Source organism: Lates calcarifer, linkage group LG4 (genome assembly GCF_001640805.2).
Source record: "Lates calcarifer isolate ASB-BC8 linkage group LG4, TLL_Latcal_v3, whole genome shotgun sequence".
In the NCBI taxonomy this organism is placed as follows: Eukaryota; Metazoa; Chordata; class Actinopteri; family Centropomidae; genus Lates; species Lates calcarifer.
Genome location: NC_066836.1, coordinates 22404716 through 22517699, shown reverse-complemented (window position 1 = coordinate 22517699; position 112984 = coordinate 22404716). Strand labels below are relative to the sequence as shown.

At 39.3% G+C, this 112984-nt stretch overlaps 1 protein-coding gene across 5 annotated transcripts; it reads right to left on the bottom strand.

Annotated features, from left to right (window-relative positions):
* Positions 1 to 2444: 2444 nt before the first annotated feature.
* On the bottom strand, positions 2445 to 96977 carry map4l (microtubule associated protein 4 like). 5 transcript variants are annotated; one of them, XM_018678387.2, is made up of 16 exons: positions 96823 to 96977; positions 77616 to 77815; positions 65618 to 65692; positions 59757 to 59978; positions 53791 to 54978; positions 24331 to 24650; positions 22480 to 22662; positions 21254 to 21368; positions 20012 to 20071; positions 19420 to 19676; positions 16996 to 17055; positions 13668 to 13760; positions 10967 to 11048; positions 10777 to 10886; positions 10379 to 10571; positions 2445 to 9437 (listed from the first exon to the last, which is right to left on the bottom strand). In XM_018678387.2, the coding sequence occupies exons 2-16, from the start codon at positions 77803 to 77805 to the stop codon at positions 9433 to 9435; spliced, it is 3153 nt and encodes a 1050-aa protein (XP_018533903.1). In that variant the 5' UTR covers positions 77806 to 77815; positions 96823 to 96977; the 3' UTR covers positions 2445 to 9432. The 5 variants fall into 5 exon arrangements, with proteins under 5 accessions (XP_018533903.1, XP_018533906.1, XP_018533905.1 ...); XM_018678390.2 differs by having other exon boundaries at positions 53791 to 54975; XM_018678389.2 differs by having other exon boundaries at positions 77616 to 77809.
* Positions 96978 to 112984: the final 16007 nt, after the last annotated feature.

Genomic DNA, 112984 nt, shown 5'->3' with positions numbered 1-112984 from the left:
ACAATTTAATACATATAGTATTAATGGAAACGCATATATGAAAATATAATTCAGTGATTGTGACAGTGTTAAGGCCAGCAGAGAAGGTCTTGCTGACAGCCCACCACTGAAGTTGACTATGGTAAATAACAAAGGTAAACTGAAAATATTGCAATGCAGTTGCCATTATACTGCATGCCAGCTGGGATTTTAATCTTTTTTGGTTTGTTGTGATTATTCTTCCATTTTTATACAGGATAAAGTTTTAAGAAAATGGGAGGACTGTTAGGCTGACTTTTGTTGCTGCCAAATGCCTGTGCCAACTGATCCATCTCTCCCTTATAATTTTTGTTAAAATACTACACTCCCTTTTTCCAGGCTGCCATTATAAATAAGAATTTGTTCTTGTTATTAATGACTTAATATAAAAAGATTTGATAAAATAAATGAAAATAAAAAATCCTAAATAAGTGTCAATCAGACACATTGATCTTATTAGATGTTAACTGCTACACAGCCAGAGCAATGTTAAGTAGGATTTAAGTAAGGATTTACTTTACTTGACATTGTTAGAGCTGATCCAACAGAACAGTTTTGTACAACTGTGATTTTTTTTTTTTACTTTGAATATGTGTGTACATTCATTAATTACAGTGCATTTGGAAGGTCTTCAGACCCCGTTAATTTTTTTTTACTGTTTTGTTGCAGCCTTATGCTAAAATAAAACAAACAAATGGACAAAAATCTACATTCAATGCCTCATAATCACAAAGCAAAAACAAAGATTTTAGCAAAAGGAAAAACTGAAATATACGTATGTAGCATTATGTTTTGAAATCTTTCCTGCATTTGTTGGTTTAGAGTAGACTGTATTGTTGTTCTTTGTTTCAAATAGTTGTATAGTAAATTACTGACTGCCTTCTAACACTGTCTATTGATCATCTGTTGCTGCGCCTCCTCATGTAAAAAAAAAAAAAAAAAAAACCTTTGCTATTCTGTAGCTGTCCCCAAGCTGTTCACTAAATCATCAGGGCTGTGAAGGCAGCCATTTGGAATTTCACAGGTTATCTTTGTGCTCAAGGATACGCCATGGCAGAAAGTAAGGACAGAGGTGGAAGCAAGGACACAGCCAACTGCTGGAACTTTAACAACCAGTTTTAAACATGTAGTATAATCCTGATATTAGAAACTTCCTAATGTAACCACTCTATATGATTAATAAAGTAAGATAAATGTATTTGCAAAACTTTCTTGCTGCTTAAGTAGAGAACTCTCGTTTGTAGTTCTAGTCTCTACATAGTCTGCTTTTTAAGAGAGTCAGGAGCCTAATGCATTTTTGAACCAACAGTTTAATAGTGTAATACATAATAATATATCAGTCATAAGGCTATTTTTTCTCAGCACTACTTTTACTTTTGATACTTAATGTACATTTATCTTATTATACTTTACTTAAGTAGAATTGTGGATACAGGACATTCACTTATAATGGAGCATTTTAATATTGTTGTACTTGTACTTTTACTAAGGTAAATGATCTTTGTCCACCCCTTGTCAGTAATTAATTATCACAGAGCACATTATTGTCCTTATCCTGGTATTAATGATTTAGTAAAATTGGTGACCTCCAAAGTCAGGCTCAGATACTAATATCCAATTAAAGAGCCATATGTTTTCAGATCTGCATTTCTCTCAGACCTGTGTCATCATCAAAACAGTCCCAAAATACACTTGTCAGCTAGTAAAAATAGTTAGGATAAAGCTAGGATTCTACAAGGGTACTACTTTGTTTAATTAGGATATGTTCTCTAACTCCCACATTAAACCTAAGAACTGCCTTTTTCACATAGGTGATATTTCCAAAATCAGGCACTTCCTGTCTCAAAAGGATTCTGAAAAACTAGCCCATTTGTCACTTGGCTGGACTATTTGAATTCATTATTGTTTGGCTGCCCCGACAAGACTTTCCATTTGATCCAAAATGCTGTAGCATGATTACTGACAGGAAATTCCCCTGTGTGTTAGCTTCTCTAAATTGGCTCCCTGTAAAATCCACAGAACAGAATTTAAAATCCTGCTCAAGCACCATAATATCATAATATCTTAAAGAGTTTATTGTCCTATGTCATCATATCCCAGTAAAACACTGTTCTCCCAGAATACAGGCTTACTGGTGGTTCTCCTGATCTGTGATGGCAAGCCTCCTGCTGCTCCTATAATCCTGCTCAATACCTGCTGTTACATTCAAAATTATTAGTCTACTTACCTTGTCTTATTGCTATTATTAACAACAACAACAACAACAACAATAATAATAATAATAGTATAATTTTTATAGTTTGGAATAACTGCGTATTATGGTGTAGTCAATCAATATGGAAAAAATATATAAAATATAGTACATGGGTAAACATGTATAATTCATGTTAATGATGAAATTACTGTGAAATAACTGTGACACTGTCTGATCTTTTGCTCATCTTTTTATTTCATGATTAATATTCACATCACAGGTTAACAATTAATCACAATGAACATCTCTTTCATACCAAATATTCAGAATTGCAGGGGGAGATGAGCTCTATCTAATAGGACAAATGCCTCTAACAACCAGCAGTTTGTTTGTTGTTGTCTGCATGCTCTTGTTATGGTGTTGTGCCCTACAGTATAATACAGGACACTACAGTGGATCCACCCCACAGCACTGAAAAGTGCTGTGCTGTTGGTTTCACTGGTTTATCTGTTAGTTGCAAATACAGAATGCTACTTTTCAGTGCTGTGGTGCTGACAAGCCTCTATAAGTGGGAGACACAGCTAAGGGCTCCAGGTGCATATCTACCAACACTGTCTTTTATTAACTTTTTCTTACTTACATTTCACGTTTAGCTGTATCTTCTAAAAAACAGGTCAAGTTCTAATTTACGTTTGCTCACCATTAACTTATTTATCCTCAGCTTTATAAGAGTGAAACTAGGTACTAGGTTTTCCATTAATTTTATCCTTTTTCACTGACACTGAGAAGACAATTTGGTTTATGACTTCCCTTAATTCAGTCCTGTGTTGGTAGGTATGTCAAGGTGTCTACATAGGAGCTGTCTAATACAGAACATTACTTTCCACCACATGCCAAAAGACTAAATCTCATTACTGTTAGTCTAACTGGGGGTGGCAGTATGCAGAAGAAAGGGCTGACCAGTGTGTGTCAGGTGTCATATGTATTGCATTTCAAACCAAAGTGGAAACCAACCTGATTGTTAATTTCTGCTTAAATGAAGTCTGCCAACCAATTCTAAATTATTTTATTTTGTTTTCTGTGATTCTAGGTTTTCTTTCTGTGATGATGTGACCATACCAAACATGACACACACTGCCTCCCCTTCCTGTCCATCAATTTGAATCTGGTAAATAGCATTTCCATATGTGATCTATCTTCTAAAACAGAACAAACACAAACCTCATACATGAATTCATAATCTTACATCTTTAATACATTTTGAAAACATTCTTGAAACTTCAGCAGCCCTTTTCTTGGCAAAAAAAGGCAGTCTGAATAAAAGAAAAAGTACACTTTTCCTTTTTCATGCTTTCAATCTTAGAATACCTTTATGAACCTTAACGGTAATAGGTATATGAACATTAAAGCTCATCCGTCAACTTCCACCCTGTTAAGAAGTAAGTTTTTTTTCTTCTTTTTTGTGTGATTTTCATTGATTTCAGTTACTTCTGAAATGATAAAAACATGGTTGTTAACTATATACAAGGGACAGTGTGAGATACTAGTGGAAAGGCTGTATTTGGGCATTAAAACTCAAACAGTTGTGAATGAATACCAAGGTGAATCTGGTTATTACATTTTTTCCAAGCTGCAAAATTGCAACATTAACTTTACCCATCATCTAACTCCTGCATACTGGTTACTACTGAATCCAAAAGCAAAAGCATTTCATAAATAATCGTATCCTCTGGATAAGGTGGCCTTTCTATTCTTCTCTATCAAAAGGGAAGAATCAGAAGCATAATTACTTCTACTGGATAGCTGCATGTGCATGTGCTTTAGCATATAGTATGTATATTCTGCCACTAGACTTTTGAGGTGATACTAATATAGATTGTTTTAAACTTTACTACAAATTCTTCCTTCCTTTCTTGCCAATACATACACTGATGCCTATATATCTGCTATATACGCTCACATTGGTCACAGTCAGCTGGGAAATTTGTTACATGTCTTCACCCACCTCATTTTCTCTCAGCTCTCCACTGTCTAATAAAAGCAAAATGGCCCTCCAAAATCTTTTGAAAATAGATACACTGTCATCTGTGAAGTGTAAGTAATGTAACTTTGTTATAAATTGGACAAATTCAACAAGCTGATTTTGGTAAAATATTACCATTATCTAGAATTTGCTTTTTCCTATGACTTATAGATTCAGAAATGATAAAACTCACTATTGTTCCCAATGTCCATTTCAAAAACCTGCTGTCTGACTCACTTCCCTCACTTCAGGCAATGCTTTAAATCTGTCAGAAAGAGCATAATTTTCATCATATGTTATTATCTTATATTAATTTTATTGTCTGTTTTATAGGTTGTGGAATAAGCCTCGTAGATTTAGATGCAGCTCATTTAAATTAAGTTGCTGCAAGTTCTTATTTTGAGTTTTTTAGTGGAATGGTAATTACTTACAATTACTTAACATACCATATGCTAAAGAACTGAAATCCATTCATGACATTTATGATGTTTGTTTGTTTGTTGATTGTTCCAGAGGCAGTCCTCATACCATTCCTCTCATGAGTTAAGTTCCTCAAACTCCATGGAAACTTGCCCATATAGGAAATGTGATTTTGAAGTTTAGTCAGAAAGTAACAACCAGTGAATGTTAACAGGAACAACATGAGAGCAGACTGGAGATTTCAGTGTTAAACCATCATAGCCAACAGCACAACACTGATAACCAGAGTACTGGCAAAATCCATTAAGCTGACCATTAAGATGGTGACAGTGTGTCATCCAGGATATACAACTTTAACGCATCCCATCCTATGATAACATACTCCTCCAGAGAACCTCCAACACACATTAAGACTACAACTTGTTCCTATTTCTATATACACAAACCACTGCCTACACCTATCATAGGGTTTTCATCATAATCAACATGATCATTTTCACATATGATCAACATATATGTCAAGTGACATGTTTTAATTTTAGGCAACTCATGGGAATGATTCGGAGGAAAAGTACAATATTAAATATGATCAACTTTTATATCACTTAAGTGCATAAAGAAATAAACAAGACTGTGCTCAATCTACACAGGACTTTAGAGTTTTAAGGAAACTTTTAAAGGGAGCTTTTAGGGTTCTAGACACAAGAATATAGTGAGACCATCAAAGCTAGTTTAATTGAGAACAGCATGTAACTCTGCGATAGCTCTGCTAATGGTGATGTAAGGTTTCTCAGTCAGCCTTTGTTATGTCTCAGAGCCAGACTATCAGTGTTCCAGAGGCAAAGCAACACTCTCTACAGGATGGATGCAGTAGTAACACTTCACACATCTGACAAGTATGGCGACATGCTACAGACATGTCACTAATCCTTCATAGTTTCAGTGGAGACCATCAGAGCCTTTAATGCGTAATGCATAGAATTACAGCGAGTAGACAGTGCTGATAGCTGTTTCTACTCATTTTACTGGTGTGACACCTAACAATGCTTCTTGTCTGTGAATTAAAATCACATCACAGTGTTGTTTTAATAGAACCTAAAATGCCAAAACTGAATTTAGGTGACTTCTTTAAATAATACAAACAGACAAAAAAAAAGGAGTCACCTCATTCTACATAGTAGATCATTTAAGACATTTAACAACTGTGGAAACTGAGCAAAAATAACATTCACTACAACATTAGGCTTATTTTCTCATTAAACGTTGATTTGGATTTTCTTAAAACTGAGTGTGCTATGACTATTTGAAACTGTCTTATCACTTAAAATGTGGATCTCTATTTGCTAAGGGCAGATAGACAACTTCAAAAACCTCTGGATGGTCCCAGCTGCAGGCCTTTCTTGGTTTGGTTCTGTCTTAACACTGTTGCATTCATGGCATTTTGGAGCTGTATCCAGTGTAGATGAATAATTTTTCTCTAATGTTTCAGGATTTTTGATATATATTTTTTTATATATAGTGATATCATACAGTATACACTACAAAACAAACAAGACAACGATAAACTAAAATGTTAAGCAAACTAAAAATCTAAACCGTATTTAAAAAGCTATTTACGTCCATCTATTTACACTACGGATGTAAGGTAAAATATATGCCAGAGAAACATACCTAGAAACTGCTGTGGAGTAGTCACTTCAAGTGGCTTGGTAGTAACTCTTAGTAGGTAAATAAATAAGTTAATCACATAATACTTCCAAATAAAAATTTCAACCTCAGACTTGCCATGAATGTAACAACATTTTTCCCTTAAACTGACAGGTCCCAGTCTGTTAACCCCTGTTGTCATTCTCTGTCTGTCTGTATCTCATGTGTATGCACGGGTAACAGGACGCGTTCCCAACTAAGATTACTGTATTGCTGTCAGAGTTGGAGTGGAACACTGGAAGAGGAAATAGACAAGGGTGAGCCTATGATGTAAATGTTCGACAATGACTATGACAGAACAACACACCGACACAGCTCATCATCGTTTTAACAATATCAGCATAGACCACCAAACACAATAAAGAGTTGGTTTCATTCTACAACAGAGAAGTACTTTTATGAGCAGCATACCATTTTTATTTTAGGGTGCTGATTTGTGTTTGTGTGTTATACTGTATTTGTGTAGAAGTGCTGATTTGTGTTTGTTTGTGAATGTGTGTGTGCATGCACACCAACAAGTATGTGTGTGCTTTCCTGTATAGATCTGTGCTTTTTTGTATGTGTTTTTGTGTGAAGAAAGTTGGCAGGTTTCACAGAGAGGATTCTAAGACGCACCGGTTAGTGGGGGGACTTAAAGGAGGGTGCAGTTCTGCACCCCTCCACTGGGATGAAGTGCCACATGCGTGAGAGGAGGAAGGTGCTGTCTGTCTGCTGTCTGTCTGTGTCTGCTAGACACAGCTCTGGGTGACTGCTGGGGTCCCTCGCAGGGGGGAGTTCATATGTATGAGAGGGACTGAGGAGGGATGCATGTGCTGTGGCAGAAACAGACATACTGAAAGACTTAAAGTTGTAGTGCCCCCAAAATTAATGGCTTATGAGTATGCAAGCGTATTTGGAGATAAAGGTTAGAGCTTTGCAAGTGATAGACCAATATATGTCTGTTTTATAAGGTGCTTTTTTTTTGGGCGATTTTTGAATATTTTCATCAACCCAAACTGAACAGGGCTGCAGTGCTGAAATATCCAGAGTAATTTGTGGATGTGCGCTAGGACCATGTGACTGGGACTGAGCTAAAGTCATCTGCATGTATTCCTGAAGTATATGGTGCCAGAGGCTTGGAGATGTAGGGACTACTAACAGGGCTAGTTAGTACTAGTTGGTTGGTAACTCATGTAAGACACTACTAAGACCCTAGGGAGAAGAGAACATGCTAGTGCTAGTCTCGTAGTTTTTTGCTGTTTTCTCTAAATTGGTGTTGTTTACACACCCTGGGATTTTCCGTCATGACTATGGATGATTTTATTCAGTAAAAAGCTAGAAAACTTGTCAACTGATAACAAGCTTGTTAGCACATTTGCTAACAGGACAAAGGGCGTAGTACTGGTATTGACTCCTCTGTCTTACGTATCTGGACCATACCTCTTTTGCAGAGCACTTTATACTTTAAGAGGGGAAGCTTAAAAATGGATAAAACCTCATCCACTTTCTGATCCCTTAAAGGGGATTAGAAGGCTTGCTATTGAGGGTCAATGTGAACAATTTACACAATTTTACTCTGCCCATGTCAGAGAAAACACTGATTATGACAATTCCACTGAAATTAAGTCAGTTTGCCTCACAATTTCACCATTTAACATGGTGTTGTGCACAAGGCTTTAAACAGCAGCTTGTGACACAATGGTTCCTACTGTCAGTAACAAGAAGTGCTACGTACTACATAGTGTGCATCGATGCTTTCACATTACTTGGATGAAAAGGTGCAGCTTGCAGTTTAAGTTAAAGACTCATCATTAAGCGTTAAATACTCCTGTTCAGAGTCACCAGCTCAGCTTGAAATTGTATTCACTCCTTCAAACACTGTCATCTTAACTTGAACATATATTTGGCTTATATATTAATATTTAATGCCTGCCTTCAGTGCCAAATCCTTTTTGAGCCAATGCTACCCAGAGAAGCCAAAGAGATCACTCTACACCTACCTTTCTTGATGATTATCCATGCACTAATCACAGACCCATCTGCTTTTTTTTATAGCCTTTGAGGTTCCTCATAAGTCAATGAATGCATCTTTTCTTAGTACATAAACACAGGAATTACGACATCCTAAACCTCTGCACTGACTTTCTGCACTGATTCTGAAATATACCTTTAGATCTATTTCCATTCTTTAGATCTATTTCCAAATTTCCCATTTCTCCAAATGTATCTACTCTAGTCTGCATAAACATTATTGAAATAAATCTGGAGGACACAAACTGGTGCAGTGATACCAAGAGAAATAGTGGGAAATAATGTTTGAATGAGTGATAAAGAGACATCATGCAGTGCTGTAGATACTGTAGATTTGGAAATATTTGCTGGCTGGCTGGGAGGCTGGAATGTGTTGATTTAGAGCAGACTTGACAGTCTTTGCCCTGCTGCTGGCTGGTAGCAAGCCCTCAGCCTGTCAGTGTGGTCTAGGGATAAATGGGCATGGACTGGGAATGGAGATGGGGCAAAAAGTATCATTAGCAATGGTCTGCTAAAAAAGCGGATAGATTTAAGTGGTTTTGAATTGCTGAAAGTTGTGAGTTGTGAGCATGTTTGAGCCACAACTACAAGTGTTTAAAGAGTAATTAGACTCAAAGGTGGAACTATTCTATGAAAAACCTGGCAATGCTCAGTATAGTCAATACAGCACTGACTATGATAGCGGGTTTATTGCGTTGGGGTTGTTATATTTGGGGTATAGTCCTCTAAATTGGTGCTTACAAGGGACTTTTGTCAGCCAAGAAGCTGGTGGAATCCCACACAGAGAAACACAGACAAACAGCAAGTGCTCTTCTCTGCTATAGGCTAAAGGTCAACCCAAAGATATCAAGAGGTCAAAGGTCAAGGTTGGTAGCAGGAAGCTAGAAAGCAGACCCCAGAGAAACACTGAGAGGCGACCGTTCAGTTTGGTGCTGCGGTGGGCGAGATGAGGGGCAGGGCCAGAGGGAAGTGACTGCGCTGTGGTAGGGTGGTTGGTCTGTTGATTGGCAGGTCAGCGAACACCATGCATGTCCCACCAAAATCTACCGGTCACTGGGACTCAATCTGTGGAGGGGAACAAACTGGATTAAGAAGACCAAAAAAAAGTAAAAGAAAATGAATGTGAGGAAAAGAGATAAAGTGAAAGTAGACATTTTACCAGCCAAATGGCCTCTAATAGGCAGTCACTGTCTGGAACAGGTTCATATGAACAGAACCAAATTACATAACATTCCTGTTTTTTAAAACCGTATTAGCACTACAGCACATCCATCAATTAGGCTGTTTAGCAACTGCATCAGATGGAAGAAGTCTGCTGTCCATCTGAACTCAGAGTGTCTGGAGGCCAGCTGGAGCATAGAGATTAATTTATCCCCCAAGACCAGCTAATCATAATTTAATTTAATTAAGTGGTAGATAACATCTGCTATTTTTACCACCCCACTCACAATCGCAGGCGTGTCCAGTGTTGCCAACTTAGCAAGCACAGTTGGTGACTTTTAAGACCAGTTTAGCAACTTTTTCGTTTTTTTCAAAACAGGGCCTAGAAACAAGTCTAGCCATTTTCTGGGCAGACTTTTACTCTCTCTTCTCAAATATTTTTCAGTGAATGGGCTTTCCTATGGCTGGGACTCTCTTGACTGACTTCAGTCAAAAAATCAGCAGCCAAACAGAAACTTGAATGAGCTGTGTGTACCTCATGACTAATCACTGGTCCCCATTGTTAGTCCAGGTGACCTCTTATCTATTTAAGTTTTATTTTTTCTCAAAAATCAAGAGATTATATTAATACATTTATTCAAGTGTCTAGATGCTCATGACACTTGGGTTCTACAGTCTATACAACAACCCTTTTGAAGAGGTACATTTACATGCATGTGTTGTGGTGATTGAAAAATAATACTAGATAATGATAAAGCTAAATGGGGATCAGTTACATTTACAATCACAGAGGTCCTTCAGTTCTGTTAAAGTCAATGTTAAAACCAGTGTGTGTTTACACCCACTTGTCTCAGTGATGCGCTTGTCTATGCTGAGGGGCTCCCTCAGTCCATCTCCCCCAAAAGGAGTAGGTGTGGGCTCCTTCACCCCATTCTCCTTAGAAACACCTCCTGACGCTGTTGCCATAGCAATGCCTACTGGTCCTGTTGTTGGAGTGCCACTAGGGGGTGAAACTGTCTTCTCGTCTGCTTTCACCTCCTGTAGCCAAATATAGACACACAAGGGCAGGAACAAACACAGAAGCACAGTAGACACAAAGAACAACATGTTTTTTATAGCGCACCACTCTGATTCCACCACACCATCTAGTGGTGTTGATCAGTAAAAGCACAATGAGTCAGCAAAGTCAGAGAAGTTAACTCTCTATTAACTGATGATATCAATGACTATGCTGAAGTTTGACCTTGTGTCCATTGGTCTGTGTGTTGCCTGGCCCCACATTGTCCAGGGATCCAATCTTAGACTTAGCCTTGATGTTGAGCTTATGGGACTCAATCTTCACATCACCACCACCTGGATTAAAAAAAAATAGAATATAATAGAGTTTGAAGGGAGGAAAATAGAGGAGAGCATAACAGATTTTTAAGTCGAACCTGGCTTGTGTTTAATGTTGTCCTTAGAGCCGCATTTGGATGTCACCTTGCTCACATCAACTTTCTTACTCAGGATCTGCACCTGGGAAAATGACAGATCATAATGTAGCCTTTTAATATAAACCCATAAAGATGCTACGTCCAGTACAATATATGTGCTGTCCACTGTATACTTCAGTTTCCACCCAATCCACCAAACCCACTATAGAGGATGACATTCTGTACAATACAATGGAGTATGTGGGAGAATGACATAAAACAAACAAATCTACTACATCTACTACACCTACCATGCTTGATTCCCCTTTTAGCCTTTTTGTTTTGTTAGGCTGGTAAATGATATACCATTTAAGCAGATAAATCAGGGCAGGCAGTAATTGGAGGATAGGAGCAGGCAGTTTTTAGACTGTTGTCACATCACGAATGTGCGTGCTCAAGATCACAGAGAGTAATCCTGAGTTGTCTGACTGCTGGTGGCACTAATGAACGTTAAAACCTGGGCACCTTTTTGACAGTGTGTGGTAAGGTCAGTCAGATTTATATTCATATGATGACTGACAGGGGGACTTAAAAGCCAACCATGACCCTCGGTGCCATTACAGTTTTCCAAACTATCATTAATTTTGATTGATATTAGATATTTGAGGGTGCTTGACAGATTGAAACATTATTTACCTGGTTTTATGATATACACACAAATATTTGATTTCTTAACAGCCAGTTGAAGAAACACACCAAAATGACTTTTGTGTGTGTATCCTATTACTGTGCTGTATTGGTGATACCTTGTATTGTACTAGCTTATGTTCAAGGTCACACAATATGGTGAGTTCACATACAGTATGGAGAAAATGTAGAACGTTACCTGAGTGTATGTAATCTACTTTAAGGAGGTTCCTTGATCAATCTTTTCCTTTATATTTTTTGGGACCAATAATAGACATATTATATAATAGCATGATCACAGATAATGGTTATTATTCTGTTTAACTTGTCCTCATGGCTACAAATTTCACTCTTCGCACATATTTTTTATTTCTTATTTTTGCCAGAATGTAGGCAAATGTGTCATCGTTCAAACAGTCTCACTAACCAAGCAAACAGACTTACACATTTGGCTCCATGAGCCTCTGAGTGACAGGAGTACCACCCAACTGCCCCATAGACTGCAACAGAAATTAAGAACTGGATTTTCAGAGAAAAACAGAAACAACTCTTTTTAGTTAAACTATTTAGCTCTATTTTCCACATTTTGGACACTAGGAACACAAAATTGCACAGATGCGTGTAGAAGAGTCTTGTAGTGCTAATGGCATAAAAATGGCAATAGGAACTATGGTTTTTGACTGAGGAGCAGGACTTGGAGAGGTCTGCTGAGCCAAGTCTCTCACTAAATGAAGCTGGTACCGTCACCATGACAACCTTAACTTGAGATGGCTACACAGCTGATGGACATTTAGTCATCAACAGCTTTCCTGGTATCTGTGCTGCTTATACACAGTTGACCTACTGTCACACTACTGTGTTTTTTAGCAGTCAGCAATGCAGTTTAGCATCAACCTTTCCAGGGGCCGGAAATCCCACCACAACTTCTTTAGAAACTGCACAGTCTACTTACCTTATAATTTTCTATTTATTTATACATAAGTACAGTCAATCTTTTCACTCTTTGCATTCTGTTTAATTAATCTGAGATGACACCTAAGGGCAGACCTGTGTCAGTTCCCTTTAAATGAAATCGATCTGATATGCAATGGTGGGAGAAATTAATGTGCCAATTAGAGCATATTCATTCACGTTACATTGAAAATATTAACCTTTTGTATAAATGTTTGATATGTTTGGTTTGGTGTGTTGTTATAATTGAACTCAAACTGCCTCTAGCCCTGGCAAATAACACTCAAATTAGATCTTCTAGATTTGTGTGCAGGGGTCCAGTTTAGTATAGCATGAGAATGGTAATCCTAGACTCTGGCAGACTGCAGGCAAAGAAGAATCCAGCCAGTCAAAAAATGCATTTGGTCAACTCTGCTTGATAAAATTTCATAACCATTTATTAAAAAATAGAGTATTTGAGCAAAAAAAGATGGAGAAACGTAAATATGCAACAAAAAGAGATGTTGCAGTGTTTCGCACAGGTTCAGAATCTACTTGTGGTGGTGGGTGGCACAGAGTGTGACCTCTGTGTACACAGAAATTCATGGTGTGTGGAGCAGCATGTTCCCTTAACGCCTCACATCAAGACCACTGGAAGACACCACAATTTACAGATGTTCCCTAAATGCATCACATGGAGGCTATTGGTAGACATTAGCTGCAGTACATATCATCAGGGACCCCACTCATGTTATTTTGGAGCAGTGGTGGTGTGCTGTACAGTATCTATAGAAGGTTTACAGGGGTTTCTAGTTGTCATTTCAAAATGTGCTGATATGAAGGGTCATTAGGGGCCCTTACTGATGATTCTAAGTCATACTGATTTGATTTCTTACCAATAACTAACAGACCCTCTCATGAGTGTTTAAACAAGAAGTGTGATGTCTGTCTGTCTGTGTCTGTTTCCTGGATAAATATAGCCCAATCAGGTGTAAGTGATATAACATGCATCCAGTCATGGTGAACCAAATGAGGCTAAATTAGGATAAAATGTGATAAGCATCCACCCTAACCAGAGTCTGCTTCCAGCTCCAGCAGTACTTACATTGCCACCTCCAGGGACATGTTTGATATTGTCCTTGGAGCCACAGCGAGATGTGACATGGCTGAAGTCCAGCTTTTTGTGCACTATCTGAACCTAAAGACATGAAGGCAGACACATAGACAAGCAAGAAGGAAGAGGGAGAACAAGAAAGAAAGAAATAAAGAAAGACAGACAGAAAGAAAAAGAAAGGTGTGACATTCAAACAGACATGAGCAGCAGAAAAGAGCAGATCAGCTGGTAGCTTAAGTTAACAGGAAACAGAGTAGCCTTGTACGGCGAGTATGGAAGAAATTCTTCCTACAAATGAGTTCAGTGATTGTCTGTACTATGTCAAAATTTAATCACTGCATGAATTATAACAAACTTATTGTGGTTCAAAATGAGGGTGCAACTAATGGAACAGATTCTTAAAGGAAAGGTTTGTGAAAACTTACAAAAATCAATGTTCAATTACCAAAGGAAGAGCATACTGACTGAATAACAACAGAGTGCTTCAACAGACAGGGTTAACTAAAACTAACTAAGCAAAGGACAAACACTGGAAGATGAGACAGAGAACATGCAGCAGAATTTAACACTGGACAGTCAGTTTTGTGTTAGCACATGCTGTTGTAAGCACAGAAGCCACTGCAAGTGACTAATACAGGAGAATGGAAGACAGATGATTTAACTTTAAGTGGATCAGCCTGTTGCTCTGCACTGCAGCCAGCCCCAGTTCTAAGAATAATGACTAAAGCACAAAATCTGAGTATATATTGCCTCGGAGTGTTGGAGAAATATTAGAGAAAAAAAAATTGTGTGTTTATCTCTTTGACATCTCAACTAGACAGTAAGAATAGTGAATAATAAGATCAGGGAAAATCAAGATCTTTAAGAGGTCTTGAGTTCAATGTGTCTCACTTTAGAAGAAATTTCAGTCATACCCCCGGATTGGATTACATTCTACCAAAAGGAAAATAGCTATGTGGAATAACTGTGCCACAACTCTACATCCCTCCTGCCAGATCCCCACCCCCACCTAGTCCACCAATTAAAACCACTGCAGCAGACGTAAGACAACTTCCTCCATTCTCTCCGTCTCTGTCTTAGTCTCTTCCTCCAGGATGAAAATGGCAATATGACGCAGGTAGCGGCAGCAAAGGATGACTCACTGAGCAGTTAGTATAATACGCTTAATGCATTAGCACACACACACACACACACATGCTGTCTCTCACACACAGCAGTGCCCTGTAAACAGGGAAGGCGTTTTCTTCTCTCTATTTTCACCTTCTAATGACACATTATAAACATCCTAATTGATTTGAATTACACCTGTAGTAGCTGCAAGGTTGTGGTTCATCCTGCCTCTGTGGTTTCCATAAGGACAAGTTCTAATGCTTTCAAGCAAAAGAGACACTGCAGAATGCTGAAAATATTTCCCATATTACAACAAGAAAAGAAAGATAACTAAGTGAAACTGAAGTGAAACTAAAAGATGTGGTGCACAAGCCTAAAAGTTTTCAAGCAATAGTTGTACACACAATTTACAGATTAATTCCCTCTCAAGATGTCTTCTATGCCTGTCCATGCACCTTCTCTTCTGTAGCTGCACACTGTTCACAACCCCTGATGCATATATACTGCAGTAATGTCGCCATAGCAATGAACTGTTCCAGGCAGAGTGAATAAAACAGCAACTAGTACACAAGAAGTAAACAAAACCAGGAAAAGCTACTCTCTTTGTCAGCTCAATTGCATTTACATATTGCATGTGTATTATTTGTTTCTTGCACTTGCTTGTGAGTTCTTCTTGTCTTCAAAATATGACAGCTTTATTTGTTATTGCTGCACTTTGGAAGTAGCCATGAGTTATTGTAAAGATTGCAGTGATGTGTGCAAGAGCACATATTGAATAAAAGGCATGCGTAGAATTTGTCTGTTATACAGTGACAGCACTGGAAGTATTCTTCAGTTGCACTAAAATCAATGTTCATTGGTAGATAAGAGAACAGAGCTGCTTCTTTAATCAGTTTATTTTGTTCAAGGAGTAAAATCCAACAAAATGGGTCATCAGTCCCTGCTGGGGTGTCCTTTGGAAAGTCTGGATAGATACAGAAGTGTGGTTGATGATGGTGGTTAAATTAGAAAAAGCTGTAGTCTGGTTGAATATGTTGAACAGTAGGAACTTTTGTTTGAAGCTTAGTGCACATACATGTTATGGTGTTGTGGAAATGAAAATGTAAATGAGAAGAACTTCAGAGTTTAGATCCACTATAGTGATATGAAACCTATTTGCTACACAACATACAGTGGGCATTTTGCAAGTACAGAAGCAGAGGCAGAGCTAAGCTGCAACACATGAGAGTTTGAGTTTTTGTTTCACTCCATCTACAATATTTCTGTATGCTGTATTTTAAGCTTACAGAACACCTGTGCTATGCTGCATGACACTTCTGCTGTAGTGTTTGCTGGGTTATTTCACGTTCATTTTTGTATTAGTATTAGGAGTATCCTGCGTTGTGGCATTCCTTCTTTGATTTTTATACTTCAGTGTTCAAGATACACACTAGCTGATGCAGGCGGCACAGCAGCTTTAAATGTGCACGTAAGAAACAGAAAAATAGATGTAATGTACAGTGCCAGTCAAAAGTTTAGACACACCTTCCCATTCAATGGGTTTTCTTTGTTTTTATTACTTTCTCCATTGTAGATTAAAACTGAAGACATCAAAACTATGAAGGAACACACATGGAATTATTGAGTCAACAGTTTTACAGATGTCTGTTTTATATATAAAGGCAGTCTATGGGAAATTGATTAGAATGACTCATTTGCCACACCATATCCAACTCTCTTAATGTATCCATAATTAAAGTCCTTTTTGGCTAGCTCTCAGTTAGGTCACCTAATCATGATTAATTAAAGCAACTGACTCTTGAGAGTCCTGGAAAAAGTAGGGAAATTCAAAATGCCAGTATCCTGTGATTATTACTTGTACTGTTCAGCAAAGGTTAAATGAGATTATATCAACAAAGTTTTTTTGTTGTTGTTGTCAAAAATTTCAGGTACAAGGTACTATTTTAATTTTAAATCATTTGGTAATCAGAAAATGATGACACTGGAAATGCTCCTGTCAGTCTCCTTTCATGAAAACTGTTGTTCTGTAATAACATTCATGACAGACAGACGGGCATATTAAAATATATTTTCATGTACTGTTAACAGGGAACAGCAAAGCTGTGCTGCGTCCTGACTGGATGTAGGATGGGCTGTGTAGGTCAATGAAGAGAAGATGGAAGGCTATACTAGTGTGTTAGGTGTGAGGGTGTAGATGGTGGGGACTCACTCTGGCCTTGGCAGCAGGGGCGCAGGGGTCTGATGTCTTGTTGTTCTGGGTGGAGGAGACCTGGCGAGACAATTACCCCCTGGTCAATACAACAAACCACATGCCACAACACAACGGGGTGGGGGAGCAGTTGGAGGAGTGGAGATATGGAGCTGATCAAATGAAGGGGCTGCTAGATGTGGACCAATCAAATGAGTGACTACAGCCAATCAGAGGGGAAGCATACTGTATGATTGCATGACAAATAACTGTGTGGAACTGAACTGAAGTTGTATAATCAAGTCCATTAGCCAAATGTGTGGGTGTGTAAATAATTTTAAATACCTGATGGAAATAGCACCAGTAATATTTAAGATTCAATTATGGGCCACTCACATACTAGGACAAACAGATATGTGTACACATGTCAGATATACTGTATGAGATGGATAATAGCAGCCATTCAATTGGTGGTAAACTGGAACAGATGTAAGACTTAAACATGACAGAGAGCCTATAATGCAAATCAATGCATGCAAGTTTACTCAAACCCGGTCAAAACACGCACCACCACTAATGCAAGCCAGTGAGGTTTTTCTGTGTTGAGTGGCTTCACTCTGACAAACTGATAAAGAGTACAAGCATGTCTTTGAAAGGGAAGGGAGAAGACACAGGAGGAACAGACCTGCTACTGCAAAACACATGCAAAAGTACATGTGCCTGAGAGACTGAATAGTGCCAGTTTGATGCTGACAACCAGAGACTCAGCAACATTCCCCTGACCTCCTGACTGTTCTTTTGTTGCATAAAGGAAAATAGGTTATAGGCTAATTTCATGGAAACCATTTGCTGAGACAACAGCAGCTCCTTCTCTACACACTGATCTAACTTTAATTGGCCATGTGATCATGCCTAAATGATACAGCTTGAGGCAGCGAGGAGTCACTGTGAATATGAAACAGGGTGTTGCTAAAAAAGGAGCGTACATGCTGTTTCATTGGATAAATGGGGGGGGTGGCATCTGTGCTGGGTATGACAAATCTTAAATGACTTGTCCATGTTACCCAGCCAGTGATTGCTATATGTTAGCCTGCTCTGTGATCAGGCAGAGGTTAACTAGGTGAAATAATTCTTCAGATCAGCACCTCTGCGACCAACTACAACAGTAGAGATTTACCTACACATTAATAATAATAATCCAGTGATGTGATATTACTGCTGCATTCACAGTGACAGACAATACAGCAGAGATGGGAAGAGGATTAACTGGAATGACAGATTATATCAAATGGCAGGGCTGAACAGATCATGTTTGTGATTCAAAATGACAGCACAAAACTTTCCCCACGGCAGGCACCTGAGCATTGTCAATGCATGACATACACCCATCAGCCACACACACACATTAAAACCACTGACATAAGTGAATAACACTGATCGTTTCGTTACAATACAGTGTTCTGCTGGGAAACCTTGGGACCTGACATTCATCTGGATGTTACTTTGAAATGTACCACCCACCTAAACATTGTTGTAGACCAAGCACAGTCCCCCGTGGCAATGACACTACCCAATGACAGGGGCCTCTCCCAGCAGCATAATCCTCCCACCACTCCACAAAAATTGCTTAAGGAACACAACAAAGAGCCTGAGATTTTGACCTGGTCTCCAAACTCCCCAGATACCAATCTGATCCAGCATTTGTTGGACCTCCCTGATATTGAGTAGGTCCCCCTCCTGCCACCAAAACAGCTCTGAAGGTGTCCTGTGGTGTCTGGCACCGGGACATATATTAAAATAAAAAAATAAATACAAATGTTAATTTGAGTATCATTGTTAACAGAGTATGTCCTCCACTCTTTTCTATCCACTTCTATCCATGTTCTTGTCCACAGCTACAAAGCACTGTGCTGCTTTACATAGTACAAAAGTTAGCTGACAGCACTGAAATGCAATACAAGTCTTTACATTGTTTTCCAACTTGAGATTTGATTTTAATGTAAAGTGGAAAATTAAAGCCAAAGTAAAAAAAACAAAACTATTTGTTCATTTAGTAAGACAAAAGTTAATATTGTGCTTTAAACATGTAACTGCATCATAAAATGGTGTATGAAATGTGTATTGTAATTTACCTTTTTCTTTGATTTGTTATAGTCTATGGATTTCTATAGTAAGCCTACTCAGACATTGTTGTGAGTTAAGGGGACCTCTTTATGTCACCATCATGATCACACCATCAGTGTGGGAGCACTAGAATGAAAAACTGTACATAAGACATTTTAGAAAACTAGCGAGCTGACATTCCTTAAAGAAGCTTTTTTGTTAACAGTGTTAAATTTTAAAGTTAACGCTCATATATCTCTTTGTCCCAGAGTACAGAAAATATTCTGAGTAAAACATATTCAGCACTTCATCATAGATCTTGTATTGTCTGGTGTGTCCTACCTTTCCTCCACCAGGCTGGTACTTGATGTTGTCAATGGAGCCAATCTTGGAGCGGACGTTCTTCAGATCCGGTGTTGGAGCGTTGATAGGCCGGGGGGTTCGATGAGCACGGGGCACTGCAGGTTTCTTCTCCAGTGGGACTTGCTTGGGCACAGGGGGTTTGGTGATGACCCGGCGGCGGTGAGTGGTGCTGGAGTCTCCATTAGTGGAGGCAACTGGAGTAGCAGGAGTGGTGGTGGAGGCTGGGCGAGGACGAGCTACAGAAAAATGAAAAAAAAGTTAGACTTAAGTTTAGATAATTTTTGTGAAATCTGATCTGTTACACAAAATGCAGATGTAGACCTAAAGTATCAAAGGGGTTATATTGTAAACAAGCCATATCCAAGTAAACTATGTGTATACTGTATTTATTGTCCTTTTAGAGATGCTTAACACAGCTTTTACAAAAATGAACACATTCTGTCCATTTTAGAATTTTATTTCATTTTGGTGACATTTGTGGAATTCCATGAGAACAATCCTGAAACAATGCATAGTACTGTCATAGAACTTTTTTCCTTAAATGTCTGTTTCTTTTCTCCTTGTTTGTTACCTGTAGTCTTGGGTTTCTTGGCCTCTCCGGTCTTGCTCTCATTCTTATCATTCTTGTTAACTGTGTAATAAAGACAGCACATGGGCAACATTAATTTGAAATATTCATAGCCTTTACCAAACACGTCATCACTTCTGCCACACTGTTTAATTATGAATAAGGATGCAGGTACTGTAGTTCTCATGTGACTGCACTGCTAGTGTGAGAAGTACCATGTTTGACCTCAAGGCAGTAAAATTTATATTGGAGACTTAGATACAATGCAAACATACTTTGTTGCCATATATTCAAATAGTTGACAAAGAAAAAGTAGTTGATGGGCCACTCTGCAAATCTACACTATGTAACAGGGTGCAGCATATATTTGCTGCTCTAGCATTGCTATTCTAAACTTTTGACAGAACAGTCCAACTGAAATAACATTTATTCATTCCTCTTCTGTAGTCATATATAATATAGTTGTGTCCATATATGTCAAAAGATGTCTCTATGCAAAATGACGCTAGCATTGTACACAGTTATTGTTGCTTGGTCACTTGTTAGCATACTGAGGAAGAGGACAAGGCTTGCCATGTTTGTGAGTCAGTTACGAAGTAGACTATAGTATGAAAGCTTACACAGGACACGTGAGCAGATATGTATGCTGTAGGAGACAAAATGCTATTAAGTTTCAGTTGGACTGTAAAGCTCAACTGATCAATATTTTCATATCAACAATGACTAAGCTTTTTTTTTGTTTTAGCTCTCATCAACCCAAGATCTGGATATGAACAAAACAGAGCTAAAAGGAGAGTGAACATTAGCGTTACGTTCGTTGGTGGCCAGATTCAAAATGAATGCCATTATGTGCATAACAAGCAGAATGCCTGTTTAACTAATACAGCTCATACTGAGTCATAGCTCCCTCACTGAGAGAGGTGAGATACCATTTGTTATGTGATAAAAATACCACTCTGGTGTCTTCAAAAGCCAGCTCTCAAATCTGATAAAGTGTGACATAGAAATTTAGTTAGCCCGTTGCCTGGAGTGGTGCCAGTCTACACTGTGAGTCAGGTCCAGAGTTCAGGTCCTGTTGCAGTGGTCGCATTGCACTGGCAACACCATGACCCAGCCAAAGCAGAGTGGAGATAATGTCTGTGACAGCAATGTTCATCACACAATCAGAGTCTGGGCAGTCACTGGAGATGAAATAGAGGAGATATTACTGTACAGGCTGTGTACAGGCAGTGTGTGTGAATGTACCAGCAGTTTTGTTTGCAGCAGTTGCAGAGGAGCCGTTCTTATTGGCAGCCGCACGTGGTGTGGGTGTGGCCTTTGGAGCAGGTGGGCGTTTCTCAGCTGTACCGTTTTCTGGAGTCTGGAAATCGGAACAGAGTAGAGATAAGCTGTGAGTGTATGTTTTGACGGTGTGTGAGCATTACTATATATCAGCATGCACAATGGGTTTGTGTATACTGTTGCTACTGTGTAGGAGTTTGTTATAAAAGGCAAATCATGCAACCATGACATAAGTTGAGAATGAAACAAAGAGAGGCAAGACAGTGAAGACAGAGGTAGGAAAAACAGGTTGGGAGGAAGGAGTGACTAAGATCTTAATATTGTCAGAGTAAACACCATACCATACCATATAGGTATAAGAGCTTTTAAAACCAAAATAGGCAAGAGATTTATGTAAAAATACATTCACCTTTTGGAGCAAAAGACTAATTCATTACTCAATACAAAGTATGTCAGGTTCCAACTTGCATTCTTGGTAATTAAAAATTGGCATGTTCAACAGGAGGACACAATATGTTCAGTTTGCAATTGTGACTATAGCATTCTTGCTGATATCACTGACTCAGCTAAGCTGTTTTATTTTGAAATTACTTGCATGTCTGTGTTTTTTCACTTCCTGTCTTTGTGTTTTTCTGTGTCACCTTTGTCTCATTAGTCAATTAGTCCTTGTGTTTATATAGTCTGTCTTTCTCCTGTTTAGTTGCCTGACCTTTATATTTATCTTAGGTACTCTGCGCGTCTTTTCTTGGTTCCTTGTGCTTTCTTGTATTTTGACCCTTTTGATGACCTTTTGTGGATTTTTGAATTCCTGCCTCTGCCTTCTGGATTTGTTTGCCCCCTTGTGAACTGCCTTTGCTGTTTTACTGCCTCACCATTTGTTTGTAATGCACTGCTTTGCCTACGCCTGCATTGGTCATATTCTCTATGTTTTTGGTTACCTTGATTGAATTACTTGTTACAATTACAATAACCTTTATACATTTTTTTATATATTATTCATTTGTATTTAAGTGTGGTATGATATTTTCATGTAACAAGCCAAACATTTGTAGAGGTAGCACAAGAGGTAGTAGTACAACTTAAAGTATTGAAAATAATATTATGAATAAAATAATTGTTAAGTCAGTTACACACACACACACACACACACACGTAACATACATATACATATTATTACACTGTCTACTCACCTTGGCAGAGGCAGTTGCTGGCTGCTTGGTGCCGGTGGGTGTGGTCGCCTTGGGTACAGGGCTTTTTTTATTGGCTGAGGCTGTGGTGGGGGAGGGGTGTTTGGCTGAGATGGCCTCACCATTGGTGGAGAGGGTGGCTGGATGGGGTTTGGCGGAGTTTGGTTTGGTTGGACCCATGTCAGGCTGGTGATTATGGAATTAAAGGAAGCCACAATAACAGTAATACATGAGGAGAAAGAAAAAGCAGAGATGAAATCTCTGATTGCAATGAAAACCAACCATATGACAATCATAAAACAAGCCATAAATTATAACACTGAATTAGCATTTTATAACCACTTTAAAGAGCTCATGAGCAGTAATATCATAATGTGATAAAATGAGCAGCAGTCAAATTAACATGTGATATAGAAATCTGGTCTCAGATATTGGACACATTCATACTCAAACACTGCAAATCAGCAAAAACACAACACAAATCAACAGACTCAGTGATTGTGAGATTGGTGGTGCTAGAAGCTTGGTTATGCAAGTAGTATGCAGCATGATGTCAATGTACTGCATACTCCTCCATGGGATTATCATGTCATTGGTTTAATAAACTTACAATTTTAATACTTTCTTTCAAAATGCAATAAGACTAAAACATAATTGAAACATCAAGCTCAAGTTATTCCTTCTCAACAGTCCACCAAAACTGTGTCAATGACTTTTCAGCATGTGCCACCTTTAGCCTAAGGTCAAGGGAAAAAATCCATCCAGATTTCCCTGCAATCTTACAGGAAGGCTGCTGCCTCCTTCATTCATACTGCATGTGTTCCTCACCCAGACCAGTTTTCTGACTTTGTTTCAATATCATAGAAATCTGTGTCGAGTTTAGACAGATGTTTTTACACCACAGGACTTCTGTCAACATCATTGGTGACAAGAGGCATCAAGCCGTGGGAAACAGCTCACATCTCCACCCGCAGATTTCCTCTCCCATAATTTAACCATCTTCATGAATCCACTGACTTTGTCATATATTTTAAGGCCTTTTCACACCAGGGGCATGATGCATAAACCACATGAAAATGTGAAATACTGGCCTAAGAATATACAGGAGCTGACTGGAGCCACTGCCAATTATGGACATACTTTTTTTGGCCAGGTAGTATTTGTGTTCTGTGTGAAAGTACTAATGACAACAATATTCTAATATATATTGTTGTGTAAATAAAAAAAAAACACACCTATTTGTAAAGATCTTTAAGGATATGTGAGTCCTTGCACTGAAGTGATAGTTTGAGGATATTCAGTTTGACAAACACATCAGTTCAGAAATCAGAAATCAGAACACATTAACTCATTCTCTCGCTGGTGAGTGTAACACAGTGCATCCACTTTACAATCAGGGTTTACCATCTTCACATGCCCAAGTAGCCCATGCACTTTCCTCACCATTGCGCCATCTACTCAAATGAGACTGCAGGATTTCCACTGCACATTGTTGTTTTGTGCAAGCAGTCTTTCCTGTAAGCTTCTTCTATAACAAAATATCTTTATGTCCAACACTTATTTATTACCAACAAAGGCCAGGAGCTGAGCCTCCCTACTAAATCTGTCTATAGGTCATGCTTCTCTTGTGAAGCATTTATACTGTGACAGAAGTTGGTGCAACAAAGTTGAAGTTGCACACCGGCTGAGGCAGAGTTTAGTACTATGACCTTTGGGTGATGGGACTGTTTCTGTAACCACCGGACACCTTGCCACCGCCAGAGTATGTCAATCTGTATGCAGCAAATACAGTATGTTTGGGAAGCAGTATGTTTGAGTACTCTCTATGTGTCTTAATGTGTGAGAGAGACCCACCTTGCTCTTGCTGTCAGGGCTTGGCAGGATCTTGCTGCCATTGCCTGTTGAAGACTTGCCTGTGCCTTTCCCTTCCTTCTCCTCCTTTTTCTCAGCCACCTTCTTCTCCTCCTCTTTCTCGTCTTTGTTGGTTTTCTCCGGCTTGTCCACCTTTTCTGCCTTCTCGCTGGCCTTGTTGTTTTTCTCTGCATTCATCTTCATCATTTCCTCATCTTTGAGAATCTTCTCAGACTTCTGGTTTTTGTCAAAGGCATCGGTCTTCTCTGTCTTACTGGACATGATATCCGTCTTCTCCTGCTTGTCCTTGTTATCTGATTTCACTGTGAGAGAAAGAATGTAATTGTCTCTGTCAGCCTGTTTTACCACAATCATAATAAGTAAATGTAAATGTATAAGACTGAGAGAAAAAAAATTTAAGTTGATTCTGATGAGTGTCCTCAAAATTGTCACTGCACATCAACAATTTGATTGGATAAAATCAATACAGTGCATCACTGTTCACAAGTACAATGATAGAAGGTTGTGTAATGAACAAAAAGGGATACACACATTGTTTTGGTTATCAAATCAGACAGATCATGTAGTATAAGTACAGGTTTTCCATGTCTATCAGTGAAAATGGTTTATTTTTATTACAGTTTTTTGAGTGCAAAATAAATTATTTCAAGCAAACAAGTATTTCCAAAAGACACACAGCACAGATCATATCTGTAATATCCAGGAAGATACAGTCATATGAAAAAGAAAGTACACCCTCTTTGAATTCTCTGGTTTTATGAATCAGGACATAAAAATATCTGGTCCTTACCAGGTTCTAAAATTCTTAAAATGTAACTTCAGGTGTAAAACAACAGACAACAGATTCCACTGTGTCATTCAACAAAAATGAAGCCAATATGGAGAAGCCATGTGTGAAAAACTTGTAGAACCACCTTGTAGAACCACCTTGAAGTAATAGTTTTCTGTATGATGTTATCAGTATCTCAAATTGTTGTGGAGGATTTTTGGCAAACACTTCTTTTACAGCATTGCTTCAATTCACTAGAGAATTTCTGGGCATTGGTTTATGCACAGCACCTTGATTCTTTTCTTTTTCATTCATTCTGTTCTAGCTGATTTAGCTGTCAGACAGATGGCCTCACATTTGACACTAAAATACTTTAGTATACAGAGGAGTTCACGGTCAACTTAATGACTGAAAGGTGCCCAGGTCCTGTGGCTACAAAACAAGCCCAAATCATCAGCCCTTCACCACCACGCTTGACATTTGTATTAGGTGTTATGATGCTGATATGCTGTGTTTGGTTTTTGCCAAAGGTGGTGCTGTGCATTATGACCAAACAACTGAGGCCTGTAGAGATGTAGCTTTTGTTTTTTTTGTTTTTTTGGGTTTCTCTGAGCATTGCACAGTTTGACCTTGGGGTGAATTTGCTGGGACGTCCACTCCTGTGAAGACTGGCAACTGACGTGAATGTTTTCCATTTGTGAATAATCTGTCTCACTGTAGAATGATGGACTTTAAATTGTTTGGAAACGTCTTGATAATCCCTCCCAGATTGATGGACAGCAACAGTTGCTTCTCTAAGTTCATTGCTGACGTCTTTCCTCCTTGGCATTGTGTTAACGCACACCTGAATGCTCCAGACCAGCAAACTGTCAAAACCTCTGCTTTTATAGAGGTGCTCACACTTGCTGGTGAGATGATCAGTTAATCAAGGGCATAAGATCAGCAGCACCTGGCTGCTTCTTACCCTTTTAATTTATGTGTAAGGGTGTACTTAATTTTTCACACACTGCATTTTGGTCTAGTTCTTCATCTAAGGTTGAAGACCTGCTAAGGACCAGATAATTTTTTTTATAATGTCCTGATAAATAAAACCATAGAATTCAAAGGGGGAGTACTTTCTTTTTCATGACTGTATGACTAACAGTAGATTAGGGGCATTTGGAGCAATGACTCATCTTTTTTTGTAATCTGGAAGTGCTATGGTTAGGGCTTGTTAGTATTAGGTACATACACATGTGGCTAAGGTTCAAGGGAGTTATGGTTCTAAACTAAATATTAGTATCCGACAGGACATTTTGTTCACTTTTCAGCCAAATAGACAAGGAAAAGATCAGGTGATACTGACACCTTTCACTTTCACTGAAGGAGAAGGGCAGTTGGAGTTTTCCTGTGCTCTCTCTCTCTCTCTCTCTCTCTCTCTCTCTCTGTGTCTGTCTCTCTGGGTGTTGATTTCTCTCTCTCTCACTGTGTCCTGGACATAATGTCCCCCCATTTCCCTCTGTCTAGAGGTTTGCTGTGTAATAAACGTTCTGTCTCTTCTGAAACAATGCAAATTTGCTGTTGTTGTGTTTTTTTCCAGCAATAAAGTGGACAACCTGGACTTTACAAGATATATATACAAGAGACATGTTGTTATATTACTTTTAACTGTGGCAGCAAGGTAGCTCAGCCTGACGCCCCAAAATAGACACAGGCTATGATTATGAACATGGAGAATTCTCACATGAACAGCTCATGTGTGGTCATGCAGAAAAAGCTACAGTATGTTCAGAGTCACTGTTATTTGGACATATCCTCCAGCATTCCTATTCTAACTATTAATCTAACACTGTTGTTTTGTCATACTTTATCAAGCTGTAATTAAGTCGACATTGCACCGTTAAATGCAATTACTTTGAAACAATCTTACAGATCTGAATCCAACAGAGCACCTTTGGGGTTTGACTTTGAAAACCATCATTCTGAATTTATGTGGTCGAAATCCTTAAAGGTCAATTTGAAGTTTTGAAATTTTCAAAAACTGTAAAAGCTATATTCAAGTAGCTCTATTTAAATGAGAGCTCAATTCAGTTTCAATCAAATAATCAAGATGAAACCTCTGCTTGCTCAAATATGCTCGGTCAAATTTAGACGCTAAAATTCAAGATTAAAAATTCAGAGTTACCAAATGTCTCTTATGTCATCCAGGAAAGTTAATTCCAGCTATCATTCAAGATAATTCATCTTGTACATTGTCTTTTGCACTCTCTTAGGTGCTTTCCTTTTCACCACTTTTTTTTTTTTTTTTTTACCAGATAAAGATATTAGCTAATTCACTGCACAAGGTTCAGTTGTACTGAAACAGTAAATACCTTTTGACACAGCTACTGTTGAATTTCACTGAGTGGTGCACTGTGACTGGTGGGATGAAGCTTAGATCATTTCTCATTTACATACTTTGAACATCAAATTCCAGAAAATGAAGCAGAGAAGGGAGAACCAGCCCCTAGAATTTTCTAAGTTAACACAGAGTCATCCCTGCACAGGTAGTCATTTATTCAATTCAGTTTTATTTATATAGTGCCAAATCATCCATTATCCCAAGGCACTTTACAGAGGAAGGTCAAGACCTTACAATATTATGAACAGAAACCCAACAGTTCCCACCATGAGCAAGCACTTAGCAACGGTGGAAAACCCAAGCACTGTCAGACTGGTTGTTATGATAACAACATACTGATAATAATAATATCAATTATTATTAAGAGCCCCAGAGTCATGAGGAGGACCAGAGAGAGAAAAGACAGAATGGCCCAACAGTGTAGCTAACTGTTAGCTACAGCAGATAGTCAGTGCTAGCAATGCAGTTTGTTTGGCAAGCAAACTCTGTGACTAAGTGCTGTTTTTAGCTAACAGCCGTCTGCTTATGTTCCTTGTTTTGTCAGCTACTCTGCACCTCAGCAGGTATTCAGTAATTTAAGGTTTCCTCTGGTGTCTATGGGTTGTAGATTTCAGTCAGTGAATGAAAAGATTTGAAATATTAGATATTATGACTTCAATTTATCTGAACTGCTCAAATTATCTTTGTGCCACTAAGATCAGAGAACTTTGGCTACATGTATGATAAAAAAAATTTCAAATTCCAGACCTGCTCTATATGAAAAGTGCCTTAAGGTAACTCTTGTCGTGATTTGGAGCTATATAAATAAAATTGACTTGACTTGACTGAATGAGTTAAAAGTAACACATAGACTATACAAATGTGCTTGTTATTACATTTTTGTACAAAGAACATAACATATATCATTAGAATTATTTGAAAGATGCTATAATATAAAAGAAGATAGCCCCTACATAGGGCACTTATACAATAATTTTAACCTTAACACAAATCAAACAGTTTATTGCATATGCTTGTTGGCGTCTCTTTATCATTCAATCCTGCAAGACCAACAATATGACTCATCCAACATGAAACTGCTGGTTGAGAACACAGGATCCATCTAATACCATGCTACAATACACAACTGCTAGCAGGCAGCCGGTATGAGTGTGTGTTTTTGACAGAGAGAGAAATAGAGAGAGTTGACTGCCTCATAAATCAGAGCATGACTAACATACACAGACATGGCATGGATATTTTACTGCAGGCGGCCTTCTCAACACACAGATGTGCACACACACATGCTCAAAAACAGTCATGTTTCCATAACTTCAGAGGACTTTAAATTGACTAACATTAATTTCCTAAAGACTTATCCTAACCTTTTAGCCTTACAATAATTTCTAGTTAATTGTAACCAAACTTAATTTTCACCCTAAAATGTAATAATTTACTTCATGGGGATTTGCCTCTTGTACCCCATAGCAAGTGGGCATATTGTGGGCAAGTACCCACAATATGGCCCTGTTCATACCTAGCATTAATGTATGTCTGGGCTAGTGTCCTGGGCTACATTGAAGGAACTCAGTTCACATCTGACACTGTCTAATTTGTCCTGCCACCCAAAATATTTTTACATTTCTCGATGTTCCCCATACATTGATATACTTGTGGCAGCCTGCCATGATATCAACACTGACTGTTGCATTTTTTCACTGTACAGTGGTGCGCAGCGACTTGATTCGCTCAGCCCCTCTGGCCCCCCTCTGGTCACAAGTGGACAGCTTTTAAAAATGTCAGTTCACCTGGCATTAAAATACATCTTTACATGCGTCTTGAGAGACCACTTGTGATCAGATCTCACTTCTGCACAAGGAGTGGCAGAGTGAATCACCTGAAATGCATATTAATGCCAGGTCTGAAGGGCCCGTGACTCTGTGTAAATAGATTTAAGTCCCCACAACATGAGTAATAAAAAGTACATGTACTTTCTCCCTTTCTGTCTCATGTACACTCATTAATCAAGTGTGAGTATTGACTGATATAGCTCCTACTTGCTGGCATTATAACTATCAAGCTACCACATTGATAGACAGGACAATCAATTGGCAGAGTGACAAAGAAAATTTATGGTTTGCATTTTTTCAGCAATAGTCATTCTGTGTATTTATATCTAGTAATCTATATTTAACAGTTTACATTGTGAGTGGCAGAATTTGCTGTTCTGGTGCTTTGTGTGCATTGCATCAAATCTGGATTATATAATTAGTTTCCATTAACATAATTCACATTTTAAGAGATAAATGACATTGCAAATATCATAATATTAATGTTCATAATAGTGTTTAATAGCCAAATACATTAGGTAATTCATGTTAGTATCACTGACTTCCTGTAATACAGCAGTGTAAATTTAAACATGATTTAAACTTGCAGGCATGCTAACGTTGTAAATGCAAATAATGAAAAAATAATTCTGAATTTGCTTGAAACTGGGAAGTAGAGAATTCCAGAGGGTCGTGCCTTTAAATTGAGAATGCAATTTATGCAAAAGAAGTAACATAATTCAGTATAATATTCTTCAGATGTATTTCCGGGGTTAAAGGCAGAGTAAGGCATCCTGGAGTAAGACTGTTGATATTTGAACACAGCAGCAAAGCGTTGCCTTGGGAGGGTGACCTGCCCTCCAAAGTGACCCCCCATCCCTCCCAAGAAACTAAAGAAAAAAAAATTAGCTCTGTCATAGCCTTTCTTTTTAAATCTATATTCCTCTCTCTGTTCCTCTTAGGCTGTTTGTCTGCCATTATTCTGTCTCTGCTCTGTAGCATTAGCATGCACTGGAATTTCCATCTTTCTCACTCCCACTGCCCCCTTAGAGACCCTTTTAGGCCCAACGTCACGATTACATCACAGTGTTAGCTGAAGGTAAAACAGAGGAAAAACTGGAGGCAAACACCAATCACATCAGAGTAATAGCCAACATAACCAAAATGTTGTGTTGTTGGGTGCCAGAATCGAAGGAGTAATGGGTCTGAGTCACTTTTAATCTCACACACACACACACACACACACACACACACACACACACAGCAGAGCTACTGTTGCCAGACTGTGTGCCTTAAAAAAAGTGTTAGCTGAAATGAAAGAAATGCACATAAATTAGGTAGATAACATAAATACAGTATTTAGTGTTCTTAATTTTCTTACATTTATTTTCCCCTGAGGGATGGGCCACCATCCCAAGACAATGATAGAAAAAACACTGCTTTAAACCGTCCTGTGCAGACCCTCTCATAATCAGCCAGAGTATTGTGAAAGACGTTAACTGGCCAGCACTGTATTCAGGTAAATGGGAATACTGGAATGACAGGTGCTACTTTAAATCATTTAAAGTAAAGTTTTAATAAAATGGAATGTGGTAATTAAAAGGTTCTGCTGCTGCTAATTCATGCTAGAAGTGGTAAACTAGTAAAGCACAGGGTCTGTTTTGTATAAACCTGTTTTCAGAAATTGACTGTTATATGAAGAGCTGCAGGTGATGGACTGCATACCTCCAAACTACTTATACCTGAGGTTACAAAGCTGGTGAAAAATTTCTGCTAACTTTCTGCAAACTTTCCAGAAGCTTTCCAAGGGAAATTTTGGAAACATTGAATTACAAAATAGAATTGAATTAGAAAGTAGAAATTTGGGGTAATTTATACAAACTGAATCATATATAATCATAAATATAAACATTTTACAGATGTGTGCAAACTAATACATCTTGGATTTTGATTCATTTGTGTGTAGCACTTTAATGATATTTCAGTGAACAAAAAAACATGAATGTTGAATAAAATAAACATATAAACCTGGCTCTTACATTTAGCATTTTTGATTTACTGGTTACTAGCTACTGTATAAACACATTTTGATTGCTGCATTTTTTTTGCTAGTTACACTTTAGTACCATAATCATATATGTATATATATACCAGTAATACCATCAAAATGTAGTTGACTGGATGTAGTCTGTTGGCCTAAATGCAGCAGTGTGTCTGTAGTGTGCAGGATTCTAGAAATGATCTGTGCATGTGATGGAGGAATGCACAGTACATGCAGGGTGTGTGGCCTCAATATCCCTGCAGTAAGTACTGTGCTGTGTGCATGGGACTGAGGAATACACAGTGCAGGGTAGAAATTCAACTGAATTTGCATTAATTGGTTGTTTTAACCAAGATTATATTGCAAGATGTTTTATTTTCAACTACATTTAATTGACCTGTTATAGGCTAACCTATAATTTAGCAAATTTCCAGCTCATTCCCATTAATTCCTATGGAAATTTCCAACTTTGAAATTCCAGATTCCTGCAATTATTGACTAACTATGTTATTAAAACAACCACAGTTTGTTTGGCTGCAATGTGCAATTGCTCTTCAATTGTATTTTCAACAAGGCAGCTGCTCAAAGACCACAGGTGTCGCTATCACCAGTAACCAGAGATGATGCCAAATCAAGCAGGGCCAGAATCTTAAGGATTGTAACTTAAGAAGTAAGCTGTAAAATACTGAAATGAATGTGTAATCTCTCAAGGAGATGTTGTACAGTGGCTTGCTCAGGGGTAATACTTTGTTTCTTGGTGCCATGTAATTCACATAGGAAATGTTCTGCACCAGTTAGGGCCAATGAGTGACTATTACCAGAGTGTGTTACAGTTGTCACAGCAAGCGTGTAAAACTGTGTAAAAAATATCTATTTTTCCTGAGTTGAAAGGGGAAAAAAAAACACTCTTACTGAATCAGTGAGTGGATATACAGGAGTTTGCTTAATATTTTTTGTTCAAATATGGTGTTGCTTTAACTGTCTTAGCTGTGGACGTCCTGCCTCTCTATATGCACCTGATGCAACTTCACCCTCCTGAAACCACACATTCCACACCACAGATGCTAACAGACCGTGGGCTACAGTCAGTATTCAGTATACTTTAATGTTACCATTTTTTTTCTGTATTTGGTTACCTCTCTGAAACTGCTGGCCCGTCCTCCCTGTAAAGCATGCCTATGGAGACTACACTGCAGAAAAGACAGAGCTCTAACTCTGGCTAACTGTTAAATGACAACTGCAAGAGACTGAGCCCATGTGTTTAATTAATTGTGTTTTATCACTGTTTGAGGTTCCTGTTAGATCAAACGTCACGACTCACATCTGCCTACCCCACCCAATATACTGTTGCTCAGTACTTCTTTGTGTATAAGTGTGTGTGTTGTGCAGCTGTGATCTAATTCTGTACTAAATGAAAACCTTAAGTTGCAGACATGTTGTCTACTCTCAGTGTGTTTGTGGGGGCGTGTGCCTTTAAAATCTGCAAGATTCACGTCACTTGAAATTCTTCACCTACACACACACATATCCGTGTGCACTCACACATACGATGCTACAAATAGCTGCTCTATATTTGAATTGGTACAGTGAGAGTCAATGTCTAATCAATGTCCCAGCTCTTCTCTGTCGACTGCAGTCTGAAATACAGATCACATTGCTGGATGGATGGATAAACCATTACATAGAGAGAGAAACAAAGAACATACTGAATAGAGAGGGACAGATGACATTAAAACAAGAGGGGAATTGAATGAATATATTTGTGGATGGTTCCTCTTTCATTACCTTTGTTATATGGAGCCATACAATAAGTCTATAATGAAAATCAGCATTCATTAAATCAAGCCCTGTGCTGGTCCAAACATAATCCTCTACCAGCTTCCCTCACACACATTTCAATCTTTCTTTTTCTATTACACCATTCTCACCTCAATTTGTCAACATTTTAAAGATAAAATGAAATAAAAAACAGTGATGACCTGAGCCCTGGTAAAATCCATTTTCTTTGACCTTTGAGATAATGGAAATGGAAGCTTTCCCCCCCGAAGTTCAGTATTCAGTATACTTTCTCAGAATCAACAAAGCAAAAGCACTTATGACATCCCATTCTCAGTCAGTATGGTTTTACCATCTGAACTTTTGCAAAACTCACTCATTGCTCACTCCTGTTACAGCAAAGCTCACTCTGTCCAAAGATCAATAGAAGCCACAAGCATTGTTGTTGGCAGGGTGGCAGTTGATAAAGGAGAGAACAGCAAAACACCCATATTTACTGATGTTAAGTGTTAATACTGGCACTTGGTCACATTTTTGTGTTTTTTCTTATGCCTTTTCTCAGCGATTTGAATATAAACATAATGATGGCAAAATAATACCAGGGAGATTACCTCAATATTTCAATACACATGCAAAAAACAAGCAAACAAACAAACCAGTTTACATTAAAGCTTGATCTCAGGTGTAAGTGCATCATTTGTGCTATAAGGACATCTTACAGATGGAAGGTGTGGTGATTTCTAAATGTATCAGAGTTGTTCCTATGCCACTCTTTGTTTTTTGTTTTATTGCCCGTGTGCTTAGGTCATTGTCCTGTCCTTCCAACAGGACAATGAACCTTCAGCCCAGTCTGAGGTCCTGAGCACTCTGGACCAGGTTTACTTCAAGGATAAAAATGCATACTTCATAATGACTGAGAGTTATTGCTTCTGTAAAGAATATGAGCTCTGTGTCTACCCTGATCAATATTGATGCAATCTGAGAGACAGACTGTGTAATTCTGACATTAGATAGTCACCTAATACATAGTGTGACAACTGTGCTTAAACAGCAGTACATGTGTTGATATGTTGAAATGTCCCTGTGGTCTGGTTTGTGTCAGCTTTAATTTACTTATCTGAACATAAGGCTGCAACACAAACATTATGCTATTGTCCAACATTATGCACAGCATCAGCATCATTAAACATCATCAACTCACTGCTCTGCAGAGAGGAATATTGCATTCACACTCTGAACACACCTCATATGAAAGATGTTTGTATTACTGCTTTTTGTTCTTTTATCTTGGTAACTTTAAGTCAGGTCTATGTTATTTTGTCTGTGACATGATGCTACTTGGATGCCAACTAAAGCAAATCCTACTCTTGGATTCATCATTCAGTTTTCACCTGGTAGGTTTAGAGAGGCACCTCACTGAGCTGCATTTTACTGGAACCCTGTTATTATTTCATTAAGGACTGTACTTTGCTCTGGTCAGTTTTCACGCCCAGCATGATGCTGCCACCACCATGCTTCACCACTGGGATGATATTAGGCAGCTAATGAGAGGTGCCTGGTTTCCTCCAGACGTGACACTTAGAACTTGAGGCCAAACAGTTCAGTCTTGGTTTCATCAGACCAGAGTACCTTACTTCTCACAGTCTGACAGTCCTTTAGGAGCTTTTTTGCAAGTTCAAAGCAAATGTTCTTGTGTTTTTCACCAAGGAGAGGCTTTTGTCTGGCCACTCTGCCACAAAGCCCACATCAGTGCAGTCTTTCCATGACGGCTGTGCTCCTGGAAGGTCCTCCCATCTCTATACATGATCTCTGGAGAGTAACCATCTGGATCTTGGTCATGGCTCTTACCCCCAGTCACTAAGTTTGGCCAGGTGGCCAGCTCTAGGAACAGTCCTGGTTCTTACAAACTTCTTCCTTTTAAGAATAATGGAGGCCACTGCGTTCTTTGGAACCTGCAGTGTTGCAGCCTTTGTAGCCCAATCTATTCATTTTATTCAGTCAGAAAAAAGCTCAAGGTCAGTTATGTATGGAAAAGATTAAGAATGGTCACAATGGTGTAAATGTTGTGTGACAATACTGTCCAGCTGTGTGACATACAGTCAGTTGTGTTAGCATTTATATGCCGGTTGTTTAAAATGTAGATTGCTTTAGACATTTTCCCCCCTGTTTCATTACTGTTTGTTGTGCGACAACAAACATGTTTTAAAGTGGCTAAAAACATCCTTTAAATGCTTTTATGAAGATCTGGGCAGTCCAGTCCTTGTGTTTGTTTGTTTGTTTGTTTGTTTTGTTAAACACTGCATAGTTTAACTTAAAAAAAAAAGAAAATAGAACAATCAGAATGTTACCATTTTATAAGATGCTTATAAATTGTTTTAATTGCACTTAAGTGTGATGTCTCACCAAACTTTGAAAAAAGCTTATCAAAATTGCTTATAAAAAATAAAAAAAATCTGATGAACACTAGTGGTTAAGGAATCTCTCTCTCTTAACCCAACCAGTCGAGGCAGATAGTCGCCGCTATGAGCCGGATTTTGGTCGAGGTTCCTGCCTCTTAAGGGAAGTTTTTCCTTGCCACTGTTGCCTAGTGTGCACTTCTATAAATAAAATTGACTTGACTTTGAACATTAGAATTTAACTTTTTTTATATAAAAAATTGTTCACCGTAAAAAAAAATACAGTCCATTTGTTAAGTATCCTATTCCACTTTTTTTTAATTTGCAAAAAAAAAAATTTAGTTTGTTTTGTCATTAAGTTATGATAAACAGAATGAATTTAAACGATTTTAGCATCAGGCTGCAACATAACAAAATATGAGGTGAAGTGTCTGAATAGTCTCTGAATGCATTGAATGTGTCCTGCTGCCTTCAGATGGCTGCTGGGATTTAATGAACTGACGGGGAAGCTTTAAAGCAGCTGTGGACAACAGATACTGCCAGATGTCAATTATATGAATTTACAAATTAATTCAGACTACTTTATTGGCATTCCTGCTTTGTACAAATTAAATGTTAACTTTTCATCTGATTTAAATGCATTTGTTGGCTGTGGAGTGCTTAATTAAAATTGTTTATTTACATCTTAAGCATTATTCCATTATTTCTGTGCATTTTCTCAATGAATCTAGTTTGCTCTTGTTGATTAAACAGGTTTCATGTTGGATCAGAAACATACGTGGTTCAAAGACATTCTTAGCACAGTAACACCAACAACTTGCTTTGCACTGTTTCATCTGAATAAACCTCTTGCCTGTTTGCTCTACTCCTCCCATCTGAGCACAGAACATGTTGCACTTGGCACCAAAATATACAGACAGGCAAAGCGAATTTCCAAGGTCAGGAAACGGTCAGGGGCTGGTTGTGCTGGTAGTTATAATCAGCAGCTCAAGCTTTCTGTATTTCTCACTCTGGTTCTCAGCTGTCTCTCTGGCTCACTCATTGTCTCTCACAAAAACAACCTGTTTGCTATTGCACCAAAGAACAATCAGCAAGCTAAATAATTCACAAAATGCTTCAGCATAGTCTTTGCATGACCGTTTTGGGGAGGCTTCCCCTAGCTGCCCATGAGTGCAAGTAACCATACCCAGCATGCTGCAAGTGCACCTTATCAATTAAAATACACCTCTTCTCAGACAAGGCTAATGTTGGAAAGGAACGACCAGCTAACAATCTATATTAAGCTAATTGCCACTGAGCTGTAACAACAGTTTTTGATTGTGACACACGCTCAGATGAGCTGTAGTGGCAGGAAGCACAATGAAAAATCTACAGAAACACATAAGCTTAGTTGTATAATGGTATTCACATGATCTACAACCCCTTATGCAGAGGAAAGCAGAGGTGGAGACATAAAAGCATAGACTGGAGCAGTCCTTGTGGTCCATTCTGTTGGAGCTGTGACATTTCTTGACATACAGAGTTACAAAAATACAAATCAGTGCAGGTACCGAACATTCTTTGGGACAATTAAGTTGTTAGCAAGTGGCTGCAATTCAGAAATATACATGTGCATTCTTCCATCACATGCACAAATAATTTCTAGAATCCTGCTCACTACAGCCACACTACTGCATCTGACCCCATGGACTATATACAGTCAACTAGGTTTTGATGATATTACTGGGGTAAATATATTTGACCTATGGTATTAAAGTGTAACAAAAAAAGCAAAAAATAAATCAAAATATGTTTATACAATTGCTAGCTAGCTGGTAAATCAGATATGCTAAATGTAAGCTAGCTAATACCATGTTTCTAAGTTTAGTTTTGGTCTGTTTTGGTTTTGTTAGTTTTTTTTGATGAAATAATTGATTAAAGTTCTACTCACAAATAAAGCGGCTGTCAATTCTTAAAATTTCTGTTAGTTTGCACATGTGTGCTTATGACTAAGCAAAGTTTTTTTCTGTATACAGTTTGTATAAATTAGACCTAATTTCTAATTTCCAAATCAATTCTAATTTCAAATTCAATATTTCCAAAATTCCCCAGCTTAACTTCATTGATCCTGGAAAGTTTCTGGAAATTTTCCACCCCTTTGCAACCCCTTTTTGCTTGATCAAAGAAAGTCAATTTAAGAGTTTTTTTTTTTCTAAGTCAACTCACAACAACTTGAACATCTGCCTCTGTTTCATATGTTTGTTACAAATTTTCATGAATACAGCTTAGTAGCTAGCTTTGTGGCATGTTGACATCCCCATTTTTAATCCTGCCAACTAAGATCTATTTGATTGACTCTTTTTCCAGGGGGTGGAAAAGGCCTTTAATAGGCACAGCACCTGACCTATCGCTGAATAAATCAGATTTTAGTGGCAGTTTAGAGTTATGAAACCCGGGGAAACATCACCTGGTATATGTGATAAGTTGCTGTTTTCATGTTTTCTTATGACCCAAACCACAAACGCACATGCACACAATAAGAAACTCTTACCTGTTGTATTCAGTTTACTATCTTGATTACTGTTAACAGACGTTCCTGTAGGGGGTGGAACAGGAAGTAAAAAGTTGGCCTCACAGCTTCCATGATGCCTCTTAGGAGGCGGGGATGATGGCAATACAGGTGACGTCATTAACAGGGATGACACTGTCACCATTGCAGCAGCAGCCTCTGTGCCATCCATGACAGTGAGTGAGCGTCGGACAGCAACGTGTGGGTATGGCATCCTGGGCGGGCAGGCTGCTCCCATCAGGGCAAAGTTCGGTACATTGGGCATCATCGCTGGCAAGCCTCCCATACTGGTGGGGTATGTTCCAGCCATTACCATGGGAACAGACAGGTGTGAACAGTCAGACATTGTGCGTCTTACTGCAGTCCGCTGTGGCAATTCATTGCCCTGGCTAGTTTTCATTTCTCTGTTTGATGTAGCACTGTGAACCACTCCCATCCTCAACACGATTTAAATCCTGTGACAAGCCATGAACTGCAACCCTGTGCTGTGTTTGTCCTTTACCAGGTGGAGTACATGCTCCTATCCTCCTCTTTTCAGTATAGTGTTCTCTCTCCATACCACTCTCCCCTACACCACCCACTGCAACACCAACATTAGCTCTGTTAGTTGAGGCTGGTGGTAAGCCTGCTGTGGGCCCTGCAGTGGCACCAGCTTTACCCCCTGTTAGGTCAGCAGCAGGAGGAGCAGTACCAGCAGGTTGTGTATCAACGCTTTGCTTTCCTAAAGATGGCTTCAGAGTTTGATTTTCACTTCCGAGAAGGTGTCCAGATGTGGAGGAACTAACAGATTTGTTCTCATCCTCCTTATTTCCTAGACTTGAACTGGTAGTTCCAGTGAAGGAAGGGTTCAATGTGTTTCTCTCCCCAAGCCCTGGGCCCGGTTTTGGAGGAGGAGGCAAGCACTCACCAGGGGAAGACACTTGAAATCCCTGGATGTAAAATCCATCTTTGCCGCCTGTATAATTTTGTTGCAGATTACTTTGACTGAAGTTAGGGTTTGCTGTAGGTTTAGGGTCTAGTGCAGAATTCGGAAATCTCCCATGTGAGACAGAAGGGGAGGCTAATGAAGATGAAGGGGATGAGTAGGAAGATAGGGGGCTGTTGGGGCTTTGTCCTGCACTCCCTAATGACCCCCCTGCCCCATCCAACTTGTGTTCATCCTCCTTCAGCCTCCCCTTTCTTGACCCCTCATCCTCTATCTTAAGTGCTGGCATCTTGGATCTTGGTGTTGCTGGTGCCTCTGCCACTATCCCAGACGACACCCCCTCAGTTCTGCTTCTCCCTAATTTCACCTCATCGTCTGTTAAAGTTATTTTGGACTCTGCCTGGAAGGTGGCAGTAACCTTCCCCCCCAGTGCCATCTGGCCTTGGCAGTGCCAGTCACTCTGCTGGGCAGAGGCTGGGCTGGAGAGAGACAATGGAGAGGGGGCCAGGGCTACAGGGATATTGGCACCAGACAGGGTATTGGGAGGTTTGTGTTGCTGTTGTTGATGCTGTTGCTGCTGCCGTTGATGCCCACTGGAAGGTTGTCCGTATCCGCTGCTACCACCAATGATGCCAGGCTGCTGCCAGGGCGAGTCAGACAGGAAGGACATTCTCCTGCTATGTTGTCAGGTCCTCTTGTATTGCTTTTTTTTCTGGCTTCGTCTCCTGTCGGTGTCTCCTTTTTTCTCGTTTACTCCTTTTTTTGTAGTTTTAGTTCTTCCCTCTCTCTCCAATTTTTTCCTCCTGTCTCTTGCTCTTTTCTGTCTTCTGTCGTTTTATTGTCCAGGAGGCAAAAATATCCTCAGTATCCAAAGAGTTATAGGCTTGGGAAGTAGAAGAAGCAATGCATCCTTTCTCTTTTTAAGTAATGGCTCAGAGTTGTGTGTGTCTGTGTGTAACTGTGCAGATGTGTGTGAAGTGTATGTGTGTATATGTGTTTACAGGCAAAGCAAAAGATGCGTGTGAGAGTGTGAGTGTCTGTTTCGTCTCGGCTTCTCTCTGAGCACTGCACAGATCAGCTGTGGGGCTAAATTGCACCTTGCTCTCTTTCTCTCTCTCTCTCTGTATCTCTGTTTTCCTTCTCTCTCTCTCTCTGACATCACACAGTCACATGACAGCCCGGAATATTCCCTCATTCGCAGGAGCTAAATTTCAGCATCTAGCCCCTAGCGACAAACGTGCACAAGCATACACATATGTATACACAAGATCAGACACACACACGCATGTACAGTGACATAAATGCACACAAACACAGATCAATGATTATCACAGTTAGCTGCCATATGACAGCCTCTGCTCACAAGTTGCTACAGAGTGAGAGACACAAGAAGAGATTAGTGAAGACTGTAATCATCGTGACTTTGTCTTATGTCAGCTCATTACCAGTCCAGAAAAATAACTTATAACATATATATTTTGGGGTTATAATTTACCACACTGATGTCATGAGATAACACTGTGCACACGATGGAACTGTGTGCCCCGAACCATGTGCCTTTGTCTTGTTAATGTCTACCTTTTATGTTTTTCACATTTTTACTTTGCAAAATTCTCTTTTAACCCACTTATCATAATTTGTTTAATTGATTTAGCTGATTAGATTGATTAGTTTGATTAAATACAAAGACATAATTCATACCTTTTGGGCTATCTGGTGGCTCAGCTAACAAGTATACCATTGTAAAGAATCAAAATTGCTTTAAGTTTGGTATTTATTTTCAGATGAGGGAGGTACATCTTTCTGCACATATTGGACAATAAGACAAGTGTTTTAGACTATGCATTTTGCAACAGGGATTTGTTCATCTTTTGGAAAATGCTGCAAATATAGGATGCCAGTGCATTACATTAATCTGGAAAAACTGTGATATACCACATGGAAAAGCATTTAACTTTGCAATAAAACTAGGTATAAACCATTTATGACACAGAAAGGGGATTCATGATAGTGTGACTGCCAAGTGGCAATATATCTCATCCATAAAAGAAGCATTATAATTGGCACTTTCAAATGTGGGTTTTAAAGGCAACACAAGGCAGAGTGGCCTAAGAGGCCACACAAAAACTGCCAAACAGACTCATTGAGCAAAATCTTTTATATTAACTGAGCTTTCAAACTGGAGCACTGACACTGAGCTTGAATAACTTTAAGTCATTTCAAGATAGAAATACTATTCTCTGCTAACTGTTTTAGTTAAAAGAGAGATATTTTTCTCAATAAATTTACAGTGAATGTTGTATTTACAGGACATTCTTCCGGAGGACAAAAAGAGTACTGCAGTCATTCATGTTTCTGATGTAGGAATAATATTTGCTAAGATGTTAGTCAGAATAACATAACATGAGAAATCACTTACTGAAGCTTGCACATGTCAATGGAATGGTCTTAAAAATTATAAGCATATACAAACACACCAACTGCAAAAACAAACTTCAGACACAAGCTGGACCTTACCAGAATTATGGCTTTTTCACAGCAAAGATCTTAACTTCTCCTCACAAAACACCACAAAAGCAAAGGTGTAGCCAATAAAACATTTATTAATACTGCATTCCAATTATATGTGCTGGTTTCAACACCCAGGTATTGTGGATGTTGGCTTGGATGGTGGCTTGGACACCTAAATGAAACCGAATCATGATTGACGTTATCAATTGCACCTGTTCTTTTACTGCTGAGGGAGATCCAAATGTCTGCTGTGAAACTACTGTTTTGTTCCACATAAGTACAGTACAGAACTGAAAAAGCTCTTCTGTCACTCAGTCTAACTGTACACTATGAGCTTTACAAAACTGGTTATTATGGTATGGCTGCCAGTTGTAAAACTTCAGTAGTGAAATGAATAAGCATGGTCTTCCTATGGTGCCTCTATGGTAACAATTCCCCTGCAACAGACCAGTAATTAAATAAGAATGATATGCTAACACTGTTTGAGGCCCCCCTATTTAACATGTAGATTTTCACTATGGGAAGCTACAATATGGAAAGATGACATAGGTTTGTATGTACTATCTTCACTTTAACAATGGCATGATACCCCACTACGCTCTGCTCAGGATTTGTGTAGGAAGGAAGATTCAAACTGTGCTACTGGAAAAGGGTCCCATTCCCCAAGCCACCTCTTCTATCTCCATGTTTTTGCCTCACACTGACTTTTTGGACTTAACTGAGAAATAGAGTGTAAAAGGACCTTCTAACTATCAGTACTACATTTCCACCTACCTAAAAATGTGGGCTTAAGCAATACAAAATGAAAATTTACAGATATAAAAAAAAAACTTTTGTGTTCTTTATGTGTATACCACCAAAAGGTTTGAAAGCTAGCTAAATTAGCTAGAGTGCTAATCTTCAACCAAATTTTGTATATTTGTGCCTTAACAATGTGGAAGTGACAGAGCAACAGAAAGTGTTCTAAAGACAGAGACAGAGTACAATATCACTGACAGTCGGTAAATGTGCAGAAAGTGGTTAATATCTGGGAACCACTGGGAATCAGCTGTCAGCTTTATGTCTTCTACTCCCCTTGAAACACTGTTTTAAACAGAAGCTTATTGGCATCTCGCTGAAGTTTTTTACTGCACATGACAGCTAACCGTCTCTCACCAACCCCTCTTCAACCCCAACACATCCAAGGCCTGTGCCAAAAATAATGAGAACATCTTGTCAAGCATGACTGAAAATGAATGAGCATTATTACATAATGCTCCATAAACAATTGGTCTACTGTAACCCCAGAGGGAGAGGGAGCTAGGGGGAGGAAGAGGGAGACATTAGACAGTTGTTTAGTTTCAGCAGACTTGGAAAGAATGGGTGTTGTGCAGGAAATCCAGGGAATGCTTCAGTTTGGGTCAGGCTCAGCGGTGGCTTGTGCTTATATTCAAATTGGTTTGACAGCTGAGGTTCTGACATAAGATAAAAGCAAGTCTGAAATTTGGAAGACACAGAGAACTAACCTCACTGTCTTTAATTCTCTCCTTCAGATTGTAATCACTTTGATGTGATAATGGATCGTGTAAGATAAAAAAAAAAATATGCTGAGGAAACTAGTAATTTGTAGTATGTTCATTAGGTCTGCTTTGAGCTGTCATGTCTGAATGCCGGTGGCAGTGACCTTTAACTGATGCTCCTGCTAAGGATGTAGTATTACTTTTTAGACCTAATTATTTTGAGTGTAAATTATAGTCTAAGGCTAGAATTAAGCCTTGGACTAAGATGACTCATGTCAGAGGGAAGATCAAACTCAACATTTTGTTTCATTTTTATCACCACTTTGACTGATACATCTCATACTATGTTATATTCTATCAGCATTACTGCAGTACTGCCAACTTACATACAGGACCACTAATGCTAACTCTAAAGATAGTTTTTCATTGTTGGTATTTGTGCAAGTCATCTTACAATTGGAGTATACAAAGTCAGAAGTTGTGGACACCCCCTCAGGCAAAATCGAAACAACTGCACCCCCAGCCATGACCCCCATCTCCCCAAGTTGATAGGAGGACGGGAGGCCTCAGCTAAGCAATATATAGTACAAAATAAAAAAGTTAGTGTTATGCATTACTTCCTACCAAATCCAACTTTGTTCTATTTGGCGAATAATCATGCTCCATGTTTACTTTGGTGAGATAGATTCAGTGAGTTATGTTGCTATGGATTCAGTGAATTAAGAAGTGGGCGGCAAACATGTCAGCCAATTTCTGTTGTGTAGTTTTTGTTGAAGGCATCCACAATTAACTATTAGTAGAGCCTTTTTACAGTGTCTCCATGGATGTACAACTACCACTGAAATACTTTGAAACTGCAGAAAAGATAGACACATGGTAATTCTCAGACAAGTGCTGGGTTATATGCAGTGCTGTCTTCTTCTAAGTCAATTTATTAATTGATTATGCTAATTCCAACTCACAGTTGCACTTTCAGCAACCTGTTAAACAGTGTTATTATCACTCATGATCACATGATCACTCATTAATATCTTGTGGCTGTCATTATTTTTCTATCTCTAACATGTAGATACTGTCACCACACTAATCCCACCTACAGAACCACTGATGCAGCTGAGTAGCAATTTAAAGGTCTCGAACCAGGCTAGTATATTCCAAACCAGTGGAATCTAATTGTGACAATACTATAAGACAAAAAATATGCTTTTGAAATTGCTTCACACCGCTTTTGCAGATAATGTACTTCTCTGGTGGCCAGGATATTATAAACATTCACCAACCAAATACTATATAGCTGAAAACACAATTTTAGTTCAAAAACTTATAAAAACCTGTCACTATTAGAATCCACTTTATCTAAATAAAGAAAATAAAAGCTGATTGAAGGCTCTGTTCTTCCAAATCATACATTCAGTTCTTCCTCCTCACTGTTTTTTACTCATTATAGCTTGATTTTATACACTATTTATACACTACACATCTAGTTTCCCTTAAGTTAACTTCACATTATTTGTTGTTGGACTGCAACAGTGAGGCCAGCCTGAGAGATGTGAATGTCCATGACATAGTATGATGCACAGGAAGTCCATGACTGACATAATGAATATGGTAATTAGTGGATTAGGTCACCTAGTGACTTTTAGTGATTTCTTGATCAGGCTTTAGGTACTTTCCGTTGAAAGTCATTGTTATCAGCAGTTTTCAAACAGTTTTCAACTTTGTCCTCAAATTCGCACATTGACCATATTTGGTCCAGCCATCTTGTTTGGAAAACTGCCTTTAATTTATTAATATGTTTGTTCTGGGTGACATGTCCCTTCATTACTATGAACTTGGCCACTTCAGTTTATTTTGAGTCAGTCCCAAATACTCACATCTAATATATGCCAAATACATAGCGATCTGCAAATTAAAATAATCCCAAACAACTGTACAATTATCTTGTTTGAGTAATATCTGCTAAAAACAAAAACTAGGGCCCAGCTGTTTTATGACTAGCATGCTGTTATATTACATTTATGATACTGAGTTTTTACGGGGAAAAAAAAAAATACAATGTTGTTAGCAATGCTAGTAACATGGCTGTGGGGAGCTGGTAGTGTCATTTAGTCCACTTTGGTCCCGACTGAAATATCTGGATTCATATTTCACTGGACTGTCATGAAATTTGTACAGAATAAATGGTGCCCCAAGGATGAATCCTGCTATCTGTACTGATCCAATGATTTTTACTGTAGCACCATCATGAAGTTGACATTTAAGGCTTTTATTGAAATATCACAGGATCAGTCCTAATACCTTTGTAACTTTTCCTCCAGTATTACCAGCAGGTCAACATTTTCAGTTATCCTATCAAATCTCAGCATTTACTGGATCAAACTAACCTTATCACCAAAGTCAGAGAGATGAAGCCTCAACTAAGGAGGGGTGAGGTTCTTGTTTTATAGTTTTCTTGGGAACACTAGAAAGGCCATGATTGGCCATTTGCCCAAGAACAACCTGATATTAACCAACTGGCAAAAGTCACAGAGTGGCCAGTATACTCACATATGCTCTATTTATAGCAGGAATCATATTACAACAGAGAGGAGGGAGAGGGAGCTTCAACACATATTATCTAGAATGCATTTAGTACAATGTCTCTCCTTCTCTCCAGCTACGTAAATCCCAGCTGACACATAAGCACAGGGTGTTCAAAAGTAAAGTTCAAAGGTGAATAAATGATAAAACAAAGAATAAACTGATGAACAAATGATTCATGATTCACAACACAGGTGGTGCCCAGATTATTTATGATGACTTTGCTGAATTTATACGTGCTGTCATTTCCAGCAGTAGGTGGCAGTGCAAGACTGATTTACCCCAGGGATTGAGTCCAACATGCATGCTCTGATGTTTTCCACTCAGGATAGTAGAAAATTCAGCGAAAGTATTCCACTTCTCCCTGTCTCATCTTCCTTTCCTGTATTTCTGGTTGGTAACGTGGCAAAACCTCACAGAAATTGCTGTGGTTTGCTGGTTGAAGCTGAGGGTCATTTTGGTTCATGTACAAGAGAAGACTGAATGGAGAGTTGTTTTATTAAGATACCGCTGGCCGCGAGTAACAGTAGCAGCAGCGGTACACTTAGCTACTCTTACTTAACAGGCTAGGTTTACATACTGGCTGGCCCCATAAATTATCTGTCATGTTTAAGCTGTAAAATATTTTTGAATTTTTTTCAGAGATGGGTCAAAATGTACAAAAATTGTACAAACTGTAATTGTTTATGGGTGCTGCAGCACACTAATTAACAAATGTTAGCATGCTAATATGTCAAACTCAGTTGGTGAAGATAAACATTACATCTGCTTAACATCAGGTTTAATGTTTCGCAGGTGTGATGGTCACAGGTGTGACCGCATGTTAGCACTGTCACTGTGAGCATGTTTGTATGGTGATGTTAGCAGCACTGTGATCATTCAGAGAAGAATTATTCCTGTATTATTATAATATTAAGATATTCACACATGAGCACACATACGGGTCTTCCTGTGAGTTCTGTAGCTTGCTTTCATTAATGTCTGTTTGCACCCCAACACAATTTGACTCTTATTATTTATCTTTGCATTATTTATATCACTGTTTATATTTGAGGTTTTTTTTGTTTGTTTGTTTGTTTTTGCATAATGCAGAATAGTTCTATACAGAATTGACTTAACTTAATAAACTAATAAACACTAATAAAGTAACACAAGTTCAAAAGCAGGACAAAAACCAAAGAAGTCCTTTTAGAAAAGAAAAATCGCAGAGGCTCAAATTAAATTTAATGCTCCTGCGGCTTTTTATGCAGGCAAACATCAGTGTAAGTCACTGTAAGTCCTCCTTTTGAAGGTCACAGACTGTTGAACATCAGCTGGAGATGGAGGAAACTCAGAGAGAGGACTCTACAGCTGATTGCTCATGCTTCTGGGCAGAGAAAGGCAGAAGGGAGGGGGGGTTTGAGGTGTGGGGAGGGGAGGAAGAGAAGGAGGGAGGAGGATCTTGTCAAGAGCGTTTCTATTTTTACTCTTCAACCTCACTGACTGTCACACCCAGTCCACCTCTTCTCTATCTCTCCATCCCTCACTGGCAGAGTCTCTTTGTTTCCACGGCAACCGTCTCCCATGTCTCCTTGACAACGCCTCCCCCACTTCCCCACCAACAATCCTGTAACACCCTTTCTGCCCCCTCTCAGCTGCAGATGCAGTGATTATTATGGTGCCAGTTGACATGGGGAATCTGGGTAAGAGAAATGGAAGACGTGACATGGATGGAGGTAAGAGAAAGGGTAAAGAGAGTGAGGGGTGACAAAAGATGAAAATGAAAAATCTACCCAGCTCTCTTTGAAAGGGCAAAGACAGAGGGGTAGAGACAGGGAGTTGAGGGAGGGTGGACAGAGGGAATGAAGAAGACAGAGAGAGGGAGACAGAGAAATCCAGGAATAGCTACAGATGTGAGATGATGAAGGGCAACAGATGAAGGGAAGATTGATGGAGGAAGAGAGAGTGAGAAAGGGGGAGGAAAGGGGGAAAAAATCAATGTGAAAGAACAAGGGGGAAAAGAAAGAAATGAAATAATTAATGAGGAAAAGAGTGAACCAGACAGGAGCAGAGATAAAGAAAGAAATTGGGGTGAAATGAAGGAGAAAAGGAGGACACAGAGAAAAAATAATTTCCAAAAATTGCACCAGTCCACTTCTTGCTCTCTTGGCTTTAATTGGGACTGTCTCTCTTTCTGTGGTCTGAATTTGGTTTAAAAGATCCAATACAGTGTTAAATTATAAGAATCAGAGTTGGAGTTTGATCAGAGAAAAAGTATGTTGTCCTAATGTTGCTAAAATCAAGAACACATCAACTTTAAGATCTGCAGCATCAGTTCAAACCAAAAGACTGACAACTCCTTCTAGCCTCTACACTTAAATTGATGCTACTTTCAGACATTCTAGGAACAGCAGATGGAAAGGAAAAGGCCAAAAAGGCCAAAATTCACCATAAATATACAGTACAGAAGACAGAAAGACTTGAAAGGTAACACGTCACACATGTCAACCTTAAACCCAATCATTAAGGTGTCCTAAATGAGATCCCGCTTTTTACAGTGCTCACACTGGGCTATCTCATGAAGAAAATTCAGCCTTTGAAGAGACCGTACAATAGGATTTCATTAAATCTCCATGCACTGGCAACATCTAGAAGCTACCTTATGGTGAGGGAGCAGTCTTGTATGTAAGGAGAGAACAGTGTGATGAGTGACTGAACTGAAAGACTCATGGGGTTTTTGCATCTTTGATCATGAAAAAAATCCAGTACCAAATACCACCTTAACAAATACTCCAAAATGCATCTGTCATAAATCTGTCATTATTTACTCAACCTGAGTCAGTTAAAACCCAATTTGACCACCACCACCAACAAAAAAAGTTCCTTCAGCCCCATCACTACAGTTGACTGCAAAACAATGCTGATTTTAGTGCAAAGAGCACTACCAGCATTAACATGTAATCTGTGTCTACTGATTTTGATTCTTCTGGGTTCGATTTCTGTCATTATAGTCCAGGAATGCAATGCTGTTCACCAGTTGTTATTCACATGTAAGATTTCCAAACCTTGCACAGGAGTACTTTGTGGTCAGAGCTGCAATTCTCCCAGCAGACACCTGATGGAGCCAACGAGCAAGGATGAGACAGTAACCCTCTCAGTGCTTCACAACCGACACACATACCATACATACCACACACATGCACACACAATGCGATTATTTATCTGTGATAGTAGACAGCCAACCACAACTCATGTGGGTCCCCAGCAGGTCAAAAAGTGAGGATGTCTTTGCATTATGTAAGAGTGACATAGTTGCAGCCATCAATACTGAGAGAAACTAGAGAGATGTACAGGCAGAGAGACAAAACAGGCAGACAAGATGCAGACAGAGGAAACAAATAGACACAGAGTAATAGACTGGAGCAGACCAACAGTCACTCTAGCAGAGTGTCATGTATATGTATATGAAGTGGCATAGAAACCACACCTCCAGCTAGTGTTTTGGAGGTGTAATTGCAAACGATGCAGAAAACCAGCGCCCGAGTATAAATGCTCACAACAACATGGGCGACTTGCGTAGGCTACAGCATAGGCTCTGTGTTGATCTTACTGAGAAGTATACACCAAGCTTCAGTGCTGCCTGAATAAGCAAAGTGGACAGGCACAAATGCAGACTTAGAGCAATGAGATGAATATAAAACCTCAGAGTTTCTTTGCACATTCACTGCCATTTCTACTTTTTTAGATAATGGTAAACATATTTTGTTACTTCCAGTTGCTGGTGTTTGTGTAGCGTGTGTTGCTGCTTTATTACTATCCAGTTTCACTACTGCAGCTAATTATCCTCCATACATACTAGTTCAAGCACTGTTCAAGCACTAACAGCTCTCTCTTCTTAGCAACTCTCTTACCAATTCACAGTTATTTTCACACTGTTGAGATTCAGCAGTCAGCTTTAGCAGTTAGCAATTTCTTCTTTGTCTCCCAACCCATATCATTTGCTGCTACTTGTTGTACCATCAAGCAAGCCTCCACTGATTTACTACCTTCCTTTTCAGAGGGGCAACAGTGTTGAGTACTGTGTGCAGTGAGGCTGCAGGACAATCAACAAGATCAACTTGTCTACCCTTATTGTAAAGTGTTACCAGATAGTCTAATAGCATACATGAAAGCCCTCCAAAATGCCAGAACCTAATATTATTCATCATTAATAGAGGAAAATCACAGGTTTCTTTTCAGCACTCTACCTAGCTCCTTTAACTCTCAGTGGTAATGACGCCACAAGCATCTTTACAGATAAGATTGTAACTATCAGAGAAAATACATCACCTCTTTCCCACAACTGACACTGATGTATTGTTCAGCACAGTAGCCTTCAATAAACTGTGACACTTGATTTATATTTAGAGTGCTTCTCTTCCATAGATCTCTCTGAGCTAACTTCAATAGTTTCCTCATCTAAATGGTCAACTTGTCCTTTGGACCTTATTCTAACTGGGCTGTTCTATGTTTTACCTTAAAATTAACACTTAGATCAGTCTCCTCTTGACCCAGATGTTTTAGCCAGCCATAGACATACACCAAACCTCACCTTCATCTCTAAAACAATTGGGTTCCAAGTATGTAATTATTTGCATAAGAATGTTTAGAGGTTTTTAATCAGGATTCAGAGTACATCAGGGTTCTAATAGATCTATACTTGTCCTGCTAGACCTTAGTGCTGCATTTGACACAACCAATCACTTCATTCGAATCGTTCAAAACAACAAATGCTACTGGTCACCTGATCATCTTGGGTAGATGCACCTTCAGTTATAAGTGAGAGTCAAACCTTTCACTGCCATCATTTGGTAAAACCACCCACGAAAAGCTCCAATATGAGAATTAAAAAATATGCAAACTGGAAAAAAAGAAACTTGTCTTACCTGTTGTTCAATGTACATCATTGATGGCATTGTGAGACAGACAAGAAGGGAAAGGGGGAGAGAAACAGATAATGTTCAGTCACTTCAGTTCAGTTCAGAATTAGCTTCACTGTATTAAACATAGTTCTCCAATAAAAAAAACCTAACAATGCCTCAGAGGTGGAATTCCTGTAACAAAGTGTACATCATGAATGTGCTTCTACAAGTTCAGGACATTTTAGATACTTGTCATCACCACAGTGTAAGAGGCAGCACTGAATTCTGCTTTTAGAATTTGGAAGCTAGAGCTACAGGGTAACACACATTTTACCAACAATGTTAAGTACTGGTCAGGTTTTAGTAGTGAAAAGGGCTGAGGAGAGGCATAAAGCAAATCACATTGGAAAATAATTTTTCATTCACCAGACTGTCGGATGTAGACGTTGTGCTCAGGACTGAAACCCAAACCCAGCATTAGGAGGAAGCACTAGACTGCGTTTCTCTCAGTGTTTTCCCCAGTGTTACTCTAATTGAGTGGTCAGCAATATCTGTCAAAATTATACCTTAGACATAACTAATATAGATACATGCTCTGTAATTGTGCCATTATTTTGCAAAAACAACTGGTGGACACTCCAACATGTGGAGGTGATTTTATTTTCCATATTAGGATACAATACTAGACAAGTAGACTAGACTAGAATTTAAATAGGAACATCAATGTCTCTACACCTGTAAACTTCACTGGATCTTTGCTTTGAAGAATCAAGATCACAAGTGGTTAGAATTCAATTAATCTAATACTTTAGCTGTAAGGAAAAAGTAGTTTGTAAAAAAAAAAAAAAAATAGCTCAAAGTCAGCTTATTAGTTTTCTTCCAGAGCTTTCAGCTGCATCGTGAACCCTTCATTAATGGACTACGTTTGCCCTGTTTTAATGGAAAAAGTTATCATGGCATAACCTAAGCATGGAACTATGGTCACTTACACATGGTGTCACTCACTGATGGGGCATGTGCCATGATGAAGGCCAAGAAATGTGGTAGGAGATATCTGGTAAGGGGAACTTCAGTTAAGGTTGGGCAATAAATCTTGATATTTTCCATTGTTATGGATAATTCTTGATTTTTTAAAATTTTTTATTTTTATTTATTCATTTATTTTTGTCTACATGTACTCAAAATAAAACATGATCCAAAAAAGAATTTACTTGTGGTGGTGGGTGGTATGGTGTGTGTGATCAACAGCTGTGGCTGCCATTGCTCAAGCTTGTTGTTGACAGGGAAAGCTCAGATGTGCAGGCGGAAATAGCGACACCTTACGTTACTGTTCGAGAACTATCAACATAATTCAATGTTGCAGTGTTTCTAAAATTAAAGCATATTGTGGAACATTAAAACAATTAGTGATTTAAAAACAAGGAATCATGGAATCTTTTTGTTGAACTAAATTTAAATTTCTGACTCATTCAGCAGCCGAACGCATTCATGACATTCTTTCTATAGAGGAAATCAAATATTGCTCAGATAGTTATACACTGTTGTGCTTGGTTTTGCAGTTGCTTTGCTTTAACCTTCTGTCCAGTTCATCACAAGCCAGCTCCATGGGGATTTAGTCTGGAGACTGTGCTGGTCTTACATCTTGTGAAGCCACCATCTAATTCTTTTCCTCTCATGCCTTGGGGTTATTATTTTACTGTAGGATGATGACCAACTGTCTTCCTTTGTTATTTGCCTTTTCCCCACCATTTTCATGTGCTGTACATTATTGTCCTAAAAATATATCAGAGGATGTAGAAACATGTTTTTTTTCCCACCTCTGCCTTTCTACAGACAAATGGATTGTTAGTAACAAACCAAAGTTGGGACACCTGTAGAATTTTTTGCCTTCAAGGTTTAATTTACAGGAAAGCATTAAGTTGACCACTTTTTTATGAAATTTACACGATTCTTCAGTTTTTGTCGATCTAACCTTTTTTATGCCTCAGGCTGTCCATTGGTCTGTCCCATATGTGTCCCATACACAATATCTTAGTAAAGCCCTGAGGGAATTTCTTTAAATTTCCCAGAAATGTTCACTTGTACGCAAGGATGAACTGATTAGGTTTTGGTGGTGTAACGTCAAAGTCACTGTAACCTCACATCCATCTCATTCTTGTGAAGGTGATATATCAGGAATACCTGGAGGGAATTCCATTACATTTGGCACAAACATCCACTTAGACTTAAGGATGAACTGATTAGAATTTGGTGGTAAGTGGTCAAAGGTCAAGGTCACTGTGACCTCACAAAAACATGTTTTGGCCATAACTCAACAATTTATACAATAGTCATGACAAAATTTTACACAAATGTCTGAAAGAATAAAAATCAAAGGTCAGCTTCACTGCGATATCATTATGTTCTGCAAAAACACTTTTCTGGACATTACTCAACTGCATAACTCAGGAAGAGAAGGGAAGATTGTGACCGTATTTCCTGCAACTTGACTGGTTAATGGAGACAACCATGAGGCAGCAGTTCTCGATTTTGCCTTGGGCAGTTTTTTGCTGACCTCTGTACCATTTAAAGTTTTTCATTGGACTTGAACTGCTTACATTTTAATAAGAACTGGGAAAATGGGGATCCTCTAAAACTTAAGACACGTGGTGTTACCATTATTGAGTTTTAAAGCTAACAAGCAAACTAGCTTTACCATGGAAGGACCCTGGTTATGTGTATGTTTCTACAGACAGAGAGAGGACAGCGGGGAGCTGACAATCAAATGAAAAAGTAAACAGTGCAGCAAGCACAAGCAGTTGAGCTATCAGATCAGTAGCAGCAGGTCAAGTAATAAAATTGCTATGATCGTGGTAACAGATACACAGAGGCAGGCAGAGGGAAATCAAGTCAGGCAACTTATCACTTTACCCTTGCTGCTTTGTTAATACAGAGCCCTGTCAGCACAGTAACTTTTGTATCCTGCACTCATGCCAGCAGTGGGAAGAGTGATATATCTGGACACAAATGTTTCTCTGGTAAATGTTTGAGATAAAATATAATTTTAGAGATTCCATGGTTTTTGAATGGTAGCAATGAGTAGATTTGTGTCTAGATCTGTTTTAGATATTAATATCTTAAAGAAGTGATTAAAAACACAACCTATTCTTTCTCAGGCCTTGGTTATTACAAATACATAGAGGATTAGATTAAGCAGAAGCCCTGATGCTCACTCCACAGACAAAAAGCCATGCATACAAGAAGACAATAAATAGCTACTTCCTGCTATCTTAGCCTACCACCCGTATGTTAAAATTTGTTATTCGTAATCTTCCGTGTAGTTCACCAACCTTCCAGTGGGGGGAGCTGTGGCGATGAGGACTCCTGGTGCTCTGAGAGTGCAGGAAGAGAGGGAGGGTTTGCAGGAGTGATGGAGGGAGGGTGTGTGGCTGAGCTAATGGATGTGGCTACACTTATGCGGGGAGTGTCAGATGACGAGGTAGGAGGGGTTCCATTCTTACAGGGAGAAGGTGAACTAAGGGGCGTGGCTGAGGTGGCTGAGGGGACAAATGGCTTGGCATCGACACTGAGGGCTGATCTGACTGCAGCTGGGGTGGTGGACAAAGTGGAAGTAGGAGTGAGGTCTGGAGTACTCATGGGAACAGAAATGGTTTTTGAGGTAGGGATGGCTGTTTCTTCTGGAGTGGACTTTGTCAGGGGAGCAGTGACAAGGCAGGGGGTGTTGCTGATAGCATTGGTGGTCTGCATGTCGGGGGTGAAGCCCTGAGGCGTCTGGAGGAATGAATCAAGGAAAGAGAATGTCTGGGAAACTGGGCTCAGATTGTCCCCTGTCATTAATGCTAGACTACTGCTAACATCCCCGGCTAAACTATTCTTAGTGGTGGTTGCCCTGACTGCTGTGCTAATGTTAGCTTCAGGTGTGCTGGTTGAAACAGTCTCTTCGTTTGCCTTTTGCCTATCCTTAGCAGACAAAGGGAAATCATCTAAACACATGGGCTCGTAGGAGCGTGGAGATGAATCTGTTACAAAGCTGGAATGGGAATGGTTGGTAAAACTCGTGGGTGCAGAGTCGGAGGGCAAGGGGCAAGGAATTTTGAAGTCGGATGGACCAGTGTCAGCACCTGTAGCCCAGGTAGGAGCAGTTGTAGCCGCTGTGGGAGAAACAGGCTGCTGGGGTGCTCCCCACTCCTCTGGAAGTCTTGCCCGACTCTTAGTCTTCCTGCCTTTTACTCTACCCCCTCCTCCACTCTCTCTGATTTCCCACTCCCAGTTCTCCTCGTCTTCATTATCCTCTGCTTCCTGTATGCCCTTATCCTGCAGCCCATGCTTGTCTGATTGGCCTTTATTCTCCTGGCTATCCAAGAAGTTGTAGACCTCATCGTGGCCCTCCCTCCTCTTCTTGCACCGTCTCTGCTGTTGCTCGCCCCCTGGCCCTGCTCTCTCGGGGCTCTCTTCGGAAGTGGAGGATGAGGGACTGATGTCATCTACTGAACCGCTGAGGGAGAGGACAGGAGCTGCTGGGGGGGGAGGGTTTTATAAGAGGAGGAACCGATCACATACTGTGTCAGAGAATCACCTGGCAAAAAGCCACCAGACTCTGGTTACTATAGGTGCTTTTGATACTTCATTCGTGTAAATCTGTTGGTCTCAGTCCGATGTTGATGGCCAAGTTGCATTGTGGATACTGTAGGTGCAAGGTTTTGGCAAGGAAAAAGCATGTGTGAAATAGAAGAAGACCATGTGACTGGTTCTGCATCAATGAATCTGACAATGTTATTGAAAAGTTATGCTAAATGGGTGGGTTACTCTTTAAAGGGGCACTACTTCTTGATCTAGCAGATGACCATTAATTAAACAAAAGCAGGCTAAACTTTCACTGAGTCCGGTCTCTAGGAAAGGTAATTCAAGTCATGAGTATAAGAATGCAAAGGGAAGCTTTGTGCTCTGTGCTTAATGTATACATAATGCATGTCCATTAACATATAACCTAGAGCTTTGACTCTTATTCTCATGTTGTGTACATGGATTGTTAATTAAGTTACAAAATCAAGATGGAGGAGGATAATCTCCATTAGTGTCATTGTGGAGAAAGAAAGGCATTTCCATTACACTCTGAGGTTAGAATCTAACTGACAACAGTCACTGTAGCACATTCATGTGACATGATGAGACTGGGTGAGGGCAGCAACCATAAAATGGTACTATGATAGTAGATCCCATAATAGCAGTACTGCATTTAGCAAAAACTGCATCTTATGTCTGACATATGGTACTGAAACATGAGTTAATACTTTTGCCACACAAATACGAAATGACCCTTGCTACTTATGAATACAGTATAAAGAATATAACAAAGTTATATATCCCTTCGTGGTTCCAGTCATAGTAACCATAGTCTGTTTGCTTTTAGATTTCTTTTGGCACAACCCTTTGAACATTTTTAATAGAATATGATGTATGTGATGGTGCCTGCTTTTATAAATACATTTCACATTACTTTTACTCACCTGTTACAGACTGTCTATAACTATGGTTCAATAAAAACTACATTGGACTATATGTGCATAATCAGGTTTCATGACCACAGACACTTACAGGTGCTGCTTTACAGCAGCATAATGGCTCAGCACTGGGCATCAGGTGATAGGAATTTGCTCTGATTTGTCTGTTTGGCTGCACCACAGTTCATATAAATGTTTTTATTCAGATTTGCCAAATGGTCGCAATAACTTTGTAGACCCAAAGCTGACTGTGACTGGAAATCTACCATATACCTGCATTTTACATATTTAGAGGAGGCCTAATGCTATTTTAAGATCCTTGCTTTTGATCATTACATGTGTACATCTTATATTAATCCCAATGAATATAGTAAAATGGGAGGAAATAAAAGTTGAAAGACCCATTGTCTGGTCATATTGTGTAAATTTTCAGTTCTGAAAATCTCAATGAAGTCTGGAATAGACTGTCCTAAGCCAGCCAAACAATGAATATATTGAGTGGTCGTGATCATGATTGTGATGATCATCAACATCATTCAGGGGGCAGAGGTGATCTTGTGTAGAGAGCAGGCACATGCAACAGAGCAATACAAACACACGAGGAGCAACAGAGCCAACAAGCGACTTAATGAGGTAAATAGATCAAGCTCATTTCAAATGAGGTGTAGCAGGCATGATTGAAAATAAATGCAAGCAAGTCTGAAAAACCATGGTAATAACATTGATCACACATGCAGAAACACTAAAATAACCCAGTATGGCACTAGAGAATCATGTAACGGTGACTAACTGTGCACATGCAGCACTTTAGCAAACAAAAATGTTCAGGTTGCACTGAAATGATAACTTCATTGGCCTGTTCTTCTATTATCTTCTCTTGTTTGGGGATGAAACCATCTCAGCTTTTTCTCAAAAGCTGTACTTCTTGATATTTACTAACAAGCTCTTCATCAGCTCAAAGAGGATGAGAGACAGAAAGCTGAACAGTCAGACAGGTTGAGGGATTGTAAAATAAAATTATCTGACATACCCATCCCAGTCTACTCATCATGTCCTCTTCCTCTCCAAATATTATTTCCTCTATCTCAATTTTCATTATGCCATCTCCAGCTTGCCTTTCAGTCTGTCTTACATCACTGAATATTAACAGGAATCAAGAAAAAAGGCGCATTCCCCTCTAAATCTGGCACCATTCCCTGAATTTCTAAAATGACTGAAGTTGCTATTTTCTTACTGCAGCCTCTGAGTCTTCCCCAGCTATAAACAGCTCAAAAAGGAGACGTGGCCAAGGTATTATCATCCATATTTAATGTGATATAGGTATTTGGGAGTGCCTCTTAATCTGGAGTCTGGAAAACTGCCCAGAGAAACATTAATGTTGGAGTTCTGGCTGCATTGCCAACATGTTGCCTATGAAAAAGGGTGTCAGAGAAGAAGAACTGGTGTGTATAAAAGGCTTTAAGTCTCAAACACAGAGACACAGTAGGAGAAGAGACAGCACAGAAAGAGCAGAAGGTTGGTTGGAAAATGTATTGTCAGTGTCCTGTTTAAGTATTGTTGCTCCATGTATCTCCAAAAAGACCCCTTTCCCCATATTGTAAGTTTCACACATCAATTTAAATGCAGAGGGCCACAAAACTGGTGAATTTGAGAGGTGACAGTATGAGTTTTTAATGGCAGTGATGAAGCAGGTATTTGTGTTTTTGTACAGCATTCCAACTGTCAAATGAAAACCGCTGAAGTGTTCCGATAATAACTCATTTTTCGACACAGGGTTCTCATCTAACAGATGAAATCATTTGGTCAAACGGTGCATAGACAGATCCAACTGGACTAAAGACAGACTCATTCTGTGAAAATGGTTTCATGACTTTTTTTTGTTTCATTAGATCCCTGTGATGTGAGTCAGGAAGAAGCAGAAAGACAGAAATGCCATGACTCCAAACTCTTTCCTTCTGCCTGCCAAAAGAAACAAACTCAACAACTACCCAGACAAAAGCTTAGAGAGGGTAAGACAAGGTTAGGGTAAGACTTAAAAGTACGACATTATGCAGCTATCAAAATCAGCTGATGACATGCTCTTATCAGTGGCATTACATTAAATTTGGAGTAAGTAGAAAAAGCCTTTTACATGAGAGTCTTGTGATTTCCAGCCAGCATTAATGCTATTTGTAACACCTGTGCTTGCCCTACTGTGACAAATAGAAATTTCTGCTGTGAAAAAGGCCTTGAACAAACAGTGAAATCAGGCCCACATGATAATCAGCAGGCTACAAATACACGTTAGCCCCAGATTGGCAGGTTTCCATCTGTAATAGGGACTTTGATCTTTGATAAGGACTTTAAAATTGTGTGTTTAGATAATTCATATCTAATTTTACCATGTTATTGCACTTTATGCTACTTTTTGTATCTACAGATGGGTTTCCCCATTTACAAATGATCCAGGATTTACCTGCTGCATGGGTGGTAGAGAAAATGTTGCCACTATGTCACGATAGCTAGAAACAAGTCAAAATACTATTTGAAGGTAAATTTGTATGCTGCAGATAATGAGAAACGAGCTTACCTTCACACAGGTAACACACAGAATAACATTACACTGTATAGATTTCCTGCTGTTTGACTGCTGCGCAGGTTAAGAACCTCCCTAACTGAGAATATCATCTTAATAATTAGTAATTACTTTTTCACTAAGTTCTGCACAAACTGTCAGCCATGTTCCAGTACTTTTCTTCTAAAATCCATGACTCTGAACAGATCACTGGAGCTAATAGCTATTTCTACAGTCTGAGCTGACACAGAGTTTCTTTCATGAGATATATATAGATATAGTTATTTGGTGTGATGGCTTATCTCTGAAATGTTAAGTAGCATCACATGGTTGTATCACTACACTACTACACTCCATTAAAACTGTGGGTTGTCTTCCATGTTTATTATTTAAGAGTTACTGCTTAAGTCCCATCTGTCTGTTGCACCAGTTTTTCAGTAGATAAAGAGTTTACCAAAGTGCACAGAGCTAAAGTCACCAGCAACATAAAAGCAGAGCTGGAGCCGTTCCACCTAAATTTCAGACAACTAGAAAAGGCTGCCCTTTGCTGGTGAAAGTTAGTTCTGTGTGTTTAGGCTGTTACTCTAATACTTTCACCACTTGCCTTTGCTGCCGTGCCACAGACACACAGGCCATGGTTTCATTAGATTAAATAGAGGATATTTAAGATATGACCAGACTTTTTAAATTTGGGTACTAGCTCTTTTGTAACTGTGTGAGAAATTCAACCAACCCTCCCTAAAACATACATGCATACTTGTTCAGTATTTTAATGAATCTGGATCCCAAGTGTCAGGTAAACTATTCAGCTAATTTAGTCTAGAAACATGAATTGTGCGAAAACGTGAAAATACAAATTCCAAAAGCAACTTCCTGACTCCACCCTCCCCTGCTGCTCAGCACAGTGTCAGGCTGCATTCAGACAGACATTTGTCCTGCGTTAAAACAACACAAGCAGTTGCATTGGTAAGGGATTGTTTCATGTACTGGTGAGACAGAGAAATACGATCCAGGAAATGCATGTACAATATGTGACTGGCCAATGCAATGCCTAGCTGGATGACGTCATGTTTTGTAGAAGCAAAAGCCGAAGCAGGTTCAACTTTTTTGCTGAACGATGCCCCTCCCTGTGTCAGCACACTTTCCCATTCCAAATCACGAGAAGGGCTGCATTTCACAAGCAGAGCAAATGTCTGTGAGAACGCAGCCTAACATATGCAGCGAACCCTCTTTTTGATACCTGTAGAATAATCCATAGTGTGGATTCCTGGGCCTCCAGCAGAAAATGGATCACTGGTCTTAGTGCCTCCACTGGTATTACTGATGGTTTTGTTTTCCACAGAACTTTTTTGGGTGTCCATAGCTGAACCTATCCCAGACTGGCTGAAAGGGGAGCTCATACTGGTCTGGAACGGTGGCAGGCTGGACCCCATGGTCCCTCCCATCCCAGACTGAGAGAAACCTGGTGGAAAAGACAAAACACAGAGTTACATCATCAACAAACAACTGCCTTTATGAAAATTGTACACACCATTGCTATATACTTCTTCTATATACTTTTTCTTCAACATACAGTAGTACACCATGAATTTATCCTCCTCTGTCAGACTGCCAATGCCAAGTTCTACTGCACTGCTCTGAGGCATCTGATGGAGGACGTACAGCACAAAGGACCTGAACTGTGGCACAGTGGCGTTTGGGTGCTCCATCATGACTATACACCCACTTACAGTGTTTTTTTTAACACACCAGTTCTTTGGCCAAAACGACACAATCGTCACTCCCAAGCTGCCCTACCTGCTAGATCTGGCTCCCTCCGTCTTATATTGCTGCACAAAATGACCACTTTGATGGGGATGGCGTACATGTTTTGCTTGTTGTAGACAGTCTCAGAGCTTTTGGGGTGCACCTTGTTTTTGGCAACAAACCATGACCACAATGGTCTGATTTAAACATAAAAATAAAGTAGGTTAAGTTATGTCTTATAATTTGTTATGCTCTAGATTTAGATTTATGCACTAGATTTTGGTGGTAGTATCAACTATTTTTTACCAACCATAATAAATGCTTTTAGAATTCCTGAAACATTCTACAATCACATAAAACTTGACACATTGTGTCTTACACTATTTGTCATGTCCCAAGTTATACCTAACCTTATGGACCTTGAAATTAGGGAGGCATGCTGCTGTCCTTTGTCTTGTTCAGGTTCCACTGAACTGTGATCCATCCCATCATAGGACATGGAGGGCCTATTTTAACTGTGCAAGCGCAACAACAAGCACAATGCAGTATGTCTTGGGTGCATGGACTGTGTGGGTGTCTCCAAGTGCACTTGCTATTTTGGTTCATGTTAGTCCAACAGCGCAAAGTAAAAAAGAACAGACTGAGGTGCAATAAATATAAATAGGAAGGTGTGGTGATTAATAAATTCACATTTCAGGTGTTGTCGCTCTGACACAGCTGTGCCAATCACAGTGATGGATGACAGCAGCTCAACAAATGGAAAGAGGCTTCTCTAGAAAATCATGCTGTTGCCTAGATGGTGCAGATACGCACAACCTCAACACACCGCGCCTCAAATCTGCAGCCAGAGGCAGATGGTGATGCAGTGACACACAGGACTGAAGAGCCACTCTGATCCAATGTCTCCATTAGAAAATAGGTATGAAGTCAGACCAGTCTGATGTGTGTAGTATTGAATCACATTACTTTGTAGCTGCCTGATGTCATATGAACATGATTTAATAAAGGTAAATACAGTAGACAGTTGGGCATAATGGCACTGCTCTCTGGTATGACACTTCTCAAATCAGAGTTTGCATATTTATCAACATATGTGTGTTCTTTGCCTTATGATGAGAGCAGGATTTAATGAACTGAACTAGAAGCTTTTCATACAATATTGACATTGCACCAGAACAGATGTGGTTCAAAGAGAACTGTGTGTTGCTGTGTGTGAGAGTTCACCGCTGCTGCAGTGACATTGGCCCTACCAGAACTAATTTGTTTCCCCAACCAGGAGAAGTTTGAAGAAATGGCTGCCTACACTGAAAACAGGTGTGGGCTCACAGTGTATTTTGCGCTATTGATGGATCACACGTACCCATCTTGGCACCACAGGAGTACCACTGCGACTATTTTAACCATAAAGGCTGGTACTTCAAGTGGTTGTAAATGGAAAGGGACTTGTCTGGAACATGTTTGCAGGACTGCCTCGGAGGATGCAGGATGCGTGGGCTTTGGGATTGCCAACTTTGTGGCAGTTGGCTTGTCATCACACCACTTTTCAGCTTACACCAGGATTGGTGGAGTGAATGTTGGCTACTGTATCATAGGACACTCTGCCTATCCCAGAACTGGCTCTTAAAAACATTCCACGACACTGGACGACTGACAGCAGAGCAGCAGATCTACAACAACAAAATCTGTAGAGCATGGGTAAATTTGAAAATGCTTTGGGTCGACTGCAGGGAAGGTGGCATTGTCTCATGAAAAGAAAAGACTGTGATGTTAAACTGGTGAAATCTATGTTGCTGACTTGCTCTGCTCCACATACTCTTTGCGAGAGTCAGAGAGTGAGAGTCAGTGACTATGACAGTGATTGGGATGCACCTGCAACAGAAGCAGAGCCTGTCATGGCACACATCGGTGTAGAGAAGAAGGGGGATTAGGTTTATCAGAATTTTCTATTTATTACATTAAATGCTAAAGTCCTTGAATTAAGAAACCACGATTGAAGTGCATGTGTAACAAGAAAATTATTTATTTTGCAGAGAAATAAAGCAAGTAAATGATCAGATGCAAACAAAAAAGTGCATGTATCATATGTGCAAACTATGTACCTAAGTTAAATGTTATATGTTAAATGTAGTGCAAATACAAATATGTGTAAACTATATACATGAGGTATGAAGGGTCTAGTCCAAGGGCAGAGGAACAAAGTGGCTTCTCAACACCTGCACAAGCTGGCTCAGCATACCACAGAAGGCTTCACTGAAGGCTGCACTTGCAGCAATCTCTTCCCTCAACAAGGCCACTTGACATCATCAAGGGCAATCTGTAAATGCTGCTCACGCCATTTGCTGTTTATCTCCTGCTGCTCCACATCTGCCGCCTACATCTCCCTCAGGACAGTCAGGGAGCAGGGAACCCCAGCAATTATGGCCTGCAAATATGTACAGACCTGCAAGCTTCAAGACTGCTCAAACTTTGCCAACAGACTTTAGTGCAAAGAAAAGCACAAGCTACAAACCTGCAACAATCAGAGGGAGGAGGAGGAGGATGTAGAAGAAAATGGTTGACTATGATGATAATAATGAATAAACAGAATACTGAATGCTTGAAAACTAATATTATTGATTTTGATTGTGCTGATGATAATCTTTGGTAATAAATAAGTGAGTGAAAGAGGTAGAAAAAACTTCTTGTTTTTGCATGTTCTGTTCAAATAAAGTGACTAAACTAAAATTTGCCACCTTGTGTGGTACTAGAAAATTCTGGCCTGGGTACATGGACTAACCAGTCACTTGCTTTTTGTAGTTCAAGAAATGAATACAATTTAAAAAAACATCTTGACATGTAACAGTATAAAAACACACATACATTTAATATATAAATGATTGATTCTGGCTGACTGTCACACTTTCATGAGTTATTGGAACAACTGAATACAACAGAGCCATATTGAAATACTATATGTGAGAATGTGAAGCAATTTACTGTATTAATCACCTTTTTTATTGCTAATGTGTGAACAAAAAAAGCTATTTAATTCTGCAGACACAATGCAAGTAATATCAAAGAAGTTACTGTAATATTATTTAAAAAGTGATTTACCCCTTTATCACTGTGGCATCAGTCAGACTTTGTGTTATCATCTATGACATGCTTTTCTTCTGCAGTAGCCTATAGCTAATCCACTTTTGCACACACCATCTTAATAAACCCGTTTTCTGTCACTCTGAATTATTATACCCTTAAATGTTATTTCATGGATGACATTAATTGTTGTTCGAATACGTCATATTTATTGTGAGCTATGCCCTGTTCTGCGATGATCAGCCTGTTCTAACATTTACCCTGGGACCACAAAGTTTTAGCCCATATTTTCTAATCCTATTGTCAGAATAACATGTTGAAGGTTAGGGTTAGGGTTGGGGTTAGGGTTAAGGTTAGGTTTTTTGATGGAGTGGAGAACTACTCTCTGAAAAAATATCTCTGATGTAGTCTACATTGAAAAATGTAAGTTTAAGTGGTTAAGTTAAGGTTAAGTTTTGGGATCTTTAATAGTTGTTTAGATTATTATCAGGAATCACATGCACAGAGATAATTTGAGCAAATGTGGCCCTAAAATGATGACATATGGCCATTCGTACATAGTTGTACTAGGCTAGACTTAAGACTAGTCAAATTCTACTGAACATGCTTTCTAGTAAAACAGAGACAGCATGCATCATATATCTCCCCATGACTGGTGGATTAATTGGCCAAACCAATTAATAGGTTGGCCTCTAATAGTAGCAGTGTAACTATAGCTACCTCATCGCATGGCTTCTCAAATCACTGCTGTGCAGATGACATCCACCTGTACCTGTCGCTCCCACCAGATGATCCCACAGCCTCTGGACGAATCTTGGCTTGTCTCCTAGACATATCCACACGGATGAAGAAATGCCACCTTCAACTAAACCTCTCTAAGACTGAACTGTCAATCATCCCTGCCAGTCAATTTCTCCATCACAATATCAATGTCAAAATAACCTTGTCACTTCTTACCCCAAAACTGAGTATCATGTTTGATGACCACCTATCCTTCTCTAACCATGTTACATCTGTTGTCATGCTGCTCTGCACTATACAACATATGAAAAATCTGGCCTCACCTGTCACCACCAACTCTTTTTACAGATTACTGCAATGCCCTTCTGGCAGGCCAAGGACAGTGAAACCCTTGTAAATGGTCAAAAATGTGGCAACGTATTTGGTCTTTGATCAGCCTAAGAGGGCACACCAGTCTGCTGCTCATCTACCTCCATTGGCAAGCCATGGCTGCCCAGATCAAATTTAAATCACTGATTCTCACCTACAGAATGATTTCTGGATCTAGCACCCATCTAGTTGAACTCAGTCATACAGGCTTACACTCAGCCACTGCGTTCCTTCAAGGATCAACCTATAGCATTGTCATTCCTGCACACAATGAGCTAATAAATGCTATCAGAGCAGAAGTGTCTCTCTCAACCCTCTTGAGGAATCTCTTGAAGACTCATCTCCTCCAAGAGCACCTTCTCTCCTAACACCTCTAACACCCTAACATGCTCAAATGGCATTTACTAAGCACTTACTGTGCTCTTCTGTAATTTATTTCTTTGCACTTTGCCTTGTTTAATAGATTTAGCACTTAGCACTTACTTCAAAGTGTCCTACTGCACTGAAGCCTTGGTGTTGTCCCTCATTTGTAAGTTGCTTTGGATAAAAGCATCAGCCATGTAAAATGTAAATGTAAATCTATCAACATGATGCCAGTCAATCATGTTCACTCTCATGTATGTCACGTCACTTTTGGCCGATGCCCATGATGAGCCATAGAGCATGAGCACATGTGCTAACATGAGCAACAGAATGCTGACAACAGTTTACTCAATGGCCACCTGTGTCATTGATAACAAGTGTTTTCTAAATGTTACACATTGAATGTTTAATGTTAGTGACACCTGTACTTGTTCTACCTTGACAATTAAAAAAAAAGTCTAAAAAGGCAACCCCTCTTTTGTTTATGTAACTTTATCTATATATTTATGTAATATAACCTGTGTTCTGTTCTAGTGTTTATAGTGACGTATGTAGTATGTAAGTGTGTAGTTATGCACATATCTTTATATTGGGAGGTCCTTGTGAACATCTGAAGCTTTCACTTGTGAATGTACATGAACATATAGAAAGCTATGCCTGAGTGTTGAAATAAGAAAGTGTGATTTTGAGGACTGACCGACAGGGTGCACTTTTATGATTATAAATATTCAAACTTCTGTGCAAACACCTTCTATACTACAATGGGGAAACTGTGTGATAAATAAGTTGCACGCCCTCCACCCCTACCAGACAGGCTGTCGGAGCTGAAGGTAGGCTGTCCAGGTGGGTCCTGGTATCCGCCTGATGACATCATCCCTGGACCTAAAGGAGATAAAAAGCATTATCACCATCATCGCCAACAAAAAGAATTTTCATGAGGCCAGCTTTTTTTTTCTTCGTCATACGGTTTTGCTTTATCAAACACATGAAATTTGTCAAGAATCTTTTAATGCTCCTGCATGGAACACTGATAGATTCTTACTAGTATCTAATAAACTTCAGATTAAATGACCAGTATACCATGTTGCTCATTGTGATGTTACACACTGTGCTCCAAGCTTTTCATTGCTCAGGTTACTTATGACATACATTTTCAGGTAGACTTAAACCCAGACCTACGATACATGACCAACAAGTGTTAAACACACAGCATCCCGCAGGCTTTCTTTTGGAACTCTTCACAGTGAGACAGACAGAAAACTGCAGCTGAACCTGTCAGTCTGCCACTCTGCTCTTTCAGCTGGTTGCCCATCAAGCAGGTCCTGCTTCTCAAACCCAGCTTCTCCAGCCTGCATGTGTGCCTGTGAGTGCGTGTGTTTATCTTTTGACAATGAGTCAAGCAGACACAATACGTCGCTGAAGGGACTATCGCCATGGTTACACATGAAGAGGATGACAGCATCTGCAGTTCCCTAGACAACGCCTGCTGACGGTGGATGTGTCTTGGAGGATCGATGCATGTGCCCTACCCACTGAGAGAGACATAGCACACTCATACACTTGCAGACATGCAATCTTCCTTAAGCTCCCTAAGTGCTGTAAAATAAAAGAAAGCAAAAGGATTATATAATTTATTGATTAAAGTAAAGGGATGATTTGCACTGCTGACTTTATAATCTCCCACTAAGCAGCACAGAAATAAAACTTGCTATATGTCATAACATAGTGTTGTAACAAGTGTGCTATAAGCTAAATAATACAAACGCAAGTCCACTTCTTATTATTATGTTATTAATGGTCATTAGATCATCAAATTTTCTCAAGCGTCATAATTGTTCAAAATCGTTGATTTTCTTAAATTTATAACCAGAGAAAAAAAAATTACTCAACCAGAGAATAGCGATGCGTTCCGATACACACCATTATTAAACTTGTCTGTCCACCAGAGATCATGCACATTCTCTCATATAACATTACACAGCCTGCATCTCTCTCCTCCTTCTGTCAGAGATATACTGAATGCTCTCCATTTGGCAAATGTGTCTCCTTGATCCCCTCCCTCCCCGTGGGACTACAAGAGAGATGCAGGGAGGGGACGCAAAGGTGGATGAACTGTATTCACCAAACAGGGCATCCTCGCCCCCTCCACCGTCATTTTGAGGAGAAGGCAACTAACTCATGACACACAGATTCTTAGCTGTCAAACGTGTACAAAAAAGTAACAGAAGCAAAAGAAAAACACTGCCTGTGCCTGTTGATTTCTCTTCCAACACTTAGTGATGCCCTGACACATATATACACCACAAAAATAGACAACTACATTTTCTTTATTACTGAACAGACATGAGGGAATAGTGTCATTTGAATGTTTGGTTGAATGTGTGTTTATATTGGAAAAGAAAATAAGAAAATGAAAAGAAAAGAAAGGCCTTTTTGCTATCGAAGAAAAAATAAAGCTGCAAAGAATGTTCTCATGATTCAGATTCTACACACACATTTTTTTTAAAATAAATATAAAAAAAATGTTGGAGCCACAACTAGTATTGCCATTCCTGTCTCTACAGGTAGGCAATTCTGCCTACAAACTCTGCAGTGTTATTAATATTATAGTAAAGTAGTGCCTAGTTTTGGCTGTTCATTAAAAAAAACTTCTATATTGATTCACACTGAATCCTTGCTCTGAGCTCCTCTGGGAGCCTCCTCTCTACTCTCTCCTCATCTCCTCTGAGACACATTTAAGGGATTAGAGCATCCTTGATGATGGCAGAGGTAGATCTGTTTCTGGGTCATGGGGGAGCAAAGACAGGAGGAAGAATAAATAAGCAGAATGAAAAGCACTGAGTCTCCCTCTCACCCCATCACTCTTACCTATTTTGGTTTTCGAGGTTTTGATTCCTTGAGCTCAGGCTACCAGCTTCAGCTTGGCTAACAGTATTTAGGTCCTCTATTAAGTCCAATTTCCTCTTCCTACAATTTGTTGATTTGGACTTCTAAATTCAGAGAAAAAAAATCCCTATTGTTTTTGGTGTTTACACAAATAGCCCTAGCTCAAAGCTATTTAGATCTAGCTTTTCTTTCTCTTTTTATTTTTCCTCCTTGTCGATCACTCTTTGCACTCTTCGCTTTATCTACTTTTTCATGCAAGATGTTACAGTATCTACAAAAGCTTAACATTCCAGCTAAAACATCTTTCTGTCAAGGTGCCACACTGGGTTTTAACGTAACTGTAATATATTACTGCCACATTAAGTCTGATTGATTGGCATCCCAATACACAAATGAATGACTATTAAAAGCCTCCACTGCTCTCTACATGGCATTTCACATACACCACACAGTTCTTTTCAGTTCATTTTCTTCCATGATATTTACTTTTTAGTAAAGACAAAACAATAATGATGCCACAGAGGGTGAAGCAGAACACGTAGTAGCATTCTCTTGACAGAGCAAAGCAAGGTTTAGCAAGTACAATTTTTAAATCCCAAATCAAATATAGACACTAATGTAACATCCCAAATGTGATCAAATATCTGTCTTAAAGATAAGAAAGTAAATACATTTACTTATTTATTTACTTATTTTTTGGTCTGGAGAAATATGTTTTGATGTGGCTTCCAAATAAATTGTTTGCTCTTTTCCTCTTATTTTTTTCTCTTGTTCTTTTCATCTCACTGAGACACCTCACCACTCTTCCTCCCGACACACACAGTCAGAACCCAGACAGTCCTCCGAGGACAGCAGCCAGTATCAAGCCTCAAGGTCAAACACCTTCTTTTTTTCAAACATTATTTTATGGCATTTCTGCATCACTGGGCTGGAAGCTTTTTCAAACTTTCTGCAAGGAAAAACAAGTCAAAATATATAAGTGGGGAACCACCACAAAAATATCTTTCATTGCATAGTTTGAAGAAATACAGTTTGATGTCTTTAACCTTAGCACAATACAGACTGTTTGTACTTTAGCATCATTACTCTGCATGTTTTTGTTAAGATGCAAAGCTGACCTTCCCTTTTAGCTATTGTTGTTCAAATCACGTTCAGCTGGTACAGATGGGAAGAACAATGGATTATAAAATATGAGCCCTGAGATGTGGGTTGTGTATGTGTTTTAAAGAGGGTAAATGGTTAAGATACAAACATCCAAGGACATATGAAAAGGTCTTCTGCACAGGTACAAACTGTGCACTACTAAGTATACTTTTAAAATAAATGCTATTTTCTACTTTGCTTATAACACCGTATTTGACAATAAAGCATCTGCTCTGAGAGAAATGTGTCATATCTGAAGCATCACAGGCTACTGCAATTGTCACTACTATCCAATGGATAATATTTTTTAATGCAATGTTTAAATGTAGCCCTCTGACTCATTAAGCACTGGTTGAAGATGATGATTCATTTCAGCTTCATTCTGCTCTAATTGTTCATTTGGGTTAGTAGCTTTTTCCTTGAAACCCACAAAGTCACCCTACTTGTTAGCTGTCAGTGGGACCTCACTCATACACACAGTCACATTACTGCATTGCCTGTATCTAAAAGGATAAGGATGGTGATGTTCTGTATCTTTCTGTTCTAACTGTTTAAACATATCTCAACAGAAGACTAAAACAAATTAATTGATTCTATTATCAATGCCTCTGCTGTCTATTGTTGTCCTCATCAAAAAAAAAGCTCTACAAACAGCCAGTTCATTCCACTGAGTGACACATTCCATTATTACAGTATGATTAACATGAGTACAATAGTTTATTTAGTCAACCCCACATACAACATCCTGCTGCTGGAAATACTCAAAAGAGTGCCAAACGTGCATTGATTTGTGGCTTTAAATAGTCCCCAACAAACAATCTACTGTTCAACTGTTTCAACTTACTCTTTATTTATGATATTTATTATTGTTACTGTTGTTGTTATTATAACTTATTATTATTATTATTATTATTATTATTATTATTATTATTATTATATTTTAATTATTAGCATTTAAAAATGATAGTTGTTAACCTCCTCAGTGGTTACAACTGAGCTTATTTTTTTTTACAAATAATTGAGCCAACAACTGTTCATGTGAATCTGTACTGGTTATTTATAATTGACAGTGTTACATGACAGCTTTGATATAATGCTGATTACTTAATGAAATGCAAAAATATATGCTCTAATCTATCCTGCTTTACTGGCTCCAATCTAAACAACATATCAATATTAATTAAACTATTATTAAAGGTAGCAAGTTGTGCAGACAGCACTGACATATCCTCTTTACTTGTTTGTAATACACCATAATGACCTTGCCCATGTGATCATATGAATCTTGACATTGCAATGAATCTGTTGATACCAAACATGTTATGCTAGTTTACTGGGCAAGGGGCTAAATATTGCTCCAAATGATAACAACACAGTGAATGAAAAAAGGAGGAAGTCAATTGTGCATATGAATACAGCTGATGGATTAAGGATTTCAAAAAAGTATTATCTGTGAAATTAATTGTTTTGACCTCACCCCTTGATGAATCGGAATCAGGATCGTTAAAATTCAAACAATACCCAACCCTAATGGAGTGCACCAGTCCGGGGTACCAAGACTGAATCCAGCTGCACTTAGGCTCACAGCAAGAGTTCCAGATGATGACAGTCAGCCTCTGGGAAAACCTGCTGCCTCTTTATTTAGATAGACATCTTTTGGGTCAGCTACATTCAGGCAACAGGGTCAGTATCAAGCAGCTTTATTTACCTATATTTAAAAGCTCTGCTTGTATAGCTTGTTAGTTTTCTATTTACATATTTTATGTCTTGTTATAATTTTAATTTGCTATTTTAGTTCTCACTAAACACCACAGTTTTTCTTTTTTTCTGTCTCTTACTGCCAGTGTTATATCCTGTCCCCAAAAATACACTAAAAAAAGAAATAAAAATTATGACATACCATCTTTCTCCATCATAATCACCTGATTACATGCATCTAATATTACTGTGCACACACATTGTCAGTGCACACATCTTTCTGTCGCTCTAGCTCTCCAAGTCAAGGACAGCGGAGGTTAGTGTCAAACAAATGTCACCGTCCTGGAAAGAGACTAGCACTTAGAGCGAGGGAGAGAAGGGAAAGGTGAGGACAGAAAAGTCAGAGAGGGGTGAGGAAGGAGCACATAGCAGAGGGCCTGCAAAAGAGAAAAGAAGGTAATAAAAGCCCTGAGCTATTAGTGGTCACAGAGAACTGAGTAAACATTATTTCCAATTAAAAGACTTAATGTATATGATATACTGCACTTTAAACAGTCTACAAGAAACATATGAATGAAATCATCCATCCATCCATTACCTACCGCTTATCTGTTAAGGGTCGCGGGGTGGCTGGAGCCTATCCCAGCTCTGATTGGGCGAGAGGCGGGGTACACCCTGTACACATCACCAGTCCATCGCAGAGCCAATACATATAGACAAACAACCTTTCACACTCACATTCACACATACGGGCAATTTAGAGTCACCAATTAACCTAAGCTGCATGTGTTTGGACTGTGGGTGGATGACGGAGTACCCGGAGAGAACACAGAAAAGCCCCAGACCCGAACCAGGGTTTGATCCTGGAACCTTCTTGCTATGAGGCAACAGTGCTAACTGCCCTGAATGAAATCAGAAGGGGAATAACTGAAGGGGAAATAAACAAATGGAAACAGCAACAGAGGGAGGCCTGAGGAATCCAACAGAAATATGTTCAGGTAAATTGTCATTTCCTCTGGGTGTACAGTGCTGTTGTCCTGACAGCCATTAACAGCACGATGAACAAACTGCAGATGCTCTGTAATAATGGTCCCATGGCCACTGAATACATGATGCAAATCCCGTTACTGTGACTGACAGGCTAAAAAAGGGATGGTAACTCTGGGAGTAATTGTTTTCTAAGCTATCAAACACAGGCTCTTCTCCTGATTATATTTTACCTCACCATGTGGCCTCTGGTGTAATTTATTATACTGACCTTCAACAAAGTAATGCCAAATTACCAATAGGACTGACAAAGACAACAGGCACTTACGACTCTCTGACCACAACTCCCAACAGCTACCTCCACAATGCAGGCCCTGAACATGGTCCACTCAGATTCCATGCCCCAAACCATGGGGGTAAGGGTAGGAGTCAAAGACCTTGTTGACCAGGAGCCTCAATTAGGCATTCCCAGGCCACCCTCACAACACGTTTGGATTTACCAGGTCTGTCTGGCAGCCTCAACCCGCCATCTGATCCGCCTCACCACTAGCTGTTCAGTTGACAGCTCTGCTTCCTACTTTGCCCAAGTGCCCATGACATATGACCACAGGTCTGATGATCCATTCATTTTATTCCACTTATCCAGGGTGGGGTCATGGTGGCAGCAGGGTATTCCAGACGTTCCTCAGCAACAAGTTTCAGTTCCTCCTGGGGGATCTGAAGGAGTTCCCATGCCAGATGGGATATGTAGTCACAGTTCTTGATTACCATACATCCATCATGAGACATACACCAACACCTACTACTATTTAAATACTCTGTGGGGTGACTACAGAATATAGCAATCACATTTCAAATATGTTTAAGAAATGAAACGACTGCTTAATGAAAGCAAAGTCCTATGTTGCAAACAAATTAGGCATTTTTACTGTGTGGTGATCCACAATAACATTGTAGGGTGATGGGGAGAAGGTGGGCAGACTTCCCAGCATACTTTGAGACAATGTGGTTATAGACTTAAGTTTGGATTAAATTGTGTTTTAAATCATAATAGCTACTTACTTAGCAAGTTACTTAGCACATATCAATAGTATTGTGGTTCTATACATTGTGTAGATTCGTGTGACATGTATACATCTGTGTTTTCCATCCCCACTGGAAATGATGCCTTTGTTATGGTTAAATGTCTTACCTTAAATAAACGTGACATAAAAAACATTGTATCATAAAACAAACACAAGAGGAAGAGACAGAGAATAAAGAAGCGCAGAGAGACAAATACTGAAAGAAAAGAGAGACAGAGATGCAGAGACACTCTCTTGTCTCAGACTATAGATCTCATTGATTGATAGTGATTCTGACATGTACCCTGACCATCCAAATAGATATCTCAATATGTCAGTCTGGCAAGCCAACATGTCAGAAATATTTTCTATTACTACAGACTACACTTCAATTACAGTGAGACTGTCCTGTAAAAAACAAGCCCAAAGGTGCTTTTGCTGTTGGTGGTAATTATGACAGGAGCACAGGAGGGAGTTAGATGGCACAGTATATACAGTAGGAGATCACTGTTGCTCAGTGAAAGTTTAACTGTGTTCCTTAAAAGCACCTAACTTTCAAGTCTAATCCTCCCAACAGTAGCTCAGATGGTTGTCTAACCAGGCTGCTACTGTAGGAGACTGCAAAGAAAATTGCAAAAAGTTGTCTTTTCACAATCTAAATTTATTTTGCACAGTGTTATACTCAGTATAACATTCCTGGCAGCTACACAGCCTTCTCCTATCCTCATTTTAGTCTGTCAGGCCAGGTTTCCCTGCTTCTGCCAACTTACTTCCAGCTGATAAAAAGATTCAAAGTGTGGACAGATGAAACTACAGCAGCTCATGTTCCGATATGCTGCCCCCTGGGAGAACTATATCAATTTTGATTGCTGACATCATACATCAGCAAATGTGTTCATGATGTGATGATCACAAAAATTATAAAATTCCCAAACCAAACAGCCTGGATGGATAGTGAGGTGAGGGCTCTATCCAGAGCCATGTCTGTTTACAGTCAGGTTTCTGAAAAAGGCTTAATGTTGAAGATACATCTCACTGTCTTGCATGCAGCTCCCCCCTTTACCTGGTACATTAAGAACTCCAAATCCTTCAACTTTTACTAATTATGAATTAGTTGTAGTTTATTGATTTGGTTGTAGTTATTATACTAATTATTAATCAAAGTCCCAAACTGATAGTTTATGAGACTGACTTAATGAATCAGATTTAATGTACATTAAATCATATTATTTTATGTAAGAAATAATTATGTAATATTAATAATTTCAATATCAATAATCAGTGTACATTTCTGATAGCCACTAACAAATAAACCGTTACACCTTCCAATGTACAACATTAATAATCAAAACAGTAAAATCACATCTGAAAAGTTGAAAGCCATACCAACAAACTAGTTATACTTTTACAAACCATAACAAAGCCAATCATATCACTTAAATGCATGGATCACTCTGTTGAGCTGGACATCTTTTACGTATGACAAGTGTTTGACAGTTTCAAGCTATACGCAGAAGGAGTAGATGATGAGTTACAGCAGTTGTTGTAACAGCATACAACAGTCTTCACTTATAATGTGTGACAACTATTTTCATAACCAAAGTATCAAATCAAAGAAAAAAAAATTTTGCTTTTAAACTTGTGTTGTTGCAGATTTGCATTTACTCTACTAAAGGAGCAGTAAAGCAGAAAAAACTGGGCTAAGAATGGATCCTTCAGGGGTCCAATTTTCAGGCCCCTTGGTTAAAATCTCATCACATGTGAGTCAGCTGTGTAATGTGTGTTTGACTGAGGAGCTTTGCCATGAAAACATCTGAGAAACCCTGTGGTAAAACATCTGCTGTCAGCACACAGCCTGTTCACAGTATTATATGGGAACATTCATGCCATGTACAAAATGTAGCCTTCAGGCCTATAGTCACCAGGGTTTTAAATAGTCAGGCTGTAACTCTATGTGTGCCCGCTTTTGGTGATCATTATCATACCAGCTGTGAACACTGGCATGTCAGTAACTATGTGAGATGACATGACAGGCTGATGATTTCTCAAAAAGGATTAAAAAACATGCACGCAATTGAGCCTGATGTGCCATCTGTGTTTAGCATCATATATCAAACTAATCAACAAGATTTCATCTATCTCTGAATCTACGCTGCTGTCTGATCTCCATCCCATAACCTTAGCCTAACTTAGTAGTCTGCATTACATTATTATATAAATAAACATAATGACATGTGAAAGTTGTTTAATGTCTTAATAAACTGAAACTGTCATTTCATGTTGTTTGTGTTCTAGCCTATGGTGGAAGTTGATCGGCCAGTTGCTGGCCCTTTCAGACCATTGTTTCAAATCAAACTGCCAAACAAAGTCATGAGTCAATTCACCTGTGATCAGTGTTTCCCATACATTTATATATACAGTTTAGCAATGTACGCACTGACATGTACAGCTGGGTGACAAATTAAAGGAAATACCAACACAAAGTGACTTGAATGGTGTTCAGCCACCACGAGCCACCAGAACTGCTTTAATGTTGGTGGAGAGCACTGTCTAACAAGTCTGTCTCCCATAGGTGAGCTGGGTTGAGATCTGAGTGACTATGAAGGCCACAGCATATGATTCAAATCATTTTCATACTCATCAAACCTTTCAGTGACCCCTCGTGCCCTATGGATGGGGGATTGTCATCCCTGTTTCTCCACTAATTTTTTCTCCACCTGTCTGTATGTATGCAGGCTGCATACATAGGTAACTGAAGATAACTTGATGCTGTAAATGCAATAAAATAGAAAAGGACAACAAGAGAAACTCTGTTTCCTGGTGCAGTGACAGTCTGTAGTGCATCAGTGGGAAAAGAAGAACACAGTTTACATTCAAGTGTTTTCCTTAACATTGGTTCAACGTTATCTCACTGTCTCAGAGTCAAACATAAGTGGGGCTCATTTTTACATTTTATTTTCTAATGCAGTAAGTTTAGGCTGGAATAGTATATATCAGTGTTGCATTTTAATAACACAATTAGAAATGTTGTCAATTTACACACATTACATGGCACAGCACAGTGGTGCAGTGGTTAGAACTGCCGCCTCACAGCAAAAAGGTTCTAGGTCCAATTCCCAGTTTGGGCTCTTCTGTCTGGAGTTTGCACATTCTCCCCATGCCTGCATGAATGCCTGCATGGGTTTCCTCAGGGTACTCTGAATTAACCTGCAAATACTTTTCTCAGTCAGCTAGTTTGTTATTTTCTAACATTTTCTGTCATGTCCTAAAGCTTTGTGTTCTTTTGCTCTCCCACTAACCTAAGGAATTAACATGTCAGCAATGATGCTAAGTGTTTTTAAACTGTCATTGAAGGATTTGGCATATGAAATACAGTATCATGAAAATGTACCTTACGTAGATATAGGTTAACAAGCCACATCTTTGATTGACAGATGTCAGCTTTACTATATAGTGATATTGTTTCTGTTCTTCACCTTCACACTTTATAAAGATGGTGGCATTCTATTTACATTATTCAGCTTAAGGCTGTCAGTCCTTTTGAAGGCCTGGTGAAACAAATTGTTTTCTATACCTATTTGCAGCTGCTCTTCACAGGCAAGCCTCTAGTAAGGGTCCCCAGGCTTAGACCCCTAATGCTACACAGACCTAACGTCAAATATGAGCAAGAGAAATATAACTGAAGCAATACTGTTTATGAAATGGCCTGGATTAACAAGGTCCACGTGATGAGCAAAAAACCAGTGTCCACATTAACCAAGAAGCAACATCAATAGAAAGAAGCTAGAGATTGAGAGGCTCCAACACCACTGAGCAGCATGGAGATACTGAGCCAACCCCAGCAGAGGAGAGCAGTGCTAAAGAACTAGATGATACCCCTCCACATGACAGCCACAGCAATAATCCTGGAGATACTTGGGTATAAGAACAAGAATGCAACATGCATGCCCCCCATGGAGAAGAGGGTTGGAAGCCAAGATCAAGAAAGCCCGGAGGGACGTTGGTTGGCTAACAGTGGTGCAGAAGGATGTCATGAAAGACAGGTCCTGGATAGAAAAAAGTACGAAGTAGTAAAAACGTACAACAGGCTGAAGAGATACACCTGAGAAGCACAAACCAAGAGAATAAATGGCCCGTTCACTGGTCAGCACGAAGCAGAGTAGTGCAGCTTGTTTCTCTTGGGATACCCTCAGCTGTCAGCTGGTGTCAGGTAAGTTCTGTCTATTTGCTGAGAGTTGCATGCCCGTCATGGGAATGCACACAGTTAAAGCAGAAACTGCTAGTTTTATGGTGAGTTAAAACCAGCTGACAATGCTGTCACCAGCCAGACAGGAGAGACACTGTGGTGCGGTAGGATCTCACATCTGAGCATTGGACCAAAATGAGTTGAGTCGTCACACTGAGCACCCAAATCTGAGTCGTCTGACAAGATTCTGAGTCAGGTACAACCCTAGTCCTAGTGACAAGCCATCCTGATTTCAGCAATCCATAGCAGGTACACAATAAAGTTAACAAAATTGTGTTTTGGTCAGCAACACAGTGTGCTTCAGAGAGCGAAGTCTGTCCAGTCAGAACAAGGTGGAACATATGTCCTGTCCCAGTGGAAACTAGTCAAAGGATAAAAGATTCAATCATACTTACTATGAGTTATGAATACAGATGAGTGTTTTGGTAGGCAAACGCTCTCTCGATGGCTTTGGGGAATGACTAACACTAACGTAAGGTGTAAGGAGATGGTAGTTATTAACTTTAACATTGTGCTTTTAAGACTGCAGTGAACACACACTGAATCATAATCATCTATTTCAGCTAGTTTACCACCATGAAACTGGGGGCCATTGAGCTAGATGACAAATCCAAGCCCAGTGATGCCAAAATATTAAAATGATCATTTTTAAAATACCTTCAAGCCAACTCAACCGTCACCTCATCCAGAGAGGAAAACTTCCCCACAGGGATCAACAACACATTTTAAAAAAGTATCACTCCTTATTCACATCTTTGCATAAATGCCGATGTGGACATACCGCTCTTGGTGTCCTTTCCATCCAGTAAGGGTCGGTAGTCGCTCTTGGAGACTGTCTCTCCCACCTTGTCTTCATATTTCTCTTTCTCCAGTGAGGCCATAAAGTCTCTCTTCAGCAGAGTCTCAGCAGGGGCCCCACCTGGGACACCTCCTCCACCCCCACCCAGAGCATCTCGCAGGCTCAGGTCCATAGTCCTGTTAGTGCAGAGAAAACAGAGAGACAAGTTTGATTACTTTTAGTATTCTTTGCTTATTACTATGTTTTTCTCTTTACTCAGGATATAAATGTACTGTCAATGTAATTTTAAAAAGTTTAATATCTTATTTTCTTTACCACAGGTAGAAGAGAACAACATCAATCTCATGTCTGTAAATTTAGTACAGAGCTGAAATCAGGAGTCAGTTAACCTCCCTTAGCATTAAGACCAGAAAAGGGGGGAGGCAGGCAGCCTCTGAAGTTCATAAATTAATATGTTATATCTGTTACCTGTACAAAAATGTAAATGTAAAAACTATTTATGGATATGACTGGACTTTGCTTATTCAGATAGTAGCCAGTCATCAAATAATTGAGCCACTTGTGGTGAACCATGAGCAAAGCAGCTGATGACAGTTAGCTAAAGCAAGTGCAACTTAAGTGGTATGCCTGAACTAACACGAATGTTCCATATGTTGTTAAAATAAAAAAAAAAAACAATTCTTTGTCTATGTGTGAAGTTCTATGTGTGTATGTGTGTGGGTGTGTGTGTGTGTGTCTTGTGTTTCCTTTATCTGCTGTTTGCACCTCCCCCATTAATATTATATAAGCTTAAATATTGAATGGTGTAGCGGTAAATACAAAGGTGACTAAACACTAATCTCTAGTTTGTTTTCAGGTACATAAATAATTAAATTATACACTGATGGAAACAGAAATCAAATCAGAAAGACATTCCTCATACTCCCTTCTCATAATAATACCAACAAATATTTCAATGAATGATTTTTGGTTCCAAAATTATACCAAAAAGTCAAATAGGCTGTCTACGTGAGTGTTAAGAACATTAAAGATATTAAAGATAGATGTCATCTTAAGTCATGTAAAGATCCATCTAGTATGGTGGTGGTGCTAAAATTCAGTGCTGAACTATAAATCAAAACTTACACTGAACAGGCATTTATCATGGGACTGCCATTAACTCCCTGTGTTAACTATAAAACTTATTTCAATACAGAAAAAAAAGAAATAATGCTGCATAACGAACTGCAGGTAGCAAACATATTTCTAAAGGGAGTCCACTAGGGCTGCTCAGATTTGAATATTCAGTGCGACAACTCGACTCATCTTGCTCAGTTATGAAACCCTACCACACCTAGGGGTGACTCTCCTGCCAAGCTGCTGACAGCAGTGTCAACCAGTTTTTACTTGCTATAACAACAGTAGTCACTGCTTTTGCTGTGCAGATAGCGGCAACTGACATGCAGTTCTCAGCAGAGTCGCTGACTGACATTTTGTGAGTTGAATCAGGGTCTTTCCAACAGATTCCAGCCGTAGAGTCCCCTATATGGTGTTTCAGGATTTAATATGTTAAAAGTAGTGTCAGTTCTACTACCATCAGTTATGGACTGATACTGAATTGATATTAGTGAAATACCAGTCAAAGCAATATACCTTAATCTATATCACTTAGATATGTGATTTGTCATTTTGTGTGTGTGTTGTTTTTATTATTTTTGGTACCAGCTGCTCTTCTGCTCTTTCCCTCGTCCCATCTCCAGCAATGTTTGTTTTCGCCAGTCCTGCCATTCTTCATCCACACACCAGATGTCCCCAGATTTTCTTCCTGTTCTCCATATCCATCTCCTTTCCCACCCACCAACACACCTGCTCCCAGTTTCCTAATCACCCCAGTCACTATTTAAACCTGCCATTGTCACCAGCTATATGTTAGGTCCTCCTGGTTTTGTTCCTTAGTGAAATACCAGGGTTATGTTCCTGCTACTTTAATTTTGTTACCTGTGCCTGCCCCTCCATGTTTGCTTGTCTGTGAACTCAGCTGCCTGTTAGTCACCTGTCTGCTTGTAAGCTGGTTTTCTTTTCTTACAGCTCCTTCACTGCATCATTCTATCTTATGAGTCTGCATTTGGGCATTTTGACAAATGCTCTGTGTTGAGTGTAGGATCCATACAAAAAGTGTACATGTGCTCAAAAGCCAAAAATGGTGTGTGCCACAAAATAATCAGATATATAAATCCATGCACACACACACACACACACACACCACACACACCTGCAGGCACTGTTCAATCAATAAATTACAGTCCACCTTGAAATGCGCACGTGGATCAGTCTCATGTCCTGCCCTCAGTGACGTGCGGTGAGGTTCATGGCTGGTGAACCCTACAGAGTAGCTTGTTCACCATTTGATTGGCAACAGTTAACGTGTTTTGTTTAAAATTTCATATCAGCATTCTTTACATATACAAACTGTAGCCTAGAAAAAAAAGAACTTTACGTTATTATACGTTACTTACGTTATTATCGTCTTACCTTTACTTATAAATGAAGATATGTAATCCTCCATTTTGAAAATAAGGCCAAGCAATACGAAAAAATAACTCGATGGTTTGCACTTGACTTGCTAACTGTTTACTGTAGCTTGCTGGCACTAATTCTATTATTCTGCAGCCGAGGAGTCGTAAGAAGAATCTCTGGGATCACCAGCGCCCCCTGCCATGAGGCAGAAGAACTGCGTGCCTCAACTAGTGCCTCTTCGCAGCGGTTTTATGATCGCTCAGCACAAAAATACGTTACACACATACAGTTGATAACAAAATAATAATAATAACTGTAATTATATACACCAGCTAAACTATAGAAATTTAGTTCATATACTAAAAGTGTTTGAACATTTTAATGGCAACATGCAGAGGGACAGCAATACGGTCTCACTGCGGAGCAAGCCAGCACAGTTAGCATAGTCATTGCGCAATCCATGGTGAGGCTCAGCGGGCTGCTGCCTCACCGCTCGTCTCTTCTTAGTATTTGAACGGTAAATGTGAAAATTCAGCGATTTTGAAAAAAAAATCTAAAAATGGTGAAGTTAAACGGAAAATAACTTTAAAGTACAAATCACTTAATAAATATACTATTTAATTTATTTTTTAATTTTATGTGCCTCACCTGCCTCCCCTGTCTGCACGTCACTGCCTGCCCTCTACATGCCCACACAGCATAAATGTTCAATGCAAAGCACCTCATGAATGTTGAAGCACAGAGGTGAATCTATTGATCAGTGGTTCTTTTTGGTGAACTGAAAGGAAGACCAAGAAAAGGATAGAAATCAAAGTTTCTGAACATGCAAAAGCTATCACCAGCTTTATGTCTAGACTTTGCTCATTTACATCTTCACTACCAGCCCATATGTACAGGGTGTCTCCAGTGCACTTGCGTGACAGTAGTTGTGTTCGCTGTGATGATTTTACACATAAAACTATATGAAAACTAAAACTGTACTTTGTGATATATGCCCAGTACTAGAAGATATTAAAAACTATTGATGCTCTGTTCTTCAGTTCCTTACTACTATTTGATATTATCTTGAATTTCTGAAACTAATGATGATAAATTAATCAACTGGCCTAGTTAGCCATACTCTCCTGAACCCTGCCACCTGCCACACACTACCATTTCAACAGCTGCAGTGTCCTCCACAACTGACCATGAGTGTCAGTACCACACCGTCTAGCCCTCTTCTCTACACTGCAGGGGTGGGCAAAGTAATGGTGAGACAGTGCTGAATATTGAGCACTGTCTCATAAATATTGAGCAGATTTGAGATTTGAATTAGCTTATATATTTTACAACTGAAAGGTGATTACAGGATAGTTACAGTTCTAGCACTAATAACACTGCTAGTTTGAATGTTTATGATGAAGTAAATGTATAACAATACAACATACAATCTGACTTCAGCGGTCTTGTAAGGCCTTGTAATGATTAGAAATGAAGCCCCACTGTATGTAAGCATGTAGGATTTAGCACACAATTTGTGCATACAGTTCATGGCAAATAAACACAAAGTGGAAACAAGGCCCAAAACAACATACCAGAAAGACAGCCATGGACAAGCCAGAGAACAAGAATGGATGCAGAGGAAACAAAATCAGTAAAGCCAAGTAGAACAATGGCCTCATGTTTTTTTGTTGTTGTTGGTAAAATAAGAACCTCAGACTGTGGTATGATACACACTCTAGCTTTTATCAAGGAATACAACCACAAAGACATCAGCCTATCAGCCACAATAGTTGTGACGCTAGAGCAACTTCTGGAAAGAGCTGCACTAAAGACAGAAACAAAATGGAAAAACTAAATCTGCCTCATCTTGACAAAATTTTAATCAGTTGTGGGTTTGGGTCAGAGTTACACTTCATTTCTCCTTCATATGCAATAAACATACAATATATCCGGTGTCCACTGGTTAACACTGAGATAGCATGACCCTAACAAACCCTTTTCTTTTTTTCTGTCTCGATTTCTGTTTCCCCCTGCATCCAACCTCCCAGCGAACAAGCTGTCATTGTCTGTCTCACACACACAACACACACACACACAGACACACAATGCACTCAATAATTCAATCTTTTCAATAAAAAATGAACCAATCCTAAATAGGAGCTTCCTGACCTCCATTACTCTCACGCCTATTATTCTGTAATATTTATCGCTCCACTGGAGAGGTTTCATAAGGTTTTTCATAAGCTACAATATGCAGCTCTTCTCTCACCCGCTCTGCTTGCAATTACTCACAATAACTTTTTTTTGGTTTGTTTTATTTTTGTTTTTTCAGTTTATATATATATATATATATATATATATATATATATATATATATATATATATATATATATATATATATATAATAAATTTTGTTTAGCTGATTCTCCTCCAGGTGAGGGGACATCTCTGGACCAGGGTTTAGGCTGATGGCACCAATACTTCACTTTCTTGTCAAGTTTCAGCTGGAGTTGATGAACAAGTTGGTCTGAAGGCCTCAAAACTGCTTCTCTGCTATTTGTAGATGATGTAGTTCTGTTGGCTTCATCAGACCTTGAGCTTCAGTATGTACTGGGGTGGTTTACAGCTGAGTGTGAACCGTAAGCAGCTCCAAGTCTGAGGCCATGGTTTCTTGGAAAATGGTGGATTGCTCCCTTCTGGTCGGGATGGAGTTTCTGGCTCAAGTGAAGGAGTTTAAGTATCTCTGGATAGAATGGAGTGGGAGATTGACAGGCAGATTGGTGGTGTCAGTAGTAAAGTGGACGTTGTACTGTGCCATTATGGAGCTGAAATGATTACTCGATTAATTGATAAGTTAAGTGGCATAAAAAATAATTAACTATTTTGACTATTATAAGCTAAAATGGTGATCATTCTCAAGTTCATACTACTCAAGTGTGAAGACTTGCTGTTTTATATCTTATGCAATAATAAAATCAGTATCTTTAGGTTTGGACTTGCAGTTGGAGAAAACAAGAATATATAGTTTCTGATTGTTGACCAGTTGATTAGTCCAGAAAATAGTCTGCAGACTAATCAATAATGAAAATAATCATTGGTAATATTATAGCAGAATGTAGTGGTAACTAAGTCTTCAACTGTACATACCAGCACTTAGGTTAAACTGCATTTACAAGGCAATGTTTAGTTTAGTAAACTTTGACATGATAAGTTTATTATATCAGTGGGCTACAATAGCACCTTGATTTTCTGCACCAATACTTCCACACCTGGGCTTTGAGAATGAATCCAACTGAGACATAATTATGATATTGCAAAAAAAAAACTAAAAAATCATAAATTCTTTCTAGATATCACTGCTCTAGAACATACAAAAAAGAATACCTACCTCAGCCTAAAATCAGCACCACAAGTAACTTATGAATAATAATTTATGCCATCAAAATAAGCATCAAGTTGGACACCCCAGTTCAAATCTGGCTAAAGGTCCAGTTGCCAACCAAGAATTGTCTAAAGCTCTTATCTGTGTCTGCTCTGGGGTCCAAACCAAATATAAAGCCAAAGCATAACACCACCACCTAATTAAGCTTCTGCATGCAGAATTCTCCAAATCCATTCTCCTACTCCAACAGAAAAATAATGCATGCAGAGCAGAATTAGGTCAATACCTGCTACTACTAAAAATTCAAAAATTTTATAATCACCGAAATGAAAGTGACCCTGACACATGCCATAACAAAGCCCTCACTCACAGAGATCCTAGATCCCCTTTGCCAACTGGTTCTGGAACTCCTTGACCATGCACACACTCAGTGAGCACAGCCTTGCCATGAAGAGAAAACACCACAGACAGATCTGGCTCCCCAGAGAAGACAGGCTGTACCCACTCCACACAGTCGGAGGTGTACACTTCACTGCACTTTTTTACCACCTGCCTGTACCAAGACATTAGAGATAAAGTCTACCCAAAAAGACTTCAAAACATGGCTAATAACAAAAAAAAACTTCCATAAGAAATGAAATACAGCATTGTACAAACACAGCAGCAAGACTGTAAGGCATTCTGACCGGAAAAGAGCAACCAAATGAATACAACTACCATGAATGACCTATGTATTCCTGCACTGACCATTTGTACTGTGCTAATCTCTCTAAATAGACATACTTACTTTGCATACTATACATACAGAACAAATATCTTTAAATACAATCACTTATTTAAAAAATGCAGGATTTATAAAGTTCTCACTTTTTAAATGCAAGTCTACATTTTTATTTGTGTTATTTTGTAATGAGAATGTAAACATCTGATTCCCACGCCAATAAAACCTCTTTGAATTGGAGAGAGAGAGAGAGATGATGTTGATGATGATGAGGGGTTGTTGGGTAAGACAGCTGTTGCACTCTCAGGGATTAAAACCTATCTCTGTACCCACAATCCCCTGCTTCAACATCCACCACCTCTCCCTCTATGAACTCAACCGTCTGCTACGTAATCATCTCATCCTCCGCAGTTCTCACGCAAGCACGCACTCTCTCTCTCTCTCTCTCTCTCTCTCTCCTCTCTCACACACACACACACACAGAAAAAAAAGTTGAATTTACAGCATTTTTTCTGGACAGTATCAGTAACAAGTTCTGGCAAGACAGTACCATTAAAATCTGTAAAAGAAATGCTTGTAATAGACGTGAATGGATATTTAGAAGGTTGGGGTGGATGGATGTTCCAGCATTACACACAAGATTTGAGACTGGTGTTAATGTCATCATTGTTTATTTCAACTATGACCATTCAACAACCTCACCTAAGTCAAGCAGCTGCTTTTTTTTTTTTAACCCAAACCACGATGTTGTGAAGAGCAGGCCTGAAGGAGCAGAGATCTGAGGAGGAGCAGGAATTAGGAGTCTGGCTTCATCAGAACTTATATATACACACACACACACACACACACTTTAGATAATCTGACTGCACTTAGATGTTTTTTTAACCAACTTTACATAGAGACATGTACAGTGACAAACTCAGTGCTGGAGGCTACAACTCAGTAAGGTTTACTGTCCAACACAGAACCACAGCTGCTACATTAAACCAGAGGAAACAACAAAAATAGATATCATTAAAAATGAAAACAAATGAACAGGACTGAAAAGTTGAAATAATACAATAACATGAGAGGAATATATATTTGGAGAGAGTTCAGCTATAAAATAACTATTCAAAAAATAAGGAAGGGTCCAGAGTATGGTTTATGAAGTTTCCTGTCATGGGCACTTCTTAAAATACATTTGTTGAGTAGAGAGGATATTTTTTTTAGTTTATTCCACACGGAGGGGATGTAATGAAACCAAATTTCTTTGTACAGTATTTAGTTGAGATAGTAGCAAGAAATTAAATCAATCTCTTTGTCATTTGTCTCCTAACTGGATCTGAAAGACAAGAAATCTATACTTAAAGGTTTGGAGCTCAGCCAGTCAGTAAGGGTTTTCATCAGTTTCTGATCGTGTCACAAACATAAAACAGGAGCTCTGCTGTGTCTACATGTACGTGGGTCTGCTATGATGAAACTACAACAGAGCATCACTTTAAGCGCTGCTACTGCAAGGAATTGTGGGACAGTGTTCTCTTCTTTCATAAAGGAAGGTCCAGTGTCTCCTTTGCTGAAGGCGATAAGACGGGAAGCACTGAGGCTCCTTTCCTTAACATTTAGAGAATTCGACCAGCTCTTATCATGGCTGCCACTGAGATACTTCCGGGTCGTTTCACTCAGTCTGGAACCTTCCTAAGCAAAAAGGACTATTCGACTGCAGTCCATGTGTGAGTCCTTTTGAAATCCCAGCAGCAAAACCCTGGGCTTTCTCCTGGCAGCAATCTTTTCCTCAACCTATCTGAGCTGTTTTTGTGCCTAAACTTAACCAAGCTGGTTTTTATGTCTTATTAATTTTGCATTAAATGAGTCTTAGTTGTATATTTTACTTGTTAATTTGTATATCATACTGAAATTCAAGATATTGAGATTAAAGCATTATCATTTTTAAGTGGAAAGTATTTTCCATCTGTGGAGGAGGACAGACTCTCGGTAAACACAAGAAAACTGGTGAATGCCACAAATTCTCTTATCACCAATTTTTGCCCTCTCAGAGCACATCTGTTCTCACATTTTAATTTGTGTTTGTTCACCACTGTCTAGTGAGTAATAGAAATAGATGCTTACAGGCTGGAGGAATAAGCATATGACCAGAAGGTTGTCCACACCACTATCATTTACTGTCAAACTAATGATGAGCAAGACAAAAGACCTCAACTTGAAAATACCGAGTAATTTGTCTGAAGATAGACATTAAAGAATTAACAGTAGCACAAAAATAAATGAATGAATAAATAAATATAGAAATCTGGTTTAACACACAGCAAACAGCTGTTTTTTTCTCCACAGTATGCACAAGTGAGCTTTACAGTAGAGGATCAGTTCAGCTATAAGTCACACTACAATATCTGCTGTATGTCTGTGCTAATGATGCAACAATAGTGAATGGAGAGGTTAGTGACCCGGGGAACCTGCTCCATCCGTCACTGAAAATGTAATCATCTCTGTTAAAAACCATGATTTTTTTTTTCAACTCAAGTTAATATTCAAAACACAACTTGATTTATGTTATGTTACCTTATATATTAGTGTCAGTTAACACATCATCTTTGTTTATTGCAAGATTTTATGAGGATTGTATTATACAAAGTGGGTATAACTTTTTCCAGCTCAATATAATGATAAATGAATGCAGAACCAGCCTTTTGGCCTGATAATGAGAGAAGCACATCACTGCACTGGCAGTTTCTCAACAGTTCTGACTCAACTGAAGGACAGCAAGTGTCTAACACTGCAGCTTTTCCAGCACACTGAAGGGTTCAGACATAGTTCAAGAGAAAGAAATACACCAAGACAGGAGAAGAGAGAGAATGCTGTCATTTGATGGTAATACATGACTGTATGATAGTATGACTAGTTATACTATGATAAATAAAAGGTGGTGAACATGTAGTAAGTGATAATTTGGCACTACATCAGCTGAATTTTCACAAGCATTGTTTTCTCTCTTTTCGAGATGCTCTTTTGTCACACAACCTACTGTACATCAGATAACTATCTGAGTATCATACAGATTGTCTGCTTAAAACTCTATTTGACCACTAAAAAGCTGTTTAAAGTGAGTTTATATATGCTTAACAATGTTGCAAAACTCTCCAAAAAGAAAAAAAAAAAACACCAAAGAGTAAATCCAAACTTTATGTTATTTGTTGTATTTAATTCAAGCAGTGAAACTGTAATTCAGGTTGTAAACAAACCAATAGTCTATCCAGGTTAACAAAACCACTTTCTTTAGAACCCAAACTGAAAATGAGTGCATTTGCAATGTCAGTAATAATCCCTCCCTTGCACAGAAAAACTGTGACTTCACAACTACAGTCAGTACAGTAAGACAAAGTTGAACCAGAGAGTTGGTCTGTAAACTCTGATGGATGTTTACAACAGATAGTATTAAACCATTCTTTTTCATTTTCTCTTTTAAATAAGCTTGGTGGCTTGTCTGATCGTCTGACTGCTAATCAGACCCTAAACCATTCTTTTTCCAAGCCTATGTGACATCTTTTCAGTAATGTCCACATGTAAAGCCATTTATTTATTTTTTTTTTTTTTTTGGTGAGTTAAACGTTATTATATAAATAAACAAAAAACAAAACTCCAGCTCAAAAGGAAAACTTGTTGGTTGTCTTACCCTCACTCAGATGGGAAGATCAATATTAATTTCAATCTGCATTGTGAAATAGAAAACTACTACTGAGTACTCAAAATGACAGACTGCCCAGTCAATGTTCTAGATGACAAAGCCAGTAGATGCAGAGAATAAGTCTAATTAGTTAGAGGCTAACAATCTAGACAGCTGAAATGTGTATGGGAGTCCATAAGCATGTTCAGAAATGTCAACCATGAAAGTGATGATGATGTCAGTGAAAACAATTTAAATGTCGTCCACAGGCATGCTGGAAAACAGAAATGAATAGATGTGTGAAAAAGTGAAATCATTAAATTACTGAATAATACAAAATTATAATAATTTTCAGTCCTGATCAGGAGGTAAAGCTACAAAGCAATCCCTGTCTGACTGAAGGTAAAGGTAGACATCACTTGCTTTGCATCTTTCCCTATACATCCTGCAGTATGCATACGTCTTACATCCAGTCTAGTAGTCTTCCTGCTGCAGTTGATGGCAAGCTCAAACCCAAGGTATGGCATATTAACACCACTGGCTGTGTTTGCAAGGGTCCTCTCTGTCTGTGAGCTCCTTCATGAGGGTCTTGTGGGTCATGCTGACTTGTATGAATGCTTTGTGAATAATGTAGGCCTCAGGAAACAGTTTCCTGTACTATTTCAGGCTTTTGTGCTGTGCTATGTAATAATGGATCAACTGGTCTGACAAATCAACACCTCCCATGAGCTTGTTATATTCCATCACTGTTGAGGGGCATGGAAAGGACTCTGTGGTCCCGACACCCTGTCTGGATTTCACTCTTCTCCGCACTGCATCTCCACTGTAGGTACCTCTCATATATCCAGCAACTTCACAAAGAGGACTGTCCCTTATCCAGCGGTATATTTGTCTAGGTGACTTCTCAGTGCACTGACAGCACTGTCTGGATAGTTCCTCCTGGACTCTGGATGCTCCACTTACAAGCAAACATGTCTTTAGAAGCTCTAGACTTGTATCACAATTGTCCAAGTACACATGGTACCCAGACCCAAAATACCTTCTGTCAAACAGTGACAGAAGCTGTCTTCCTGACAGCTTGCCTGTTGATGTTCCAGCATAGGGTTTAGACAGTATCCTCTAACAAGAATAACTTGAAGAGGTGTGGGATGGCTCCTTTGCAGGAAGAAACCACAATGGTCGTGGAACAGCATCGCAGTCAAGTCTCAAAACACTGTGCTGCAAAATGTATGACATGATACGGTTCTACAACCTGCTGTGCTGCTGCTGAGAAGTTTTGGGCGCTGCAGCTTTAGCTGCTTTATGACAGAGGTTTTGTCTGTAGAAAGTGATAGTGATGAGCTGTGCAAGTTCAAAGTTCAAAGTTCAAAATGGCTCACTCTTTCTCAGTCTTCTCTTTCACTTTCATCCGAAGTGAAGGTGCAATCATCATTGCTCGCATCCGGTATCAGTTCCAAGGCTTCAGCAGCAGAGAAATGTCTGTGTGCCATCTTCCTCAGTCATGCCTCGCAAATACAATTGCAAATTTTTTATTAATTACATTTTAACTCTAACTATATACATTTTAAAGTACACTGCGGAAGATTTTGGAACATGCTTTTTTATGTTTCTAGACAAAAACTTGCTGAATTGTTTAAGCGGTCTAGCGAAACTGCTGTTTTATCCTTCGAACAGGATGGCCAAGTCCAGAGGATTAAACATTGAGGACAAATGAGGAAATGCTATGTTTTCCATTTGTCAGATTTATTGTATCTAACGTGTTAACAAACTCCTGTCATGGCTGCCCAGCCAGTTGCTATGGTGATTCAGCAGTTTCTCACTCTGACACACACACACACAGACGTAGACGCACATACATGCAGTGTCTCTGACCACACAGCAGTTTAGATTACTGCTGACACTACACATAACATACACATACAGTGGCAAGAAAAGTCTGTTAACCCTTTGGAATTACCTGGTTTTCTGCATTAACTGGTTTTCGACAGTAACTGTGACATCCCAAAGCTTCCAGAAATGCTTGATTGAGGTTATTGCTGCCAAAGAAGCTTCAATCAGTTATTAAATACAATTCAAACTTTTTCCATCAGTACTGCAAATGTTTAATGGTTGTGTTCAATACTGACATTAAAGATTATTATTATTATTTTCATTATTTCATTATATTATGTCTATACTCGTGATGAAGACCAGATCACATTTTATAAACTATTACTGAAAAAAAAAACAGGTAATTCCAAAGGGTTAACAGACTTTTCTTGCACACACTTACCCAGGGATAGCATAAAACTAGGGATGCACCAATACAGTTTTGTCCCTCCCAATACAGATAACCAGATTTTGTGTGAATGCACCCAAACCACTTACTTCTTTCTGTCCATTGTAGCCTCTCTGCTCTGTATGTGTGTATCTCAGCCCTGCCCTCAGCCAAACACAAACCTGCAGCTCTTTACACATCCATGAGAGGAGAGAGACAGAGACAGAAATGTAACCTATAAATGGTCACTACATTTTTATGGAGTCCCAGGGCTATACACTCAACCCAGAAACTCAAACTCAGTCCAAACACAGCAAAATAAGAAGAAAATGAGAAAATAAAGGTACTGGGCAGGCTCTCTGAAGATAAGTACACCACACCTCTAGAGGGTAACATGCAATAACTGAGAGCTACTTTTTCTGAGTTTATACGTTGTTTTTTGTTGTTGTTGTTGTTTGTTTGTTTTTTTTTGTTTTTTTAGAAAAATCCTGCACAGGAAGATAAACACACACACTTCTAGAGGGTCATACGTGATGTTTGACAATGATTACATTCTATCATCTCGGAACCAGGGACAAGAACTGTCTGCACTTTGATGGCCTTGGGGCAGGCATGGCAATGTCTGACAATGACCCCTGGAGGAATGGAGTGGTCGAGAAGGAGCATAAACCCATATGGTTTAGTTCAAGTAGATGGAGACCCTGAAGTAGGCAAGTACCCTACTGTAGGCAAGCATTAGTGACTTAAATTTGATTCAGGCAGCAGTTGATAGCCAGTGGAGGTTGATGAACAGCAGCGTGACATGTGCCCTTTTAGGCTGATCAAAAAGCAGATGCACCACCGTATTCTGGGCCATTTGTAATGGTTTTTAATGGTGTGTGAAATGAGGCCCACCAGAAAGGCACTGCAGTTAAAGTGAGAGATAACCATAGCCTGTACCAAGAGCTGGGTGGTGTACTTTTTCTTATGTTGTATAGTGCAAAGCAGCTTGACACAACAGCGAGATGCAACATGATCAGAGAAGGATAGCTGGTCACCAAACATGACACCCAGGTTTGACCTTGGTTAGGGTGAGAGATGAAGATGCAATTTTGATGTTGTGATGGAGATATTGTTTGGCTATGATGACTAAGAGTTTAGACTTATAGAGATTTAGTTGACGGTGACATTCTTCATTCATGAGGATATGAGAGAGACAGGCCAAGATCTGCACCAAAATTGTGGGGTCATGATGGGAATGAGGTATAGTTGGGTGTCGTCTGCATAGCAGTGATATGCACAGGACCCAAGGAGGTGGCATATATATACAAAGAGAAGAGACTTCAGTATGATCCTTGGGGCAACCCTTTGGGGAGAGAATGGGATAAGGATGCTTTCCCTTGCCATGACACACTGAGGAAGTCCCCAGTGAGATAGGATTCAAACCAAGAAAGCACTCTCCCTACTGTGTCAGAGGCTGCTGAGAGGTCCAGCAAGATAAGAACTGAGGACTGAGCTGCTGTGTTATATGTGTGGGTCGTCTATCTGCTTGGCTAGCCATAGAAAGTAATGTGCCCTTAACCTAGAGAGACTGGTTGTCTCTGAGTAGTTCAAAGAATTGTCTATATTGTTGGATAGAGGACACAGGCTATTCATGAGGTTAGTGTAGAGCAGAGAGACATTATGGCATTACTGACCTCTAGTAAGGGGAATGTGCTGAGAAAGCAGGTGTGACCAGTGAGGAAAAGTGTTTGGAAGCTGCAGCGGATAAGATGGAATGCAAGCTAGAGATGGTGGAATAGACAGCAGCTCAAGGACCTATACAGTGAAGCAAGAAGCAGAGGTGCAGAAGCATAACAGTTTCAGTTAAAATTAGTGAGTGTCCATGTGCCCTTCACCATATAGTGGTGCTGGTAGTGATCATAGGTGTACATACCAGGTGGGAAAGCAGGATAATGGTTCAGAGAAAGATGGTCAGGTTGGGCATCAGCTCTGCTGCTGGAATCTGCTGCACCTGTGAGGCTGCCTTTGTTGTTTACCAACCTGTTACATGTTTGTAAGAGTTGGGGAGGGGTGTGTCTACAGTGTTTGCATATCTGATAAACACTTTCAGGTACACCTCTACCAAAGCCACCTAATGCACAAGGATTTTGTGCCATTAATGTCTAATTAACAGTTTTTGCATAAATGCTTCAGCAGCTGATGAATGATCTTAGCTGCTTATATCCAAATCTCTCTTCCCCTATCCACATGCAAATCCATATGTTTTGGTGATCCTGCATCCAGCTGTGCAGCTGTCCCCTGCAGATCCTCTTATCTATCTCCACATTCCATTGCAACAAACACTGATTACAACTGTCCTAATAAACATGTTTCAATAAAGGTTTGTCCATTGTCAAGCTTGTCTCACTTGTTCAGACGAATTCAAATGCACAAGTATCCAAGTACACCCAAGTACACTACCCAATGGCAGTGGCCATTGGAGAGTGCTCTTTTCCAAGCTGGACACCACTACACCACAAAACTCAGAAATGGCTCATGGAATGCAACTAAGTCCAAGGCATTGACCTGCCCTCCAAAATCCCCAGATCCCAATCTGATCGAGCATCTGTGGGATGTGCTGGGACAATTCAGATAAATAGAGGTCCCACCCCGACCCAAAGGACCCAGGGTTGCAACTCATTGGCATAAATTCTATTAAAGCTTATTCATCCTTATACAAGTGGTATTTTGTTGGCTCTCTTTTCATCGTCTTTTTCATTTTCAGCTGTAATGCTGCTACGTTTTGACCTCAAATCCACTTTCTTGTTTTTTTCGACAATTAAATGAACTGAAATGTTCACACACCTGGACTTTGCTTATTCTACTGATTCTCAACTTCCCCGTTCCTCCCCTTGTATTTCACTGCACTCAAAACTGCAGAAATTACATCCACTAGCCTCTGGGAGGATTGGTAAATGCCTTGGGATATGGATGTTCCAGTGTAGCTGCTCCCACTACCCAGTGCATTGGCCATTTTAGATCATTTCAGACTCAGATTCAGTTTTCATAGTGCAGGTTTACAATATCAGCCTTTGCTCATCAGTTTAAATTCTGTCAGACTTAAATCAAGGTCTGTCAGCCCCAGATGTACTTGGCCTGCTGAATCTGCACTTTGTCAGCCTCAACTGTAGAATAAATTAGCACGCTAACTTTTTAAAATGTTAGCATGCAAATGTTAACCCTTGAAATGGCCTACTATAACAGCACAACTGCTATGCACAAGCATCTCAAAAGGAAACAGCCTGCAGCTCAATGACCTCTTAAAGACAAGACAGTATCATATGTATTTAGACTATTACAGTGAGTTTTGTTAGCTTGTCAGTTGGTGGCCAGAAGATGGGAGTCATTGTTGTGACCTGATATGTTGTGTTTCAAGACCAGAGGCTAACAGCTAGTTTGGCAATGGTGTTTTCCAGCACATTTGCAAGTTGTAAGCAGTTTGTTACTGCAGATATAGACCTATAAAACTGAACAGCTTGGATTACTATTAGCATTATGCTATAAGTTGGGAGTAAGCAACCTTTTGCAGATAATTAATACCAGTGCATTTACAATTACAATCAGCACTGGTTATTGAAGTAAATCGTACTTAATACTATGTACAGTAATCTATGGCAGAATATACTGTAGTAAACAACACTTTTCTAGTTTAGCCTACAATGCATAAACCTTTCCTTTTATGATGAATAGTATCATTAGGTAAAAGTTAAGGTTTGAAATGGTTCTCTCATTCATCAATTTCATGTTAATAATATGTCACTCATTTTATTTTGTGTGTCTTCTGTATGTTTCAGGAAGATCTGAAACATACAGAACTGATTCTATTCAAAGAACTGCATATCCCAGAGGAGAAGAACTCACTCAAATGGTAGACATAAAATGAACCAAGGTTTCCCATCTTGGCCATACTAGCAAAGTCATACTTGTCTGTCCCTGCAGGAACATTGTGGCTAAGAAAAGAGCAAGCCAGACTGCAGAGCTTGTAGACATGCTTACATTCCTCCATTGTAACGTTAATGTAACTCTTGCTGTCCCTTTAGTATTGAGAGTCAATTTAAGTTCAATATTGAGAACAGTGCTGATTAAGATTTTTATATACTTCTTACTTAAACCAATCAACATCAACATTACCAATACATATCCTAAAATTCACCATTTATGTTGGACTCACCAACATCTGTATTACTGAAAGATGGCTTTTAATTAGTTGCACTTCACTTTTTAATGTAACTTTTTTAAGTGTTATAATTAAAAAAAAAAAGATAGATTAATCAATTACAATGTAATCTTTTGATGACTAAAAACTAAACTGAGACATAAGAAAAACTCAAAAATGTGCTTTTGTTGACTAAAACTAGTATAAAATGTTTGGATTTCTCTTACTATGATGTGACTGAAATGTGTTAAAACTAAAAACTGAATAAACACAAAAATATGAGGTTGACTAAATATAATTAAAACATGGGCTTTTCTTTTTATCTCAGGATTTAGACATAGCTTTGCTATGCTGATCAAAGAGTCAGAGGCATTGTTTATTTCACTCAGTTAGTAGTGCTTCTAGGTTTTACAATAAATTACAGGATTAAAATCAGCAAATCAAAAACAATATCCTCTGTAGTCTCCTGTTATAAAATAAATAAAACTGGTGGTAAGGTACCATTCAATTGCTACATCCATGGTTCTAACCCAGGTAGGGACTTGATATATGCCCCCCCCTCCGCCTTTTGTCTCCACATTTTCCCTTACTCTATCGCCAGCTATCAACAATATTTCACTCCATATTAATGTAGCAAACAGTTCTGTCTAGAGCTTAAACAATTACTCAACCAGCTGACAGATGGAAAAATTACCTGCAACTATTATGATGATCAGTTCAAGCTTCTAAAATTGATTTCCTGCTTTTCCCTCAGTCGTATTGAACATCAGAAGATGAACATTTGAACTTTTTGACTTTTGGAAATATCAAACACATTTTAAAGACAAGACGATAGTTCAAGTTATTGAGAAAATAATCGCAGATTAATTCAATAATAGTTAGTTGCAGTCCTACTTTAGTACAAAGTGACTTAGAATTTTTCCTATAAACATATGTACATCAGGAGCAATAGTAGTGGAGTTCAGTCCCTTGCTCAAGAATGCGGCAAGGAGTTGCTGAGGAATAAAACTAACAACCTTCCCATTAATAGCTAATCTATTACCTGTGTGTTATTCGTAATTCTGTGTCAAAAGATATTTTGATTTGATTTGATCTTTTGATTAAATACAACGTGACACATGACAACAGGTAAGCAGAGCTGCAAAGGCAGTATATGTCAAACAACCACAAAACACACACAAAGAAAGAGTGTCTGAAAAATACAGAGACCTCAATCCTGCAGGATGCAACAGTGCCCACCAACACGAGAATCAGAACGTTATCTTAAATTCTTCATTAGAGCAGCACCAAACTCTCCCAAGATATAGACCATGTCAGGTTGAATTAAAAAAATGTATTAGATAACTCCAGAATATAGTCCATTTTATGTAATGGTGCAGCCACATGTCTTGGCTGAAAATATCTCTGCGTTGCATCATGTAGCATCAGTGAAGTGTTGGGACAAGTGGACGCAGTGTACATACTACAATGTTTACTCAAACTTTAGTAGCAGTTCTACTTACAAGGACATTTAAGGGAAGAATTAAAATGGTCATACTCTAATAGCAATCCTATTATCATGAGTAGTCTATTTATTAATGAATCTACAGTGCATTTATCATCCTCAAACACAGCACATTCTATTCCACATGTGAAACAGACTCACGACTGAAGACGAAAACTGCCAGATAGAGAAAGACATGAGCATTGATAGAACAATGTGTACTAATCCACACAGAGACAGAGGATGCAGTGTGTGTGTCTGTGGCAGTGTGTATGTGTGTGTATAGTGGGCTGGTGGGGGGTTGGGTATTACTGTACAACAGCAGACTTAGTCCCTATAGAACACAACAGACTCTTCCTAAAACTGGTGTAGGCTCTGTGACATCAGAAAAAAGCACTTTACATAACAAGGCCTTGTAGCTCTAGCCTGCACCTGTCTGCCTTTGACAAATGTATACTCTTATTGTAAATACTATAGAACCAAGTAGATCACTAAAATCATAGTCATGAGTGTAGTCTTGTGTAGGAATATTGAGCTTAAAGAGGTAAAGCTTCAAATCTCATCAAATGCAATGAGGACACTATAAAGCCATCAATGACAACTGAGGAGCCTCGGGAGCTCAAGGGGGAATATTACAGGAATATTTTTGGAGTATTGTAATCAAGTGGTTTTTCAGCAGGAGACGTGTACCATCCCGACTGCGGCACCACCATAACAAAGAGACACGAATCCACGGACCTCTGCATGAGACTGAGATCCCCCTCACACGCCCACTATCCGCTATACTTGTGATGGGAAGCATCGTGCACAATAACGTCTAAACGTCCGTCCGCCATGTAGTAAGCGAAATACAGGCCCACATTCATGCAGCTTAAGACCGAAATAACGCGATAAATATAACATGAATTTCATCATTCATTTATAAACGCAGGAGAGGATGGCGCAGCGCGAGGATACAGTAAACAACGATAATCACACGATGACACATCATAAATCTGATATAAATTGTAAAATCGGTAACTCTACTCACCGTTTCGATGTGTCCCGTCTCTCTCACTGAGTGTATATATATATGTGTGTGTGTGTGTGTGTGTGCGTGTGTGTGAGAGACAGTCTGAGCGTGTGATGATGAAAATTTCTCCACCTTTCCTTGCTTGCAAAGCAGGCTGGTGCCAACACTCAGGAACAGTTCCGCCCCCTTAACAGCCGCCTCAGCCAATAAGAGGCCGGGAGCAAAAAAAGAGGCTTTTCCCTCTGAATCTGCAGGCAGCAGTGATGGTGATGCCATCAGTGCCGTAAACATGAGCTGAAGTGTGGCACAAAATTGCAGGCCTTATACACAAGCAGTCTCTATGGGCCCCATTCTTCTCTTCATCCATATCTTTAATGCAACAAACTGAGACACCAATTATACATATGAACCTGCAGTGTTAATTAATGATAGGTACTTTTTTCTCAACATTCTGCTACTACAAAAACCTGGCAAAGCCCTAGAACATTGGGAAAGCCTCCGAACACATGTTCTTTTTATGTAAAATTTTTGGCATAATGACGCAAATTAATAAAATGATAACAAGAAATAATGATTTGTCATATGCATAAGCATGTATGCTGTTGTGAATTATTCTGCAGAATTATCCAACACAATTGTGACCATTTCTTCTCAAGCTTCCATTACAGTTTCAGGAGAGTGGTAGCTGCAGGAACACCACCTGTTTCCCAAGGTAGGATTCATGACGGTTCTGTTGCCTAACTGCCTGTTTGATTAGCTCCTCATCTGTTTATCCCAGTTCAGGGAAATACGATCAACCACCACAGTGACTCCTTCTCATAATAATCTGCCATTGCATTTAACTTTTTCCTCAAAAGTATTTCTCAGTTTCCTCAGAAGACAGCATAACTGCAGTGAACGTTAGCCTCACACATGTAAACAAACCATGTGTGGAAATAATGCATGGCATATTGGCTGTTCCGAGCATCTACAATATCTTCAATCATACAAAGAAACAAGTATTTGATTCTCGGAAAATCATGTTTATTTAGAAAGCTGTAGGACACTTGCCCCACTACATATTGCCCTGATATGCTGTTTTGCACAAATTCTCATTTCCCTGTATCTCTACTGCAGAGGTGGCTAATGCAATATTATCACAAATCATAGAGCCACAGTAGCTACATTTATGGGAAATACACAAGGTGAAATATACTGGAATTATTAATTGGTTGCAGTGAAATCAAATAATGGTTTAAAACCAAAATTCACCAACTGTTTCCTTCAACTTTCACTCAGTCTTACTCATTTAAACTTGACAAAAATAATGATTTGACATTCATTGTGATATTTATTGTGACATTGATTGACAGTATAGAGGAGCAACTATTTCCAGCACTTTTAGAAGAAATCTGGGAGGTAGAAAAGCAAGTTGTTAAGAAAGTTTGGAGGTTTGGATTACACATCTGCTTAACCAAATTACATAGATTAGTTTTTGTTCTCTCTCTTATCCCCCCTTCTCATTACAATGGTTTGCACCAGGTGCTCTTAAGCAAGGTGACTGGGCCATCCTCACTCTTTTACCTGCATGCCCTGCTGAAGAGACAACCAGACTTTGTGCTGTACCAAGTGTAAACCAGGTCTGGAACAAGAGGTCTAATATTCTACTGAGAGACAAAGAGGGGAAAGAGTCACTGAGTGTGGCTCTGAATTACTTGTGGGAAAGAATTGCTTTCCCTCCTCTTCATCCTGGACCACCTGAACAAGAAACTGCTGCTTGACTGGCTGTGGGTGTGTTGGCTGCCTGACTACCTGATTCAGCTATGACTGTGGGACAGGCTGCTGCAGTAGATCCTGGATTTCCTTCAACAGGTTCACATGAAAGGTTTAATGTTTCTTGTTCCGATGAGGCATGTCCATAGATTACCTCAGCCAGATATCTTGTAATCCAGTAGCCAGACATCTTGTAACCCAGTAAGACCTCTGTCAGTCAGCTGGCAGTTTACTGTCACTAGTTGGGAGCAGCAACAACACCTGCTGTCCTGGTTGATAGGTCCTCTCCTTGGTCTTTTTGTCTTACCAGGTTTTCTGATTGATTTGAGTGGCGGTTGGTTTGCAGCACATGCAAAATTATCTGCCAGTCCTCACTAATGTAACATAAGACTCCGCCGTGACCAAAGTCATTTTGATCAGAGATTGACATACATCCATCCATTATCTATACCGCTTATCCATTAAGGATCGTGGGGGGCCTGGAGCCTATCAAGATCAACATGGAGAGAGCATATAAAACATATTGCCCGGATAAGGTTACAGATAGATCATGGAAACATTGTGTATGGGTGGCAGATAAATCAGTAGTTGCAGAACTAGACACTGCTAAGTCTTGGGCAATAAGGGTATGTTTTGGAGCAGTCCAGACTTCTCCAGTCTGCGTGCTCCAAGTGGGAGCAGGTGAAATGCCACCGGAGGTACAAAGGAAGCCAATTGCTGGATCAGTTTAAGAGGGCAAGGAAAAGTCTGGTAGACTTGAACTCATTTTCATTCTTGGAAGATTTTGATTGTTTATTCCTATGCTTGCCTTGTGTCTATTAGAGTTAATCTTTTGGAACAGGCTGTTTCACCTTTGGTTGTACATCTCCTGGACATGTTGATCTGGTTTGGAAAGATTCCTATCTGATTAATGGATCTAGTCATTGATCATCAGTCTTTACTTTAATCTATGTCCATTACATATCCCTAACTATAAACTCATCTGTGGATGGTGCCAGGCTTGGTGTTGCTACATAAATATTTATATTTGTTGCACAAATATGTATTTGGTGCTGCATAATTAAACAAACCAACAAACCAACCAACCAACAAACCAGAAAATTCACTCAATAGTGCACAAACCTCTTCCAAGGAGGCACATCCAGTATTCGCCTATTACACCTCGCTGCTATGTTTAGTTAACTGATGTTGTGAAGGGCATTAGACGGCTGTGGCTTTTTCTGTATATGTTGGCCTTGAGCCAAGGAAGGAATGATTACATTTCTGTGCCTGTTGGCACAAAGATACAAGAGGAAGAATATAAATATATTTATAAAGTTTTGCAATCATCCTTATTCACCTCAGTGCAAGGTTTACCCACACTAAGTGCTTTGACAATAGAGGTGGATCCCTAGTGCACAAACTCTGTTAATTAAATAAATCCATTCCTACTGGACCAGGCTGTAACTGTAGTAAACAAATGTAAAAAGAAAGACTCTACTATAAATATACATATTAAGAGCAGTATTGAATGAAATGATGTGCAGATCACACTTCTGAAAATTCAAAGCCATTATTAAAAGACTTAAAATGCATGTGATGCATGTCATCACACTTTTAATGATAGGAAATAAAAATTACTGAGGCAAATGGCCTCTCTGCTGTCTTTTATTCAAAACAACAATGAAAAAATTATGCAGCCATGTTTTTAATTGGACTGTCACTCAACACAAAGAAAACAAAAGAACTCGTTCTGGACTTCTGCACTTCCTCCAGATTCTGAAGAGGAACTAACTGTGCCAGTCGCTGCTGGTGGCTTTTTACTGTTTTGCTATTGAGAGCATCCTAACGTACTGCCTGTGGTACAGAGGATGCTCAGCAGCGGATAAAAAACAAAATCACCATCACGGCACAGAACATCATCGTCTGCCCCCTCCCCTCCCTAGAGGAACTAGCATACAACCACACCAGAGCAACAAATATCATTAAGGACCATACACACCCTAGACATCACTTATTTGACCTTCTGCCCTCAGGGAGGAGACACAGGTCAATAAGAGTGCGAACACCAGACTCATTAACAGCTTCTTTCCCACAACCATTTAGATCCTCAACACTGTAAATTGGTCTAATACGGACTTGTGCAATATGACCAGAAGCTTCTATCCCTGTGTGTTTCCCTCTACTTTTTATTCTTGTGTATACTTTTTACTCTAGTGTTTTATTTATTCTACATAATTCATTCATATTCATACTCCTTCTTGTCTTGTGATGATTGTAGGTGTGATGGTTTGTTTTTAGAGGCACCTACTGGAGAGCATCCAAAGTTTCATTGTTTTATACAATGACAATAAAGAGTCTATTCTATTTACTGTTGCTACTTAGATCGTTTCCTGGTGTCACCGTGGTTATTCCTACCCTTGCAACATTGGCATCTATGGCACTTCATCTTATCCTCCTCATGATGTTGCTTGATCAAACACAGTGGCAAGGTGCATAAAATACTGGATCTAGCTCATTTGGCTGCTTGGCAGAGGTCTGTGCTCTAGCAATTTCTTGTCATTGTTGCCTTAAATGAAAGTCAGTCAGCAGAGCTGCCATTTGCCTCCATTAATTCTATTTTTAATCATGAACATTCATTGATTTTAAATTTTTTAAATTTAATAAGAGCAGTTTCTAATCCCCCTCATGACATCAGTTAACCAAACACAACACCAACAGACTGCATACCTGATTTAAGTTTGTCCACTCTCCCCTTTGAAGTAGTCACCTTGTGGAGTGATACACCTGTTCCCATATTCCCAATGGTAAAACAATAACAAAGAACCTTGGAATGGAATATTTTCTCTTGGTAAGAACATTTTTGCTGAAATGACTTACATACTTTTACATAAGAAGAAGGGTTTTGATTGTTTTGATTTGATTGGACTTTTACTTGAAGGGGAGAATTTTCAGTGTGGTATTGCTTCTTTTATTTAAATGAACTATCTGGATACTTCTTCCACCACTGTCCATTTCTAAACTGTATGTTTGAGAAGTAAGATTCCCAAAGAATGATTTTGATAGAGGATACCCATGAAAAAGAAAATAAACCAGTTAATGACAAACAAAAGCTGCATCAAAACACTTTAATGTGCTACAGCAATAACGTTTTAATCTCAACTGAGCCATTGCACCATGACACATTCAAATAGGCTAATTCAGATATGGTGACATATCACAAAAACACATTTAACACTCATTCCGAAATACTTCTGCTCTAATAAGCTTAATATAATCAGGTAGAATCAGCCGTTACCTAAATGTTTAACTGTTTAAAAGGACTTCAAGCATCCAACCACTGTAAGAACAACAAGCTTTTATTAGAAAACTTTTTCAGGGCCATGTTGTGGAAAATTCTTTGACTCGAGGTTCCCATATAGGAATTGTTACTATTGCCATCTTGTGGCACTTGTAAGTTACTACAAACAGTTTTACAAGGGCATTAACAGACACACCCACAGTGACTGTAACCAGACAATAGATAAGCAATCCACAACAATTAAGTCTTGACAATAGCATGATTATATTCCTTAAGTGATTAAAATGATGGAAATTGAAATTTACCCATGACTGCTTCCAGATCAAATCTTTCCATTTCTGGCCACACAGCCTTGCCCCTCCCTAACTCAATGTAATAGGTAATAGGTAAGACCATTGACCCCCCTGACTGAGAGCAGTTGATGTGCCAAGAATAAGAAGCAGAACACTGGCTAACTGTAGGCACAGCTTGTTTCTCACACATAGCTGCAGATGTTAGCATTAGCAAGCCAGATAAAGGCCAAAAAAAATGGCACTGTATATGAGCAAGATTTATTCCTCTGCAGTGGCAATAGACATTAGAAATGGCCAGAGCAGGTTCTTTATTTCAAGCCATAAGTCAAAAATCACAAAGAATCTACACTGGAAAAAGGCTGGAAAGCTGACACAAGGGACAAGACAATCTGGCAACTGACAAGAGAAAGAGACACTGACTAAATACACCTAGACAAGGAAATAATGACACACAGGTGAAACTCATTAGGGCGGGGACAGTAATCAAGACAGGGAAGTAAAGACAACTGGAATAACCAAGGAACAGGAAACATGAAGACAAGACAAAATTACCAAAATAAAACAGGATAAACATTCAAACCCTGACAGAGAGCCTCTCGTAGTAAAGATGCTACAACACAGGTATCCACACACGGACTCTCACAAAGGGCCATAAATGTGCTTCTAGAGACTGTAAAAGTTTTGCTCTCCATTCCGTTAAAATGAAAGTCCAACAGTAATTTGTCACAGTTAGTTAGCTCTGACTTTGTCCATGCTACACTAATGCCAGGCCAAAAGGAACAACCAAATATGTTCTACTGGAAGGGTGGCATAGTTAATCCTTCGTTCATCTTGTGATAAAAGCAAAAAAGCACCCATATTAGAGGAAATCTGGATAATGAGCCATTGCAGACTGACATTCTGATGATCATGGCTGCCAGTGGATACTGACAAAGAGCACTTTGCCAACCACCAGGCTGTTATTTCATGTTTCCAGCACCAAAGATATTATTTACATACAAGTTAAAGTGAAAAATCTGTATTAATGCTAAATAAATGAGAAAAAATTGTCTCTGCATATTATTGTGAGAACTCGATTAAACCATATCAGTTGTGAGTACAGTTTAACAATGTTCAGTGAATGAATGAAAGCCGCTAACTGTTGCTGTTGTTAGAAAAGACCTAGAGTAATTGCTATATACTCTTTGAACCACTCTATGAATACATCTTGATCACATTAATTGTTCATCATGGCAAGACAACAGGACCATGGACCATGGCATGCACTCTAATGTTTGACTGTGACAGATCTTAGAGTCAGTTGGAACTCACAGAAGCAGCTTCTTGAAGTTGCATATGATTTAATCTTATGACAATTCCAAAAGGTAGCATGCACTTTGATGTTCAAAGACCTGCCAGCCAAACAACTCCTTAAGTACCTGAACAGTTACTCACTTTGTGTTCCATCTGAGCTTGTTTGTATTCAAAGCACCAGTGGCATGGATTTAAGCTAGACCCAAGAGAAGGCTTGAACTTGCTAAGGAACTGATGAAAACTATTCACATCCCCCTGCTCAAAGAATTCAGAGAGGTCCAGTCTCTAAATATGTGGTCTGATCACAGCTTAGTCAAACTCTACAAAGCAGTTTTTAATTTCTGCTTTAATGAGACAGCACCACATCTATGTGCCAAAAGAGAGTTTCCTGTGCAAGAATAAAAAAGGCACATGTAACCTGATGGCTGAATGGTTAGGACATATACCACATGGCACATGTTGTATATCTCTTTTAACAAGTCTCTGGTTCGACTCCTTGCAGGCCAGACCATTTACTAGGTATAACCCCTGTCAAATCAGCTGTGAGAGCCTGGCTGAAATGCAGGAAACAATGCTCTTTGTCTGTGCTTGTGCTGAATGGAAAGTTATACCGTGCACTCTGAAGTATTCAGACCCCTTCAATTTTTCATGTTTTGTTATGCTTGTTAAATTACATCAATTGACTTTACCACAGGTGGACTTCAACCAAGGTGTAGAAAAATGACCCAGAGAAATTAGTGGCACTTTCACTGGCAGTATTGAAATTCAAACATTGGGCTGTCTTTGTCTGAGAGAAGAATTTTGGAAATTGACCAAACAGGTATTGAGGTATATAATCATATAGTGAAAATAAAACTTGGGCATCCCTGCACTATGCCACACTTGAGCAGTGGTCAGTAAGTCCTCCATGTCCATTGATCCTACACATCATACATTAGGTAGTCACAAGGCCACACCACCTAAAGTCATTGCTCCCTCACTCTGTTGCATTTTAAATAGGCTGGGAGAGAGGCTGATGACCTAAATAAGGACTGAACTCCTGCAGAGCTGAGGCTTAGCTGAGGGATTGACACACTAATACACTGAATATACCATGTTATAGAGTGGTTCAGATCATTCAAAACACTTTCACACACCCTTTCACAAACTCACGCTAAGTGTATATAAGCAGCAAACACATAATTTTACACCCCCATCTCTATTATTCACCACTTGCAATCATAAGAGAAGGTTATTTGTGATATTTTTCTGAGCCAGTGCCAACAGCTCTCAAGAAATCAAAATAACTAAAAATTTACCCACGGATGATTGGCAGAATTGAAGGGGTTATGAGTAAAGAGAGAGCTGGGAGGAAGTAGATTTGGTTTGGTTTTAAGGTTGTAGGAGGATTTGGGGCAAGCCAGCACAGGGGGTGTCTGGGTTAAAAGCATAGAAAGATGGGGGGTGGGGAAATTAGGATAGCAAGGCATGGATGAGGAAGAGTGAGATAGGTAGTACTGTATCTGACCCTCAAACCTCACCATCCTCTGGTGTCTGATACTCACAATGCATTCAGAAAGTATTCAGACCCCCTTATTTTGTAATTTTGCAGCCTTGTGCTAAAAAAAGAAGAAAAAAAGAAAAGAAATGTAACTTTTCCTGCATCAGTCTACATTCAATACACCATAATTACAAAGTGAAAACTGAATTTAAGAAAAACTGAAATATCACATTGACATAAGTATTCAGATCCTTTGATATAACATACACATTTAGCTCAGGTTCCTTCCATTTCTCTTCATATTTGCTGCCTTGCCTCACATTTCTCTGGATCTTTTTTGATTGGTGTCCACCTGTGGTAAATTCAATTGATTGGCCATTAGAAAGGCACACATCTGTCTATAAAAGGTTTCACAGCTGACAGGTGCGTATCAGAGCAAAAAACAAAGGAATTACCCGCAGAGCTCATAGACAGAATTGTGTCGAGGCACAGATCTGGGGAACGCTACAGAAAACTTTGCCCTGCATTGAAGGTTCCCAAAAGCATGACATGTAACAAGGAGGACTCTTCCTAGAACTGGTCACCCAGCCAAAGTGAGCAATATAGTTGATAACAGAGTTGACCAAGAACCTGATGGTCACACTGGCTGAGCTCCAGAGATCCTGTGTGGAAATAGGAGAAACTTTCAGAAGCAAAAAAAATTGTGTTGCCCTGCATTTGGCCATATGTCATGGCATTTAGTTGTCAAAATATTTCTATTGTGTTTCAAACTATTCTGGTGGCTCACCAACATGAGGAAGGAAGAAAATGCTTTCTAGCAGCTACGGCTGTTGAACACAATCAGGGCCTAGCAGTCACTTACAGAGGCGAGGCCCTATTCTCCATGTCAAGTGGTGGATTTATTTATTTATTTATGTTATGTTGTTTTTTTAAGTTATGCTTTTATATAGTTATACTTTAGTCAGTGTCCCACTAGTTCTTGTGGGTTCAGACAAAACAGTAAAATCTAGTTAATACTGCTACTGTAAAAACAACAATACAAGCTGTTAATAAGACTGCAATATATATCCGTACAGCCAGGGTAGACATAGCATAGACATACAGCACCATCAAGTGGAGGAAGGTATTTTTGCAACTTTAACATGCATTGTATTTTTTAATGTCCTCTTCTTTTTAATTGACCTGGTAACACTTGACTTTAATTTCCCCCTATTCAGCAGTCATCAGCAGTGTATACATTTAATTCATGGTTTATAATTCATTATGATGATGTTGTTGAATTTGTATGTGTTAATTAATTAATACATTTATGAATAAAGTGTAAACAGTGGTTAGTATACCATACTGAAATTGCAAAAAAAAAAAAAAAAAAAAAAATTCAATATTGCATTTTGTGTGGTGTATGATCATTTCATGCTGTAATGTTCTTACATTAAAAGGCTGTTACTGGCACCAAGGGAGAAGACATATCAATATAGAGAAAAAAGCAAAGTAACCAATGACCCTAAGTATTAATACCAGACCCATATGTTAATTTTATTTAATAATGATTAGCCATTAAGGACACTCCAGTCTGGTAGTATTTGGCAGTTTTACCACCTGTAGCTGCTGCTTAAAACCAGTATGTCAGGGAAAAGTTTTTCTCCAATAATAAATTAATTGCCCAACATGCTCTTTCAGTGACATCCTGCCTCACATTCATACAGATGTACTCATTCAGCCTTTTTGATACTGTTTACCACTGATGATTTACATATCATCAGAGTAATTTAAAATTTTCCTCCTTAATGTGACTGATGGGTGGTACAGCGGTGCAGTGGTTAGCACTGTCGCCTCCCAGCAAGAAGGTTCCAGGTTCTTTCCTGTGTGGAGTTTGCATGTTCTCCCTGTGCCTGCGTGGGCTCTCTCCAAGTACTCCAGTTTCCTCTCACAGTCCAAAGACATGAAGCTTGGGTTAATTGATGACGCTAAATTGCCCGTAGGTGTGAAATGAGTGTGAATGGTTGTTTGTCTATATGTGTTGGCTCTGCAATGGACTGGAGATCTGTACAGGGCGTACCCTGCCTCTTGCCCTGTTTTAGCTGGGATAGCCCCGCGACCCTTAACAGATAAGTGGTATAGATATTGGATAAATGAACAAAGTACTTTATCTCTTAGGGACAGTGGTGGAGAACATATACAGATCCTTTATTTATATACAGTTAGATAGTTATATCTACTTGTTCCCAATCCGGAGGTCCAGCTGCCAAAGATTCACAGAATAAACATGGGGGTCATGAGGTGGTTAATGGATGTTATGCCCCACCCTTGGGTGGCCCTATGGGGCACACAACACTCCACCATTGACCCAAAGCAATCACAGAAAACACCTTAAGTAACATAAAAACATATCAAAACAACCAAGACCAACTCAGGACTACAAAAGACACAAAGTTAAAACACAACAGCAACACTGATACTGGCACAGGAGCTTTTAAACACTTCATTGACACCAGGTGCAGCTCATTGATGGCTGATCTCGTACCATCTGGGTGGAACTACCAATAAGACAGGAGACAAAAAGCACTCCAAAACATATAACCAAATATTGAAATATTGTATTTTTCCCTCTTTGGACCACAAATAATTATTTAAATTACATCTGAAAGTTTCCCCTACTAGATACTGCTTTTTTGTAAGGAGTTGTTAACATTTTGTTTCAGGCAAAATCTTATAGAATATCAAATTAAATCCTTGTCTTGTGACAGACTGCTTTCCCTAGCTGGCAGACTAATTGCTGTCTCTAATGCGCACACAGCATTTATAGCCCAGGTTAGGCTGCCACCTGTTGGAGCCCCCCGTACACTATAGACCCTTCTGTGTTAATGCCAAAGTTCATATTAGACATCATGGGGCAGGTCTATCATCAAGCCTGCAAGGCCTCTCAGTGGAAAAACGCAAATAGCTGGATATAAATATCTGGTTTATTGCCAGGTTTTACAGTTTGTGTGAATTTGGTTTGAATGGTAATTCTTGCAGTATTCCCTTATTCACTCATCAGGCATATTAGTCAGTATATGAAAGTGCACCTGCTGGTATCCTGATTATTCATTTTTTGTGTAAATGAAGCCTGTGTTACACTCCCAACCTTAAAAACTATTTCAAACTATGCCTATGAGTATAGTAGAGGATTAGAAATATAACGTGGCAGAAAACTGAGTCAGGATACCCTAAAATTGTACTCAAGCATAGTACTTGAGTAAGTGTGCTGTTTACACACAAAAGCATCAGTTGAGCCCTAAAATGAGTATTAATGGAAAACAATCAGTTTTCAGAGATGGACTAACTCACACATTTCTTCCCACACAGCATCCTACTCTCACTTTCTTTCATCATCCCATTCATTCTGGTTTCCTCTTTCACATCATGTTTGTATGACTAAGCCTCTGGGTGATACATGATTTATTGTTGAATAAGTTGTAGCTGTCTGCTTTTCAGCGTCTTTCCACTCTTTGCATTGCTTTATACAAGCAGAGAGTGAATGGCACCTAAAAGAGACCTCCCCAACAACAAACACATACACAGACGGACATGAGAGTGACGAATGTAAAATTTCCTCTTGGACTGGACAGGGAAATGACCCACAGCACTTTGCATTAGCACACACTTTAGAGTGAAAGAGAGAACATTACCATTGACTTCAAAAAGCGACTAAGCGCAAGAAAAACACAGACACAGGAAATTATGTTTTCTCTGTTTTTTTTGGTATGTGATGATCGATTAAAGAAAGTATAAGAGTTGTTTGTCTGAGTTTCTGTTTGTAGAAGCAAACACTGTATTCATGAAATATAAGAGGGACATGAAAATCACTTGACATAAATTATGTACATAATATAGCTTGTTTGTAATTAATTTTATTAATGCTAGCAAAGTATGCAGTATAGAGTGCTATGCAATATGTCACTCTTAATATTATTAATAATGAAGAGTACATATTTCCTGTTCATGTGAGCTTTTATTTAAAATACCAGTCTTTTTATCTGTATAATAAAAACATGTCGATTATATTCATATGCATTTATATGATATTTCATGCCCCCATTTAAACTATTTGTATTATTTCTTATCTTGACCATTATAAATCTTTCCAATTAAAGTACTCAGAAACCACCATCTCTGCCAAAGCACCAAAATTCTCTGAATCTTCAATTTAATTTTCAAACAGAAAGACGGAGCAAATAAGCCTTTTATTTTTAAAATGAAACATGCTTTGAAAAAACACCTTCCCTCTTTCATTTCATTCCTTTTAATTTTCAATCAGGCTGCAGTCAGCTTAGCTCGCTGGTTTCAGTTCACTTCAACAAAGGGTTCTGATCCTTGGTGCACGCACACACAGATCTGTGTGTATATGTTTGTGTGGTTGAGCAGAAGAAAGAGAGAGAGAGAGAGAGAGAGAGAAAAGGGAGACCAAGACTACACAGGTTTGTAATGATTTTATCATGCATATCATGCAGCAGGATATCCTACCACCACTATATAAACACTCCTTTAGTTCCTCAGTCTCCCTCTCCTCTCTTTTTCCCTGTATCCCTTTCTCCACCATTCAACCTCATATCCTTTAACCTTTGAACAAATGGCTGGTTGGGTTGATTAAATTTCAGATGTGACAGCACCACAATTTCTGTCTGACACCTTTGTTCCTTTTATCTTAAAACTCAAAGACTCACAAGATGTTTTATCTGTGTGTGACTGAACTCTAAAACTGAATGAAACTGGTGTGACATGGCTGCAGATTTACACCACTTGACACTAGTTATTTTTGTTGTTGATGTTGATTTTGATGAACTGAAAGGTTAATATCATTCAAACAAATATTTGTTTCGATTAAAATCATATTAAAGAATTACATGCCCAAGGGCATTGTCCTAAGTCATAAAGATTCTGTTTATAAGATATTGCAGGAGGCTGTCAATGGTTAAGAACAGTTTCTAAATTGTGTAATTATTACCCATTAACACTCATAACTATTGTACAACCACACAGTCACAGTGGGAGAAAGATCTAGTGGTATCTCTTACAACAGATCAATGGGAAAAGATTCTGCGTCATTCATTCATTCACCTATCAAACTGTGTGAGCAACAAAGTTATATAATTATTCATTTCATTCAGGACATATATAACTCCACAAAGAGTAAAGAAAATCCATGATGATGGCATAGCTGTGGCAGGATAGGTACATTAATGCTTATAGTGGCACTGCCCAGCAGGAAAAAGACTCTGGGTTGCTCTAATGCCTGTGTGTTTACTGGGTGGTTAGGTAGATGGAATCAGCTCTAAAATGCTGCAATGGCTCTCATGTGAAGAAGACAATGCTTATCCATTGGAAAGTGAGGAAGCTGGAGAACTGCCTCAAGGAATAACTGGACAAGCAGCCACGACTCTTCAACACTTGGACAACAGAATTGAAGGTCCTTGAACCTCAATAAAGGCATTCCAGAACACACTATACCTCATCTAGGTACACATTCTAGTGACGTTTCATCCATAAAGTTTTCCTTGTGTGTCAGCCAACTAGGAATAGGGAGGATTGCTTCTTTTTCTTATTACATCTAGGTCACTGTCTTAAATGTGCTTAATGTGACTGAAATAACATGTGCGTGATGTATATGTTGAATGACTTGGAGTTGATATCTATGTACAATTGTTGTCAGTCAGTAAAACTGTGCCCAGTAGAATAGAAATATGTAGCTGCTGACAGCTCAAGCAAATCACTCAGTCAGGTTGGGTATGAACAAAGTAACTAGTATTTGACCAATGTAGAGACAAGCATCATATAATTGTTGGGGTGGGATGATTAATTAATAACCAGATGGATTTTCTGACACACAAGGTCCAGCAATCCAGTCTCTATTGTCGCCTGGCCTAACCTACTGGTCTATTGTTTGTGTACCACCCAACCAAACGACCAGACGTTTACCTCCATTACCTCGTTGTGTTTACCCCCACAATCGGCCCAGAATAACCTGTCACTCAGCAGCCACTATTCATCCATTTCCTCCAATAGCGTGACTCTGCGGTACAAGGGGGCGGGAACTGGCTTAAAACAGGATAGAGTGAGGAAAACAAGATGTGACAGAGAGGAGGGTTTCACAAAAGACAGGAAACACAGAGACATGTCAGGCAGAGCAGGAGACAGAGATGGAGTGAGTGATAGAGAGAAATAGGCAAAGTGAAGTGGTAAATGGAGGTAAGGAGAGAAGTGAATGAGACAAAAAATAGAGGGAGAATATCAGAGAGGAGGAAGGAAACTGTAAAGATTGAGCAAGATTAACAAAGGAAGAAAGTGCAGATGGTGGAATTAAGAAAGAAATAAAGAAACAGAAAAGAAAAGAATGAAGAGAGCCAAAATTATCCATGCTTAAGCTTTGAAGTCCAAATTTAGATACAAAGTGGTTTGTTGTGATTATGATATAATTTGATAAATGGTGGAAGCTTCTGCAACAGATGAAGTGATGAAAGTTTTCTCATAACAGAAGTGACTTGGTTTTTAACCATGTTAGTCATCAGGCTGACAGACATGGCTTTGATCTCTATCTTTGATTCTTAGCATTCAGAGCTGAAGCTGAACAGAAGTATATTACATTCATCTCATTATTTAAGCAATTGTAGTTAGATATACAGAATAACAGTTTTAAGATCTGAAGACATTTACCTTTTTTAACTTTATATTTGTATTTTTTATTCTATAATATACCTAAGAACTTTGCTGGACACTGTTTAGTTGAGGATACCCAAGCAGACACAAACAAAGACACCAACCGGGATAAGGCAAGTGGGTTTAATGATAAGTAAGACTAGCTGGGGGAGCTGGGGATCTGGAGAGCAGGTGGAGGCCTGGTGAGTGAGGCGTGATGAGGAGCAGGTGAGGGTTATGGAAACTGGCAGGCAGTGGCAGGGGAATGGAGTGGAACACAGGACACAGGAAGCAGCGGAGACCAGAAGCTTGAAGCAGGTCAGTGGAGTGGATGGGTGGTTAATGTAAGGCAAAGGCAGACAGCAGCCACAACCACAAATGAGCAGAAGCAACAACACTAGAAATAACTCAAGTCTCAAAACACTAGGAAACTTCAGTGGCCAAGAGCAAGCATCCACAACGATCTGGTTATAAGTAGCTGGAGAGCTGTGGTTCTTATACTGAGCTTGATGATTAATGGGAATCAGGTGAGCCAGGACTGGGGCAGCACCACGCCTCTACAAAAGCGCACACACACACACATAGACAGACAAGAGGGAGGAGACACTAGGGGAGAACAGACGAGTAAACAAAATGCAAGAAACATGGTGTCCTGTCAGGCATGTCCGGGTGAAAATCCTCAGGGAGGGAGATGACCAGGATAAACCACCAAGGAATCCAAGAGCACTCCTCTGGACTATAGCCCTCCCAGTCCACAAGATGTGGAAAGCCAAGGTGTCCAGGTTCTGGACAGTAAAGGGGGTTTGGGCTGTTTGGCTGTCAATTTGAAAAGGCCCAATGTAACAGGAGGTCAACTTACAGGGTAGTAAATGGAAGCTAGTTGAGGGTGCTAGTTGAGGGTCGCAGGAGGACAGCCACACCCTCTGGCCAAGAGAGTAGGTAGGCAGCAGGGGAATGGCAGCCTCTCTCCATGCTGCAGCACTGGCAAAGATGGGCCTTCACAGAGGAAACAGCAACTTCCTCTTCCTAAGAGGGAGACAAGGGAGGTTGGCAGCCGAGCAAGACCATGAATGGAGACATACCTGTGGCTGCTCTGGTGAGGGAGTTGTGCGCACATTCAACCCAAGGGAGGAGATGGCTCCAGGAGGCAGGGTGGCGAACAGTGAAATGGCAGAGACCCATCTCCAAATCTTGGTTGGCCTGCTTTGTCTTCCCATTGGTCTGGGGGTGATAACCAAAGGTAAGGCTCAATGAAGCTCCCAATGCTGTGTGGAAAGCTATCACAGCTGGGAGATGAACTGTGGCCACTACATAGGAGAGGAGTCGCTGACCCTCTCTGGGTCAGTTTGGCAGGAGTGAGCATTGGGCTTGATGATGTGAGAGCCTGGTAGGTAAGTGACCGTTAAA

Excerpts from the sequence above, each read along its gene's own strand:
- map4l (XM_018678387.2), bottom strand. The coding sequence starts at position 77,805 with ATGGACCTGAGCCTGCGAGATGCTCTGGGTGGGGGTGGAGGAGGTGTC. Across the intron at positions 24,651-53,790 it reads ACAGCTCCCCCCACTGGAAG|TGAAATCAGATAACAAGGAC; the intron begins GTTGGTGAACTA and ends TTTCTCTCACAG. Across the intron at positions 21,369-22,479 it reads CAGCAACTGCCTCTGCCAAG|ACTCCAGAAAACGGTACAGC; the intron begins GTGAGTAGACAG and ends TCCGATTTCCAG.